Below are 127895 nucleotides of genomic sequence, written 5' to 3'. Positions count from 1 at the left end.
TGCAGTAAGTTCAGGATGTTAGTATGTTTGCGCTCCGTATTTGTAATGTGAATTCATTTATTACAACAAAGGCAGATGGTGAACCTGTACTGTGGGGAGGCACACATGGGCATTGCTTGCAAAGATAAAAGCTATTAACCAGGAAAGATATTCCATTGGAGAACTTTTTCCAGTCCCACTTCCCAGGCTGATGTGCACTATTCATAACACTGCTGTGAAATCGGGGAAGACAGGGGCACAAGGAAAAGAGTGTGCGATATGTTATGTTATGTTTATGTTATGTTTATGTTATGTTATGTTATGTTATGTTATGTTATGTTATGTTATGTTATGTTATGTTATGTTATGTTATGTTATGTTATGTTATGTTATGTTATGTTATGTTTTTTCCCCAAATGACTAGTTATTTTTTGTAACTCTGCTTAAATGATCATGGGTTGGGAACATTTACCCGCTTTTCAAGCAAGTCTTAGGTCTCATCCTTGGAAAACTGAGTTGCTTTCGAAGGTCTTTGCCAAAAACACTGGTATAACCAATACATGCCTGTAGAATATGTGGAGTGAAAGATTTGGAAAGGCAGCTGTGTGACTGAAAATATAAATCCAGGTTTGTTTTTCTCGCTTGACTTGTAAGAAGCTTTCTACTTCACCATCACTTCAGTGCTTTTTCAGACTTCCCTGTCGTGGGTGTCTGTGCTGTCTTATCCTTCTTTAAGCCAGATGCACCATATCACCTCCTGCTCAGGTTTCTGGTGCCTGTAATATCCAGAGAGCTTAGAATGGGAATAACTGAGGGAAGTTGTAGGGAAAAGTCAGAGGGTAGAAAAATCGTAACCTGCCTGCTGTCTAGGCTCCACTGAGTATTTTTCTACGGTCAACCTCTCTGGACCTTTGGATTTCTGTAGTAGATTTTGAATAGCAGAGACACTGCTCTTCACAGAATCACAGAATGGTTGGGGTTCGAAGGGACCTCTACAGATCATCTAGTCCAACCCACCTGCTAAAGCAGGTTCACCCAGAGCAGATCACACAGGAATGTGTCCAGGCGGGTTGTGAATATCTCCAAAGAAGGAGACTCCACAACCTCTCTGGGCAGCCTGTTCCAGTGCTCTGGCACCCTCAAAGTAAAGAAGTTTCTCCTTGTGTTTAGATGGAACTTCCCATGTTTCAGTCCGTGCCCGTTGGCACTCATCCTATCGTTGTGCACAACTGTGGTAATGATGTCTTATGCATATGGGATTGTTGTGCATCTGAAATTTAAGGATTTAACACACTTTTTTGGTCTTTTTTTTTCCCCAATTTTGACTTCAGGCTTTTGTGTGAAAGATTACATTTAATTGGAATTTTTATTATCTAATGGAAGCCTGTTTCTTTTAAATATACCAGACCTGTTGCTGTGATGCTAAAACCAGAGTAATCAAAGCAGGATGAAAGGAGACAGGGGAATGAGAGTTGTTTTCTGCACATGTTCTGTTCTGCCTATTTTATTAGTAAAGCAAATTTCATAGGAGCATAAAAATACTTTGAAGAAGCCACAAAACTATTACCATGTTTTTTTCAGAATTTCCTTCAGAAAGTTCTGAAACCTGTGCAACTTCTTAGACTTAGCAGTGGCCAGCTGGCTGAAATACCTAAACACCTAATACCTAAACACAGGTTTCACAGATTTTGAGGATGCTCTATAATGTCCTTTAGTACCTGGCCCCAGGGAACATTATGTTTGTCACCTCTGGCATGGATGAATGTGAATCACTTTCTGGAAGTTGAATATGCAGATGTTCTAGACCAGGGGTGTCCAACTCTTTTTCACCGGGGGCCACATCAGCTTCATGGTTGCCTTCAAAGGGCCAAATGTAATTTTAGGACTGCATAAATGTAGGACACCTTCACCTGATACAGTAGCACACCCTGTGCCCCACAGTGTGTGCCAACACTGTAAGTCTTTTGTCAGCTTTGGATCAACTACCAGAAACAGTTTCAGGCTTTGATTTTGAAAGCAGCTAATAAATTAAGGATCAGCAACAATCTTTATATTCTTCATCTGTACTTGCCTAGGACATAATGGCTAAGAGAAAGACCGCTAGAATAAAACCCAGAAGAGTGAAGAACCCGCTCCGAAGTAAACAGAAACAAGCTGATGCAGAGCCAGAATGTATTTTAGAAATATGGAAAAGTCTTCCTCTTAGAAACATACTTTCCTCTATACAAAATATTAGCCTGCCCTTTAACACAAAGGACCCTTTCCAAGCCACTAGAGTTAAAAATGAAAAAGCCAAAACCAAACCAAAAAACCTGAACCTTAAAGGCAAAGAAAAATACTACAAAACATGAACTGCATATGTCTCTTAAAGTAGGACTGTGTCGTTCTCAAGAGCCCACTTAAGACAGGGTAAGCTTGTCAATTGGTACTGAGAGCTTTTACCATCATTCCATAATGCACAGCTTATACTTTATTCGTACAAACAACTTCTTATGGGAGCTCTTCATCTGATTTGGTCACCAGCAGTAGTTTAGTGAGATAGAATGATTTTGCAGTTCTAACAGATCTTAAGATGGATTAGCACTTCTGGAAAAGAAAAGCTCCTTGTGAAGGACTCATGAATTGAAGGAGCAAGACTGCTTTGTCAATGCTGGCAGCAACGCCGTTTGTTCATGAGCCAGGCTATCCTGTTGTTTGGTGGGAAAGGCAATGTCAGGCAGCATTTTGTACTGCTGCAATAAAAATTCAAAGATTATACCCATTAAAAAAAAAACCCAACTTTCAAATATTTAGAGGAGCTAGAATGTGCCTGGCATGCTCAAAAAGCCTGCAGTTAAAACTGCAGCTGCAACAGTGGCATTATTTGTTTTTAAATACCAAAGATGTGCAATGCCAGGCTTTGCCCCCAGAATACTCAAATACTTTTGCAGCACAGGTAGCGGCAGTGTGACTGTCTGTTGCTGTGATTATATGGTTTTGTTTCATGTAGCCCTGTAGGGAGTTGGAAATATGTTACTGTTGACTATGGTCATAAATATGAGTAAAGTATGAGTCATAAATATGAGTAAGGCGTGAGTACAGTATGTGAAATTTGCTTTTGTCACTTGATTTGTCATTTCCTGGAGCTTTTAACATCTTGTATCTGTACTTAGCTAAGTTTTTATAGCTCTTGATTTTTATGGTGAATGTGTTGAATATACAGGAGGTGGAAATACATATAAAGTGCTGAAATGGTAGATTGTACAGCACTACGGGAGAGTCCCTGTAACCAGGGTGAATGGCACCCAAACATCAAGTTTAAGATACGGGGTCTTCTGAAGAGGATTCTTTTGAACAAAGGGCTTTAAAGATGTTCACTGCATGCTCGTTGTGGCAATGTCTGAAAACCCTCGAATGGGACAACATTGTTCTGGGTGCTCTGGCCATTCAGTTATGCAAGATGAGTAAGAAAAGGAAGAAACGGCATTATCCTCTTTGTGACATGACATGGAGATTAATTTTTTCCCAACTTTAAATTACCGTGAAAACAAGACTGAAGAAATTGTTTTTTCAATACCTAAGTAACAAACCATCATGCTACAAAGCAGATCCTCTATTAATGAGAGACATTATACTAGCTCTGATGAAGAAAAACAAGGTTTCTCAATGTCTTGTCACCACACTTGTGCCATTCGCAACTCTACTGTTGGAGTCCTGGGTGATTTCAAGCCTTGCTTCTCACTTTCTGCCCAGTAGTGAGGAGAGAATGAGCTTGGATTGAAAAAAGAAATAGTACATTGGAAACCAGTAGCTGCTTTCAGTGTGAGTTCTTAGTCTTCCTATTTTTTTCTCCTGCTACAACCATCAAGTTTTTCAAAGTCTAGGAGTTGAAGAGGTGACCTCAATGCATCCTTAGAAAAGGAAAGAATTGTGTAAAAGGGCAACACAGGGAAGTACTTTCCCAGATGAGAAATGGCCATGGTAGAAGGCTGATGATTTTTCTGTCAAAGTCAACAGGAAAACTTCATCTCACTTCCTTGAGAGCAACTCCTCGATAGCAAAAGGAATCACACTTTAAGATGGGAGATCTAATGTATCCCCGCCTTGATGACCCTTGATGTTGGGAAAGAAGGATCCACTGATCCTGCCAGTCCTGATCATAAAAACTGATGAAGTCAGTACGCAAAATCCATGAGACTTGGGGGTGAGGAGAGAAAAAGATATGAAAGTGCCTTGATAAGGGATGCAAAATAAATATTTTTGTTGGAAGCAGAAGTGTTTCAGTTACAATTGCACGGTGCCAGAAGCAGATACTATAATAAAAACATTTGTATGTTATGCAAAGTGGCAGTGCTTCTCTTCACCTGATCTCTCCTGTTTTTCTGGTTTGTTCCTGCTCAGAACAGAGCAAATCCAACTCTCACGGAGTCCATAGGGAGGCTGGAGAGTTGGTGATCCCTGTGTTTGGCAGCCTGCTGGATTTATAGCATAAATCCCTTTATATTTGAAAATTTTAGTGCCATATTTTCTTCCATGGTTGTTTGAAGCCCAGGCACAGAAGAAACGTGGTTTCAAAAAAGAAACTGACCTAAAAAACGAAGAAAAGTGTCTGTCAGCATTGGTTAGCAAAGTCTTCAGCTGACATGATGTGTATTTCTGGAGTAAGAATAACTTTAGGTATTGTTTGCAATGCAGTGAAAAAGAAATAGCTTCTGCTATCAGCTGGACTGTAAAATAACTTTCTTCCCTCTAGACTGTCTCTACTTTGTCAAGCTCTTATCCAGCCTGACTGGAGGCTTAATCTCATGTTTTATGCCTAAACGTGGAACTCTTATTATGAAGTTACTTATTTGTGCAAAAGTTGTCTATTTTTTTTCCTCTGCCCTGCTGCACAGGTACAGTTTGACTAAAAAGGGTGAAACAGGGTGTTTGGGATTTTGTTCACAAGAGGGCACTAGCCACTAACCAGTGCTACCTTCCTTTTAACCCTAGCACTAAATTGTCTTTAACACAGTGGTAGGAAGAGCTGGGAATTATAGACAAGACAGCTTGAGTCTTATGTGCAATTAAGTCATCTTTTTGTCTACTTAAATAGCTCTTGGATCTTGAAGAAAGAAAACAAAAGTTTTTTAAAAGAAAATAAGGTTGCATCTCAGAGATACTTATTATTTAGAGGGAATGTTCTTAACATAATATGAGGGAGAGTAAGGTGAAATACTATTACTGTTAATGGCAGCTGGGATCCTAATTGCCTCTACCCATGAGGCAATAATTTGTTGCATTGACAACTTGCAGTTTACTTCTGTTTAATATGAGTCTCACTAAACTGTTGCCTTAGAAACTGCAGTGACTTAAGATACCGATTTCAAAATGCGGTGCCTTAATTCAATGTTTTTTTTAACTCCTCAAATAGTAGACCGATTTCTGTTTATATGAACTGCTCCTGGTTTTGTCCCACATCTTTTATTTCATAGATGAGTTGCTCTCCACTTGAGCAGCTGTTCAAGCTGAGCTGCATAAGATGCACATGACCAGCGAGGCTGTTCTCTCTCATTAGTTACTGTGTGAACTGGATTGTAGTTTAGTCTGCCATTTTACAGTCTTTCCTTCTCTAGTAATCCTCATTTTGTCTCCAGCAAGCCTGCATCATTTCAAAGGGAAGAGGAAGAATAGAACAAAATTACATTTACAACTTGCTATCTCACTTTAAATATTGTGTGTTTAGTATAATCCATTAGCAAGACAGTATTAATAAGCTACATGTAAAACTGCCTCAACTGCATTTTATGCAACAGTAATTCTTTTGGATATTAAATATTTGAATTAGTGTACATGCTAATTATCTGCCAGTACAGAAACCAATTTGTAGAAATGCAGCTCCTTTCCTTGTCTTTCTTACACTTTTCCTTTGTTTTTTTTATTTAGGACTAGCTTACCCCTGCTTTTTGTGCAAATGAGTGGGATCTGCCAACCCCAAAAGGAGGAGCTCCATAAAAGGCTTCTTGGAGTGAAACCTGTCACCGAGCAAAGCACAGAGGCTGTATCCTAGATCCAGCAATGGGATGACAGGCAGAAATGGAGCACATTGAGAGCTGCTTTTTCCAACTAACCAGGGCAGCGGTGAGTGGGACTAACTGGTGTGTTCAGCCCGGGAGAAGTGTCACAAAGGACTCTGTCCCACAGGCAGCACCACTCTCCAAGCAGTATGCTTACCTATTAAGTCTTTCTTGCTCAGAGCCTTCTTATTTATTGCCAAGGGCCTGACCCTACAAGATGCTGACTGACTTGCATGAAGGGACCACAGCATCCCATGGGTTTGGGTCTTGAGGCATTTCAGGAAAAGGTTACTTTGGGCAATGAGGGGGAACCGCAACAGGGGTTTACAAGTGATTATTAATAGTGTGGTACTGGAGTCCCAGCACATTACTCTTCCTTCCCAGTCCACCGAGCTTGTCCTCATTTCCACAGTGTAAAAGAATATGGCCTACCATTTTCTCTCTAAATAGCCAGTGATCAAAATGTGTCATTGTCATGTCAACATTAATGAGTCCGCACAGGCTGAGAGAGCAGCAGACCCAGTGCCAGCTGAGAGTGAACTGGTGTAGTTGGGCACAACAAGAAGTCTTCTTCCCTTTCTGGTTCACACAGGCTGCTGGGGTGTCACTGAGCCATGGGACTGTGAAGTCTCCCCATTTAGGTCAGGATTGTGTTCAGCCTTGGCATCTCTTTTCAGTAGATGCTGAAAGAGCAGTGGAGCAGGGATGTTGAGTGGACTGTGGTGTTTCTGTTGGTGTTTCTGTGTCACTGCCTGCGGCTTAGAGGTGCCATGGCCAACTCAGAAGGGAGAAGGAGGAGACTGGATGCTTGCTTTCTACAGTGCTTGCACCGAGCCAGGTGCTCAGAACCAACAGCCATACAGCCCACGAGAGGGGTACTGAAACTGGCACCTGCCCTTTTTTCAACAGGTTGGACCATCCTGGCACGTACTTTCTGAGGCTGCGTGAAATACACAGCTAGAGACAACACCACAACCCCAGCCTTCCTGCTCCCCACGCCTCCAGCACTCCCTAGCACCAGGCAGAACAGCAGAATGACTCAAACAATTTGTATCCTGGATGTGCAGTGCTTTGCTCAGCTCCCAGCCTCACAGCCCCTTCCTTTCTGTCACGTTCCCAGCGTGAAACTGGGAACAAAAGGCATCCTGAGGACCTACGGAATGGTTGCTCCCTCCTCTCTTCACAGAAGTTGAATGGTAGCACGACTGCTCTGTGTTGGAACTAATCGGTGGTCACAGCTGCCTCTGGGACTGTGGTGGAGTGTTGTACCCCTGGGATATTGTGGCACAAGCAGTTGGGATGCCGTGCTATGTGGTGGCTCATGTTGTGCCAGGCGAAGCAATCGGGGCTCGTCCACTGAATAAAGCAGACTGCGGCCAAGCTTCTTGGCAGCGTGTGACTATTGTGTGGCAGATGATACATGGAGTATAATGGACTAAGAAAATATTCTGAGTGGGGAAAATGTCACAGCTAAAAATGCCACCACAGCTAACATTCTCTGGAAAAGCAGAGGCCAATCTGAAAAAGCCTTTTTATGCAGACAGTGGGCACCAGCAAAAAATGAACAGTCATGGGATTTTTTTTTTCTTGCATTCTGAATCAATCAACTTCTCAGACTTTAGAGGCATACTTCACCTGCCATGACATCAACCAAAGAAAGACAAGTGAGGGGGAGAGGTTTGGTTTTGGTTTTGGTTTTAGAAGAATGAAAATGCAAACTGAGGCACCAGCTTTTTCCATCAGGGGAGATAATGTAGTGCCCTGGTGAACTGCCATACACTGACTGGGATCTGAGACGATGCAATCAGAGAAAGATTATTACTATAGAGCACAAAACAGACCAGTTATATCAATCAATTGTAATCTGCAAAACAGAGGAAAACACCCAGACCAGTTTATGAAATTTATGAAGGTTGTGTCCAGTACTGTGGAGGTACTAGACAATGACAACTATGAGTAAGGAGATCTAACACAGAAGGGCACGCAGAGCGCAAAAACTGAATTCTCAGGAAACAAAACGTGGCCATACAGAGACTCTGGAGAACACTGTGAGCCAAAACAGTGCAGCATTTGATAAAAGGATACAAAACCACCTGTGGGTTGTATTATTTGCTAGTGGCAGCTGTGAGTATAGGTTGAACTGGAGGACAGCGAGCTTCAGGAATGAAAGAAAAGTACATAAAGCTGGAGCTGAAGTTATATATAGACTAGTTTTGTCTAAAGCAAATAGGATGTGTGCTAGTGAGTTAGCCAGTAGGACACAAACTGATGTAACATCAGAAATGGGAATATCAACACTGAAACAGTGTCAATAAGGCTGAAGAGAAACAGATAATGTCTCTGTGATGATGGTAAGAGATGTGAGGTGACTATCTTGCTAAGTTAAGTGAGCACTATTACAGTTTGCTGGGGGCAAGAGAGGGGACGACAGTAATCGTTACTGGCATCTGGGACTTATCTGTTACAGTTGTTGACCTCTTCACGTGGATATACCTATTAGAGAGGCAGGAGGCAAAAAAAAGTGCTAAATGAATTTGAGAGTGTGTTCATAGATCAGTATTTGTAACACAGCACCAAACAAAGACAGTCCAACTGTCCCGTAATTCATAGGCTTAGTAAAGTTCTCCTTGTCTAGAGGCTGAGGTCTGGGGAGAGACAGGCAGGTTCATTATGCTGGGAATCACAAAATCAGTGGGGGAACTAACAGAATGGATACCTATTTGCTCATTATTTTGGGAGAGGGCAAAAACCCCAGAATCACCCACTTCATGTATGAACCTAAAGAAATTTCACAAGCATGTAGAAAGGAAACATTTTTCCCTGACCTAGAAGAAAGATGCTTGAAAATGTCAAATATTTTTCTTAAGCTTAGCACACCAGCAAAGTTCTGAAGGGATGCTCCTAGCCCAAAAAATGTGCATGCATATATTCAAACCTCCTGCGTTCCTGTCACATTGTTCTCGCAGTTGTAGCTAAACTGTGGGACTTTGACCTGCATGCGCGCCCCCACATGACTGAATGTTGGGATAAGCTTATTTGTGCACCATTCCCCCTCCTCTCTTCTGGAGTCCTGGCTTTCATTGAAAAGGAGCACAGCTGTGCAGGCACAGGGAGAGCCAGAAGGACCTCCATGGGTACCCCCATGTGGCTGTATTATGGAGTGTACTAGTCCTGATCGCCTTAAGTTGCCATTTGGGATTTTGCTGGAAAATGTGAAGGACAATAAATGGTAAGAGGGGCAAAGGTTTATCTAGGGAGCTGCTTTGGCAGCCTGCATGGATCTCCTTCTCCCACAGACATGGGGAGGTAGGTGTTTTATTAACTCAGTTCTGTCAGTGATCAGGCCCATGCAGCGTGTGGGTGCTGATGAGCACCAGCTGTGCACATCTGGAAAGGGAGGCAGTGCTGCACCTTTTGCGGGGTTCCTCTGCAGGGTCCCATGCTACACAGGGGTGCACGTTTGCAACCCGTGGGCTGCTCGGGCCAGAGCTCTGTGCCTGCTTGGCTCAGAGGGATTTCTGCACCAGGAAATCAAGCCGATAGCAAGTCATCTCCTATCCAGCCCTTTTTCCCCTTTTCCACTACCAGGTTTTGGTTGTCCCTGTCCTTATTTATCATTTGTAGAAGACGAGCTCTACTGGTAAATGCTCTGGCAAAAGCACTGCTGCCTCCTTTGGTTCCAGTTCCAGCTGTGCCTCATTTTCTAAGAGGATTGCTGGAGGAAATTGCTCTGCACTCAACATGGGGTTAATTGCTCCTTATTATATCCTTATTCAACATCTCTTTGTTTTTCCATCTAATTTATCCGTTTTCTATTAAGCACTAACAAAAATGTTGACAATTCAGATTATTTTTCTTTTATGAGCAGTAACAGCCTTCTCTAGGTCCTCTTTACGCTGACTAGTGAGTTCAAACAGTTTCATGTCACTCTTCACACACAGCTATGCAAAGTATGTCATTCAGCCTCTTCCCTTCAGCCATTTTTTCCCATCTCAGCAAGCTCTTAGGCTACTAAAGATCCTAAATTGCATGAATTAATCTGTGAGCCTACATGTAATGCAGTTTGGTTTGTGAGGCTGCAGAGAAAGAGAAGAAACCTCATTTGTTGTAAGTTTATGTTCTAATTTATTTCAGCCAAGTGGTACTTGCAAAGAAAGCACCTGTTCTCTGTAAAGCCAGGACCAGTGCCTATTTCCCAGTTTTGGGTCATGTTCTCTTCAGAAAGTAGGGGTGAGAGGAAGAGCAGCCCCACTGAAGAGAGGAAGTGAGAGATTTGAGGATGAGCTTCAGCTGTTTGGCAAAACAGAGGAGAAGCCTGTTTGAATTATTTGCTCTGGCATGTATGAGAAAAAAGACACACAGGCTGGTGGGCTTCTATTTTCATTCCAAAATAAAGAAGTTACGAGATGTTGCAACTGCCAGAGAAGCATGGGCAGAGCTAATTATTACCTAGAGGGTTGCTTCAGGTGGGGGTCCTTGACATAAAATGAACACAGACAAAAAGTCAACTGTGGTGCAAAATGACATAAGTGATACTACTAGTTGTGCTCCATGCAGTTTGCTTTGTTCCTGAGAGTTACTTGGGCAGTGTAAATCCCAGGTCTTGCCTAACTAATTAAAGCTGGCTAGCAAATGGAGGGTAGTGCCTTACACAGAATATTTTTGGAGAAACTTAAACAGCAGCTCCTGTTTTGTGAGGCAGGGGAGGATCAAGCACTAGAGAGGGATGGGCCAGGCTCCCCAGCAGATGTTGAGTTTGTGTATTGAGACTGGCCAAGTTCTGCCATGTGTACTGTGTATCTTTCTTCAGTGCTCATGGTTTTTAAAGGTGCCCTAGGTATAAAACAGGTAAAATATATTCTGGATACTGCAGACAAGAATGCATGCGTGTCATGACTGTTAGTATTTGAAGGATAGGAATCTAAGTCAGTAGAAACACCTAGAAGAGAGATTTGCTCACCTGAGAAACCACACAGGGCTGTAGGCTGGAAAGCAAACTGTGTGGCAGATAAAAGCAATCAGTGTCTTTTGACCGTCTCACCGACTTTTTATTGCTCGTCGGTCTATGTGTAAAACAGCTATGAGACCCTCATAATACATCTTTTGGAAGGAAGAGTGGCTTTAAAAACTCAAATTTTATGTCTTTCTCTGTGTTAATCTTTTCCCCTTCGGGGAATTCGGGTGTTTCTTCACTGTGTATGCTCATATTGCAATCTTCCATTTCAGCGCTGGAGGCAGGGGTGGCAGCAGCAGCTTGGCCCTTGGTTGGGCACAAAAGGAGGGATCTGGCAGCTCGTACCCTTGTCCTCCACCTCGGTGTTGAAACAGGCAGCGGGATGGCTCCAGACAACAGTCCTCGAGGTAGACAGTGAGGATTTGCAAAAGTATCAACTGAAAGTGCCTGGCTGAAAATCATGATTTAGACAAAAAGTATTTCAGTGCTCTTACTAAATGAATCCAATCTAAAGAATTCTTGCAGTTCTAAGAATAACCTTTCTTTAGATAGCTTTAAAAACCCCTATTGTTCCTGTTCTACTTCTTTTTTTCCCAAGCAGTTTCTCATGATAAACTACAGAATACAGCTTTCTTAGAGAGAGTGTTTCTATTTTTCTGCTGAATAGAAGAATCGGTGTTCCCTGTTGTGAAATCAGACTGTAAATATGTAACTCCTGAAAGCTTAAAGTTTATCTGCCTCTTGCATGAGAAAACAAATTCAGTTCAGGAGTCCAAATGTCAAAAGTTTTCTTTATATGCATTTATCTTTTTAAATTTTGAAGATGAGGATTGTGCAGAAGTAGGAGGATGTGGATTAATAATGTTCCTGAGGAGACTTGTGAGCTCTGAATTTGGTGTTCGTCACCAATGTCCAAGTTCCTAAAGTTTTGTGTATTTTTAAGCCATTTATTTACTTTGTAGTGGAACTATCATAAAATTAGGAAACAGATTAGCCACACATCCATTATCAGAGTTGTTCTATCAAAGCCTAATTATAGTAATTTTAAAAATCAGATCCTGTAAGTGAAGTCTGTAGTATCTGTTTTCATCAGGATAAAAAGCAGCACTCTTTTTTGAAGAGGAATTGATCTGATTCTGCACACTTGGATACCAATTAGGAACAAATTCTCACTGTAAAAGCACAAGGGAGAGTGGGTGGAAGGTTGTACATCTCTTTGAAAAGAACTGAAATAATACCCTTTTTACAGTCATGTTAATCTCACCATACAAATCACAGAACATACAATACCTTGAACACAGGCTTTTGGGTGTGGGGAAGGTGCACCTGAAAACAAGCCATTCTTGCTGAAAGGTGCTGTGCTGCTCTGCCCCGGGAGCAGAGATACTGTTAAATATTAATGCAATTAATTTACTACAGAAGGTGTGATATGCAGAATTTTTGTACCCATTTTTGTTAGAGAGCCTGTTTCCTCCAAACCAGCTGCGGTTACTGTAACCCTGTGTAAACAGTGTCATTAGCTTAAAAGAAGCCTAGAAAGACGTTGCTGTTTCCCATATGGGCATAAGGTCAGATCCATCGCCTACATCCTGCATGAAACTCAAGTATTTGAGTCTTGGGCGTGCTCTGCTGTGTCACCTTCATCTCCAGCCTTGCGTGTCACTGGTGTGGAGGAGAGGCCACAATTTTGTGGTGTAGCTGGAGTAGGTTTTGGAGCCAAAGGGCTTCTTGCTAGAAGGTGATTTTCCATCAGTACCTCCATCCTGCAGTTGGGAGCCAACCTTGTGTCCTGCCATGTGATGCAACCGGTGAAGGTTGCATGCATGCATGCATGTTGGACTGAAAGAAGGTGGGAAAGGTCTTCAGCCTCATGGGCTCCGACAGGCAAGCAAGCTAGAGCATGTAGGTGGCTCTGCAGCAATTGTCCGTGGGCATATGCCTGTCCTTGTGGAAACATGGGGGTATTTGAGCTAACTCTGCCCCTCTTCTGGGTGTCTTTGTCTGTACAAAGAGAGTTGTACTACATTATATCATCATTTTTGCATGTAGGCAAATCATGACTAAACCCCTTGCTTCTGTATCCTAACATTTTCCCTGCTGCTGACAAGGCTATGGGCAATCCTTTCTCTCTGTAGGTGACCCGCAGGAGGTTACTCTGCACCCTCACATTTTAGGGCTCTTCTGGCCTCTGTCCCCAAAGCTCTGGCATGTTGGACCGGCTCTTCAGCTGGGAAAGGGACACAGCTCCCTTGGACTCAGTGCAGCTCTGCTAACATATGTGAGTAGCTGATATGATCCATTATTGCTATTTTTCCCGGAGGGTGATACATGTCCAGATGCTGTTACTGTAAGCAGGGGATAAGAAGCCACAGTTTTGTCCTTAATCTGTATCTTTGCAATGCTGTGGTGGGGTGAAAAGGTGAAGAAGCATCTTGCCTCCTCTCACTTCGGCTAGTATTTACTCATGGATGTGACAAGCTGTCATTTTCTGGTTTGTGTGAAGTGACACTTAATTTCCCTTCCCCCCCTTGCAACTTTGCCAATGTTATTGCTGCATGCAGATATAGATTTTAGTTCATTTCCCTAGCAGATGTCACAGTGATTCGGTGCAAAATCTGCTTGGGGAAATGATTATAATGGAACTATTCTCTGGGAAGGAGAGATGAGTGTGTTGGTATTTTCTGCTTCTGTTACAATGCTACAGCTTTGTATTTCAGATCCTTGATTTGGAGTTTTAACTGTCCATTTTGCACAAGAAGGAGGCAATGTGTGCACCTGTTTTGAACACCTCAGAGATTCTGTAGGACTGAATATAAATAACAAAAGTATCCGATCCTAATAAATAACTTAGGTCTATGCTGATTTCTGTGATGAGACTCTGAAAATCCAGCCAGTGGCATACAGTGCAAGCTGCTATTCTAAGGTGTTTTAGGCAAGGCTGGATGAGGTGTAGACATACCATTGTGAATTCAAGATTATGTTTCCTGCACATTACCTAAAGGTGTTTAGGAACTGATTTTGTATTCAGTGCCATTGTGAAGTGACAGTTGATTGATATTTAGATGCAAGAAAGTGTCTATGAGTAGAATGAGAATCCTACTGTTATTTAAAGTAAGGTTTAATTAAAAGCAGGCTTCTATTACCCAGAATTTTACTGAGATTGCTTATCTCCTTTCTTTCACTTCTGCATCCAATTTACATGGAAAAATCATTCTCTGCTGAGGAAGTAGCTCAAGAAGGTTTGGCATTCTTGTAATGACAACCCAGGGGCACCGCTTCCCCCTTCAGAATGCAAGTTAATTATATAGCTGCAGCAAAATAATACAGGAGCCAAATTTAAAAATAATAAAAGGCAATTATTAGCTGCTCATATTGCTCACATCACTGCTGCTATGCTGTAGTTTGATAGCTGTGTAACTGATGTGTGTGGCAATGATATGCAATCTCTCGTTTGTGTGCACGCTTGATACCTATATATGCTTTCAGGGGTTCCCAACTGCCTGCTATTTTCTGTCATTATGAGTAGAAGCTTAGATAGCAATGTGCCTCCAGCTGCCTCTTGACCAAGCCCTCTCAGGCCTTGTGGAAATACCCCTCCTTTAATAAAGGTAGCGTCAGTAGAGATTGCAATCTTCGACCATTTTGATGTCCTTGGCACAAAGGAAATGCTGTTTCCTCCCTCTGGAGGGTTAGACAGCGTTAAAGCCGCTCTGTCTGTGAAGATTAGCACCCTACTGGATGGTTGTTTTTTCTCCCCTTTCCCCCCTTGAAGGAATTATTGCTCCAAAGGGCTGCCTGTGAGTGGAGAGCTGCACTGCAGAACGCCTGACATCTGCTTTGTTCCTCGTGCTCACTCTGCAAAACGCCTGCCCCTGAAAATCAGTTTCATCTCCTGCTGTTTGGAAAGGGTGTTCCTCTTCTTACATCCCACCGCACATCACCAGCGCTGTGCAACGGCAGCTGGAGGGCCGATGGCTCCACTGCAGCTGTTGTTACCCTGGGACTCCCTCCTGGTCCTGCTTGCAGGGGCTGAGCAGCAGTGTGGGTGCCAGACTGACTTAGAGCAACTTCTGTCCCCCCGTGTGTCAGGACTGCATCTGCAGTTTCCTCAATTTGCTTGGCAAATCTCAGAAACAAGCTTTCTGAGTCCCCAGGATGTTGCGCACACGGAAACCTTTCTTGTGATAGTGACCAAGGAGGCAGATCCATCTCCTTTCTGGTCAGCTTGCTCCTGAGAAGATCTACAAATATTTTGCAATATGTGGATCCTTCTCCAAACAAGGGCTGGATGATCCTCACACAGCTGTCGAACACAAGCCCTTTCAACTCCCTTTCTCCTTGTCTGCATTTTGACTGGTGACCATGCTGATTTCCTGAGCCATTCAGTCCATTTTGCCGAATCACCTCACCATCCTTTCCTTTCCTAGCGCCTGAACACCTCTTTTTCACAGAAATCAATGTGAAAAACTTAGAGAAACAAAGGTACTTTTTCAGATCAAATTTCAGATGTGAAATCCCACCATCCTACCCAAGGCATTCATCATGTCTACCGTTTGTAGGGAATACAGATACTTTGCATCACAGGAGACTTGCTTATGTCTTGGCAGCTTGTCAGAAGTGTGGGTTGCAGGGTTGTATGTTCAGCTTCTGGTGCCAGCAGCTCACTTGCAAGGAGTTACCCTGTGGAAGTGTAGGAAATGGAAAGATGGAAGGAAATCGGAGGAAACGCCAAAGGGACTAAAAGGGAGGCTCAGGGGACCCAATTTAAATCAGAGGAACATATTCCTCAGTGTGGAGTGATTTGTGTTCATCTGCATGTTAATAAAGGACAATCTGTGAGGCTTGCTGTGGTCATCTTGGGCAGGATTTTTCAGATGGCTGGAACATGCTCCCTTATCTCTTCCTGCTGCTATGGAGCTTGCTCCTGGGGTGGGAACTGCCTGTTATAGCTGGGAGATGCCCTGCCTGCGCGTTTGAGCTGGAAAAGTGCTGTTCTGATATAGTCACTGGCTGAGAATAAAGGAAATGTCACCTCACCTGCTCGTGTTGACAGAACAAGGCCAACAAATCAATTAATCACCTTTTGAGATGAAAGGGAGCATTTCTTTAATTCAGTAATTATACCTAGCGCATATCAATTCTATTTATCCCTCACTCTGGAGGTCTAGAGGGTGTCTCAAAAAAAAAAAAAAAAGGAGGGAAAAAAGTGAATTTCCTGACTAATGGGTGGGGTTTCAGGGACTCCCAAAGTGCAATGCCGCACTTCTGCCCCTATGAACTGTTATTGAGTGGGATTGTAAAACTGCCCTCATGTTGGAGATATTTCAGTGGAGAAGAGTTTGCAGCACCATGTGTTAGTCTTTCCTGGGGTTCAGCATGTTTTCTGGGGTGAAAGAGATGTGTCTGGTCTGGGGAGGATCAACATATTCCAGACAATACTGCAAGAATTCTCCAGTCTCTGCAACAGCCAAGGAAACACGACCCCAAAGTGGGAGCTGAAATGATGCAGCTGCATCATTTGGACAAACACTGGTGTTGAACCACAGCTAATGGCAAGTGCTATGGAACAGTTTGCATATGAACAAAAGAAATCTGTTTTTGAAAGAATTGATTACTATAGCTAGAACTAATTTTTTTTTTTAGTTATGTAACTTGTGCTGTGGAAATCTTAGTGAGGTTTTTTAAAGGACTGTGCAGTAGGGAATGGCTCCTACACAGGTAATTCTAGTTCAAAATGAGAAAAGGCCTTTTGCAGCACTAGAAGAATAGAACAGGGATGAAGCATACCAAAAAGGAGAACCCAGAAAAGAAGTTAAACTAAAATTTTAAAAGTGACTCTTGAATTTTGCGACACTTTTGAGTTTTGCTATAAGATTCTTACATGACATTTTGCAGTCATTTGGCCTCTTTATATCTTCATAGCTTTGCCTGAGAAGTAGATATAACAATAGTACTCATACAGGTCTTCTCTCAGTCTCTTACTCAAAGTTACTTCTGTTGGCATTCTCTGGTACTGTGCTTGCTTTTACCATGCAGGAGAGACCATAGCTAGCCTGGCCTTGGGAACAGATTTTTGCTGGTATATTGAATGAATATTTTTAAGCCTAAGTCTGGAACTTGCCTGCACCTGCTGGTGGAAGAGAAAAATCTGAAGCAGTTCAGCTAATAGTGAGACCAGAAGCATGTGGTGCAGTTATCTGTAATCTGATTTAAAGGTTTGGTCTTGTGCCTTCAGAGCTCTTCAGCTGATGGAGATCTGAACCACTCAATGTCACAAAACTCTGAAGACCCTTTCCCCACCCTGCTCCTGCGTATCTGTGCTGTACTTTCCAGACATAATGTCAATTTGTAGAAGCTGTAAGGATATTCCCTAATCCTTAGAAGTCTCCCAAGCAGTGGGCAGTTTTGCTTTCAGGTTTTTATGGCAGAACCTATGCTGTGTATTCTTGCTGCTGCCTCTGTTCCTCCCGTGGCAGCCCCAACAGCCTCTGCTTTATGCCTTGTCAGTGTGGCTGAGGGACCTGTGGAGAAGAGCTGATGAAGGGTGGGATGGGTGAAGGTCAGCCTGAGGGTTGGTGTCTAGTCTGGGCTGCACTGCTGAGAAACAACTACTGAAACTGTGTTTTGGTGGTGGAAAGTTGGTGGGTGTGGGGAAGTGAATGAAAGATGGGCCGAAACAGAGAAATGAGAGGAAAGTTAAATATAAGAAAGAAATTTTTCACCGTGAGGGTGGTGAGGCACTGAAGCAGGTCGTCCAGACAAGTTGTGGATGCCCCATTCCTGGAAGTGTCCAAGGCAAGTTTGGACAGGGCTTTGAGTGATCTGGTCTAGTGGAAGGTGTTCCTGCCCATGGCAGGGGGTTGGAACTAGATGATCTTTAACGTCTCTTCCAACCCAATCCATTCTGTGATTCTGTGATTTTCAGCTGGGGAGAGTGAACAGCAAGTTCTGTCCCTAGGAGACAGATTTCCAGGATGTAAAGCTGGAGAGACTGGGAGAAGGGAAAAAGACAAATGAAGGACGACGACAAATTAAGGAAAGAGGGAAGCAATGAGCTAAATGATGCTTGAAATGGCAGAAAGAAGGTGGAAAAAAAGAGGCTGAGCTTGGCTGGTGAGGGAGAAGTAGCGACAACACAGCTGAGGAGTGTGGAGCAGAGGTGAGAGGGAGAGCCTGTTATCTGCACTGCAGTCTGAAAGTGTTTATTCAGCTCTTGGAGACATGAAGCACTTGGTCAGGTACTGCTGGCAGCATGGTTGTGGCAGTGAGGTTTCAAAACCTGCCCCCTATGAGCAACTTTGGATCGTGGCAGGTTTCACAGCTTTGGTGCTGCTCTGGGCTGCTACCAGGCACCGAGCTGGGAGTGCAAGGATGTGGCTCTGTAGCAGCATGTCCCTGCACGGGTAATCACTGCTTCTTATCCTGATATATAGAGTTGGATACTAAAACTGACTGTACTAGACTCCTACACACAGTGTGCTCAGTCACTGGATTTTATGTAACAGGAAGCACTGAGGAGTGTGGTTCTGCCAGGCAGTGGGTGGAGGGCAGAAAATCTCACTATTAATGGTAGGAGAGGGGGAAAGGGGCTTTGTACATAGGAAGCGCTTAATATTTACAAAGCTGAGACAGTTTTTTTTTGTATTTGAATATTTTAAAGGCTTGTGGATTTCCATACATATCTGGAAGGAGACAGTTGAAGTGTGGACTCTTAGGATCTTGCAGGCATCAAACTCAGGTTTTTTTAATCTGACAAATTTTTCTGTATCTAAATACTTGATAAGCTCATATTTTCTGGCACAAGGTAAATTAGGCTCTAAATAGTCTGGAAAAGAAACTAAAGAGGAGGGTAGAAAACAACATTTCCTGTTTCTCCTCTCGCTGCTTACGCGTTAGCCAGATGTGGTTAGGAAGCAAAGAGACTGTGCAAAGACCTTTCTTGATACCTTGCTAATGAGGCTTGGCTGTGGAAGGGCCTGTTCCCATCTCTGGGCTTCCCAGCTGTTTGTCTCTCGGCGGCCAGTCTGCCTTCACAACTCAGAGGCAGGAGTTCCCCCTTGGTTGCCAGCCCCTGTCTTTTGTTTCTCAAGATATAGACCAGGATTCTGCCTTTTCTCTTTGCACTTGAGCTGGTCATGATGATAATGAGGTCCCAAATCTTTCTGTAGCTACCTGGTCTACCCAGCCCCATATGGCTGAAAGCTCATTTTGAATAGGTGTCTGTTCCCTCGATCCTCTGGACCATCCTTGTACTGGAAATATCTTTGCACTTTCCCTCTATTTAATCCATTAGCACCTATAAGAGATGGGATTTGTACAGGAAACCAAAGGGAAAGCTTCCCAGGATAGCTGATGCTTGAAGTTCTGAGGTCCTCTCACAAAAGATGTTCTGGAGGCCTAAGCTGTTAATGTTTTGTGCATAGCAGCTTAAAATAGGATATGAGTGAATTTCCTGTCTGGTAGTGAGATTACTAAGAAGTTAAATCTGTGGTCAGAGAGATTTCAGTGGTCACCAGGTTGCTTTTGCACAGGGCCGTGCTCCAATCTGCATGCAGGGAGTAGCTTTGCTCCGCAGGAGATGCCTCATGGTTGTGGGAAGCTGCCCCTGAACAGGATCACAAAGCACTTCAGAAGGAGCGTTGCCTGTGACTGGGAGGCACAAGGAGCCCCTTTCCTGGTGAGCTGGAAAATTACTCTCTGCTGAGTGCATGGAGTAGCCAACCTGTGCAAGGGAAGGACTTGTGGAAACCACCACCTTCGAGGAAACATTTGTGGCTCTCACTGAAGGGCACTGGACACATGAATACCCTGAACCAAACCCACAGGAGCTTCGCTACCCGGAGTTCCTTGCTTGTACTTCCATTTTCATAGTGCCGTGTTGCACAGACTTCTGCATTCATCAATCAGTGTTGTGTTGGGTATCATGAGCAGTGTGGGCTGGTGGCAAGAGGCCACTGAGGGGATTTTATCCTTTAAATCTACCAGTGAGATACTTACTAATACACTTAAGTGACCACAAATATAGAATCAGTCTGAACATTAAGAGAACAAAGGGCTGGAAAAATGAGATGTATTCTTGCACGTGGCTAATGTTATTTGGGAATTATAGGTGCTTCTTTAATGCTTTAAATGTGGTTTGTATAGATGTCTAAGTATAAAGAATAAAAGATGATGACGGGTGTTTTTGTACTGAATAGCAGTGATGTATCCACACCACTGCAGAAGCATTACTGAATTGTCAGGCTGGGCAGAGGAGAATGGCACTTGCGTCTCATTTTGTCTCTCACAGGGCAGCACCTCTTGTCTAAGGCCTTATTTTGAGTACAGACTGACGCCTTTGCATTGGATCTCACTCCTGTTGAAACTGATGGGAGACTATTTATCGAGGAAAGCAGACAGCAGGACTGGGAACCTGGGTGGATATATTCAACTTAAAGGTTGCGGTGTGGGGTGTTCCCTGTTTAAGTATCAAGCACTGTAAAGGGGATCTTCCTTGTTCATCAGCAGATCTGAGGAAGAGGCTCGCGTTCTTCTGTTATTTCCTGCATCTGCAAAAGCAACACAGTGTGTATTTTGGCCAGAGGAACAGTGGTTCTGCTGTGCTCCCCTGCAGATGTCGTGTCGTACTAATGGTTTCCAGGGGGAAATTCCACCCGCCACCCGCCTTGCCGAAAGGCAGCTTGGAGGAGGAGAAAATAAGTCATGTGATGATGGTGGTTCTTTCCCAATGAAACAAGAAGAAGCAGGGAAATCCATCAAGCTGTTAGTCATGTATTTTTATATGTATATACATATATCTCATAGTATGTGTGAGTGTGTGTATATATATATATATTGCACTCATACTATCTGCATAAAGCATCATCAATATCAGGCTTCAGAATAATAAGAAAATCAGCTCATGAGATATAAATGTATATCCAGTAGAAATTGGCCCAGCAGGTAATTTTGCTAATAATCCTTGTATTTAGTTTTAATGAAAGATATTAAGATTAGCATGGCTAGAAAACAGATTGTACTTCTTTAAATGAGCCTCCTTTCTTTGTAGCCCTGTGAAGCCTAGAGGGTATTTTTAATCATCCTTAAATGGTGCTTGTTAAAAAGAAGTGAAATTAAGGGGTATTTGGGGATGTAGCTTTTTCTTTAAATACATTCCTTGTAGGTGGGGAAATTACAATTGTTTGCACCATAGATGCTCAAGCTCCATTAATGTGTCTTTGTGTGCATCATTCGTATGCAAGTTCATAAGGCGATAGCATCTTACAAACTGGTGTAAAAAAGATAATTGATTTTTAGTGCTTCCTAAAATGCAGAGCACGAGCATGCCACAACCATTGTGAGTATGGAAGCATGAAAATTTGCTCGAGAAATAAGCCAGAGGAAGTTTTGATTCTGACCACTTCTTAAGTGTTTAATAACCCACATAATAATTTCTAGGGAATTTAAAATCTTCCATAAACGCAGTGCATACCTTCAAAAAAATGTATGCACTTAGCTTCTTATCAAAGATTAAGATACAGAGAACTAGATCTTCAAATGTACCGTGACTGTGGGCGAGATCCTACTTAATGTTTAAAAATGTTTTGAACATGTGCAGCATACTTCTGAAAACCAGGAAAGCATATGGGGTTTTTGAATGCTGATAGAGCAATGTCTTTGCTGCAGTTTGGAAGAGGAAGATGGTGGGTTTGGTTTTAAATGAGAAATTCCCTGAGCTAAACTAATTTCTGCAAAAATCAGTGTAGTAAACTGGTCTTCAGGATTACTTCAGTTAAGAAATTACACAGAGGATTTTATGCCCATAAATGTATTCTGAGGACCATGTTTTATACACTTTTTTCTCCTTAGAACTGGAGTGTTTATATTTCTGTGTTTGTTTGATGGTAAGTTATTCAAAACCAAATTGCAGCAGTGCTTAAATATTTTAGATCAACTGGAAGTTAGCCTCTAGCACCATAATCAATGAAAGTAGAAGAATTGTTCAGAGCAGAACTATTTCTCCAGTCCCCTCAAGGAGAGCGACGGTATTCTGTAAGCAAGGCTCTGTCTTTCAGGCTGTTTTCTCCACAAAGGTTTCCATGAACTGCAGATGTGTCTTCAGTAATCAAATGTGTGTTAATTAGTACAGAACTCTGCTCAACATGCTATCAGTATTCAAAAAGAGGAGATACTTGTTTCTTTGATTTGTATTTTAGGCCCTTGCCTCTAGTGCTTGGCAGAAGCAAGCTTTGAGGGCAAGTATGAGCAGAAATCTGAATGTAAGATGAGATTTGGAAAAAAAAAAAAACCTAACCTTCCTTAAAATCCATTCAGAAGCTACCATTATCAAATATGTGTAAAATTACACTATCCATTCACTTTGATTTTCCCCCCTAAATTAAGTCATTAATGTGTTTCCCCAAGCCATTCTTCACTGATGCATACTTCTTTCCAGCTGATTTCATTTAAAGTGCAACTTCTAGTTCCCCAATGTCTATTAAAAAATATAATAGCTAATCTGCAAACTATCCTCCAGAACGACAGACAGAATTCTTCTCCGTACTCCTCCCTCAAAGTACAGACCTTTCCCTCTTTGCCCTGCCAAATGCTGCCTGTTCATGGAGGATTTCTGTGGGACCAAAAAATGAGGTTACTTAGCAACTTCCTCCCAAAATTAAGACTGTGGCAGAGCTCTTGGTGAGAGCATCCCCCTTGCACAGGAGTTTCTGTGCTCCAGGATGTGGTGTTAGCAATAAGGCTTGTACCCCAGATCACAGAATCACAGAATGTCAGGGATTGGAAGGAACCTCAGAAGATCATCTAGTCCAATCCCCCTGCCGGAGCAGGAACACTTAAATGAGGTTACACAGGAATGTGTCCAGGTGGGTTTTGAATGTCTCCAGAGAAGGAGACTCCACAACCTCCCTGGGCAGCCTGTTCCAGTGCTCTGTCACCCTCACTGAGAAGAAGTTTCTTCTCAAATGTAAGTGGAACCTCTTGTGTTCCAGTTTGTACCCATTACCCCTTGTCCTATCATTGATTGTCACCAAGAAGAGCCTGGATCCATCCTCGTGACACTCACCCTTTATATATTTATAAACATGAATGAGGTCACCCCTCAGTCTCCTCTTCTCCAAGCTAAAGAGCCCCAGCTATCTCAGCCTTTCCTCATAAGGGAGATGCTCCACTCCCTTCATCATCTTTGTTGCCCTGCGCTGGACTTGTTCCAGCAGTTCCCTGTCCTTCTGGAACTGAGGGGCCTAGAACTGGACACAGTATTCCAGATGTGGTCTCACCAGGGCGGAGTAGAGGGGAAGGAGAACCTCTCTCGACCTACTAACCGCCCCCCTTCTAATACACCCCTGCCGTCATGTCACGACACAGAGGTGTTGCTTGGTGCAATTAAATTGGGAGGTGAAGTAACTTGCATCATGGTTCTTCCAGCACAGGTGCCTCTCCTCATGCTTTTTAGGTGACCTGTACCATCTCCAGCATAGCTTGTGTCAAGCTGCAGCCCAGCCCAGTGGGTCTGGGCTAATCCTCTGCTACAGCCACTCTGGAATCCCATTAGTGAAAGAGCAAGCTGTTTCTTTCCACTTTGACTGCACAGTGCTTTCTTCAAATATTGAATGCTCCAGACCAGGGTTTTGAAATATTGATATAGGAGAAAGCACAGACTGTCTCGGTCAAACCTTGTTCAGCCTTTATTCAGCCGCCTTGGCATGTGTGGGACCTGTGGGGGAAGCGGAAAGGTCAGCATGACTTTTTGGGGGCGGGGTGGGGTTGGGGAGGTGTCTGGCTTTTAACAGCTCACATAGGAGAAATTTGCCGGGGTGAGATTACTCATGACTTGGCAAAAGTAATGCCCAAATGCCATCGTCCGCAGTTGACACCTTGCACTGTACCGATGTAAGCGGAGCTGGGCGCCTGCCTGTGTGCTGTGCAGGGCTGTTCCTTGGGTACTCCTGGGGCTCTGCCACCCTTTGCAGGTGACAGCAGCTTCAGGCAAAGCTGTTTCATGGGGAAGAGAAAAAAAATGAGCATTCAAATAATATTCTTGAGTCTTTTATTGATCTTTATGCATACTGAATAGTGTCCCTTTCCCTTTTCCGTCAAATCTTGCCCTTAAGGCCACTTTTCTGTTTATGCCTTAATGATGTCTGCAGTGATTACAAGAAAAATGACCTGTGCATTATTCAGCAATTTTTTTCTATATAAATCTTTCCAATGTTTGATATAAATTATTTGATATAAAATGATCTCAATGGCCTTGGGGGTCTGTGTGGGATTTTGGAGACATGGGGAAAGGGGCCTGTGTATTCATAACGTCTCTTGCACTGAGCTGCAGGCAGCTCTCCCAACATGCTAATTCTGCTGTAGGACTGAGGAAAGAAACAGCTTGCTCTGCCTTGGTGGTAGCAGATTGATGAATTTGGCTGGAGGATATTTTGAGCTGTGACAATCGTGGGGACTGTCATGGTGGCAGTGGAACAAGAGGGTCCTCACGGAAACGTTACAAATCCCTTGGGGAGAGCAATGTTTGCGTGGGAGTGTTCCCGTACCCCAAGCAGTGGGCAGTGCTTTGCATGACGTTGCCGTGGGTCAGATTGCGTGGGTCTTGGAGAAAAGTGGCTACAGTAGCTGTTTTATGTAGTTCTGTTTTCTAGAAATGTAAGTGATAACAGTGGGATTGCCAGCATTAACTCTTCTTTATGCTGCTTTGTGTTTTCTGTGCTCTTTTAGGGTGATGAGAACTTTGGATGTTTGAGCACCGTGGTCTTGGCATGAGCCGCAGCACACCAGGGATGAGAGACACCAGGGCCCTGAGAACCTCTGGCAGCGTGTACATGTTGAATTCCCTTAATGGACAGCAGTAAGGGTAAAACACTTGGCTTTAGCTGATTCAGGTTTTTATTTTCCCACTTTACAAGATTTCTTCTGCTGGGAGAAATTAAGATGTTGCAAACAACCCATCTGCGTTTTTGCAACACCTCCTCTGTTCCTTGATTATTTTCGTTTGTTGGTGCCACTCTCCATGTTTATACTATTTTCAAATGTTTGTGCCACTTCTCCTCTTCCTCCTGCCTTTTTTTTTTTTTTGTCCTTTTTTTTTTTGGTTGCTTTACAATGTTTGGAAGAGCATGACTGCTTTTCTTTTGCCTTGTTTTTTACCTTATGAACATTAAGTTTTATCTTCTTGTGCTTTGCTGAGATTTTTTTTTATCTTCAGTTTCACAAAACAAACTTCTTCACCACATCTAAACTTTCGTTTCATTTTTTTTTAATCTTTTGAGGAGTCTTGTAACAAAAATGGAGTTAAATTAAAAGTGATACTTTTAAGGTGGAGATATATTCCACATCTGTTTGAAATGACATGTTATCCACCCACAGGGAATGAGGAAGAGGTTCAATGTGGTTGGCGTGATTTGAGGAAGAGCCTTGGCTCAGCCAGTTGCCACTTCTTGCCTCGTTTTTCCTCATGGGTAGCCTGGCCCATGTGCTCTGGTGGGACTGTCTTCTCCATGTCTTGAGGAGGGAAACAGAACATTTGTGGCTCTCACTGAAGGGCACTGGACACATGAATACCCTGAACCAAACCCACAGGAACTTCGCTACCTGGAGTTCGTTGCTTGTACTTCCATTTTCATAGTGCCGTGTTGCACGAACTTCTGCATTCATCAATCAGTGTTGTGTTTGGTATCATGAGCTGTGTGGGCTGGTGGCAAGAGGCCACTGAGGGGATTTTATCCTTTAAATCTACCAGAGAGATACTTACTAATACACTTAAATGGCCACAAATGTAGAATCAGTCTGAACATTAAGAAAGCAAAGGGCCGGAAAAATGAGATGTATTCTTGCACGTGGCTAATATTATTTGGGAATTATAGGTGGTTCTTTAATGCTTTAAATGTGGTTTGTATAGATGTCTAAGTGTAAAGAATAAAAGATGAAGGCGCGTGTTTTTGTACTGAATAGCAGTGATGTATCCGCACCACTGCAGAAGCATTACTGAATTGTCAGGCTGGGCAGAGGAGAATGGCACTTGCGTCTCATTTTGTCTCTCACAGGGCAGCACCTCTTGTCTAAGGCCTTATTTTGAGTACAGACTGATGCCTTTGCATTGGATCTCACTCCTGTTGAAACTGATGAGAGACTATCAGATTTTGTGGTTCTGTGTGAAAAGACAAAGCACAATATTTTTCCTTTTCAATGACAAGAGAACACGCTGTCCATCTCTCTCTGGTGTCGCTGTGATAAGAGAGGGTTGTTTAAAATTTTATGTCTTCGCTGCAGCCCACAGAAGGGGTTTCAGCCGTACCTGAAGTGAGATGAAGAGAAGCTGGTGCCCATCCTTGCTGGTACACTCAAGGGCTCCCCACTCTTTTCCTGTTAGTGTTTGGGTGCCCGTTTGGGCATTGCCCCCATGATTAAGGGTACCCGAATCTGAAGTGCCGTGCTAGCCAGGGGCCACACATGTACACAGCATCGGTGCTTCTTGCAAGAAGTTACTTTTTATTCACAACAAAAGGAGATGTCTTTAGTACTTCTTTTTCTGCTGCACCTGGTAGGTACAATAGTGGCTTGCTCAGCTGCCACACAATAGAAATCTGGATTTCATTTGAATTTTCAAGGTTGTTGAAAGTGCCTTTATTATTTTATCTCCTCCCTTTCTCTCCCCTTTTCTTCTCCAATAGACGTGTCAGCCCCCAGCGGGGCCTGAAATAGAGGAAAGAAGAAAAGAGAGGGGAGTAAAAAAAAAAAAAAAAAAAGGTATCGTTAGCATTTCCCTCCACCTGAAACTACTGATTTTGGTTTCACACACTGCAGTTGCTCAGCCCGGCGGGGAGGATGGCGGGGCGAGCAGTAACTCTATAAAACGGGGCGTCGCGGGGGGAAGGAAAAGATGGGGATGGGGGGGGGGGGGAAGAATAAAAAGGAAACCCCGCAATTTTGCACTCGTTTCCTCGTTGCGGTGCGAATGCACAAAGAGAAGGGGGTGTGCTGTGGCGGGGAGGGAGGGGTTCCCCCGGAGGCGGGGCCGGGCCGGGGCGGCCGCGGAGCCCGAGCGGCGGCGGAGCGGGAGGCGCCGGCAGCCGCCGCCATGGAGCCGGGGGGCAGGCGCGGCCGCGCCGCCGAGGAGGGCCCGCGGCCCGAGGAGGAGGAGGTGGACCCCCGTATCCAGGTGAGGGCTGCCCGCCTCTCTGGGGGTGTGCGGGAGACACTTAATTTTGTAATTTAACACGTATGTAATAGTCGTTATAATGATTGCCTGTTATTTTTTAAGTATTTTTGCTTTTTGATGCGTATGTTCACGCACATCTATATACATACGTACACATATGTATATATTTGCCTGTGCAGGGGAGCCCCGGGTGCCGGGGAAGCGGCCCCGGGGTGCCCCAGCCCTTTGTTACCCCGCAGCCCCGGGGATCGCTCTGCTGGGCTCCCTTGGGCATCCCGCCGCCTTTCTGCTCCTGTTGGGATCCCCCTACCCTTTGGTTTTTGACCATGACAGCGTGACCTTGTTTGTGAAACAGGGTTGATGCTCAGAAATCTATAAATCCATTTTGTTTTTTTTTTTTAAATTATTTGTTTAAAAAAGGAGCTTTAGTGGGAGGTTGTGTTTCCTCTCTACGCATGCCATCTGAGATGCTTTTTATTCTTGCGTGTTTTCTAAACAAAGCTTTTCTCCCCAAAATTGTGCCTTGACCAGTTGCCTGGTGGAAACTTCAGCCACTCTATGGTCCCTGAAATGAAATGTATTTTTAGGTCTCTGCAGATTTATGGCTTTTGCCTCCAGCATTGCTGGGACTGTTTGTCATGAGTGAATATAAGCATGTGTGTACATTGCTGAGCGGAGGGATCCCAGGCATAGGGCCCTCCTTGCTGTAATTGTCATTCTTTTCTCCATCGCGAGCATTTCTTTTCCAGGGCCGAGCAGAGCAATTGCAAAATTCACAGAACATGGTTACATAGAGCGAGGCCCTCAGCCAAAAGCCAGCCTGTTAACTGCCCTGATTTTTGAGAAGCCGAGCTGTTAGTGCCTATTGATCTAATTTTGGCCTTGGGTTCTTCAGCTTGCAACATGTTTCCATGTACTTGATTTGGAATATTGTTGGTGAAACAGTGGTTTTGTTGAGCTTTCTGTTTGCTTGAAAACACAGGCTCCTGTGTTGGCCTCTCTGAGAGCCCTAACGGTTCTTAGCCTTACATTAAAGGGCAATTAGGTAATTTCTGTATGAGCGTCTGTTTTGGAATACATGGGTATGCAAATATGTATCTTACAAATCCTAGGAGCTGGAAATGAAATCTGACCTCCGAGGATGAGAGAACTGAACTGTTGAAATGAATTCCTTTCTGATTGTAACCAGAGTCATTCTTGTACTCCTCTGGGAAATCACTGAAGTGACAATCAATTTACAGTGTTCGGCTTGTACAGCTAAACATTTCAAGGCGGGTTCTGTTACACCAGTTGAAAATTAAATAATGTTTCAGTTAGAGAACACTCCTGTTGAAATCGTGGGGTCTCACATGAAGTAACATGTTACTTGAATAAAGAAGGCTGTTGGAGTTTGCTCTGGAGGGTTGCTTTTTGTGATAAGAAAGTCATTAAGAATGAGCTTTGTTTTTACTTCATGCTTCATGCCAACACCACCTCTAGTAAATATTTATTCAAGGGATTTAACACCTTTGTTTTTGGTGTTAAGAGATCAAAAATGTTGGCACAAAGGCAGACTAAGTAAACATAATCATATGTCCCATTGACTGGTCCTGTTCTAAAATGGTTTGCCAAAGTCCAGAGTAAAATGCCTCGCGTGCTGCAAGACATATTTCTTATCAATGCTGTGCTTTCACAGTACGACTCCTGTGATAGTACTGACTTCATGCTAATCCTTTTGGGGTGTGTGTATCTCACTGGAAACTAGCAAATACTGGCTGTATTGATTAACAAGACAGAACTTACTGTACCTTATGTTTATTTTTAATAGCGAGGAATAAGCCAGCACAGGAAATGTACCGCCTTAAAATAAAACTATAGAGCTTCTCTGATTATTTTTCTTGCAAGTAGCAAAATAGAAGACCAGGGGCAAAGTTATTCTAAATGTCTCGAGGTTTCCTCTTTTTGCTGAATTTGTAAGCCATGGCCCTTGTGAGTTTTCAGTGGGGATGCTGAAGAGCCTTCTCAGACACTTTTTCCCCTCTCTTATTCCTTAATATGTGTTTGACATTTCTTTCTTTCTTTCTTTCTAGGGGGAGCTGGAAAAACTAAATCAATCTACAGATGATATCAATCGGAGAGAGACAGAGCTGGAGGTACAGAATTCATACTTGCATTTTCCTTTTGTGCATGTTGGATTTTGTGAGCAACTGAAGAGTATTTTTGAGTAGGTTCCCTCCTGAGTTGTGCTATCCTGAATGGTAATTTGGCAGCCGGAGTTTGGTGATGATGTTTCTAATGGTGTGCATTGAGCTAACAGCTGGAACAGAAAGGGAGAAGGTGGAGGAATGCTGACATTGTAAACCCCCGATGCAGAGAACTCCATCCTCCCACTGCCAAACCTTATTTTTAGGTTTTGAAACTAAACTTGGAGAAGTTCTGTTTTTACAAGTGACAGTTTTGGGTTTGTGTTATTGTGATTATAGACAGTGAAAGTTTATTTGGCTCAGAGGTCTTTGCCATACCAGTTACATGCCAGGATCTCCTCCTTGGTGGCTGTTTTTTTTAGCTTGTTAGTTTTGCCTTTTCTGTCATTACTTTCTGAGTAAGGAAAGCAATGAAGGAAAGTTGAAGGAAAATACTTCCTAGTAGTAGAAAGAGGTTTTCTTAGGCAATTAAAATTCTAATAGAAAGTTCTGAAGAAATTGTTTCTAAAGCCCCAAATTTGACCTTCAACTACTTGGTAGTTATTCTGGAAGACTCAGCATTATTTATCTAATAACAAATGACAACAAACTGTCTTACTTGTGTGTCTCTATTTTCTTTTGTTAACTGCAAAACAAAGAAGATAAAGCCAGGAGAAGTGTAAGATGAGTATGCTGCTAAAGAAAAACGGGCATAAAATGCTACTTTACATCCTACATAATTCTGATAACATTACAGTATTTTGAATACTGTCTCAAAGCATGCTGAGATTGCAGTGATTAACATACTCTAAAAGTACATCTATAGATTTCTCTTTTGGGTCCTCAAAATGTTAGAGTCTGGCTTGTTTGTTTGCAGGGTGGTTGGTTTTCATGAGATGGGTACCTGGAGCATGGGATGGTTCCTGGTGGTATTTTAAACTATTGGAGTATCTACTGTATGCAGCAAATGGAATATAGGGTTATGAACTTCTTTGGAAACAAAGCAGCCTTGTTGTGTGGCTGTTTTCTTCTCCCTGCTTGTTTGCATTTTTTGTGCTTTGTGGCTTGTAGATCATGAATTTATTGGCAAATAAACATAGAGGAATAGGGGACTGTTTTTATGCAAAATTAAACTATGTTTCAGCTGTGACAACGGTGTCACAAGCTTGATTTACATTTTATGAGTGAACTTTAAAACCCAGTATGCTGGTCTGCAACGATACCAATTAAATGGACTTCAGGACTCTTTAAATAGATATATTAAAAAAAAAAATCATTATATATATATTTTCAGTCTCCTTATTTCATGCTGAGGTACTGAAATTGAAAGATGGTGCTATGGATAGTTGCCTGGATTTCATTAATCTTGTCATAACCCTGCACTGAGGACATATTATGAGGCAGATAGAATAGTAATAATAATGCAAATGCATACTCATGAAATAAGTTCCAATGACTTAAGATGGGATTTTACTGCTTGATGAAAATTATTCATGTGTTCAAGTGTTTGTAGAGCCTGGAGATAAGTAGCTACTGTGTGTGTGACATGTGCTGATGAGCTTGAAAGGCTCCTGGATATATTATTGTAAATAAAAGAATGATGTTTCCACGTTAGCTTGTTCTTCACGTTGCTGCTTACTTTACTTTGTCTAAGAAAATACTAGGTGTCCAGTAGTGCACAGAATGATTATATGGTGCTTTCTACCTCTGTGTCATTAAAGGTTTACTGCAGATCTGTCTGTAGTACTTACTGTACACAGTGTTTGATGGAATTAATTTCACATATCATCAACTGTATGCTCTCTCATGAATGTTTTCTCTTTGCTTTTCATCTGAAAATCTTACTGGATTGAAGCCAGTTCGTGGTATCATGCAATGGCATAATTTTTTAATCTGAAAAGATTTTTATTACTTTTGATCTGCTTAAATTCTGAGGACAAATGCATCTGGGTGATGTAAGCAAGGCTTAATTTATATATGTGTTGATAAGTGCATTTTAAATGGACTTAAGACCTTTCTAGAGGAAAGATACTAAAAAACCCACCCAACACTTGTGGTTAGAAGAAAATTCCTGCCTTTATACTCTAGACAAGAAAAGAAAGCTTTGCAAGCAGCCTGGTAAGATAAATTCAGACTTTGGAAGGGAAAGTTTAGAACTGGGATCACTCTACTTCAAAGACTTCCAAAATCCTTGAATGCTGCTGAGAATGTGGGCTGCTGGGATAGCCAGGCCGAGTTTACCTTTGAAGATTTGCTATTTTGGCTGTTGTTTGCTGCTTTGGGTCCCTCTTGCTACCCCTCCTAGTCTGTGGTGTTGCTGCTACTGCAAGATATTTCATTAACAGAAAGATGTGGATTTGTGTTTTTTTTTTTTTTAAAAACAGACAATGGGGTTGCATTTATCCTGTTCTTCTATTATTATTTTCTTAATCTTTTCGATATGTGATCATAGTTGACTTTAGTGGCAACACAGGATCATTAGGCTCTTTCTAGCACAAGATACTGATTGCCAACTTCCTCCAGCATGACTTTGCAGTCCATACATTCCCACTGTTGAATTTAGTCACAGGATAATCTGGAAAAGGGATGGGAGCATTTGAGTGGAGGGTTATATTTCTTTGAAGGAAGTTCAGAAAAAGACACCCATGTTTTTGTGACTTGTACTATCTGTTAAGGGACTGAAATCAGTAGAGGCTTCTTGAGTTTTAAGACTACAGTCTCTTGGTGTAGCCGCAGACGTGTCAGTGTTTGAACAATATAGAAAATACTGGCATTTGTTACTCACAGAAGTGATGAAATGGGGAATTCTGTTTCTGATCAGCCTGCCTTTTTTTTAATCTTTTAAAATAAATTCTGCACCCAAACCACCTCTGAAGGAAGTAGATTTGCATGTGTGGCATGATTGAACAGACACATTGAAGTTGGCTAATTCTATTCTTTTACTTGGTATAATTACTCATTTTTTTTGCTCTTTTGACCTATCCTGTTAAACCCTGGAGAAATAACCTGACCTGAATGATCCTCACAGCCTGTTCAGGAGTTGTGGAGCTGCTAAAGGGCACTGAGTGGCTGGTAGTTATATGTTGCGTTAATGTATTGCCTGTTAATGAATCTTTGATTAGGCTTGATTTAAAATCCATAACGCTGCTCATACTAAGTGCAACACTGAGCATTACTGACACAGCCAAAGGATGAAAGGGTCCTCTGAGAGATTTAACACTTGACTCCGCTAACATGCCTGTTTATGTTTGAAGTGGCTGAAGAGGTGGGGGAAACATCTTGCCATGGAGATACAAGTATGTTTTGGCCAAATGCAAGTTCAAGCGGTGCCTTTTGCTATTTGAGCTTTTTTCCTGTTTATTGGAAACACATGTCCATCTGAACTCACACCAGGACTTGCAAATGTACGTAACAAGTGTGCTCAACTCGCCTGTCCAGCTAACTTGTACGTGTCTTTGGCTTCTGAAAGCACAATTCAGATGTGACAAATTCACCCAGGGACCCTCTGGCAGCGCTGCGGGAAGGGGAAATACAGCACATACCATTAAAATGACCACTGGAATCCCAGCTATCCCACATGTGGTTTTTGTTAGAGAGAGCTTTTTGTGTTGCTGGAGCTACGAGCTTGCCCGTGTTTGTTAGAGAGGAGATGATTGCACATGGAAACCAGAGCTGAACAGTGCTGCTTTCAGCCATGCTTGTTGTAAATAGGGCTTGGTTAGGATCCTTCTTGTATGCTTGCCTAGATCCTCTAGTCCTGATCTGCAAGACTTTGTGTTACTTTTAGCTCCGGATTTATCCTAAAGGTCACCCTGGGTTGGTGTCGGATAGAGTCAAAGGAAAGGGATGGATCAGCTGTGGCGCTCTGTCACTTGTGAGCCTTGTTGGCATTTGAACCTCTCTCAGAAGAGGAAGGGCTATTTTATTTAGAGTTGATCTTCTTACTTCCTTGCGAAAATACTTGATTTTGGGGTAAAGCTCATGCTTTCGACCCTGTCACGTGCAAGAATTTTAAGTAGACTTAAAAACAAAAATAAATTCCTCAATCTTTCAAGTTTTAGAACAATGAGCTGTCAGTGGCAGGAACCTCATTCTGAGCGTGGCTGCTTGGCCTGGGGAAACACTTATCTCTAGAAACATCCGCTGTCTTATCAGCATCCTTGTGCAGCATTTTCCAGTGTCCACAAAAGAGTACGCAGATAAGGGGGAAGCAGCTCACTGGCTGATGTTCCTGCTGTTTTTTGGAGCATGATATACACACACAATGGATTTGTCCAGCACTAGCACAACAAATCTTCCCATATCTCTTTATAATCTACTTTTTTCCATAGGAAATGGCTCCTGTGTGTGGGTTGCGTGTTGCGCTGCTTATTTTGCCTTCCACTTTCATCTACGGATGAGTAAGGGAAAGTTCCTTCCTCCACTATGGCCCTGGAAAGATTTTGTCGCCCGAGTGAGTCAAAGGGCTTTACGTGATTCACGTTCTTGAGGCAGAGATGGGTTTCTAGCTGAAGGGAGGAAGGGTTAGGCAGAGTAATCTGTTTTGGAAGGAGCACCCAGTGCCTTCTTTTCTCTCTCCTCTTCTAAGAGGACTAAAAATACCAGTGTATTTGTAGTCTCAATCCGTAACTGTCTGCAAGCAGGAGGTTAGAGCAGTTTCCAAATATCAATTTTTATTGTTCTTAAATGACAAATTGGTAGCTGCGTGGGGAAAAAAAGACTTTTCCCCATGCTTAAAAAATGAGAAGTTACTTAACCCCTTCCTTACACTTTCTTTTTAAGCTTTGGTAGTCAATCTGTTTTACATGAATGGCTCAGGCACCAAATAGATGTGAATAATGTTGTTAACCTGTTTGGTGCCCTGAGGTAGGTTTCCGAGCACATGCCTGTGCATCTGGTGTGTATGTAAGTGGGAAGCCCTCCTGCTTCTCACACTTGGACGTTGTTGATAGCAATACTATTTTAACTTGGAAATGAGCTTTTGCAGCTGGTAGGTCTCTGCAGCAGAGGATGGCAGGTGTGGATACTGCCTGCTTCTTGCAAGTAGGTGAAGCCTGTCTCTCAGTCAGCAATTTTATTTTTCCATGCACCTCCCAGGCTGGTTTAATGGGCTGTCGGATGTTCTGCACACTAAATTGTCAGAAAGGTCATAGCACAACCTTTGTAAATGAAATTTAGGTGTGCTTCATACCCGGTGGATTTGTTAAGTTCATTTTAAAAAGAAAATTATTTGAAAATACATGCTTCATTTGATGGGCAGAAATAGTTATTTGCCTGTCATCTGGCATCTAGCACCAGCTCATCACCATCACTCATGAGAAAGGAAAACAAGTATGTTTTATCTTCCAAGAGGTATAATTTAAGTGTAAAATTGTATTTTAGTTTCTTTGTGCATTTGAAGGTGGATCTCCAAAATGCTGCTGTATGGATGGCCTGTCTTCAAGTGTGGTCCCTGTTCTGGTACAGTAGCAGATAGCTGCCCAACAGCAAGTTACTGGAAACAAAGTTTGCTTTTAATAATGAACTATTGCAGCAAAGGCCTTTGTGGAGTAGCAGTCTGGCATGGTCCCTCCCTAAAACTGTGCGTGTGAAATCTGTCATTTGGGACAAAGGTGTGAAGGATTTCCAGGAAGAAAGTTGATGAGAGTGGAGCTCTTGCACCCATAGAACAAGATGTTGAGAAGTAAACCGCAGCAGTTAATGCGATGCACCAAGCTGGAGTGTGTGGATGGCAAACACCGAGGTAGTCAGAGTCTAGTTATTAAGACTATAACTTAAGTGAGAAGTTTTGAGTGCTTTCTTTTTTTTCCACCTTGCGACATGCATTGAGGGTAAAGTGCCTTAATCAGCTATTGTCCAGATTTATAGAGGTTTATCATAATCTCATCTGAGCAAGTCGGAAGGAGAAAACATTGGAAATGTTAGCCAGTCAGCTTCCAGTGTCGCCTTCCTCTTTGCAAAATCACTAACAGGTGTTCTTAAAAATGATCACAGAAGATTATGAGCGAGTAGTGGGGGAAAAGGGCTTTTGAAATGTTGTTTGAGATGTCTGATGTCAGTTGCATTGCTTCTGTTAAGTTTATCCAGTCTGTGCAGGTATTCAATGCAGGGATGAGAAAGGAACTAGTGTGTTTTTGTTTGTTTGTTTCTTTTTTCCTAAAAAACCCCTAGAAATAGCGTGACTCGCAATGTTTATACCTAAGGCTGCATGCTTGCTTTTATCCATAACTAGCCTTTCTGCTGGGGAAGCATCACCTTCAAGGAACTGAGATACAAAAATGAGAAATTGAGGACCGTGCTAGAAAAGTTGCATGGCATGTGCTGCACCATCTTGGTTTGGCTCCTGGCAGCATGTTGCAGGAATTGTCATCTTTTCCATTCTTTATTATCCATGTGTGTGAGGTAAAGGTTGGAGTGAAGCAGGAGTTTGGCAGTTAAGTAGTTACGCTTGTAGGAAGGCACATCACAGTAGGGGATTTGATATCCAGGTTGAAGGTGGTGCAGTTGTCCTCCTAACACAGGCTGGAGACCATGGATGGGCTGCACCACTGTGCTGCTCCTGAACCTCCAAGGTTTTGATGTGAGTGTTCTTGCAGAAAACACCATCAAGAGCATTTATAGCTTTGAAGCACTTCACATGTGGGTCAAAGTGTCTGACTGACAGTAACACAGGAAGCCAGCTATAGAGCAGGGAATTAAATTGATTCTCAAGTTATTGCCTTGACCACAAGCCCATCCTTCCCGTGAACCGCAGGTGCGCCTTTCATGTCACTTAAGTAGCAAGTGCACCAAGCCTGGCGCTCTTGGTGTGATTGCCTTGGTGCTTCTGACCTCCCCAGTTTCACGTGAAGAGTAGAAATAGCTGCTACACCTGTATTTCATATTTAAGCTTCCCCAGGGGCACCCACCCAGGGAATTTTGTGGTGTCCCGAGGGTGCTGACTTTTACAGGTGCTCCACCAGCATGTGGCAGGGCTGACGCACTGAGCGTGGCCACGTATTTGCCAGAGGGAGCTGTGCCCCTGCACACAGGCCGTGTTGCCAAAGCCCCCAGATGGGAGCCCCCTGGCCGCTGAGACCACAGGAGCTGAATCTGTTTGGATTAGGGAGGCTGGGTGGTGTGAATGCACTGGGCTGCTGTAGGGGTAGATACACAATGTGGGATCGTTTGCTTTTCTGGTGTAGTGGGGAGTAAAAGTTGTGCTGGTTGTGCAGGAGAGGGCATGGGTTTGGCATTACATTCTCAGAAACCTCAGTATCTTCTTGATAGGACAAGAGCAAGTGCCCTCAAGTTGTGCCAGGAGGGGTTTAGATTGGACATTAGGAAAAAATTTTTCACAGAAAGCGTTGTCAGGCACTGGAACATGCTGCCCAGGGAAGTGGTTGAATCACCATCCAAGGAGGTCTTTAAAAGACGCGTAGATGAGGTTCTTAGGGACATGGTTTAGTGCCAGAGTTAGGTTATGGTTGGACTTAATGATCTTGAGGGTCTCTTCCAATGGAAATGATTCTATGCTTGTTGAAGTTGAAGATGTCCCTGCTCATTGCAGGGGGATTGGACTAGATCACCTTTAAAAATCCCTTCCAACACAAACTATTATATGATTCTTGCTATGTCTGAACGGGAAGTCTGGGAGCCTTTGATTGAGGGACTGGCCCCAGCAGAGTGCAAGCATCTGCCTGTTCTCTCATGCAGAAGGTGGTGGAGCCTTCAGGCTTGTGCTCCTGACAGTCAGGAACCTGAGAATAAATGTCATTTAAAATAAGCCATGTGATGGATGACATGGGTATAGAGTTCTGGGCTGTTTTGATTTTCATTATTGTTCTTCACTGGAAGAAATGAGGACAGTCAGACCCAAATAAAGCCTGAATATAGGAAGCAGGCATCTTTTGGGGAAAATTATATAAACTGGAAGTTGACTGCGGTGTATTCTTCAGCTGGAGCTCCCTGTCCTGTGTAAGTAGCTACCACGTGAAGTGGGGCTGTGCTCGTTGGTGAACGTGGGCTTAACCATTTGCGAGGCCTGTGCCTCAGGTGCCAAGTTATAGGAGTAGTTGCAGTTTAGTAATTTGTATGTGCTTCTTCTGAGTTGGCGGGAGATTAATGGGTACAGAAGTTGCTGTTAGTTTGACTGCTCTGTCTTTGGTGTCTTTTGGTTTGTTTTTTTTTTTTTTCCTTTCTTTTTTTTTTTAAACTCCAGGTGGAGGTCAGTCGTCTTTTTCCTATTGGATACGAGTGTTCATAATTATTATATGAATAAATTTGGGGTAGGTCTCTCAGCACGGATTTGCTAGTGACAGTTTCTTTGCTCCAAGTGCTTATCTTACAAACATGGGAACCGAATTTTTGATGAATCATTGCATAGGGCTTTTTTTCTTAATGTGTGTACATTTATGTTTTTCTTTAACTATTTGCTTTCCACAACTAGTGCCCTAATAAGCAGCTTTCACAAAAGAAGTAAGAACCAAAAGCCCAGGCTCATTTAGAAATGAGTTTTTTATTTTGTTCCTGCACATTTAGGAAGAAAAAAATGTTAAATATACCTCAGTATTTAACGTTTTTCTTGCAATATAGTCATTATGCTTGCAGTCTTATTTCAGTTACTTGTGAAACTCATTTTGAGCAGTGAACCATATAGTGTCCAGTACTTTAATTGGAAATATTCAAACTCTTCTCACTGAGAAAATCATTGACTCGATACATATTGTTTGAATTATACATTTCAGGCTTTCATTAAGAAATGAGATTATTGACTGGATTGGAATTAATAAAATAATAAGCTAATGTGCATTTAATTCTCTGGTTTTGACCTTGTTACCCATTTGCATACCTCCTTAGAAAAACTGCAGTGTCTTAAGAATCTAAAATTATTTGCATTGGGCTAAAATATTATTGATGCTGGTTAAAGTTTTGGGTAACACCAAAAAGGAAGTAAAGAAGCTTTTACAGATGCATGTTGCTTTTTCTGTAAAAAATAATGTATTATTGCAGTTTTTCTCCCCTTTGAGAGCATAGTGGTAGGTTCCAGTGTATTTTAATTCTTCCAATTAATAAACAGTTATGCATTCTAGAAATCGTCAACAATAATGACAAAAACCTTCTGAATTAGAGCACTTCTTCAAGCCAGCTGCTTCCTGATAATCAACATGTCATTCTAGCAGCAGGCTGTGTAAATCCTGCTCTCTAATTAGAATTATAGGGCTTGTCAAGAGCTCACATGGCCCTTCCTCTTCGTCTTCTTAAATCCTGGGCCAGGTCCCAGCCTGAATTTGCATCTCTCTGCAATAATTGCATTGATTTAGAGTCTGTGTTGGATGCTGAGATCAAAATCAGAATCACTTTGCTTGGAGGTGTGGAAATTACAGAGAAAATTTTTAATTGCTTCAGCTAATCATGTAACTCATGCAGTTTGGAAGTAGCTGGAATTTACTTTTCGAAATGTAGTAAATAATGACAGTGAAATGCAAAGTAGATATTCAAGGTCGGGCTGGATGGGGCTCTGAGCAACCTGATCTAGTTGAAGATGCTCCCGCTCATGGTCAGGGGGTTGGACCAGATGAGCTTTGAAGGTCCCTTCCAACCCAAACTGTTCTATGGTTCTATGATTCTGTGATTCTATGGTAAGGATTACGAGATGCTGATTGATTTGCAAGCCTGCTAGCCCCATTCTAGCATTGTCTAGCTGAGATGTCTTTGCTGTTGAACTCCCTATCAGAACTTACACAGCTCTTTGCCTCCTCACCAAGCGAGTACTTCACAAGCTATTCCTCTCTGATAAACTCTGCCAGAGGTGATATCTAGCACAGGCTTTTGCAGGCTTTATATAAAAGCTGTCTCTGAAAGACAAAGATTTGGTGTCCAGGTTGCTAGCTTTCACATCTGGTTCTGGGTTCCTGTTATTACCTCTGCTAAAGAATTCTGGCTTGGTCCAAATGCCAGTAACTGTTCTGAATGTGTCAGCTCATGTGTGAGTCTAAAGAGCAACCTGAAAGTAGGAGCAAACAGGTAGAAACAAATTTTGAAGCTCTAATCTGTCCTTGTCCTTTCCTTCTTTTCCACATTTTGCAGGATGCACGCCAGAAGTTCCGCTCCGTGCTGGTCGAAGCAACAGTAAAACTGGATGAACTGGTAAAGAAGATTGGAAAAGCTGTAGAAGACTCTAAACCGTACTGGGAAGCTCGGAGGGTGGCCAGGCAGGTGAGAACTTTCTGCCTTATAAGCCTGTGCTGGTGGTTGGAGGGCACATGCTGATTGCATTGCTCTCCTGCTATTAATAACATCTTAAGCATGTGCATTTGGCTGACACTGATCAATGTCTTGAGTTGTGTGTCAGCCATGTGAATCGATGGCAAAAATGTGTTTCTTCACAGCCACAGCTGCATGTGTTCTTTAGCCCAGGAGCAGCTACAGCAGAACAATCAATCAATAGCAGAAGACTAGTTCTGTATCTCTTATTATCAGTGGCTTTTCAGAGCCCTGCTTGTTCCTATCAGAAGCTGTAATTATTTGAAAACACAGTATGGACTTTGTGTATCTGCTTTTTCTTCTTAAAGCAAAATGCACAGCAGCTAAATAGCTGCAACGGGGAGCTGCTGGGAAAGAGGCTGGAGTGGAGCAGACCTGGGGAAACCTGCAGCGTTTGGTGCTGATTAGCTTGTGCTGAAGCAAAAATGTCCTAAATGAACTGAGTTCTGCTTTCTGTGCTGCCACCAGGACCTTACCTCCATTGCCCCAGCTACTGCTTGATTACTGACAGGCCTTTGCGGCTGTGGCAGGGAGGGATGAGGTGTGGAATTAAGGATGTGATCTGTTGGCTGCAGGGCAAGCAAGAAGGCTTGTGAGATGTCAGTTTCTCACTTTAGGGAAAAGGTAGCTGAGAGTTGAGTGTGTGGTTGCTTAGGGAGTGCTTCTGCTTGGTGTCTCTCATGGGGTTTGCTGGTGTCTGAGGCTTTTTGTTTTTCCCCCAAGGAGAGACAGCAGTAGAGGAAGAGTTGCCTAGAGCTGTTGCTTCTGTGCTCAGCTGGAAGGATGTGAGGGGTGGCACTTGTGGCTGGGGGGCCAGGATGTGATTGTGCTTAAGGGGAGAATGAGAGATGGGGTAGCACATGCGAAATACATCAAAATTACAGAAGGGTTTTGTTTGTAAAACTAGGTGAGGGATGAGTTGATGGGTGAGAAAAGTAGCGTAGGTATGCGCCAGAAGGGAGAAAGTAAACTCGTGGGGTAAGAGAAGGAGAGAGAAAAGAACACATCCCAGATCAAGGCATGGAAAAGGGAGGCGTGAACACAAGCTTCATGGGTTTGAAAGCTGCTGAGGCAGGAATTGGGTTGAAGGGATGTGCCACGCAAGGTGATATGTGACCATGTTGATCCTTTAAATTGCACGGCATTGTTTTGGAGCCATTGTCTCAGGCAGTGGGGATGATGTGTAGGGGTTGTTAGGCTTAATCCTTCAGGCTGGAAGCAGTGTGCAAATAGGTAAACTCTGCTTCAAAGCACAGAAAGCATGGTATCTACTGCTCATCTCTAACTGCTCTGAAGCAATCCCTCCTTATAGGGCCTATGGCGTGTGCTGGAGATAAACCAGTAGTGAGCTTGAGGTACAGAGGAAGTTAGTAACAAAATAAGGTCAAGGAATTGTTTATATTGTGTTAATTAGTATGTCCAATTAAAAAAGTCCCCAAAACCCCACCTTGAGTATGATCTTATACTATTACTATAAATAGTTATGTAAGACATAGCATGCATAGAACTTCAAGAGTTCTACTTGGAAAAGTCGATGGTAGAAAATGCATACTCTGCAGTACAAAAAAATCAGATGACTTTGAGGTTTGTAACATCAGGCACTGAGAGCAATGAACTTTGTCCTCTGTCAGAAGCTGACAGCAGACTATGTCCTGAAAATGGAATTTTTTTATTGTTGTGTCTTTGCTACCCCTGAAATCCATTCTGTCATGCTGATTCAAAGGTGCTTTGCAAGACCACTACAAACCCAAACCACTGAAGGTCCTTAGATTTGTAGAATTGCTACTCTGGCATTTGGCTTGTTTGAGAGAACCGTATTTTTATCCCACTTTGTTTTGTCATTAGGTAGCTTTAAATTTTATTTATCCCAGATGTGCTAATTTGCTGCACAGTCAAATTTCCTTTAATTCCTTGATAACATTTTATTTTATTTTTTTTAAAGTAGGGATTCCCCTTCTAACCGTTTAACTTTTTTCCATTTTGTGTTATGGAGCCAGTTATGGAACAGAGCTCCATCTCTGTATCTGCTCAGCAGGCAGAGCTGGAAGGTAGTCTCTGGTTTCTTTTTGGTTCTTTGTCTGATAAAATCTTGAAATAGGAAATGTGAGGGCCAAGAGGAATATTGACATTGGAGGACACCGAATCTATCTGGAAATCAGGAGACTGGAAAGATTAGTACCAACTGTGAGCAAAGCATCTGCCCGCAGAGTTTTTCTGGTCTTAATTTAGTCTGGAGAAGTTCAGTTTGACTGGGAGCAAATTTACTATATTAAAGCGGGGGAAAGGAGTGGGTAGGAAAATATGAAACTGGAGCAACATACCAGAATATTAATATGTTTAGGTGCCAGCTTGCATCTTTCTTTTATACTTTGATTGGTAAAATTGTAGGGAAATCGTGGGAATAGCTTGATATTTTTCTGTTTAACTTTATAAAAGCATTGAACCTCTGAAGATTGTCTTCCACCTTCTGTCTTTACAGTTATTTTAGATCCATTAGGCTGCCTCTGAAAATGTAGGCATGAGGTTCTCAGTGGTTGAAACGGCTTTAATTAAACAATAAGGGAAAAATGCATGACTGGGCTTGTAAGAGAAAGGGAAGTGTAAATTCTTGTTTGTTGTTCTCAGTAAAGGGAAGTAAAAAATATGACATGTAAATGGATCTCTTCTCGGAACACAGAGTTGCATAATTAATGACATCTAGTTTGGCAGAAATGCAGGAGTTGTCCGGAGTTACTTGCATTTAAGATATCAGTTGTAGGGTGAGCTGGTTGATGCAAGCTGTATTTAGTCATACCAAGGAGCTTGTTTTCACTTGGAACCAGCATGATTCTCTTCTGGAACTAGATGTTTCATTTATTAAGATAAAACCCATTAAAATAGTATGAGGGCACTGATGTGGGGTCAGCCAAAAATGGGTCCCTGAGTCAAATACTTCCCTGGAGAAGCCTTAGAACCTTGAGCCCTTTTGTCCCCTCACCCTTATCCCCATCTTGTGCAATCCTCTGCTGCCAGAAAACAGTGATTTCAAAACAGATTAATTCTCCCATGCAAGAGTCCTGTACCATCTTGTTGGTGTTATATATGCCAAGAGAATTTCAGCTTGGCCTGTCTCAGGGTGAAACTTTGCTTTAACAGAACAATGGTCCCTTAGCATTAGGATTTGAGTGCTTTGTCCTCTGAAGCGGTGGCACAGGGAACCGGGATGCTCTCTGTTGGCACCAACGCAGTCGTATTTAGCTTTTGCTGAGACTGAAGTGAGAGCTGGCTAATATTCCTGCCCCTGTAGGTTTCGTGCAGCTTCTGCCAAGACAACTTCATTGTGGTTTCTCATTTTGGTATACCAGCAGTCCTTTTGTGTTGATTACAGGCACACCTTGCTGGTTTTGAGCATTTTGATCCAAATTTGTTGTTTAATCAAATTTTAATGTGGTTCTGCTGCAAGATTTTTTTTTTTTTTTTTGCATTTGGCGTATTGTCTTTTCACGTTGTTCTTTAACTTACGCCATAATGCATGTGTTCAATGGAAGAACCTTGACACAAACCTTGTATGTATTTATGTATTTACACAAGCAATGACCACACTGCAGCAATATGTAATTCCTGTAATCCAGAGGGTGGTCCAGGTTCAGAGTCTCAGGAAGACCTATCTTCCCATGTCTGGTTGTTTGGTTTGGTTTTTGATAGAAATCTGCTTCCCTGGTTGACTAGTCAGAGAATTAGACTTTTCTTGCCCAAAGGTGATGGAGAAGAAGGGTGAAGTTGCCAGGAAACAGTAATAATGTAAACAGCAGTGCAGGTCTTGAGTCTCTGAGGTAAGTAGTGTCTTCAGCCACTGTTAACTTAGCATTTTGCAGGGCTGAGGCTGTAAAGTGCCTATGCAATAGTGTCTGGGCAGGTGACAGGGTTGGAGAAGTGTGTCACCTCCCTGGTGACAGTGTGTTCTGGGGCAGGATGCTGTGCAAAAGCAAACATGGTCTGTTGTGTAAGTCACTGGGCTGGCAGGGGCTGATTTTGTGCTGCTGCGTGGCATAGATAAATTACTTTGCCTCTCTCTCAGTTGCCATGTATAATGGAGCTGTCAAGCTGCTGTGAAGCCCAGTTCATTAAGGAAAATAAAAGCACTTTGGGGTCATTGGGTGAGAGGTGCCATTAAAACACTGTTATCCGTACGTCATCGCTTGTGAACCCAGGGACAAACCGAACAGAAGGACTTGCCTTTCTGCTTTGCTTCTGATGGGGAAAAAAAAAGAATCTGATAATAATGTGTTCCCACCAACCCCCACAAATAGTCCATGCATTTGTAGTGACCCTAGCCTGAATAAAAGCCCTGTTGAGTGTTGCTTTAAATTAAGCTTCAGCGCCTACTACTGTTTGTTTGTTTCCCAAGTGAGGAGTTACATTTTAGTGCCCAGTACTGGCTCAGATTGGGAGGAGGTGTGAATTCTTTGCTCAGCTCTACTACCGAGCTTATTTGAGAGGGACATCGTTTTGCTTTGTGATATTCCCCTCACTCCCCCTGTGTCATTGAGCTTTTACAAAAGAGTGTCAGAAAACTTGCCTCAGGCAAAAATAGATGAAAGACCTATGCTAGGTCATCTCTATATGTATCTCTCACTAAGTAGCAAGTGTTCAGAGAGCAAGATGTTGAAGACTCTGCATGTTCTGCTTCCTCTTGGGTCACTCTTCCTGGTTCAGCTTTACAACTAATTCTCCTTTTCATGTTGCTGGCATACTTTGTAAAGCAGCACCCTTTTATCTCAAAAGGCTTGGAAAACCAGGCTGGAATTGGTATGTATAACAGCTCATCCCTGCTGAAGTCTGGGCACCCCTGAGAGGAAATGCAGTTGATGGACAAAGTAGAATGTGTTCGGCAAGGACAGCTAACTTGTCCCTTCACTGCAACTTTTTACATAGTAAAGCTCCTTCCTCTCACCTCACTATTTCTCTCACGTAATACTTTATACTGGATTGCCACATCTGCTTGAAGAAATCAGCTGACAGGGTGAAGAATTGTTAGTGCTAAGTTCTCAGATATTCAGAGCCTGGGTCTCCATTCTGCCCATCTTTGCAAAACTTGAGGCCCTTAATCACCAACTGTAGTCGGTGGTGAGAGGTAGGTGCATTTGAAAAGACTCCTGAGGTATGTACATCTTCCTTAAACGCAGAGGGTATTAAGACACCTTGTCTTGGGTTGTTTAGCCATTTGAAAGTTGTCGGGTGAATCCTTCATCAAGTGGTTCAATGAATCTTATACCCGAAGTGATAAGTAACTACTGTTATTCCTGCAGAACAGGAACTGAGGCACTTGATGCTGGAGGTGGGAGGGGTGTAAGCGCATAAAAGCACACTTGCCTAGTTGGAAGACACTCTTCCTCAGCAGGTGAGGCCGATGCTATTCTTTGCAGGTCAGGATTGCAGTCCCTGTAAATGAACAAAATTTTTGAAAGCGGCCATTGGCACCTCAGTTTCTAGGTGTTAGGCTTGAGATGTCTCAAAGTAGTGTGGAAAGTGTGGAAGTTACAGATGGTAGCTTTTTTAGCTCAGGAAACAAAAGCTTTTTAAATTTACATAGCCTGGAGGTTCAAAACTGCCAATCACCCTTAAAAATTAATTAGGAATTGGAAGCCAAGGTCTTACCAGTGTTGCTTCCTGCAGCACCCAAGTTTCCCATCCAAATCTGCTCAGTGAGAGCTACTTGGATGACAGCACCAGCTGGCAGGAGGGCAGCACAGAGAGCGGGTGGCAGCTCCTGGGTCCAGATCCAACAGCAGTGGATGTCCAGGTCTTCCCCTCTGGTTCCTAGATGTATTATCCGTTGATATACTGGAAGTAGCCATGTCATAAGGAATCTCCTTTTCTATCCTGTTTTTATGGTCTGAAGTCCTCCTCGTGCTCATGTTCAAGACAACAAGGAGTTAAGACTGATGCGTATTATCTGGTAAGCTTATCTTGGCAAAAAAAGGTGGAGGGAGAGGGAACTTGAGAAGCAAAAATTAAACGTCAGCAGAACTGTGACAGACTTGCATTGCTGTTTGGCAACTTGCCATGGAGCTAGTAAAAAGCAAAATTATGGACACAGTCACAGTGGAACAAACAACTGACCTTGCCTGGCTGAAGGAGTGTTTCTGGTTAACTGTTTAGTAACCAGAATGCTACCTAGTGGGTTCATGTTTTCAAAGCAAGGATAGAGAAACTTCACAATTGACTTAGAGAAACCTTCTACAAATCCTTCCAACTCTTTAAGAAAAAACCCAAGCACCTATAACACTCTTTCCATGGCTTTAGTTCAGTGCTACGTTTACATTGGTAAGTCATGTTTGTCTGCGCAGTGCTGCTGCTAATGGACTGTTAATTCCGGCCTCTCTTACACTTTGTTCATGTTGTACATGGAGAAAGCAGTAGAAAACCACGTGGGCAAAAGTGTTCCTTTTATCAAACTGCTGTCAACGAGGGGTGAGTAACTGCCATAGGCTTCTAAGAGTGTTTCCACCCATGTTCGTGGTGGTGGAGCCAGCAGAAAGTATTTTGTATGGATGTTGATTGTCCGATCATTGGCAATAATCAGTTTAGGCTGCCAATACAGGCTATGTTAGCTGTAGTCTGGGTATGCCGTTTTAACTGAAGATGCTGTATTGCAGCTGCCCTGGTGGCTCCTGGGGAACCTCACAGCAGTGTGTGGATAGAGGAGGGAATGATTTTTGGTTTAGAAATGTGGGGTGAATGGTGTGAGAAGTGGCTTTTGCTCCCCAGGTTCCTAAGTCAACTGTACAGGAATGGCTGTGATTTGGTTTTCGGATGACTTAGGCTGCTGGGGTGGAGAGGCTGCTCAGAGGCAGGGGAGCAGCTCCTCTCCCAAACTGGAACTTAACTTTTGGTGGTCAAGAAACTTGTCAGTGGGGTGGAGACTGACGTGATTGCCTTGGTTTGTGCTGAGGCAGGCAAGGCTTGGGAGGGAAGCAGCACAAGCCTTGGCTCAGAAGAGATGGCTGGGGTGCTGCGAAGGGAAAAGAGACATGGAAGTTGCCTTGTAGGCAATTAAGGAGCCTAGTGCTGTGAAGAAATGGTAAGTAGATGACATGTAGGTGAGCAGTGCAACAAGCGGTGCTTGAAAGGATGGAGCATGGAGGCTGTGGGTTGTGCCTGATGGTGCGTGTGTCCTTCTTCCCATTTTCCCTTTCCCTGTGGACCTGCTCTAGACCTGAACCCCTTCTTCCCAGCAACTCTTTCATTTTTTTTTTTTTTGTTACAAAACACATCATTAAATCTTGGAGAAACCATGTTGATGTGACGTCAGTCCTCTTGTGAACTGTGGAGTTCCCATTGCTGTGATCCCAAAGGGCGTTCTCAGTATATTAATCTCCCTTTCCATGTGGTGCATGAGTGGCTGTGGGGCCAGGCCCTCGTCTGAATTGGAAATAAGCCAAGCAAGGGAATTTGACATCCGTAGTTTTATTATTGAGGGAGAGGAGTCAATTCCTGGACTTCCACCAGGGAAACCACTGAGTTTTGTAAACTTTATTTCTAAAGTGGGATGCGCTTTGTGTTAAGGAAAGAAAATGTTTGGCCACACTCAAAATTGGATAGAGTGCCTCTGTGCTCTCATCATGTTTGCACAATTGTGATTGAAACCCTGTGAGTACTGTATAGGAGTCACTGCTCTGCGTTCAGGTTCATATGGCTCAGTGTTTCACTGCTGCCAGATGGAGCTTGTGCTGGGTGTGTTGTGTTTGTTCCACCTGAATGCTTAAAACCTGAAAACTGTATTGTAAGTGCTGCATTATGTTGCATTTTCCTTCAGGCTGAAGTTGTGATGAAGCCTAGGAAGCTGGGGGCTCAGGGAGACTTACCTGGGTCAATCAGCTGGGTTTTGCCTGGCTGATTTATTTGCGTTGTTATTTATTTACTTAAAGACCTCAGTTTTACATTGATGTTCTGGCTCTGTCATCTGATTGAGCAGTGTGATGTTTGAGTGTCTCAAACCAGCTGTCCTTAAACTGCTGAGAAGATAACAGATGTTGCCTGGTAGGATTTTGGAAAGTTGTGTCAAAGATCTGATCTGTGAAGGAAAGCTCCTTAATGTGTTTGTCTTCCCATGAACCCTGCTAATGCGGGATAGTAGGTCAGTGTGAGTGGTGGGTTTCTGCCCTTTTAATCCTGAGCAGCTGGAAATCTGCCCCACATCTGGGAACACTAACAGCCGCTTCTTCACAGGTGAACAGGAAAAAATCCTTACCTGATTAATATTTGGTAGTCTGTTACCTATATTTCCTGCAGATTAGGTGGCATCTGTAGCAAAACCATCTGCAGATGCCTTCCTCCTGGCACCTTTGGGTCGTAGGAAGTAGTTTTTAGCCACTTGGTTGTTGAAATACTTCTATTGATAAATTCTGTCCACATACGCATCTCCTCTAAAAGTTAGACCTCCTGTATCTATCTGTGCTTTCTATGCCTCGATGAACGGGTCTAGTTATTTTGGGTTGGTATTTATACGTCCTACATTTTCATTTTATGTGAGCACTATTCTGTTGATGGATGATTGGTTTGTGTAAGCTATTGATGCAAAAACTGTAATTGGTCTTCTCATCAGTAGTAGAAGCGATGCCTTGGAGGGGTCCGTTATAGAAGTTTGTTAGCTGTGCGCTGTAAATTAGAGGTTCTTCCCTCTTCTGCTTTTCTTGCCAGAAGTAGAAGAAAATACTGTTTTCATCTAAGTGTTTTGAAGAATTTATCTAGAAGAGATGAAAAATATGACTGTCATTTTTTGGTGTTTCTTTCTCCTACCTCACAAAGCATCCATCAGCTCTCAGCTCTTCTGGATGGCACAATATGAAGCCAGCTAGCTGTCCAACCTCCTCTCCAGTAAATGTCAACGATGCAATGACCTAATTATTTTCCCTACCCTTCAAGAATGTTATTTCTTGTTCTTTTTCTGTTGTGAAATACTACAAGTGTTGTGCAAGTAGGTGTGAAATACTGGAATACTGGGGTAAGCTGGTGTAGAAATGCCCTCCGTTCTTTGAAGTAAAAGGGAGAGGGCTAGGGTGGGAAGGTTTAGTGTGGGGTATTTTTCAGCTGATTTAGGTAAAAATAAGTGCTCTAGGTGATGTGACTATGGTGCTTAGCCACAGATGCAGCGGCAGATGCTGGGACTGGCGGGAAGGTGTAAGCAGTTCTCAAGAGGTGAATTCCTTTTTTCTCTGCTGTTGCCTGAAGATTTCATTAATGTCATTTTGCATCCTTTTCTGTTTGGAAAGACCCAAGAGATTTAAATTGTGGGTTCCTTTGTATAGCTTCAGCACTTTGCGTAGCTCTTGCCAAAACGGAAATCTACAGCGTTTGAAAAAACGGTAATTTAATGGAAAGATCGCCTTGCTTTGTTTTCTCGTTACCATTTCCCCTTCTAATATTTTCTGACCATTAGTAAAGGCTATTTCAAGAGATTGTAAGACAGGATCATGTGTTAAAAATAGTAGCCTGGGTGACTTGAGGTCAGGGTGATATCCTGTGTACCTGTTTTGGGTGGTAATAGCTATGGGGTGACTGCTGAAGGCAGCACAAGTCTTGCAACTTTGGGGAGGTTGTTCCCCAGTCGTTATTGTGTACAGTGGTCTAAATCAGTGGGTGTTAATCGTGAAATGATAAATGCTCATGCTAGGGGCTGTTGCCAAAACAAATCTGATAGGGATGTTGGTTACTGTCTTCTTGGGTGTGTTTCATTATGACTTCTAGTAGGACAGTATGAATTTATGAGCTCTTTCTGATTCTTGCTGGAAAAGATTGTTTGAAGAGTCTAATTCTTTTGTAGCGTATGTTGGAACAGCTCTGTATTGATTCAGTTACTGTAAGAAAAATCTCTCCTAATTGCAGCAAACTTGCAGTTCAGCTGTTAGAAAATACATTTCTGTGCCAGGATGGGGAAGAAATGTCCATCCTTTTTAACTGTGTCTTCTTATGTTTGTTTGCTTCCCCTGCCCCCCACCACTTAGTAAAGGGTGCTAATGGTTTGTTCTCAAAGGAGGATTTTATTGCTGTGAAGTGGAATTGAAATTTTGTCTGTTCCTGTTGCTACGTAGACTTTTTCCTTCAAGGAACAAACTTAGCCCTGCATTTGTCCAGGGCAACACCCCCAACTTTTTCCTTTAAGTGAAGCCAGCCTGTTACCCACATGTGCTATGGAGTCATATAATTCCACTAGGAAAAATTTTGAAGGGTCAATAGATTAATTCTCTTCAACAGGTCCCTTAGGAAAATGACTGTCTCAAAAGTAGCTGTGAGCATGTGGTCAAAGATGTGCAAGGTCAGCCTGGGCCTTTCTCCTGGAGCACATCCCTGCTATTGAGGACAGGCAGTTACTGCTGGGTGTCAGGCTGACTGGGGGGATGTGTCCAGAACGGCCCATCACCCAGGTGAAATTCCTACCCATGCACCTTTTCTTTGCTAATTTCGGTATCCACGTGTGCACAGGTGTGCTTTCAGAACCGGCCTGCCATTTCCTTGCCAAGCCTGTGGAAACTTTTATGAACAAATGTTTGCTGGTTTGGTGGCAATTAGGTGACAAAACGATCTGGTGTTTCTCCTGAATATATCCGTTGCATCTGTATGAACATTTATTATCTTGGATAATTAGCAAAATCCACTAAGGCGGGCTATGTAAATCTTGCAATGTGTTGTTTGTGGGAGTTTGTTCCTTGCTTCTATATTTGATTTCAGCAAAGGAGGCTGCTGCCAGGTACAGACAAGCATGCAGAGACTCTGTAAACATAGAAACCAGCTGTAAAGCCTAAACTTGCCAAGTTATTGCCTAATCCCTGAGGGTGCAGGGGCACACTTGGGTGGAGGGTTATCTTGATGTTTTTCTCTCATAATAAGATATTCTACCTTGGAGAGAAAAACCTGGACATACTCTCTGATCCCTTCTTCAGGAACACAGCAGCTTTATCGTTTTGGCCACGAACAAGTGCACAACTACCAAGCAGATGGCAGTGAGTGCCCAAGAAGGCTGTAACTGGATGGCATTTGTATGAACAATTTGTCATATTCTGGTGCCATGGACTTATTAATTAGTGTGAGTTACTCCAAGCAGACCAGCATCTCACAGCAACCTCACAAAAAACAAGGGAAGGCCAAAAGGCTTGGTGTAGTATCTTCCATACGGTGGTCTCTTTGCCCAAATGAGCATTGCCTCCCTACTCCTGTGAGGCAAGGAGCTAGATTGATTAAAAACAGTGAGGAGACCAGTAGCTTTCAAATGACTGAGTGCACAGTGGTGACGATCGGCTCAGAGATTATATTGTTGCCCTTATTTTACAGGATGCTAATTTATAGCCTTGATTGGAGCCACTGGAGAACAGAGGAAGGCTGCCAGCTGATTGTTCAGTCCAGGACTGTTATTAACAGTGTTTAAGGAAACTGTACGCTTAGATATTTTCTTTCTCATTTCCTTCTGTAGCTCCTAAAGAATCGGGGGTGGGATTCTGTCTTTGAGGAGACCAACTGTCTACATGCTGGTGACAGAAGCAGCTATTGAAGTGAGCTGTTTGTCGTGCCCTGAACTTTTTGACTCTTGCGATACAGCTTGTGATCCTGTCTTAAGGGAGTTACACATATCACCTAACTTTAGCACAGAGATAGATGTCTTTCAGAGCACACTTTGTAGGTCTCCTCTGATTTCATGGGCCTTTTTATAGACTACAGGTTTAACAGAAAATAAAGCAGAGCCATGAGTCAGGTCAGTTCTGTAACAATCGAGCTGTCAGAAGGGGAGTGCTGGATGCATGGATGGGACCAAAAAGCCCAGCACAAGAACAAGACACCTAATCAAAAGCAGAGACTAAGACACATCTGGTCATTGTATTCCACAGGCATTGCATTAATTATACAGCAGGGAGGAAATGGTTTGTGCTCCAAAAAGCTCTAAGAAGCCTTATTTTTGCCTTCTCTTCCCCTTCACCTTTTCCACACAGATAAAAATCTTCAAATCTGTTTTTGCAAAAGCAAATTTTGACCTGTGTACAACTTTATAGCTTTTCAATAAACAGGTTAAAAAAATACAAGAGTGTTTCAGACTCCTGAGAGACTATTTTCTGTCAGTAATGCGAACGATCATCACAGATTAACATATAGCTCACAAGGAGTCTCATAGATCTGGCAAAATGAGATCACTCCTGAGGCTTTGGATTTTATAAGTTGTTTATAAGCACCTGTATATAGCCTATAGTAAGAAGGAGTTTCTGGTTTTTACTGCCTTTCAGCTCTGGTTTGGCTTGGAGAGTTTAGTCTGTAGGGAGAGAGGAAAGCAAAGTCGTGGTCCTCAGAACAAGCAAAACAACCACCCCCCAACCGCATCACTGTTCTGATTATTCAAGAAAATAAACGCATGGATCTGAGAATCTAGGAGAACATTCAGCACCACTGCCAATTTTTTGCAATTATGTTCTTTGTTTTTTGATAAACTGTAAGAAAAAAATGGAAAGTGGTGGTATTTGGTAGAAATGCTGGTTGTACTGGTCCTCTGGAGGTCATCTGATCTAACCTCCTGCTCAAAGCAAAACTGTCACCATTGCTGGATTGCATCAACCATGGCTTTGCCAATTTTTTAAAACCTCCAGAAATGGAGGTTTATAACCTGTTTGAGGGTCACACTGTCCTCCTAGTAGGAAAGGTTCTTTTTTTATGTGAAACCTGAATTTCCAAGCTGCCATCTGTGCCTGTTGCTCCATGTTACACCACCCAGTACTACTGAGAAGCATTTGTTCAACTCTGTCATCTTTGCAGCTCCCCTTTCAAATTTTGGCTGGCAGCTACTTAGATCAATCCTTAGTCTCCTCCTTGCTAGACTAAAAAAAAGCCCGCATCCCTCAGCACTCCTTGTAGGAGTCATTGTAGGCCTCTGGACCCTTTCTTGACATCCCTCTTGAACTGGGGTGTCTGGATGTTGTACTCAGTGTGCAACCTCACCATCACTGAGTTGGGAGGAACGATGGCTTCCCAAGATTGGCCAGCCCTGACTCTTTGGATGTAGCTTAGGACATGGTTTGTCTTACAACCAGAGTCCACCTTTTCAGCTTTTTCAGCCTGGCACCTGCTATAAGGTGCAGGTGTTTTTTGGCAGAACTGAACTTCCCGTCTGTGCTGATCACGGGATTATTCCACCCCAGGTGCAGGGCTCCACACTTCTCCTTGTTGAACCTTGTGAGGTTTCTCTTGGCCCAGTCAAGTTTCACAAGGTCCATCTGGGTTGAGGTTCCGCTATTTGCCTTTTCAACTTAACATCATCCGTGGATTTGCGGGGGTTGCAGCTGTGCTGGTATCAAGACTGTTGTTGGGGTGTTGAGCATTATGGGTCTTTGTATTGATGCTTGGGCTGCTGCTCTTGTGGTGGTGTCAAAATCGTTTTTGGGATGTTGAGCATCATGGACCCTTGTGTTGATGTCTGGGCTGCCAGCTGCATTGAAACAGGATGAGGGAGCCAAAATAGCAGCACTCAGTGGCTCAGTACTGTGAATTCTGTAGCAAGCGCTCACTGCCTTCACTTTCTAGGCTTCCGAAGTACTGAACCCACCACAGCGGTAGGCAAGATGGGTATGTTGTGGTTAAGGGGTGGTGGTCCCACTGTCCTGATCCCTGCCAGGAGCTTGCACAGGATGCTGCGGTGGGGTCACCACCATCAGCGTGATCCCTGAAGCCCGGCAGCGCTGCAGCAGCTCTGGTGGGCGACTGGTGGAGGAAAGTTCCTGTTTTAAAACAAGTTCCCTGTTGTACTTTGCCCAGCAAATTAACTGTGGGATGTTGTATAATGAATGTGAGTTCAGAATGGGAGGTCAGAATGGAAACATCTGAAACTTGCTTTCTTCTGAAGAGTGTGACTGGAAGCCCGTTAATCGTTATCTATTTGGTAGTAAGCAAGTAAGTGTTTGCTGGTAGCAATTAAACTATTGTTTTAAAGATTAATGAGTGGGAGAGACATTGGTTTCACATTAACAAACAAGCGCCTTTTAGAGCGAAGGCCTCGGGCCAGCACGTGATGTGCTGGTGTCTTGTTCTGAACAGCAGCTGCGTGTTCCCTTCACACTCCAGCTTTCAGCGATTTTTATAAACAGAGATTGTCCATGCCTTCTATTTGCAATAGCGCAGAGATGCTGAAAGAAAGTGGGTGTCGAGACCTTGGCAGTGTGGTGTGAGATGGGTTCACCTGGCTAAATATGAAGCCAATTTTTTTTAATATTTGAAAAAAAAAATGCTTTGCTGACTGTCATTTCTAATGGGAAATTTGCCAGTTGTGTTAGTGATGCCCTTTTCATTAATTTACCAGCACTCATCGTCTGGCCCTTTGATGAGGGAAGCTGGCCAAGAGGTGAAATTCCGTAGCATGGTTGACCCCACAAAATGTACCCTCTGCAGCTATTTCAGGCAACCTGGCTTGGCCGTTATCTGCGTGCACATGTGCTCGCGAGTCAGGGGCTGGGCAGTGTCTACCAGGGTGGATTAGATGTCAGCTAACCTCGGAGGAACGCCGTAGCTGTGGCGTACCGTGTTTTGGTGTCACTGGTATTGTGTAGTCCTGTATAGCCAGGTAGGCAAAAACAAAAATTGGAGATTAGATAAGATGAGGAAAGGGAGCATGTGTCTTGGTTGATGTTAACACAGAAGATTCAATCTATGTGTGGTATGGTGGAAAAAAATCCTCTATTAGGTCAACTGGGCTTTTTTTCTTTTTAATTTTGTGTACAATGTAGGGGGATTGGGGCAATAAAAGCTATGTGGACTGAACAGAAAATTGTATTTCATAATTGAGTCCAGGACTTTCTGCTTTGAAGGTGGGCAAGCAGATGTGTCTGTGCTGGCCTGAAAATCTATGTGCTGCTGCCAATCCCAGAAGAATGACTACATTTAAAGAAGTCCCTGGTTTTGTTTTCTTCTATCAGCTTGCCATGGCCTAGCTTTTTTGTTTTCAGCCCTATCTGTAGCTAACAACATAATCAAGCTGTTGCGCGTGGTTCCCTTCTGTGCAAGGGCCCTGTGCAGGCTAAGCAGAGAATTGCCCATGAGGATGCAGTTTTTATCCCCCTAAAAGGGATTTATCAGGACTGAGCTCCTTTCAACAATATGAATAACTTGCAGTTCTCAACCCTGTCAGTACCCCTTTAATTTTACATCGTTTGTTTCAAAAGTTGACGTATTTTATATCGCCGTGCTCCATTTGCTTCTGTGAGTGCTGCTACTGCCTCTCACTTCTGAGCTGAGACCTCTGTGGCTGCTTAATTGTGTTTCTCGAGGAGTCTCATTTTACATTTTATGCTAGCAGGGGAAGGGCTTGCCGTGAAGACATTCAGTTGAGTTTCCTGGCAGAAAACGGTGATGATGAGACAGAATGAGCTCCTGGTCACTGTGGCAGTGGGAGCTGAGACACATCATCCCCGGTTCCCAAGGTGTCAAGGCTTTCTTGTTTTCAGTAAGGGGTTTCACTGGCCTAGCTCCTTCTGGCTTTTATGTCGGGTAGACTCCACCAGGCACCAGAGATCTGGGTGATACGCAGATAGTTGACATCTCTCCAAGCTCCCTCAGAGATTTTTGTCCTCATCCCTAGTACGTTTTTCCCTCATTCTGCCCCAGGGCTAAACCTCTCTCAACGCAAACTCCAGTTTGTGCTTGAAAGCAAAATAACCCAGTTTTCAGCTATTCATTTGAATTTTGAATTCTGGACTTTTGAGAGAAGCAACCGCCGTCTAAAATTAAGAAGTTAACACGCAATGTCAGGAGGTTGCATAGAGATGTGAGCTCCTGTTCTTTCTGACTTAAAAAACACACAAAGAACGTGGCTACTCTCTCTTCTATCAAACTGAGTGATTTGCAGGCTTGAAAGTTGAGAGCAATCTGTCAGTGATGGTGCAGAACAACTTGTTTGAGCTGGAGGCAGTTTTAAATGAAGGCTAATTATTGAGTAACTGTACTAACTAAAGCGTTTGAGTATCCCTTTTCACATTGGCAGAACCACAAACCTGTTGATGTTTCTCTGATGACTATCATTCTTCACCCCATCATTTGGCTCTTTTTCTTTCCCAGGCTCTCAGTAAGTTGCTTAAAATAAAAGACTGTAGACTAATTTCAGTGAACTGTTGAAGCTGAATTGCTGTTTGGACTAACTTTTTTGCTTAAACCAAAAAGCATTTTGCGTTCCAAAACAGTGTTTCCAAACTGCCATTGCAGAGTAGCATTCAACAAATACAGCTGGGAGAGAGTATTGAAATACGGTTTTGTTTCAGTTTTCCATTTGCCCACATGGTTACGGGGCATGAAGCTGAATGTGGCCAGAATTGTGGGCCTGCTTGTTAACAGCTTTGGCTCTCAATGTCCTACGGGTCCAGGTGCAAGTAGAAATTGTAAATTTAGCTTCTGGTTCTCTTATCATAAAGAATGTTCTCTTGCTGTGCAGCCAGTTGTGCTTTAGAGGCTTCATCAGAAGAGCTGCTAGCACTGAAAGCTACCCCAAAATGTTGGTTTCCGTGGGCATTTAGTAACTCGGTTCCTAACGCTCTGCAGGCTTTTTTGCAGGCTTAGATGCGTCGCTCCCTGACCAGGTTGTGGGTGCCAACAGAAACTTTGAAGTGCTGATGCAGTTAGGGTGAGAAAGCTGCACTTCTCCCGTCCTTGCTCTGCCCTCCTAGGATCTGGTTTTACTGGAGTTTCGAAAGCAGGTACTTGCTGGTGCGGTTCTGCCTGTGCCAGGAGCAGGTTGCCAGTCCGTTCTCCTGGGTTTGTACGGAGTTTCTTGCGTGGGCAGGCCCGCTCCTGCGATGGCACAGCCACGGAGCTGAAGCTTTCACTGTGGGTCAGCTTTGAGAGCCTTATTGCCTGGAAGTTACTGGGACCTGGGTCCCTCTTGTAGAGTATTCCTTGAAAATCAGCCCTGCTCTTCCTCCTGATGCCCTCAGCGCTGTTCTGCAGTACTTAGTGCAGGCTCTTACTGGATTCTTGTGTTTTATTTCGCTTTCAAAGAAGCTCATCTCAGACCATTTTATGGACAACGTTTGGCCTTTATTTGCATTTGTTCCCTTTACTAGCATAGGTCAAGCTCACTGGAAAAAAAAAAAAAAAGTTGTGAAGTTTTTTAGAATTCAGCAGAGGATTTTTTGGGGAATAGGATTCAGGCTTTTTCTTGTGTCCTTTATTGGAAGCTTAGGTTGTGCCTTGTTTAAAGATTCTCTAATGCCTTTCCTGTGCTTGGTGGGTACCATAATTTAGGTTAGTTAGTGGCTGAACTTAAGTATTCTTTGGTCAGGCTTATTCTGAATTTATAAAATGTATTAATATGTTTGAAACAAGCAGCTGGCGACTGGGGTGGTGAGGAGATGTAATGTGTGGGGTTTTTTCGTAGACTTCCTAAGAGGCCATATTAATGATGAATTTACACCAGGATGCTGCAGCAAAGGGCATGGTTAGATGAATTTCTCTTCTGTGAAAAGCACCAGCAGCCACTTCAGAAGCAAATGCATCAAGGATCTTGGTCGGAAGGAAATTACTGTGCTGATTGTGATGCCTTTGATTTCCCTCCCCAGCTAGTAGCTGAAGGACCTCTGACATATAACTCCTCTTTTTCCATGGTCATTTTGGGGTGAAGTACCCCTCTGTGTCATGAGGGGAAGGAAGTAAGAAGGGCTTACTGCTATTTTAGGACATGATAAAGGAAACTTAATGTGCTTGATTTCCTTTTGAGACTCATGTTGTGGGAGAAATGCACCATTGTTCTACTTATTTCCCATTTTTTATCAAGGATTTTTAGCTACTTCCCAAATGATGACCATTTCTTCATGCTAAAACCTCTTCCTTTATTCTTAAGACCTAATTTTCCCCAATTTAGTGTTCTGTACGTCAGAGTCCTTTCCCCTGTTTCAGCCTCAAGCTCCTTCTCTGTACATCATGATATGTAAAGCTTTATTAATTATTTTGTCCTGTCAGTCATGTCTGGTCAAAGACATTCCCCATAGGTATAAATTCCAGTTTATTTTTAAAAAATCATTGAAGTGTAAACGAAAATTGTCTTCACAGTGCTGGATGTTCAATTAACTGAATGTGAAGTTTACATTTGAAGGGTGGCGTTTCAATGCAGAAGAGCTTAAAAATACTACTTTTAAGCAGAGATTTATGAAATATATAATTTAGAAGAGTTCAGGTAGAGGCTTTACTTTTGAGCTAAACAAGGTATTTGTGCGCCAACCCCAAAAGGGGTCTAGAGCAGGAAAGTGCTGATAGAGACAGCAAATGAACATAAAAGCTTCAGAATTAAAAATTTCTCATGAGGGAAAACAATGTGAAACGCGTGTGTTTGAAAGCCCGAATCTTAAAATTGCTGACCATTCAGTGATAGCTATGAAAAGAGAGGACATCTCCATCTTATTTAAAAAGGCACAAACAAAACCCAGCCAACACTAGTTATTTGTTTATGGACAATCTTTGTCTATTTGTTGTAGAGTTACCTGGTTTGAACATTTAAGGCACGTCACCAGTACTCAAGTGCAGCACTGCAGAGCGCTGAACTCTGGTGACTTTTGTCACCATGGTACTACTAAAACCTGCAGTATGGCTGCCATCATTTCTGCTTTATTGGCTGCTCTCCCTTTTTTGGGCTGAATGGGCAAGGGTTTGGGACCCTGGAGGGCTGATGCTCAGCTGTGAAAAATCAGAAGTGGCTCCAGCCTGTGAGGTGGGATGTGAACGTTATACTTGAGGACTGTTTAGAGTGGGGTTCAGATATTGCGAGAGCCTTGCTAAAACTTTCAGGAGAGACAAAAGTGGTCTGTAGATGCAATATCTTGGAGAAATTTGTTTTGGTCCAGAATAAGAGTGATCACAGCTCATTGATTAGATGGTTTCTAAGCTGCGCTCGCTTTGCTGGGGATGTTGTGTGTTGTTTTGGAGGAGTCTTTACTCTCACAGCAAGAACGATGTATTGATAGTTCACCAGAAGACTCTGTTCTCCCTTGCTTCCATGCACACTTCCTTCAAGTGCAAACTTGGTGTTGTTTTGCTGAAAAGAAGCAGCAGTTTCCAAAGGACGTAGCAGGGTCGTTATCTTTTACATGCATTGCAAATTCCCTTGGTTACCTTCGTGTCTCTGTACTGGAGACTTGCTGCACCACTTGTGTCCTGGTGATAGCAAAATAGAGGAATATCCAAAGAATGAGCAGCCACCTTCTCAGAAAATGTGTTTGTGCTTTATAGCAATGTAATACTTCAAAAAAATTTCCTTGGTGTGGTTTATGTTGCACCAGGTAAAAATTCCCACTGACTAAACTCAGGGAGTGTCATTCTCAATGAGTTCTCCACCTGCTACAAGTTTACTATTATGTTTTCTTTCTCAGTGATTAAACCGACATCACAAGGTATTTATCTGTCTTCCAGGTGCTTATTTGTAGACCATCAGCTGTGCATTTTTGGACTGCGAACACCATGAGACATTTCTTTGCAATTTACCTATTTGGGTGGGAACCGCTGTCTTGGCAGTGCTTACGCCAGTGAGGAAATACGTGTCACTTCCAAGTAGAAGCCTGGGAAACAGTAATGCTGGTGTGGGTGTTTTTTAAAGTCCTGGGACTGGTGTGGTAGATCTTCTAAACATGATTGTGAGGGCTCCTTTGTCTCTGATCCCAATTTCTCTTCTTTTTTTTTTAGGCACAACTGGAAGCTCAGAGGGCGACTCAGGACTTCCAGAGGGCCACTGAAGTGCTGCGTGCTGCAAAAGAGACCATTTCGCTCGCTGAGCAGAGGCTGCTGGAGGATGACAAACGTCAGTTTGACTCTGCCTGGCAAGAGATGCTCAACCATGCTACTCAGAGGGTAATACAAATTTGCCCCAGCGTCTGTCTTCTCCACATTTTGTGTCTTCCTGTGGTGTATGAGGCTAAGTTTCTGAAAGAACAAATTTTGTATTGGTCCAGATACATGGCGTGTAAGAAATGAAGGTACAGAAAATTATGAAGCCTAAAGTGAAGTGATTTGGGCCTTGGGCTGCTACTGAGGCAACTGTAGTTCTCTGTCTGGCTGTGCTAGTAGCTAGTGAACTAGCTCTCTAAAGAAAAAGAAATTGCTGTCTATATAATAGGGATAAACAACGTCTTGAAGCATATCTGCATTTGGAGTTATGCCAGAATAATTGCATAGGGATGGCTATTCCTGAATACACGTGTTATGGAAACTCTTACACTGGAAAAAAACAGGGACGTGTTCCAATTTTAGTATAACCTGTTCTCAGTATGGAGGAAGTTGAACAAGACACTTCTCTTCAGAAACGTGTGCTTGAATGTAGAATTACTAAAAAATGTGTGTTGTGTTTTAAGCTTGAATGCTGCTGTATCCTGAATTAACTTTCAAATTTAGATGAGGTCTAACCTCCTTTTTAAAGTCTTTTAAAATCTACAGAAGAGATGCATAGTCTGATAATGAGAGGGGGTATTCATGTTAGCAGCTGTCAAGAAGAATTTTCCTGTCATTTGCCATGTCTCTTTTTTTTTTCCTGTCTGTTAAAGAAAAGGGCAGAAGAGGTGTTGTGGTTTTTTTTTTTTTCTAACATGAAAGAACCAAAAATGGAAGTTAAAAACCTTTGTTCTGTCAGAGTTCCCTTAATATGCTAGTGAAGCTGAACTTGTTATTCCAAATATGTTAGGGTGCCATACAGTGTTTGTATTGTCTTGCAGTCCTCACTGCAGCAGCTCTGTTCTGTTGCAGAAGCTTCTCTGTTATGAAAAAACCCTCTATTTCAGAGTGAATAGTAAAAACCAGCTGCCTGATGAAGAAACAGTGAACAAAGAGGATGCTTGCTCTTTGTAGGGGAGAGATGGAAAACCTGGTATATATTTTAAAAGGGCAAACAAACTCCAAGGTATTGCTGTGTTATTGTCTTTGTTATCATTAGGTGTTTGCAGATCTCTGTGTGTTTCTGAAGGTGGCTCCATCTTTGCATGTGTTCCAGGACACCAGCAGCCCTCATTTTCCCTGGTTGTTATCGCTGTTCAAAACGAGGAAAATCCAGACAGGCATACACAATTTTTGATTCTCAGAATAGATACGTGTGAGAACTGGAGGCATTGAAGGAGTTGCTTACAGCTCCTGACTGCTGAACTGCTGAGATCTGGCGGAGACTTGACAGCAGCCACGTCTCAGCTGCTTCTCTCTTGCTGGCATAATGAAAATTTGTGTTGGGGTGGGTGACAAAAGAAGTGCTGGCAATTTCGAGGCTTCAGATGGATTCCTCTTTTCCTTGGATATTTCAAGGGGATTCCTGTGTCCTTCTGCAACCCTTAGTCCTTCCCTGATGGGCTACAAGAGGAGTATGCCTGGGATGGGCAGACTCAGTGATTTAGAGCAGGAGGCGGCTGCTGGCAGGGATTGGTGGAGTCACGCTGGTCGTGTTGATATGTATCATCTCTAAATGCAGAATATCTGCTTGTCAGAGGACTGATTCCAACCACAATGTCTCTGATGGTTACAGCTGAACAGTAATTAGGAACCTAAGTTTGATTTACTGCAGGTATAAAATCTCCTTGGCACAGACTGGATTGTATAGAGCAGCTGATGGCTCCTTGGATGGAAAGTGTGTTACCCAACTCTTCCCAGTGCTTAAAATAGTCTGGGTAAGCTCAGTTCCCAGAAAGCACCTATCTGCACCTTTCCAGTGTCCAGCAGGTTTTGAAAGAGTTCCATGGAAGTTTGTCTTGTGATTTTCATTGGCCATACTGGAGGTTTTAAAGCCAGGGCCAGAGCCAAGCACTTGGAAGTCATGACTGAGTATTGGTTTGTTTGGAGGGCTTGACTGAGTTTTAGAACTTCTTTAGGAGCGGAATAAATACTTCCTTGGTTTCGGTGCATGCAATTAGTGAAGTGCTCAGGGTTCAGTGAGGTAAACAGAATAATTGGGTTTTCAAGGAGCAGAAAACATTGATCTCTACCAAGTTATGAATGAAAACAGGTTGGAGAATGAGACCTACTAGAACAAAATTTCTCCTTGACACAGTCTTGCTTTTAACTCAGATCATTAACTATAAATAAAATTTGAAATTACTAATGGAAGAAAATGTTTCTGGGGATGAAGGCTGAGCGCTGAGAAGTAGAATTCCTCTACTTCTTACTGCTTACTCCTGGAGAAAGTTTTTGCACTCTAGTGGTTTGGATCTGCTAGCTTTTTTGTGTGTGTATTTTCTGTCCAACACATCTGTCATCTATAATCTTGCACTGGGTCTCGTACAGCAATGAATCAAGTACAGAGGAGCACCGCTGTGCCAAATGTTAGAAGTGGGCTACTAATTCTGAGAATCAAGAATACCAGGTTGGAAGGGACCTCAAGATCATCTGGTCCAAACTTTCTTGGAAATAGCATTTTTTTCTCTTTTGGTAGAAATGTCAGCCAAGAGTAAAGGGTCTGTATTTGCTATTCTTAGGCAGAGGTAGCACACTATTGAATTAAGCTGGAATTTGGAACAGAATCTGAGCCCTGTAGCAGCTTGGTAGCTGACAAACAAATCAAACAGAGTGCGTAAAGGAAAAGGGTAGGCAAGAGAACAAATGAGACACTTATATTTTTGTACAGGCATGTATGGAAATGCTGCCAGGTTGCTTTTGAACTTGACCCACTGGATGACTTCAGTTCCATGGAAGTGCTGTTTGCAGGCCCTTGCTGGGAGGAAATAGAGTTAAGGGTTTCTTGTTGTAATTGCTTTTTGATTTCTTCATAGACTGAAGAACTATTAACACTGTTTTTAATGTGACAGTCTAATGGGTTACTGTAAATAAGGCTTTTGGTAGCCACTGTTGAAGAAAATAATATAATAGAGTTACTGAAATTTTGCTTATCCTGGATGGGCTGGAAGGATAACACATGGAAGATGTTTTTATTTCCAGTGCAGACAGGACCAGCGTGAATAGGTACAGTGAGTACAGGCTGTCACTCAGCTATTTTTGTCGTGTTGCTGTTCGAGCTGTGTTTCCAAAATAAGCTGGGTGCTTAAACAGGAGCTGGGTGCCCACCCACCTGCCTGGGGAGATGCAACTAATCCCTGTAAATGTCTGTGCTTGAGCTATGTATTAACCACAGTGAAGCACAGGACTGTGATGCGATCGTCAGTGTTAGGCTTTACCTGCTTTTACTCTTAACTTTATGTGTATTTTGGGGTAAATTCCTGTAGTTTTTTTTCCTAGATCACAGTATCACAGTATGTTTGGGATTGGAAGGGACCTCAAAAGATCATCTAGTCCAATCCCCCTGCTGGAGCAGGAACGCCTAAGTGAGGTCGCACAGGAACATGTCCAGGCGGGTTTTGAATGTCTCCAGAGAAGGAGACTCCACAACCTCCCTGGGCAGCCTGTTCCAGTGCTCTGTCACCCTCACTGAGAAGAAGTTTCTTCTCAAATTTAAGTGGAACCTCTTGTGTTCCAGCTTGATCCCATTACCCCTTGTCCTATCATTGTTTGCCACCGAGAAGAGCCTGGCTCCATCCTCATGGCACTCACCCTTTATATATTTATAAACATTAATAAGGTCACCCCTCAGTCTCCTCTTCTCCAAACTAGAGAGACCCAGCTCCCTCAGCCTTTCTTCATAAGGGAGGTGCCCCACTCCCTTAATCATCTTCGTTGCCCTGCGCTGGACCCTCTCCAGCAGTTCAGATGTCCATTTCTCCACAGATCTGAGATAAGTGTAATGACACGTAGGCTGGGATTTAGCTCATCAGTTTCAGGCTTCTAGAACATTACTTTGTACGTCCCAGTTACTTGCCTAAACTTCCATTATAGTCAAAGGAGGTCTGATAAATAAGTTGGTGGTGTCTGGAAAACAATCCATGTGACCAGAGGGGCAAGCTCATTATAAGATGAATTATCTGTTGGTTCTAATGGATGTGTAATAACCTAGCTTGCATGTAGGCAGGTTTGATGAGCTCTTAAGCTGCCCGGAGAAGAAAAGTACTCTTCCCTGTTAACTGTTGGTTTACCAGGTTTTTAGTAACTGAGGTTTGTCATCAAAATTTGAATAAAATGTTTTTGGGAAATGGAAGTGTGGTGCCCGTCTTTGGTACCTTGAATTATAATGCTGCAGTTTGGGGTGCAGAGAGCAGGGCTATAAAAGGATGGAGAATTTTGGAGGGCTGACAGAGAAAGATCTTGACTCCTGTTGAAAATCATTCATAAATGTGTACAAAAGGAAAGTGCTGACAGGTGTGTTGCCTCCAGTTTGAGACAAGCTGGAGCAGAAAGGAAGATCCTTTGTGAATTTCAAGAGAAACAGCTTATTTCTAATTGCTGTTGCAGTCTGCAGTCTTAAAAAGGTTCTGCTTTTACAGCCTTTCCTGAGATATGTTCAGTTCATAAATTCTGGCAGGGAGAAGAAATGTTTTGGCTCTTGATCATGAGACATTTTAAAGAGGAAGGGAGTGAAGAGGGAGGAGGCATGTTTCCTCTTGGTTTAATTTGGCTTGTGAAGCTTCCTTTGATATTATACCATGAAGTACCATCTGTCAGTGTAAAAAGCGTGGGGGCTTTTGTGATATAGAGAGAAGAGATACTTCCTGCAGATAGAAATACTTGGAGAAAAAGGGGTGAAAAGTCTATGAAAGAAACAACAAAAATATCCCCATCCTTCCCTGCCCTAATGTCTCTGTCGCTTCACCCTGGAAATGCAGGGGTTAAATGCGCTCTCTTGCGTTGTTGATTCTGTCCTCCTGGTTGACTGATCTTGCATTGTCTCTTACTACTTTGATTTCTAATTCTTCACCTGGAAGAGCCATCAATTTAATTTTTTGAGAAAGAAACAATTGTTCAGAGTAATTCTCTGGTTTAGATGGTCAGCTTTGCTTAATTTCACTGGTAACAACAGATGCAAAAGAAAAAATTATTACTGAAATTTTGCCTGGACTCCGTCTTTGGCTTCAGATCATGCAAATCTTTTGGGGAGAACAAAGCTACTTCTACAGACTTATTCACTGAAAATACATACGCTACACTGATCTTCCTTTCCCAGGCATCTGCGTTGGAAATGAGAGGGTAAGGAAGGAGAGAAAAGGAATTGATTGATACCTGTATTGGTTTCATTTTGTTTTGTTTTGTTTTCCAAAGGTTGTATCTTGTATCCTGTGCTTGTGTGGAAATCCTAGAAGTTCACTCGCTCTGGAGTATGAACATATAAGAGTATGTCCCCCGCTCACCCCTAGGGTATGGATGGCAGGTCCAGTGTAAGGGGGAGAGAGGTGTCTTGAGCAGAGGTGACATCCTCAGTTATCTCTGGTTTTTGATAAGTGATGCTGTTGCATCTGTGATGGCTTAGGAGCATCAACAAGGCAAGGTTGGTGATAGAAGCTCAGTGATTTTTAGGAGACAAACCAGCTTGGTTACTAGTCCATATAAGACTGCTTTTTCCCCAACCGTATTATTAGGTCTGATAAAGAGAACTTCTTTCCCACACAAGCCTTGTCAGTCTTCTAAGACCTTTTTAAAAGGTGAGAAGTTTCCCTAGCTGGTCTTACGTTGAACCTCCCAGATGTAGAGGTGCCAGTGTGGCTTGCAGTTTGTTTCTGTCCACATGTCCTGATGGACAGCTTCTCTGTTTAAAGACCACTTGGCTGTTGTGGTGGAGTGGATGATCTTTTTCTTTATTCTTGTCTGAATGAAATGCTTAAATGCATATTGACAGGTGATGGATCTTCACAGAGGTACATCACAGTCTTCCAGGTATTGTACTTAGCCTGGGGCGTGCACCTTGAGCTGCTGTCCCGGGGAAGGGGACAGGCTGTGTCTGGCCTCTCCACAGACTTGTGTGGGTAATGTGAGCACGATGACAGAATACCCACAGGAAAACAACGGAGTCCAGGGAGATGGTTTTCCTTACATCACTGATTTCTCAAAAGGCTGAAGTATACAACCTTTTTTTTCTTTCTAAAAAGGGTGATGAACATGGGTACGAATATCTGGCAGCAAATTCCATGTTTTGTCAGATCTTTTGAGTTCTTTATCATCTGTCATCCTGAAATCTCAGTTCTGCAGGGTTCAGCATTTCTGTGATGTTTGAAATTGAAGATGTGCAAAATCAACACGATGCTGGACACCTAACCTGCTTTACGGCCCTGGTGCGGGTAGTACTTAGCATGTGGTTCATCCCAGATATCAAAGTTGATGCTAATTTTGCCCCAAGAATGGATGTGAGGGACTTAATTGAGCACTGGCAAATTCCAGACGTTCTATTATTTTGTAGCTTCGAGCATTTTAAAATTGCAGTTTCCTTGCCATGCTATAAAGAAGGCGAGCCAGCTTCTGTGCAGCCTTTGGAGACTGTATTTTAATTTAAGATGCTTCCATGCTAAACCTAGTCTTGTCTGACATATTTTACTTGGGAATGTCATTGCATCTACCTAGCTTTCAAACACTTGTTCGAGATAAGAGGCTACAGCTTGTTTTTGAGGATGCGGGAGAGAGCCTGTTATGAATCTGATAAATTATTTTTTTGACCATTCTTCAAAAGTGGATACCTTATTTATATATAAAATAGTTGAAGGGTGTTGGAGTTGAGTATATAATTTTCTATCGAATCAAAAGAGCCTTTGGAAGCCTTTCTTTCTTGTAGTTTAAAGTTCTGTAGCAACTTCTTTGTTAAATAATAAGTGGTGTGTGCAGATGAACAAAATGTGGCCTCCAGTTGTGAGCAAGAGCTTCTAGTTGATGCTGATGCTGCTCAGCTTTGGCGTGAAGCAGTTTGACACTTACGTTTAGGCGTCAGAAAGGATAACATGACAGTTTTCCTGAGAGAAGCAAGTCAAAGTTGACCATGCCATTTTCACTGTTTGGTCCAGCCTGAGTGCTAGGACACTTTCAAGAAATCAGAGCTTTGTGGGTGAGGTTGTTTAAAATCCAGGTATCTTGAATATTCTCCCTCTCTGGACCTGAGAGCTCACATGCACGTTGTGGTGGTGGGAGCCAGTTGGGGCAAAGTTGCTTGTAGTTGTGGAGTAGTTGGTTTTACAGCTGAAACATTTCAAAATCCAGTACTGGAGAAAATAAAGATCTGCCATTTTTTGTATGAATACCTTCATAGCTGCAAGAGAGGGAGCCTGAAAACTGCATTTTTTCTCCTTCATTGCCAGACCAATGGAGAGGTGTCACCACTTTTCTTACTTTAAACAGATCAGTTCCCTCCTTGTCTGGACCTTGACTGCTAGTGCATTAAAGAAAACAAATTTTCTGACTTGCATCTCTGACACGTCTAATTTGCACAATAAAAGTACCCTGGATAGAATTACTGGCAAAGCGTGACTATGGAACGGCAGCAGAGCAGCTCATGGAGGGACATTTACTTTTCCTGTTGCTTTCATACACTCCTAATTGCTGCAAAATGCCACGGCAGTGACCGTTTGTTTATAAAGCTTTGAACAAACGATTGCTTGAAGAATTCTCTAGCTTGTGTGTGGGGCTGCGGCCTGCCGGGCTGGGGGAGGCCTGGGCTGGCCGTGGACAGCGGCTGATGTGCTGGGCCTGGAACTGCTGCGTGATGGGTGTCAGCCCAGGGCTCGAACCGCTGTGCATTCTTGGTGTTGAAACGATGAGAGAGTGCACCTGGATACCAACCCTGGTTCACTGTTGAGGCCCCACCTTGAATACTGTGTTCAGTTTTGGGCCCCCCATCATAAGAAGGGCATTGAGGTACTAGAGAGAGTGCAGAGGAGGGCGACGAAACTGCTGGAGGGGTCTGGAGCACAAGTCTGATGAGGAACTTCTGAGGGAGCTGGGGATGTTTAGCCTGGAGAAAAGGAGGCTGAGGGGAGACCATATTGCTGTCTGTAACTACCGGAAAGGAGGCTGTAGCATGGAGGGTGTTGGTCTCTTCTCCCAAGTAGCAAGTGAGAGGACAAGAAGAAATGGCCTCAAGTTGTGCCAGGGGAGGTTTAGATTGGATATTAGGAAAAAATTCTTCATGGAAAGGGCTGTAAAGCACTGAAACAGGCTGCCCAGGGAAGTGGTGGAGTCACCATCCCTGGAGGTGTTTAAAAGGCGTGAAAATTAGGTTCTTGGGGACAGTGCCAGTGTTAGGTTAATGGTTGGAGTTGATCTTGATGGTCTCTTCCAAACAAAATGATTCTATGATTCAAGGCTGGTCAGCTGTTTAAGAGACAAGCCGGCTTCCTGGCCGGATTGCAAACAGACTGTTGCTGGACATGCTCTTTTCAGGTGCTGGGTGATTCAGGCTGAACTGCATTTCAGTCCTCCCACCGCTGTGGTCGGGTTTCAGCCCTTTCCAGAGCGGTGGGGCTGCGGCTGGGGGCTGAGCCGCAGCCCGACTCCCTGCTGGGAAAGGCAAGAGAAGCAGGACGGGATGGAAATAACACTGTTAAGTGTAACTGGGTGACTTCTGGTACCGCTGCACTACTCCTGAATAGCTACCTGGGTTAAAAAATGAATGATCCTAAAATTGGAGGCTTTTCTGAACTTCCCGTAAGAGATATTATGCAAGAAGCTGCGTCATAATTAACACAGTGTTTGCAAATCTGACATATTGCTGCTCCTTTCAGGAAAGACTTTTGGGTAGCTTCATTTCAAGTAACTTTTTCTATACCCTCACTTTCCTAACATAAGCTGATCGCAGAGATTATGAAGATGCTGTTAATTAAAATAGTATGAAATGTATCATTGCGTCTTGCCACTCAACCCGTACTTTCTCTCTTGAAGGTCATGGAGGCGGAACAGACCAAAACGAGAAGTGAGCTGGTGCACAAGGAGACTGCAGCCAAATACAATGCTGCCATGGGGAGGATGAAACAGCTGGAGAAGAAGCTGAAAAGAGCCATCAATAAATCAAAGTAGGTTTTATGTTTGGAGATGAATATAGTGGTGAAGTCAGTTTGTAGGAGAGACCAACTCTGTGGGGTTTGTCAAATGAGTGAAAGTGTGTTGCCCTCTGTACCGCTCCCTTTGGGCTCCTGTCTGCACGTAGAAGCCTCACCACACAATTAGTTCTGGCATGTTTGTCTTTGCATTTTTTGTCCTTCTAACTGTCTTTTAAAACACCTCTCTTCATGGACTGATGAACTAAATGGGATAAAATACCTTTTTCTGGGCATATTCTTGTTTTAGGGCATTGAACCCTTTGGTGGCACACAATTTGAGAAAGGCTCGTGGGACTCAGATGCTGCTTGCAGAGCTGCAGAGCTCTGCATGTGGATGCTTTGCAGCTTAGGATTCTGTGCAGTTTAGTTCTTATTTTTAGTTAGGAGAGCAACAAAGCAAGTGACACAAACCTGAACAGTGCGAGACTGATCATCAGACTTGTTTATTTCCTAATGCTGCCATAGCAGAGCTGTGCAAGAGCCGTTCTTGGGGAAGGAAACGCACTTCAGAGAGCATAGTGAAGCAGCAAGCATCATTAATAAATGTGTCTGCATTTGATGTGCAGTTTTGCTCTGTTGTGGAGAGGTGAAACAGCTTTTTGCTCAGAACTTGCTTAAAGTTCTGGCCCTGTTTACAACTGATTCTTAATCCTCTTTGTATTTCACATTTGTTTTCTTTATATTTCCAGACTGTAGCTTGTCTAAACAATCTGCTTGCTGTATTTAGCTTTTAATCCCTCCATCTAAAAATGACTTTATAGTGAAATCGGTCAACTAAATATCTATTTTGATTGGTATTTGCTCAACTCAAGAAAGGGTTAGCACTTCTCAAGGGAGATTCAAACATATTTTTTTGAAACAGCGTAGAAGTGTGCCTTTGTAGAACGAGCCGCGTGCTGTTTGTCTGGCACTGCACAGGGACTGTGAAAAACATCATCAGTTCACTAAATGACAGATCCTTCCAGATAGGAGCAATATCTGAAAAATTATTTGGCTGCTAGGAGTTCCTTCCTTACAATAAGATTCAAATTAAGACCCTGATAAATTGTCAGTGGGGTCACACATACCTTTCTGTAATGATGCTGCTGCTGAGCCTGATGCCCCAGCTGCCTCTCATGTGGTTTGCCTTCTGAGTCTGCATTTGCTTACTGAAACTACCCTTTGTGGGGGTGTTGTCTTGTGTCGTTCTCCTCAGGACAAGCTCGTTTTCACTTGGGTACGGAAGGATTCCATCATATTTTGTCTCATATCAGGGCTGAGTGCAGCATAAACCAACTAGGTAGGGTGTTTTCGGGATCCTTTAGTAAGAGGTGTACAGAAATGCCAATTCTAACCTAGTGTTAAAGTGGAGGATGCCTGATGGCACTGACAGGCTTTTCGTGGATGTATTTGAAGTCATAGTGCAGGGGGATGTTGGAAAGGTCAGGCGTCTCTCAGCGTTGCAGTTTGCACATAAAGGAAAATTGAAACTGAGCTGAAAACATCAGTGCTGTCAAGTGGCTACATAAAACTGGGAAATGAGGCTGCTGAATTTGTGGCTGCTTGTGTTGGAGGGTGTAATTGGCTACTGGCTGCTCTCCTGGAAGGATCTAACACCAGCAAACTGCTCTGCCCTTCTCCCTGGGTGGTGCAGGAGGGCTGGCTGTAACGCGTGGGCCTTTCAGGCGCGTGTTCTCTGTCCTCCCTCCATAAATCGGTGGGCGGACATGCTGAATGAGTTGCTCTTTGCCATGCAAAAAATGATTTGTATTTGCTCCTCACTTCAGTCTGGATTAAGGTGCTTAAAGCATAGTTATTTGAAAGCAAGACTGGGACAGCCTGGAGGGAAGTCATTTGGATGATTTGCTATGTAAAGTTGATGAGGAGATGATTATTGGTTTGTTTTGTTTTGGTTTTGCTTTTAATTTTGTTGCTGGGTTCCTACTTGCTTGAAAGCTATGAATGTGCATACGGCTGCATGTTCTTAACAGTCGCCTGATCTTCTGGCTCCATGCCCCTGAATGGTAGGATAATGGACTCGCCTGTGTCAGCTGGTTTTTAGAAGTCACTTTCTGCTCTGGTGACTTAGGCAAAGTGCCTTTATTCTTCCTGTCATCTACTTAAAAAGCAACTTTGCTTGACTCTGCAACGTCGTGCACTTAGACAACGGGTGATGTGGGACACCAATCGCATCAGTGAACAATTCGCCAGCCCTGCTGTGCCATGGACCAGGTTTCAAAAGTGACAGGGTCGTGGATGTAAGAGGATGAAGTGACCCGAGGAGAAGCGAGTCCTAACCCTGCCGGTGCATCGCTCGCTGCTGGCATCAGCTGCCCGGCAGTGTGTTAGCGATGAGTGAAGAACAGCACTTACATTTGAGCTCCTTCACGTCAGGCTGTTGGTCTCCTTCTCCTGACTTAGGTGGCATCCTTCTTGTCTGTTACCTGTAAATATGCCTGCTCGTACATGCATGCATATGTTTTTGTGCATACACACACACATACATGCGTATATACATAATTTTTTTTCACACCACACAAACATACATGTGCTTGTTTGCTACCAGAGAGGGAACTTCCCCCTCAGGCTTATGGAAGCCAATGGGACGTTAGGATTCAAGCCTGGTTGTTCCTTCTACTGGGGTAAGGAAGGGTGAGAATCAGGACATTTCGAGCTGAGTGGGTTTCACTGTTTTCCCTGCACGTTTCCCTGCGGTGCTGCTTTGTCACTGTCTCTGCTCTCCCATTGCTTCAGGGAATGGCTGTAGGAGTTGGATCCAGTTGGACTGTTGGATCCAGACTCCCAGCTACAATGTGTTACCACACCTGGCAGGTCTGTCTGTGCAGATTTTGGCAGGGTTGTGTCCCAGCGAGGGAAGGCAGAGTTGTACTTTGACTGGATCAGTGTCACTGGAAACGCGGCAGGCTTGGCCGTGCACTTCTAATGATGATAGGGGGGTTGATTAAAAACATAGAAGCTGCAAAATAACCTAGTCTCAGGAAGATGCAACTTGGTTATTTTAGGGATGAGGGTGTAGTGAATTCAACCCTTCAAAGCGTGCAGGATCAGAAACTTTTACACTCCTGAGTTCTGGTGCACAGACCAAAATGTCGCTGCAGTAGGACTTGCAGCTCAGAAGAGGCTCGCTGTCAGGGTAGAAATATGACTTCTGTTTCATGTAAACCTGTATCTGATTTTTTATCTCTCCCATACTTTCCAGGAGAGCTTCTGAGAGGTGAGGAGGGTGATGAGCCCTGCTAAAAAAATCAGAAAATCAGGGCTTTTCTTTTTCTTTTGCTGCCCAGTGTTGCACTAGATGACATTGGCTTGTGGGCTTCAAAACTTCAAAGCTGGCATGTGGTTTCTAGGCTTTGTACTGCACCTCTTTTGCCCCTGTCCTCCTGCAATCTTATAAGCAAGGTTTGTTGTCCATAGTGGGAAAGGGATAGTGTGTGAACTTCATGTCCCAGCAGATTGTCGGGGGCCATGCAGTGGGAGGGAAGGATCTGGTGGGTCCCTGGTGGGAAGTGCTGTGCCCTTACACATGGTGCTCTGACCTCCCTTCATCCCGTCTCCTCCACTGAACAACCTGAGAACTGCCCCTCCACCCCCACATCCGAGTCTAAGGTTTGCCTTCTGTGGGGAATTCACGCGTGCTGTGGGCTAAAAAATTAGATGGGTGCAGAGAGGATGCCTGTGCCTGAAGCTGGATGTGGCATTTAAATACCTTGCAGAATCTAGGCCTGAAGAAATCACGCTGTCAACTCCAAAACCAGGAATTTTGCAATTTGTATTTAGGTCAAAAGACCCATGGGAGATAGAAATATTAGAGAGGGGAAAGAGAGACACTGAGAGCACATGTAGGTGTTCTGTCATCTAGATAGTAGTCTCTGGGGATTACAGTGAAACACAAAATAGCTATTTTAATGCTATAAAGAGAGTAACTCCCACTCGAGTATTCTGCATTCAGTCGCAGTGGTTGTAAACAATTGTTCTTTGTTTTTCCACAGACCTTATTTTGAACTCAAGGCAAAGTACTATGTCCAACTAGAGGTACGTATGCAATTCAGATCCATCTCAAGCTTTACTGCTTACGGTAAATACTGAAATTACATCTGAAGTGCTCTGACAACTGTGGTGCTATTCTGTACAAAACCAATTCAGTTCAAAACCTCTTGAGCAATTTGCTAAGCACATTTTAAAGATAAAAGACTTAAGAGAGGCTTTGTTTCCTTGTGTGAAATAAGAGTATTCGAACCCTGCTGCTTACTGCCAGAACCAAACAAATTGAGTTTGACTGTCGTCTTGTAGTTTGAAGTCTCTGGGGTCTGGGTTATGTTTGGTGGTGGTTTTTTGTTTTTGTGGGGGGTTTTTTGTGTTTTGTTTTGTTTTGTTTTTTTTCTGTTTTATGCCTCAGATTTTTTAAGCTGTGATTGGGGTGCTCTCTTCTCTTCCCTGGCTGGGTCAATTAGCAGAACAAGTAACCTGCTTGTAGTACTCAAACATCACACAGATGTGAATTTCTGATTTGGGGTTTGGCAGAAGTGGGATTTTTGGGTTTGGCAGGACAGGCTGACAGGGCTGTTTTTGTCCCCTCTGTACTGCACTGTGTGTGGTGGCATGATGTCCAGCCAGCGCTTGGACACAGGGCAGAGCGGCCCTGGGGTGAGCATGGCAGTTGTGCATGGGATGATAATCCCTGCTACTACAGCCCTTCGAGTTGGAGTTGACAGTGGTGGGAAAGCAAAGCTGCACTAAAAATTCAAATTCAAGAAGCCCGCCAAAGCAGGGTAATTGTGTAAAATATGTGATGTACTGTTGAGAGCTGCATTTGTGTTAACGAGAAATTCTGCATGTTAACGGGAAGACCTGTGCTCTGTGCTGCGTCAGGAGCCATTTCCACACTCCAGAGGCCGTCCTAGCCCTGGTTCCTGTTGTTTAAGTTGCTGCTGTCTCCTTCACAAGTGCCATTGTTTTGCTGGAGTGCTCTTGAATTAAAAACCATCCCACCACCTGGATACCAACCCTGGTTCACTGTTGAGGCCCCACCTTGAATACTGTGTTCAGTTTTGGGCCCCCCATCATAAGAAGGGCATTGAGGTACTAGAGAGAGTGCAGAGGAGGGCGATGAAACTGCTGGAGGGGTCTGGAGCACAAGTCTGATGAGGAACTTCTGAGGGAGCTGGGGATGTTTAGCCTGGAGAAAAGGAGGCTGAGGGGAGACCATATTGCTGTCTGCAACTACCGGAAAGGAGGCTGTAGCATGGAGAGTGTTGGTCTCTTCTCCCAAGTAGCAAGTGAGAGGACAAGAAGAAATGGCCTCAAGTTGTGCCAGGGGAGGTTTAGATTGGATATTAGGAAAAAATTCTTCATGGAAAGGGCTGTAAAGCACTGAAACAGGCTGCCCAGGGAAGTGGTGGAGTCACCATCCTTGGAGGTGTTTAAAAGGCATTCAGATGAGGTTCTTAGGGACATGGTTTAGTGCTAGACTTAGGTTAGGTTATGGTTGGTCTCGATCCTGAGGGTCTCTTCCAACCAAAACGATTCTATTCTATTCTATTTATGCTGGCTTGCCTGTGCAGGGCCAGGTCTTGTGGACACATAATGCAGAACTGCACGCTGTGCATTGTTTTTAATGAAAACACATCTCATACCTTTCTTCCTTGTTAGCACCTGAAGAAAACAGTGGACGACCTGCAAGCAAAACTGGCCCTGGCCAAGGGGGAGTATAAGACTGCCTTGAAAAACCTGGAGATGATCTCAGATGAGATTCACGAGAGGAGACGGTCCGCTGCCATGGGGCCCCGCGGATGTGGCGTGGGTGCTGAAGGGAGCAATACCTCTGTGGAAGACCTGTCAGCAAGTAAACCGGAGTCAGACACTATCTCCAGTGAGTACAAAGCACTCCTGTGCCTGGGAATATCCCACGGGCATCGTAAGAAATGCTGAGGTGAAGGTGGCTCTGTGTGTTCTGCAGTTGGAAATGTGCTGGCTGTTGTGGGACTGTGGATAACTTGCTACACTTCTCGTTATTACAGGAGTTGATTGTATTCTTTAATAGCCAGTTTTCAAGGGGAAAAGATATGAGTTGAAATGCATGAAGTGTTCCCTTAACATCACTGTTGGTTATTTTGTACAGTGCTATATGAAAGGAACAAAATTAAGGCACTTCAAAGCATGCTTCTAATTTTTAAGCCAGTGACGCTGCTGTCAGTGACTTGCCTGGGGTGCTCGCAGGCCATTGCAGGTCATTCAGCCAGGTGGCTGAGGCGGCAGCGCTGTTTGGTGAAACAGACCTTTTGGAACAAGCTCTTGTCTCGCAGCGCTGGGGCTGTGGCAAGGGACTGAAGCTGCAGCTACAGTAGTACAGAAAGGTGTGATGCTCGCACAGAAGGATCTTTTTGCACTACAGGATCTTTTGCCAATTTGTGATTTCAGCAGAGCATGTGTGCTGCGAGCAAGGGGAGCGAAGAAGCAGTAATGTGCTAGTGCAGTATATTGAGAGGCTTTGCATGAGAGACGTCTCTCTTGGGTGACAGCCACAACCACTGAACAAGCTCCAAGCCTAGGTAACCTCTGCTTTCTGGTGGCACATGAGGACCTTGGAACAGTCTGTTGTTGAGTTTTCTTTTGTCCTGGCTCTGTGTAAAAGCGGGTAGATGGACATTGCATGTGGCCTATTTTTTCCTCCCTCCTGGACACTTTCTTCCGTTCTTGATGCAGAAAGTTTGTTTGGTTTTGTTTTTTTTCTTCTGCCAGTCCCACAGATCCCAGTTTAATTTGTATTTCAGCTTCATTTCTGCAGGGAAGAGTCTAAGTCAGGATTGCAGGACTTTGTATTTGCACAATCCCGGTGCCCGAAGGCCAGACATGCAGTTCCCTCGTAGATGCTGGTGTGTACCGGTGCCGAGGCCTCGTGGATCTGTGGCACAGCCCGTCTGTGCCGTGGGAGCTGGGGGCAGCCCTGGGCTGGGCTCTGTGCCCTGCAGCGGCAGCAGTTTTCATGTGACGTGCTGGAGCTCTGTCACTCCACACTGTGCCGCTGCGACCCAAGTTGCCATGTCAAGCAAGCGCGGTGTCTGGGCCAGCCAATGCAATGGGGTTTTGTCATGGCTGCCTGTTTTCTGCCACCTGAAGTCCCAAGGTTGAGCCTTTCTGAGTTAGGCAGAGATTATCTCTTTGGACACCAACAGGTCCCCCTTCTTTGTGCAGAAGCCACCCAAGAGCCTTAGGTACAACTGAGCTGAGAGTTCTTGTGCTGAAGGAGTTCAGGGGCCTGATGTGTAGAGGCAGAAAGAGCTGGGAAAGTTAATTCAGAGCAGCTGGTTGCTGGTCCTCCTGGGGCTGCAGGGGCTCCAGACAAGGACCAGCAGCACAGCCTCATCCTTCTCTTTGAGTTGCACAGTCCGACAGCAGTGGAAGGACTCCAGTTGTGTCTAGTGCTGGTGCAGAACTGGGTTGCGACAGGGCAGGACTAGCAGCCTGCCAGACATAATAACCACAATAGCCTGACAGGTTAAGTGCTCATGTGTTGTAACATAGGGGGAGTTTCCACCAAGGCCCTTTTATATCTTGATTTGTGTTTGCTGGGGTTGAATAAAACATCTCATCAGCAACAAGAGTTTTTTGGCCCTAGCAGATGCTCCTGTGTGTTGTGGTAAGTTTAGATGGTGATAAGTAGGCTACGCTTTAAGTTGTGCTTTTTGTAGACTGGCCGGTGTCAGAGCTTCTTGCCAAATAGAGGACTCCTGTAATTGGAAACGTCTTTTTTTGCTCAGCCTTTTTTGTTTGTTTTGTTTTCACGCCCTGCAAAGTTACCTGTATTGCTCAGCAAGAGAGAAGAAAGGCCACTCTGGGAGTCTTGGATTTGACATCATTAAAAACAAAACACCAAAACCCAAACCACGACAAACAGTCTCTGAGCACAAAGTGCCCTGGAGGGGGCTCAGTAAGTTGGATAGTGGTGTTATCCATTTCATGTTTGAAGCCTTTCAGGTCAATTCTTCAATGTGTAGGTACAGTTGTGCAATCTGCAAATACAGCAGAAAGAGGCAGAAAATCTCTGCGATAACCGTGGTGGCAGCTGCCTCTCTTGGCACCTTTCATGTCTGAGTGTTGCACGGGAGCCCCAGGCTGCCGGTATAACAGAAGAACGACTTTGAAACTTCTCCTTTGAGCCATTTTGTTAACTCGGCTGCTTTGCTCCTGCTGCGCTTTCAAGGCGGTTCAGAGCCTCTAACAATGGCAGGAATCACAAGGAGGTGTAATTGAAGATAACCTTAGGTTGCTGTGAATGTCTTGCTGTTCGTGGGACTTCTTCAGACCAGTGTGATTCCAGCACACAGTTTTGTTGTGTAGAGGCTGATGCACATAAGAAAGCTTCTGATCCCAGCGGGACTACTTGTGTGCAGAAGTCTTTGGTTCATAGGTCCCCATCCCACAGTCAGCCAAGGCTGAAAAAGGTTGAATTTTAGCAAAATCTACACCCCTATGTTGCACAGAATTTAACTTTCTTTAATGGAGTGCTCCTTCTGTTGCTAGCAAAGAGCCTGCAGCTTAATATAGCCAGACAACTTGGAGTTGGTTTGTTTTAATCAGAATTCAGATCTGAGTAAACACAAGCAGGGAAAATGGTGTATGTACATGGGGCTTTAAAATTTGATGTTGCTTGGTGATTCTCATCCAATAAGAGATCTTGGTTGTTAATGCTGGACTTTAACTGTGAAATGGGAAGGTGAGGTGGAAGCAATCTGCCCCTGGAGCTGTGTCTTTCTAATTAGTGCCTAAAATGACCGTGAATTTGTGCTGGGATCAAGATGCTGCTGACTGAAGTGGACACAGACTAAGCCCTGGCCTGAGTTACATACTGAAGATCACAAGTGAACAAGACCAGCTGGGCAGGGGCCAACAGGAACATAACCCAAGAGCATCTTGGCATGAGGCGCAGTAGCTTGTGTGGAGCTGGTGTCACAGGGCATGGCTGTGTGCTGTTCCTCAAAGCAGAATCGGGCCTTTGTGATCCATGTATGAAACACCGGGTTTAGGCTTTGCAAACACAGCAGAGCAAGAGCTCCCTGGGTTGAAGGTGCATGTGGATACAGGAGATACAAACATGAGAAACTCTGTTGCCTGGGAAGGTGCAAGAGGGGTGTAGGTTTGCTAACGGGAATATTCTTTGAACGTTGCAGTGGCTTCAGAAGCGTTTGAGGATGACAACGGCAGTAGCTTCATATCCGAAGAAGATTCGGAAACTCAGTCAGTGTCCAGCTTCAGCTCTGGTCCCACCAGCCCCTGCGAGGTGCCTGCTCAGTTTCCTCCTGCCACACGACCTGGAAGCCTGGATCTGCCCAGCCCTATGTCCCTATCGGAGTTCGGGATGATCTTCCCTGTCCTCGGCCCCCGAAGCGAATGCAGCGGGGCATCCTCCCCCGAGTGCGAAGCTGAAAGAGGTATGCACAGCTGGATACACCCTGGGCTTGTGGTTTTCAGCTTTATGAAGGGAGCAGGAGAAGCCTCTCAGCTCCCTTAGGCCAATCGCCAGCTCCCTGAGCTCTCACCCGCTTGCCCATTCCTTGGCGAAGGCAGTTCTTGAAGGCCCTGCATCCCACGGTTAATGGTGACATCTAAAATGTTTAATTGTTCTTCTGCTGGCTGGGGAGGTTCCCCAGTCCTGTCTCAGTGAAGGGGTTCAAGATTCCTCATGAAATAGTTTATCAGTGGGATTGTGATCATACATTTATTTTAAGGAAAATCTGAGGTTTGTTGTTTGTTTTGTTTTTTAATTACTGTCCTGCTTGCTGAAAATCCTGCTTTCCGAGGAAAAATAAAAAATCAAATAAGGTGCCAAAAGGAACCTCTTGCAGGCTCTGCCAGCCCTTGCTGACAAATGCAGACCAGAGGATTTTCACTGGTCTTGTGTACTCCAACCTAAGGCTCTTTCCAGTGAAATTTGCTGATGCAGTGCACAAGACCAGTGCGGCTTGCAAAGCCAACTTTGGTTTCATTAAAGCATCTTGCTCCTGCTCTTACTTATATATATATATATATATATATATTTATATATATATATATCTATCTATCTATCTATAACCTTTTTTTTTTTTGTATGCTTTGACAAAGGAAGCTGCAGAATCACTCACTTGAAGCTTAAGTTGCAGAATGTAATCCGGGTTTAACATGTAGTTTAATCCTTTCTTTGCAGGGGACAGGGCAGAAGGGGCTGAGAACAAGACAAGCGACAGAGTGAACAAGAACAGGAGCGGCACCAGGAGCGGCTCCGCTGAGGGGCTGGCTTTGGAAAACCGAATGAAGCAGCTCTCCCTTCAGTGCATGAAAATCAAAGAGGGAATATGCGCAGGCAGAAAAGCTGCCCAGATTGGCTGAGTCCTTCTTGCGCCCCGTCCTGATTAATGGGAGTATAAATATTTATACATGAACTTCTAAGTGTTTGAAGAACATTGTGCCAATAATATATGCCAAATCTTAAGCGTTTACTCGAAGAATTTAAAGCTGCACTAAGAAGTCTAATTGATGTGGAGGGCTGGAGTTTTTATGCAGTAAATCCTTTGTAGGCCGGACAAGTTATGAAATGTTTAAGCTGTGCTCGTATTTCACAGACTTTGTAAATTGTTTTGTAGCAGCCTGGCTGAAGCAATAACTAGTAATGTTCCCGTGTAAATTCATGCCATTAGGGGGTCTGAAATTCGAGCCAGCCATTTGCAGAGAGCGGTTTGGCTTCAGTTTTGTAGAATGAAATGCTCTTTAGATACAGTGGATCTCTGGAGTATCAGTGGCATATTCTTTAAACATCTGTATTTGTCTGTATTATGCTGAAACTGTAGAAGTATTTTGTATACAGGAAAGCTGTTGCATGTGTGGGGTTGAAAAGCCTTCACTCTTCCCTTGGTGCTCACAGAAAGGATGAAGATGAGGCATGCCTATAAAACCTGGTGTGAAGAGACAGACAGACAGACAGACAGACAGATGGAAAGGGGATGGTAACGCTCAGCGGTGGTCGGCCCTTTGTAGCCACCTTCCTGAGTCTGGCTTGGGCTCTGAGGGTGATTCCAGTGACCAAAAAGAGTTGATTGGCCCCTTCCCCAAGAAGTGAAGTATTATTTTTCAGCACTTTAAGTGTTTGGTTTGGGGGTTTGTTTTTGGCTTGAAAATGGGAGTCATAGATGTGTTCAGGACAGTTACGATAAGGGATTCGTCCTTGAAATATGCATGAAGAAAAGGAATTGCCAGTGTAGATTGACGATGTGTTCTTAAGCTTCTCTGTAGGTTGTACTGTGTGGGGTTTTATAACTGTTCAAGGGACTTGGGATTTAAGTATTGCCCTAGAGAAAGTGTTCCCTAAAACTAGAAAGGGCATGGGCATGTTTTGCCAGCAGCTGTTAGGCAGTAGTAGTGTCTGGTAATTATGCTAATAAGTGGTAGTAAAAATCCTAGGACTCTTCAGTTTTGGTGGCTAAGCGTTTCTGAAAGCACCATTTTATCTAAGATGTCAGTTTATACTGTTAATTTGATGGGAATTTTAGTATTGCCCAAAGTATTTTCTATTCTATGTTTTCGCAGTCCTGTTGTATTTCGTCCCTGCCACAGCTTGTGTATCTATTCTCAAAGTTAATGTAAAATTCTTCACACTACAGTAAACATTTTTGTTTTCCACATTTTGAGTCTGTGCAAGTTAAGTTGTATCTCAGGTGCTAAAGAACCCAATCTTCTCCTGCAGCAACTTCAGTCTTTAAAAACTCACTTCCAGTCGAAGTCTGCAGCCGGTGTCGCTTTCTGTGGTACGAGAATCCTTTGTAATATGTGGACAACTGTCACCTCCTTCCAGCTTCTTGAATCCCTGCATCCATGAGTCACTTCTTACTCTGAATTGCATGAGACCAGAAATTTAGTCACGTTTTCCAAAGTCCCTTAGTACGCAGAGGAGAGGAAGGTATTGTGTTACACAACACATCTGTACTTCATGCTACCCTAATTTGCTATACAGCCCTGCAGAATTGGAGGTAGAAAACCTGTTTTCATAAAAATTAGATTCAAGATGCTATAGCTGTTAAGCTGTTACAGCTTTAAATATATATACATTTGCATCATCCAAAGAGCTGAAGGCTGAACTTTTCCATTGGGAGCATTTCCCAGCCCAAAAAATGTTTAGGAAAGAAGTTGGTGGTTTCATCTTCTGCTATGACCGACAGGCTGGTAAAAGCAGGGAGCTGACAGTATTAAATACAAAATGAAAAGGAGTACAGAAGTGTCACATTGTATTAGATGTTTTTCCGTCAGCTTTCATAGTTAAGCTATTGTCTGTGCTGCATGCAGTTAGAAAAATTAGCAGAGGTATTTGCGGTTTAATATCTTATTTTTGCAGACTCACCAGTCAACCCCCATTACACTTTTCTGGGGTGTTTGAGTGTTGTTGTTTTGTTGTGGTTTCCACCTTCCCCCCTTCTTTTACCTCTTATTGCTGTCAAATTTCCTCTCATCTTGCCAGTTCCAAATGGAACCCAAACTTGCTGCGCTTGGGCAACTAATTAATTTTATGTTCAGAATATAAAATAGTTGTAAGCGCTGCCTTGCATGTCTCCTGAGTGGGTTCAGCTTTCATGAGGGTAAAACCATTGATCAGGAAGTACGGAAAGGTGTGGAACCCACCGTACCCTCATTTTCCACCACGCTTCTGCAACATTTGTTTAAAGACCTTGCTGCAGCCGCTTTCCTTTGGTGACCCCTGGACTTGGCAGGTAAATCACCCTTCAAACACGGAAGCAAATAGGCAGAACTGTAGGTCTAATAAATAAATGGAAAACTCATTTTATTTTAAACTTCATAAAAGCCATAATTACAAATATGACAAACTTAAATGAACGTACATCACTGTAGAGTAACAGCAAATGAACAAGCTTTCTGCAGTTACTTTTCTGTTGGAGCTCTTGCTGCGTTCTGAAGTGTAACATGATGGTAGCTGCCTTCATGGGTATAAAAATAAGCCTCTGGTGTATCAAAGTATTATATGTGATCACTTCAGCTGCCCTGAAGTGAGAATGTATAAAAGCAAAGGTTAACTTGGGCATTCTACTGCTCTTTGGTTTAATCAAAGAAATGTCCTTTTTTGACTAATGATAACCTCTACTGTACATAGACAAACTTAATTCCAGGTAGACGGCTGTTCAAATACCGCATAGATTGCACAGTGAAGTGTGTGATTATTGTACAAAACAGTGACATGAAACTTGCATCAGGGAACTCAGACTGAATCTCAGGCTTGAGGGGCAGAAGCTGTGGATGCTGCTCTTCCAGGTACCACCTCTTGCTGAGTCTTCAGGAACTGGTGGATCAGATGAACCAAGGACTAACCTGCGCCTTGCTAACAAAGCAAAGCGTGGATGTGTGTGGCTGGTGGGGTTGTCACACCCCGAGCTATAAACAGCAGCATTATGGGATTCTGCATGGAGCTTTACGGTAGGATTTAAAACAAAAAATACCCAGGAAAGGCTTTGCAGTGCATAAATAAGGAGAATGTCAAAACTTCTGAAGAGGCTATATACAGTTATCCTTCTGCACCACTGACAGAGCATTAAAAATCCTTTCTTTGTAATAGTCTTCCCTTAGTGAATCAAAGCAAGTGTAAATCCTCTTAAAGCCCCTCACAGCAACCAGCTTTCATTTCATCACTTATCCCCCTCGTGCTCTGGCTCGGGCAGCAGTTCAGAACTGCACAGTGTGTGACAACCAACTTATTAGGGCAGGATGCTTGTTAGTAATCTTACGACACTTTGCATTTTGACATTTAAAAGCTTGAATTGTGTGTTTACAGGCAGAGCAGACTTAAAGTTTGAGAGGTGGATGAATATCCTAACTTGGCAGTAAAGTAACATGACCAATGTACCTTTGTTACATGCTGAGCTGTTGTGCAGCTATTTCAATTTCTGCACACACAGGCCTTGTTACTGCGTAACATTTCTATGCTTATATCAGCATCCACTACTCTGTCTTATGGATCAAAAAATGCTAAATGGTATATAGAAAAAAAAATCACCAAATGGTTGCGGTTAGACAGGAACTGTGGAGATCATCTAGTCCAATGCTCCTGCTAAACAAAGCTGGTTCACTTAGACCTTAAGAAAAACAAAGCTTAACCCAGATATTGGCCTGAAGCTGTGTTAAAAATCTAAAGATCAGTTCATTTTTCAATATTATTTTTCTGATTTATTTGTGGAAAAAATACAGTAGTATGTCTTTGACATAAATTATCCAAGCAAACACTAAAAGTGCTTACATGAACTTTTTTCCTAAGGAAAAAGGCCAAGAAAATTTTGTAAAGTTAGTTTGGCACAACCAGAATCTGTAGACTAGAATTTAAGAATATTTAATATATTTCCTCTTAAATGTTCTGCCCTATATCTGAAGGGAAATGCACAGCGATGGTATTCTAGGAGCCTATGTAGGTGCAATATTTGACTAGAACTTGTGTTATAAAGGCCACTGATACTACGCTTAAAGCCTGTGTATTTATGGGGATGAGCCCAATCCACTGCCTGTGCTGGATGTGTAAGAAATGTGTGTCCTGGTGGGGACAGGATCCTTTATGAGCATTAAGGGAGAACATTCCTTGCTTTTAGTTTAGCCCAGTATGGAAGCTGAGCCTTGTGCTTGTTTCATCCAGCTTGTGGCAAGTCTATCAGCTGGATCTCAAACAGCAGATGTGCAAGAACGTAGAACCAAAAGCTGACAGGTCTGGCCTCTGCCTTTTGTACTGTCAAAAATATACTCGGTTGAGGCATCCTAACTACCTCTAACAACTTAATACGTGATGAGATAGATACATACAGAGCTCCATTGCCACTCTGGTACAGCCTGATCTAAAACCGTAACACAGATTTGTTGGGAAAATTTTAATTTTGTAGGGATGAAGCGGTCCTTAGCACATGCTCTAAAAGTCAAGGATACTGCCAAATAATCTGTTTTTTGCTCAGCTGTTCCCTCTGTTGATTTGTTGCCATAATCATCAGAAACTTCCCTGCAAAAGAAGGCAAGTCATGCTGTGACAAACTTGTCACAAATTTCCTAGGCCAGATGGTCTTGGAGAGAGCTGCAGTCAGAAAGGCCGGTGTTTTCAAAGGCCTGTGTTTTCAGTGCCCTTTTAAAGCCAGACATTTGTCAAGCTGCTGTCTGATGAGGGAAATGAAACAAAAGGATCTTGTACTTTGTGGAGAGGGCTAATAGCAGACTTTTGTGGGAGTCATTTTAGCCCACGGATATTTCTGGTGTCCCTCTAGCACATGCGCTCAGCTTCCTGATGACCAAATGGCACCTGTGGTCTAAAATAAGATTTAAATCTACCCTCTTTTGCTTGGAAAAATGCCAAACCAGCCTGAATGGCAAAGGACTTCCTATGGCTGTTTTAAAAACTCTCCTCTCCCCCAACTATCAAACATAGTGGAATTTGGAGTCTGCCATTTGTAAGAAGACAAAAAAGAATGTATTTTAGGATCAGTGAGGCAGTTCCTATTTAAGTTAAAAAAAATAACTTGGTTATCTTTGATCCTCTTCAGATACGATGTATATAGATCTTCTGGAGGAAGAGCACAGATAGTAGGCATCTGAAAAATCTTACTCTGAACTAATCTCACTTCCACTATTTTCATAAGAACTTTGTCCCTACTCCTATTGATGGCACTGGCCACGTGCTCAATTCATTCACTGGTTTCCACTTGAAAGAAAAAAAGTACCTTTTAAAAGATGGTTTATTGGGGAGAGAGCTCTGGTTTATTGGGGAGAGAGCTTTAAATGACCCTTTCCCTACATGCTGAATACTTAATGTTTTGTCCTTGACATTTTTATGTCTTTGCTGGGACTCTGATGGTGGCAGTTCCCTACCTCAGCAGGTACAGAGAATCTTACAGCACGCCTTGAGATGAAAACCTTTCACACCTGCTAAGCAAAGGGGGTGCTGCACTGTCTGCACGCTGCTGCTGCCTCATGTCCTGCTTTTACTCCTGATCTGGATTGAGCTAGGTCTTGCACCTACTAGGAAGAAAGCCATAGAGTACCTTGTGCTGTAATATTATGTATTAAAGCAATACAGGTAGGAAATAACAGCTCTCAAAGTACATGTAACATGAGTGAAGCCATTGTGTTTCTTTTAGAAATAACTACAGCAGGAATCTTCCTTTTCCTTTACTCCTATATACATATTCATGATAAGCTGAGCATGATAGTCTGGAATACTACATGCTCAGTAGTAGTAAATTGACATTTAGATGTGAGAACTATTTCAATGCTGAAAACATTCAAGACAGCAGCACAAATATGTATTAAAAGCTATTTGGTCCTGAGACTGAATAAGCAGAATACGCAATAATATTTTTTTCTTATATGTTTACTTTTAAGAATAAAATCTTAAACCCATTTACCCTGTATTTTGGGAGAATTTCCATGTTAGTTTTTCTCGTAACTCACTAGACTTTGATTTGACGTGTGGAAAAATTGCAACAGAGTTCTGCCAGTTCATTTGCATATAAGCATATATAAGCATTTGAGCCCATTCCCAAGCCCGTTGAACAGCGCTCACTCCAATACCACAGCAGCAAAACCCACAGCTGACTGACTGTCCCAATTAACTGGCCAATCCACAATTCCAGGCTTTTGGATATAGCTCAGAATTTAATTTTCTTCTATGCATATGTATAGTAAGTTATTCACCTGTTCTCAGATGGTAGGACAGATCAAAACCACCTCCTGAAATGCTAATGCACAGATGTGCCTCCTCACTGCAGCTGTGATACCTTAAGAGGAGTAGTACTGTTAAAATCTAAGAAAAAGGGACCCTCTTGTTGAGGCAGGAATGTGGTGGGGATAATGTTGTAAACTCCAGCAAATATGTTGTCCACTTCCAAGTAGCAAAATCCACACCTATGATAAAAGAAACTAACTGTGAGAACTAAGATCTGAAGTGTGTTTCAAACCTTCAAGACTTTATTAAGTGATTATTACCTGTAGTCGCCACTGCTCTTTTTCTGAAAGCCACAGGAACCAGGATCTCCTACTGTCGAGACTGTGACGAGTTCAAAACCGACACTGTATTGCCTGCAAGAGCCGTGACAGACTGTTATTTTTAGTTATTTGGGTCATCAAGTTTACCACAAAGATGCTATACGATATAACTGGAAGACATCTAGAAGTTTTGTTGCATTTGGGACAGAACGTTAAGTCAAACTTACCATGACATTAACCTAGAATTAGGAGGAAGAGGGAACACATTTCAGGTTCACAATTAGGCTATAAGGAAAATGCCTGCTAGAAGTCTGCCTCTGCAGTCAAGCACATTTCAAGTAGTTAAAACTTGCGGTGACAAATTCCTGTGCCACATGGCACAGATCCTAGGCTGTGATCTGATGGCTGTCAGAGGAATCAATGTTGGTGATCTCAACAGAATTTCTCACGTTGCGCTATAACGTGGGATAGTTTGCCTGCTACCTGTTAACAGACATGACAGGCACCACTGCCCCTGTCAGTCAAACTACCCAAATATGATCTGCAAGCACAGAAAAAAAATGCACACAAAAAACCTGCTCAATTAGTGGAACAGTAGAGCCACCACACCTTTGCACTCATCTTCATTTCATGAGAGGAGCTCCGTCCAAGTGAGGAGGATGGATAAAGAAGTGCTGCCATTTTGTGGGGCCCTCTATACAGCTTTGCAAAAGACACACACTTGACTGCATGTCAGATGTTGCTATTTAGAAGCGCTGTATACTGGTATTTTGAGATAAATCGTGAATTTTGCCGAAGGAATTTGACCTGTGTGGGTCTGCTCCATAGGGCACTGACATCCAAGGCTTCTCCTGGCCTGCCAGTGGCAGAGTAAATGCACTTTCAGACCTGAAGCTACTGCATAGACCATTATTTGAGAGCCTGTAAGGGTTTAGTATCCTACATATTTGCTCAACAACAAAAGGAATTATGATTGTAATTAGTTTTAAGAGGAAGAAAGAAGTCCTTTGCACCTTCTTCCCTTCTGTGCAAGGCCTAGCTCTGCTCAGACCCTGAAACTAAAGAGAAAGAAGGCTCCTGATATCCTTGTGGGTCAAGGATTTCATCAGTAGCAAACGTGCAGGTTTAAATCACTGTTGATAGTGAAGTTAAGGAAGATAAATAGTGCTCAATCCGAGCCACCTCCCATACCTTGTCTTCTGGATTTTCAGGGGGCTTCCCACCCTCCCCACGGAAGAAGCTGACCAAGCTTTATCTTTAGCATGTAATATTCTTGCTGTGTTGGTGCCCGCTTATTCTCTACAAACCTTGGCCCCCGTAGTTCAATTAGTAATGGCCCGTTCTTGTCCAGCTGGAATTGATAAATGGGGTTATTTTTGTACGTGTCTCTGAAATTTCCACATCCGCCAGCACTGAGACCTTTCCACTGTCCATTAACCTGGAAGAAGTCAGAAGTACAGAAAATACTTTTATCCAGAGGATTCGTATTGCTTATTCATACACACAAACGAGACTAGAGGCTTCCCTGATTTTAGAGGTCACTAACTTTAGTAATCTGTCCTAATTTTTAAAGTGCCAATGAAAGACTGTGTTAAGTATTCAGAAAGTTTCACTGCAGTCCTCCACCCACCTCAATCAAAGCCTTAGATCATTTATAAAAGTGTATTTATCAGCTTATATTAAATAACTACTGAGTGCCTGTTTCTGACTATGATAAACTGCATCTATAAAATCCCCGTCTATCCCACAACTACTGGGCTATGCAGGTTATTTTTTTTCTGGCTCCGACACTCCTCTGTTGTGTTGAATGAGAAATGAGCAGTATAGGAAGTACAACTCTACTTGTATTTTAGCCTTTCCTTTCAAAATTGCTTTCTCCAGCACCATCCATTCACCACCATTCACTCCAAGAACCAGCATTACAGGGACAAGATATCCATAAGGACAGATTCCACAAGGACAAAGACATACAAGAGGAAAAATGCTGCTCAGACTTTGAGAAACAGGCCATCTGTTTGCAAGTTCCTCCTGCTAGTCATTCCACTGAAAGGTTAGACTTGTAAGACATGCCACGCATTCACACAAATTTACAGCTGAGATCCATTTCTCCTGTGACTTCCCTCCCCTTTCTGTCAAATGAGTGAGGAGCAAGCTCTTTTTTTCATGTGATTTAATTAATTTCTTTACTTGGTGTTCAAAAACCCCTAAAATGGCAAGTTTGGAAGCCAGGGGGATTTCTCCCCCAGCCATATTACTACCTGGGAACATGATGCTGCTGTGTGCTGTTAGCTTTCTGAGACTTTTCCACCTCCGCTGCACTTAGTTCCAGGAATTTCCTGAGGTCTCGGTGAGCTCCAGAGGTCACCACTCAACTTTAATATAAGACATCTAACAGAACTTGCTTTTACTGGTAAACTGTGAATTCGGTACCTGCTTGTTTTTAAACATGATGACTGCTGAGCAAGCACCAAGTGAGCACCAAGCAGAGGCAACTAATTTTTTGTGTTTAATCATAAAGACAGAGCTGGCCTTGGACAGCTAGAATGTGCCTTTTATTGGAATACTAGGCAAATATAATCAAATAATTAACAGGTTTTCCACTTCATTTTCTTTGGAAACAAACAGTTGTTCTGCCTCAAACAGGCCGCTCACCTTCAATGAGTTTGTGACCTCTTAAAGCATTCCTCCATTCCTGTGTGATCTGCTCTGGGTGAACCTGCGTTAGCAGGTGGGTTGGACTAGATGATCTCCAGAGGTCCCTTCCAACCCCAACCATTCTGTGATTAGGCTTTAGTTAAGTTTAATTACTTAGAAGACAGCATAAGCTGGCATTTTTGGAGCAGTAGAATAAAAACATATTTCAAAATCTTGCACATCTCAAATATGGAAAAGCCAAACCAGAATTATTATCCACTGACCCATAAAATAAAATATTTCTTTACCCGTTTGGAAAGGGTGTAAGGTGTAGGAATCTTGGAAAAGGTGAACTTGCACAACGAATACACCTGTGTTGTAAAAGATGAAGCTGGTCACATATTCATTTTGCACTTTTCATATGAAATCACGACATTCAAAAAAGCAGAATTGCCTACACATCATCTTTAGATACTTGTTAACTACACGCCTGTATTACTCATCAGACAACCTCATCCGAAACTCAAAATCCAGAATAGTGCTGAGACTAACTAGACTTAGTTCTACTTATTTTTTATCTAAAAAAGTAAAATGAAAACTATCTACATTTACTTTTTTCAGTGACCAAAAAAAAACCCATCTAGCATTGATCTCTGCCTATACACAGATATTAATTTTTTATTCTAGGAAATACAAGTATTTTTCAGGTGCTTTCATTACTAAAACCACACACAGTATATTGTCCTACCTACAATGGAGAACATTATCAAGCTCTTCATCCAGTGGTTCTGCTCCATCATTCATAGTCTCCGTCTCCAAAATAACAATATCAATCCAGAAGTACACTTGTTCATCAAACTCAAAAAGGTTCATCGAACTTGCAAATAAAGGACACTTTAATTGTTTACATTTGTTATGAAATCAGCATTACATACCCTGATGGTGTAATGGATAGTGTTTTGTTTCTCATACTGGGACACCACTAAGGTAAATGTATGGGGCCCTGGAGAGGTCAGTTTTATCTTGGTCAGATAATGAGGACTGTTGATCCGAATACCATCAATATACGGAGGAGGATCAGCTGGAAAAGAAAAACATGAACATTTTCCCTGGATCAGAAAGTCACCCAGCTCATTTAACTTCTTAGCCATTTTATGTCAGTGAATTTTGCCAGGAAAGTCAGACTGTTGGTACTATGGTTAGACTGTAAGCAGACTTGAGTGCTCTCAAAAGAATAAAGCCTCGAGATCTGCTCATTAAAAGGAAAGATCATCTTAGGAGCAACTGTTATTTTCAAGGGAAGTACATCACACATAACAAGACAAATTCTGCACTTGCAAGTACAGCTTAAATCCCATAACTTGTAAGTACTGTGTATCCATCTCCCACCAATGTCACTATTCAAAGGAGACCTACTGTGATTATGTTGAAATTTTTTAAAAAAAACATAAGGGGTGCTTGAGCACTCTTAATCTTTGAGGGGTCTGTTCTTTTTCCATTGGCTGGACAGCTCCAGAATGCGAGCTGCCAAAATCTTCAGCTGCTGGGTAACCAAGACTTTAAAACATGTTCATTGCTTTGACTAACTGGCATACACTTTCCCTCTCTCTCCCCAAATCCTTGTGATCATTACACAAATATAGTTGTATCCCAATACCAATGCACTTGTAGTACTTATTATAAACATTCCAAATATTTGCTTTTAAAATTAGACAATTTAATTTGTTGTTTGGCCTCTAATTGGTTCTTTCCAGACTTCTTTTAATTTCAGTGAAGCAGGAACAAGTCTAGCCAATTAGTTCAGTAAGCCCAGGATCAGGTCCTTTTATTTTCTTCCACAAAGCAACACGGGAGAGGGGAAAGGATTAATATAAACCAATGAGAAGCTTAGGAACAGCAAATCCTGGCCTCACTGCCAAAGGATTAACCTGCTTTGTACTGATCTTATTTTAACAGATGCTAAAAATAATACTGCAGCTTGACAAATCTATTTCCACAGAAAAAAAAAAAGTTTTAAATGAGTTTGAGCTTGTGAGATTAAAGTTTATAAAAGAGTTTGGGTAGTGAGACAAAACGTGAATCATCCAGCTCTTGCAAGTGGTGTTGCTGGAAGAATGTCTTTTTCAAGCAAACAAAACAATTCCCGCCTCTATTCAAATATGTTTGGTTTGCCTACTTAAAAATGTTTTTGGTAAGACACACACAGGTAAAACAAGCACTGCTGCAAGTACTAGAAACACTGGAAACATGTTTTGGAGCATGTAAGGAGAATCAGATGCTTTAACAAGATCAGCTCTTGCAGAAAACAGATGATGATCTGGTCAGGTCTCAACAGGTGCTCTCCACAGAAAAACAGCCTGGATTCTAGGGGAACTGGCTGGCAGAGTTCACTGAACAAGACCTGACGTGAACAATGCATCCCTTACCAGCCATTCCAATAGAAAAATCCCCACAAATCTCACTCCTTGCTGAAAGCAGCTTTAAAAGCTACTCTCTGTTGCTATTACGTATTGCAGGAGCAGGTACCTGAATGCAACCCTGGTTCTAAAGAGATTCCCTATCTGTAAAAGCAACAGGCCACATCTTACGTGTCTTAGGATGCACGTAACTGAATTCTTCAAAGGAATAATTTATAGAGATTTCTAACTTGACATAAAGAATAAATAAAGAGATTATATTATTAGCTCTACCTTAAAGTCCTAATCTACCCTATCCATCCAACCTGGGCGTTACCTTTACTTCCCGTGTCTCAACCTGTGTTTTAGATCTGCTATCTGTCTTGAAATAAAACATACATGTTTTTTTTTCCCCAGCTACAACAAAGCTCCAAAAGCCAAGCCCCTTCTTCTCCAGGTGAGTAGAATCTGACCTATAATGATCAAGAGTAATACTTTGATAAAATTTGAACAGCTAAATATTTTTCTTAAACATTCCATACTTGATACTTTGAAATATGTTGAAGTGTTCAGCTGTATCTCAAGAGCTTAGGTACTTCACTAAGACAAGTTCACAGAACAATTAACCTTGATTATTTTCATTTAGTGGAAGCCGTAAACCTTTAAGTAATTTCACAAATGTGGGAAATAATTATGCTATCAGATAAACAGAAGGACAACATCCACTCACTCTAAGCATTAACTACTGCCACTGCAAGATAACAGAACAAGAAAGAAAATGCTGTGCCAAAATAAGCGTCAGCAGGATGGTGTAGACCTCTTAGCACGCTTTCAACATGTACAGCTTGATTTATTCCTTCAGTGTAGACTGTTGAAGGTGGCCAAACAGGGCTAAATGACTATACTATTTCAGAAGATTGACCTCTTAGAGTGCAGCATCTAAGTTTAAAGCAAACAGTGCCTTTCCAGAAAATCCTTTGCAATTCGCTATTTATTTCTAACATCATCTTCTTGACAATTAAGGTACACTAACCTGGATAGTAAACTTTTTTGCCATCAGTCTTGTATACAACCATTGTAATGAATTCCCGATTGTGTGCAAAGTCATCCTATATAAAACACAAACAAAGTAGAGCTGTACATTCTTGTGGAACATAACTAATGCTTAAGTGGAATCAAGTACATATTCCATCATCCCCTTTGATCACCACACAGTATGATCTGATATTTGTATTTACTATGATGCTAGATACAATTCTTTAAAAAAATACCTGAAGTAAACAAACTGCCACTAATTTCACTTATAACAGTTCAGAGTTGCTTCATTACCTTTATGGTGGAGAATATCAGCACCTCACTCAATTTTTACTCTGCGTCTATTTCAACAATCTCATATACAATTATGGGTACCTGCTGTATTTAAACTTTATACATAGGTCTACATCCTTGAACATGAAAATATAAGCAATAATGTACCAATAACATAGAAAGCTATATAAAAAGATTTACAGAAGATATTATAGAACTCATAGAAAGCGTAAGAAGAAGCCGGCACCTTGTCGGTGATGTGTCTGCTGAGCAGAACCCAGACGGCAGCACCACCTTGAGGACACTGGACCTCCAGCTTGTACTGAGGGTTATTGGCCAGGCTGTAAGCATCCTTCACCGGACCTTGCTTTGCATCCCAAGTGCTACAAGTAATACAGACGCTTTATTAGATGAGTAAGACACTGATTTGTTCTTTGAAAACTAGCTCCAAATCCCACATATGACAGAGCAATCAGTAATAAAGTTGCTGAAGGCTCATTTTCTACTGGAATCTGTGACAGGGGTTACACATTACAATCATATCAGAAGTATTATTTTACAACTTGGTTTTACAAATTACTTTGCTACAATGCAAGTGTGATAATAAGAAATGCTACACACAAACAACCACACAAAGCACAGAAAAAGCTGAACCATTCGAATAGCCTGGCTACCCAATTATAGTCATGGTTGCAGAGACCAATATTAACTGAAAAACACCTATGCTTTTTTAACTGCAGAAATCCAGACATAAGCTATGGTTAGTTTTGAAAGCTTGCCAGATTTTTTTTCTCCAGTTTTTTATTGATGTAATTTTTAGCTTAAAATTTGATCTGCCTGCTGCCTCATGAACTGCCTAGGCAAAGAAAATAAGGTATAAAAAAAACCCCCCAAAAGTGCTGATAACTAAATGCAAAGTGCGGCACACTGGGAACAGGAGTGGATAAAGTTACTCATAAGTCCCACTGACCCTCTTACACTTGTAAAACAGAACAGCATGTGTTGAAGGCTGAGTTATCAACCAAGCTTCACATTATCACCATCATTACTCCATTTTCTATGGCAGTTGCTGCCGTGCCAGGCATTTCCCTACACAGAGGCATGACTATCACTAATGACAAATGGAAAGACAGACTAATAGATGAGCTTTGAGGTTAGCATACACATTACCTCACATTGCTACATCTCCACAGTGTATTTTAGATTTAATTTGGACACAAAGCTTAAAGGAGCCTTGACAGATAAACTCAGCAGTTGTACCATGGATGAAGGAGCTTGTGCAAAGCTAACATATGGACAACAGTGTGGAAGCAGTGGCAACGGTGTACCAGAGTGGAGTGGAAAAATAGAGAAACTCTTGCTTTCAGAAAATGTGAGACACACTTATCCTCAAACCATGTGACAAAAAGACTAAATGAGACAGATACTAAGCAGGGCAAAGGTATCATGTTCAGAAAAAAAATCAGCAGTCAATGAAGATTACTTATGAGAACTATGACTCATGAAAAACTGAATTAGTTAAACTACTCTGACATCAGTGAACACACCCTATGAAGACAACATGCGCTGCACAAGTGACTTGCAGCTGCTCAGGAAAATGAATTCCAAAGAAAAGCTATGTCACTCAAACGCTGTCTGGTCACTGCTTAGAGATGGGCTGCACAAAAATCTGATTTCTCCTCTGACAGAGAGATGTGGAACTAAGGTCAGAATCTGGTTACACAACCTTAGGTCCACAGCAACACCACAGAAGTCACCGGAGTTTCAACGATGTTACAGAGTCGTCAAAAACAAAGCCTGGGCTAGGGAATTTAAAAGTGTAAAGTCAGGCTCAGGAGAGCATGGTTGGAGTCCAACCTCTTCAGCTGTAACTACGGAGAATAGAAGGAAGGAAGGAAACACCGCATCAGAACATTTAGTCAGATATCGACATAAAAGTTTTCTCCCTTGGACCAACCTGTGAATACACGTAGATTCTTTAAAGAGACTCGGGTTCCAACTCAAATAAATAACGTCGTAGTACTGGCACAGGTCCTCCCAGGCAATCCAGAAAATGCCTAAAAAGGAAGTGCTGTTATTGTTTCCTTACCAGACACCTTGATTTTACTTGTTTTTCCAAAGTCTATTTCCAGACAAATGGTATAGTTAATATAAACCAACGTTTCTGTAAAACTTAGTAGTAATGTCTTCATTGCCCAAAGTTCTAAATATAAACTTAACCCAAAAACCAAGTTAGTCTGTGCTTATCATCAGGGGCTTTCTGAAGCTGTCAAGATGCTTTTCATTCCTAAGCACTAAGCAGAACGCATGAAGGAATCTGTTGTACTGAAAGAGACATCATTAATTAATTGACCTGCTTTTCCCTTTCCTAGGTTTCTGGTAAAAAATGTCAAAACGTTACCTTCGCGCTGAACTCCCCCATGCCAGATACTGAGATGGCAGCACTTAAACAAAGAGGTAATTTCTTGTCAATGAATTTGAGATACTAACAGTCCAGATTACTTAAAACCCAGAAAAACCTGAAATGACATATTTAAATACACAAATACTTCCTAAAGTTTTGGGCTATTTACTTTCTAGTATTTGTTTTACTTTCCCTCTCCTTGTGCTTAAGCATTTCTTTCCACCTTCCTGCAAGGATATACCACAATGATCTGTATTATCTAAAGAGACAGTGACTTTTAAAAACTTTATTACCATTGTCTATTTTCTGAGCTGTTCTGGGATCAAAGTTCAAGTATTTTTGTAAATCTGGGGTCCAATTTCTTGTGTCATTTTCACTGTATCGTCCTTTCCAACGTAAGTGGCTCCAGGGATTTTTCAACTGAAGAAATCGAAGTCCCTAAAGAAATACAAACACTGGATTCATCTTGTCAAGATAACCGTTACATTTATATTAACACGGCATATGGACCAATAGCTCAAGAAATTACAGCATCATTAAGCTTTCTGGAATTTCCCAATGGAACTCAAGACAAAATAAACGATATAAGCCATTAGATTAAAAAAAAAAAAGTAGCTTCCCATCGCAGACAGGTTTCAAAACACGTATCTGAAAGCATCTTCAGTTTCACTTGATACCTTATATTCTCTTATATCCAAGACTGCATATGCATGAGTTGGAACTAAGCCCCATTTTTCTCCTTCCTCTTCAGACATCACCCCGGTTGCTGTTGTGATAAGGACATCTCCCTTGTGAAATCTGTCCAAAAAGAGGTGAAAATCAGCTTAACAAAAATTTTGCAAGTTGCAAACTAGCATTTATCAGACACTGTGATAATTGTATGTTTTTACACTGTCCATTAGTGTGACCCGGCTTTATAAAAACTGGAATACTTTTTTTTTTGTAAGCAGAAATCACTTCTGAAAAAGCTGAGACAGTGGAACTATTTTCTTGCAGCATTTAATTATAGGCTTTAAATGAAAAGTTATTATTTTCATTATAAAACAAAAATGAGGATTTATCAACCTGCAGTTCCATCTGTGTCGCTTATTAAAGAAACTCTTCACAGATCTTTAGCTGAACACAACCGTGGTTTCATCAATACTTAGCCAATCACTGCGTATAGCAAATTAATAACTGTCACACCCCCAGGATTCTGAAGGAGCTTCCCCAAACCCAAAGAATGAGAAGGTCATGCTTCTATACTTTTGCAGGTGTTTACGCTAAAGGCTTGTGTCCCCCAGCATAGGCCTTACAGGAGCTGAACTGTCAATTCACAACAACTGAGTTCTGCAATTGTTCTGAATCACAATTCTCACTTTTGCAACAATTATCATTGTGAAGACACACTACTATGTTTCCCAGCCCATGCTAAAATCCAAGTACATACCCAGCGTCCCTAGATAGTTTAAGGGATCACTGGACTGGGGACTGATATATTTTCAGTCCAGCACAGGTGAACAAAAGTGATGCTATACTCGCTACATCCCACCCTAATTGCAGTCACACTTTCAAATTGCAATGCCAGAATATCTGAGAAGTTGTTGACAACCGAGAGCTCCCAGTCTACAGAGAAAGCACTGTAGAAAGAGTGAGTCTTTTATCATGGATGTAGATCTTGCAGTCAACACAATATCCCCCTTCTACTGCATTGAAATGCACAAGAAACTGGTTGCAAAAAACAATTTTGAAAGAAATCAAAGTAGTTACTAGCTGACATTTATAAATTACAGTTATATCTTTCACCAGAACTGTTATGGTAGGTCTGCAGATTAGCATTGCAGTTTTGACAGACTTCTGCTGTTCCTCCAGGAGATTTACTAATGGGGCATAACAAGCAAGATCTTGTGATACAACTAGAAATACTGTATTATATCTGCCCTTAAGGACAGCAGATCAATTCCAAAGTCTTAGGCACTACGTGGGAACAAAAAACACATTTCCTTCTACTTTTTAAACACTTTTAATTTGTATATTGGTTCCACACTGCTCTTATCTGACTCTATATTTTATTTTCTTCACCAAGAAATGGGCTACTTTTTTTTCTCAAATGTGAAAACCAAAAATCACTTAAAACAAAATCCCACAATATTTTACTCTTCTGTTCTATCAAAGCCACCAATACCTCAATCTTTCTTCTTCCAGAAAGCACGTGGAGGTTTTATAAAGCACAATTTGTAATAGGACCAAAATGCGATTGAAGGATCTGTGGTGACTGTACTGCTTTTACAGTGGTAACGCAGCAAGCATTTTAATTTCTTAGGAAAAAACAAACTTCTACCTCTGATAAAGCATTCTGAAAGTACTATCCTTATTGAAAGCTTGATTGTCAGAGTGCATAGCAATTCTTTCAGGTATCCAACCAGTCAGTGCATGGAGATCAATATTCTGAAATACAAGCATTCCAAAGAAATTAGAATAGATAATCCATCTATAAGCATACAATGTCTACACACAAATTATAAAAGTGCCTCCGAAGAAATCAAGTATACACAAGTTACAATATATCTCTACACATAAAAGGCTCAAGATTAAGACCATATTAAAAAACCCAAACACATAAAAACTTATTTGATTATTTTAGGATAATGTTTCCAAACAGCCTCTCTCTCCCTCAAAAAATTAAAAAAGGCTGGAAAGTGAACTGGTGAAACAAAGTGGAATTTCAGAGCAATGGAGTGGAGGTCTAAGAGAGCAATCAACTGTGTTCAATTCTATGATTCTATTTTGTTGATTCACAGACTTTTGTTGCAGCCTCAGAAGCACTGTTTGGAACTTTGCTATTATATATGCATTTTAAATAATTTAAGTTTCACTTCTAAGGCTCAGGGTTTGGGTTTTTTATTCTTTTTGAGGAAGCTGACACTGACATGTATTTCCATAAAAAGAGGCTTTATTCTCCCTATTTCATCTCCTTGAAATATTGCTTATTCCTTTTTCTTTTGCTTTGTACTCCTCAAAGCAAAAACAGAGACTATAAATGCTTGAAGTGTCAGTAACCAGCACTGGTGGGTGGGAACTTGAGGAATTACAAGTATAACGCTGCCAGTAAGTAACCCTGATTATAGGCAGGAAGCTACAACACACTTGAAAGCAGAGGGGGCAAGAAAGGTGGAGATTAAATGCCACAAATCAAGCTCGTTTTCCAGAGAGCAAGTTAGAGGATGACCATGGGAATAACACACAGCTGTTCTTACCAGCTTCTGTCCTCTAAAACAAAGCAGCCCAACACTGACATAACATATGTCAAAGTGTATGCTACATTTACCCCTTATACAAAGCCACGTTTGTCTCCATAATGATTTTTCAAAAGGTGATGATTAACTAGGTTACCCTCCAAACAAGCGATTATCAAGACATGAAACAGAATGCAAACAGCATCATGAAATTAAAAAAAAAATACTGTTAAAATTTTGAAGAATTTTAAATCAAAATCAGAAATGCTTCCTAAGTAACAAATGAAGATTGTGTGGGCTAATCATTTCAGTAAACCCTCCCTCTTTTAAAGAATAATTTGCATGTTAGCCTAGCTGCTGTGCAATGACTGTTCCTTTAGTAACCACAGTGTAGGAAACCAGTACATACTGATGCAAATGAGTGGAACAATCTGATAAACTTCCACAGATCAAAGTACTTGCTCCATCAATACACATGTACTAAATGTCTAGCCTGTTCCTTTCCAAACTGACTCCTCTACCTAAGGAGGGAGAACTGCCCTATTTATTGAACAACAGTTAGAAACCAAAATCAGCAGTATTGATGAGGGCAAAAAAGTTTATGACTTTACCGAACACTTTCATCTAGGCTCTATATAAAACCTATATACTTCCCAACCATAGGTGGCAATCCTGCAGTCAGAGAACTATCAGTAACTCTGCCCATCAAGATGTCTTGCTCATTCCATTTTGATGGAATAAATCTCATCATGTACAGCTAAGCATATTTGAGAAAGAAAGAAATAGAAAAAAAATAATAAAACTGCAAACCAAATACTTGTCTCTCCAAGTAATTCACTTTGATTTCACTAGAAGGAAAATTATTTGACCCAAGATTATCTAAGTGGAACTTTTGCCTCTTAGAAATAATCTAGTACTTACAGAATTTGATCCAGGAAAATCATATCCTCCCATGACCTTCATGTAAGCCTTTTCTATTAGCGATACCCATAATTCATTCTTATTGTTAGAATAAGAGCAGAGAAGTTCCCCACTATGATCAACAGGTAACTGGTCATCTATGATGACCTGTATAAAAGAAACAAATGAAAGACCATCAGAAAGCTAATGAAGTATTTGGAAAGTATTTAAAAGATAAAACCTCTTATTATACAGCTTCTCAGACACAGCCAGACCTGACCATAATTCTCACACGTGGACATCTCTACCAGTCCTGCAGTGGTTTGCCCAAGTGAACAAAAAATTCTATTGCCAACTCCTACTTTCACTGGTCCACTGGGTGACTGGTAATCACCCGCCTCACTTTTCCCTATGTAAAATGGGGATGATGGCAGTACACTCTTGTAAAGTGTCTAGTATCTATTGGAAAAGGTAGCTCCAGAAAAGTTCAGTACAATTACTAGCATAAAAAGTAAAGAAAAGCCTAACAATTTTCCTCACCTAATTAAGAAACAGCATGGACTATGCTTGGTAGCCAGCAGAAAAATAAACAGCTATTTATGTATAAGGAAACAAACTGTTTTCTTCAAACTATGTCAAATTACTTTCATAGTCTCTAGTTCCAGATTAAATTTCTTCTCTCTGGAAAGGATAAACAACACAAAGTGGCGGTTGTGAAAGTATTAACCTTTCTTATTTAAATTAGGTAGAATATGTTTGGTATTATTACAGATTGTTACTGCAGTATTTGCAGCCATATGAAACAGTTTCCCAGAACAGATGCTTCAGTTTCACATTGGCATTAGCCTGTTACGGATACAGGCCACCTACGCAGCACTTTTTCTGGTCAAATCTTATCTGTTGTGGAATGAATAACCCTTTTCATAGAAGAGCAAATGGCCATTCATCCTAAGAAAAGGGAGCCATTAGGAGATGTGTTGAAAAGAGCAAGGCAAGCACACAAAGGATACTGGAAATTGCAATTCAAGGACTTCCTGACCCAGAGGTTGCATTTTAGCAATTAATAGCCTTTGAAGACTTTCCCCTTACTCCTCTGCCCTGTTAATATGACCACTCAACTTTTGAACTCTATAAACATTCATCAGTCACTACAATCTGCAATAATCAGTGCTACAGTTAAGTATTATATGAAGGAATAGATTATTTTATGTCTTTCTTTACGGCAATGCAAAGAAAATGCAGTTGTTTGCGAGTTTACAAAGTTCTATCATATATCTTCAGGCATCTCCTCTACTTACTAAACATCTGTGGTCATTTGAGTTATTACTCTATGGTCATTCAATGCCTACACTCTTCCCGAATGCCCCCCTCTTCTCTACATTTTAGTTCTGCAACTTTCTTCGTAAGACAGAGTGGTAAAGTGGATTACTTGACACATCCTATTCATAAATACAGGATGCATAATTTTGTTCTTGTATGGTTTTCATAATTATTTTAGGCAATGTAAGGATTTTTAATGAATTTAATGTAAGGCTATTTTCATGAATCTGTGTAGAAGAAATAACTACAGTCCATTACACACTTCCCAACCAAAATGAATCTCAACAGGTTTAACAATTAAAAAAGACTTTCCAACAAGACATATCCCAAGTTTTTGCTATGCAAGCATAGCTTCACTGTGAAGCACATCAGGCCTTTAAAATATATGACTTAAACAGTAACAGTATTAAGTCTCCTCAAAACCATTTACCTTTCTAGGTACACCATTGATATGAAGCTTCACCATGTATTTGCCACATGGATTATATTCTGGTTCTCCTTTCTTATTCTGAGGGTAAATTATACTGTTCAAAAAAAAAAAAAAAAAAAAGATGAAATTGTGACTTAAATTACTTGGCTGTATATACACTGATAACAATAAAAGTGGGGTTATAGGTTGGACTAGATGATCTCCTAACCATTCTGTGATTCTGTGATAAACACAGACTGTTTCTGGAATTTACACTGAACATAAATATGGAATTTTTAATGAAAGAGAAACTCAAATTTAGAAAAAATGACAGTGATGTTAAAATAGGTTTTATTTTTCAGGCTTGGATCTTGCTGCAGGTCTCTGCTTATTGTAGAAACAAAAAAGAACATAAGTAACCTAATAGTTTCTCCAGCAGAAGCAAGGCAAACAAATTTATCTTACCATTAAACAAATAGTGTTTACACATCTGTAGTATAAATACAGTATTTGCCTGAATGACAAGTCAAACACGTAAAGAAGGAGAATACACTGCAGAACTTTCTGATCTTGAGAAGAATGTAAGTTCAGTTCTAACGAGTATAAATTAAAACAAGAAAATCCAGGAACAATGATCACACACTGGTCTGGCAATGGGCTCCCGGCAGATTCTGCCAAATCCGTGCCCAGTTTATCACAGGATGCCAGCCTGAGTAGAACTGAGTAGAACTGAGATAGTGTTGTTAACATCAATTTTACAATGACATAGATGCAAGGTGGACCACCTGTTGCACAACAGTCAGCACAGCAAGGTAGAAGAACAAACCTATAAAGCACTCAAAGTAAAATTTCTATTAAAAACAAAACAAAACCTTCCAAACTATTACTCCTCAAAGCACATCTGAAGTTAGACTCCAATGTATTCATATCTATACAAAGCTGGCTTCCCTCACACAAGTGCTGAAGCCACGCAAGTCCCAGGGAGACAGGACAAATGCTAGTCTTTAATGTGTCCAACCGTCATCAAACATTTTGCAAAAGCTTAACAGTATTAAGTCTGAAGAGACCTTAGAAAACAACAGCTACTTACCTCGTGATCAATTTTTTGTTATATCTCCTTTCATACGCTGCACTGATAGCTAGTGATGCCACAAAAGAACAATCTGACACTATTGTCTATAAAGAAAAGAAAACCAGTGAGGACATTTACTAACAACTCAGATACTGAAAGACAAACAGGGTGTGTGGAGGGAAGGAAAATTGTCACTTAGTAATTCCCTTCAAAAGGCAAAGTCTTTGAGCCAAGAGAAGCAAAGTTACAACTAAAAGGCAGGAAATGTATGTTTGATCAACGTGAGGCCCCTACACAGCAAACCAGAGTTACAATTACAAATGACAATCAGCAGCAAGTGCAGATATCTCAGCATTCACTCGCACTTACTCCCTTTACCCCAAAACATGCTGTGTAATGTAAACCATACCCAATAGCACAATCTATTGTGGATTTCAGAATAGCTTGGGCCACCTGCAACTTGACACTGAATGAGACATTTCCACCGTTCTCAATGGGACACCCCACTTCCTGTCAAATAAAAATTTTAAAATCTTGTCCATTATTTTTTCCATGCAGTAAATTAAGTGAACAATTGGCTGCAGAGTACACCTTGCCTTTTTTCTTATTAACCTTCCCAATATTTCTGGAAAACATGCCTTTCAGCTGGAATTCAAATTCTGTTTTTCACTTTCACTGCTAACACACCTGTTTATTCTGCATGGAATCTGAAGTGATACTATTTAATTCTTTATTCAATCTCATTAGAGCCAAGGAAAGGACTCTCACATTTGGAGATTGCTTTTTGAACAAGTTCTTACATCCCCTGCTAGCAGCACATATTTCTCTTTAAGAACAATTTACCTGCTTTATGCTGAAACTTGATACAGTATAAATCATTGTAGGGTTATTTGTTATGTCATCTGGTCGCACCCACTTGGCAAACATTGCTTTCTGTTTGGGGGATAATGGTAACTTCCCACATTTATCACTAGATTTAGGAGAGAAAAAGGTAGAAATAAATCAATAGCAGCTTAGAAAAGCTTTTCATGGTATGTCCAATCTTATATACATATGGTACAAAATATATGCAGAACAATTACACAGCTTTGTATACAGAGCTGTAAAACAATTTCAAAGAACACTACTGCTATGTTTGGGATTTTTAGGTAAAAAAAAAGCAGAAATATTAAAAATATTAAAAAACATTAAATAAAATCCAAGAGCTTCCTTCATACAGGACTGAACAGGAGAAAGGAATTCCAAAAAGCCATCTACACCAGCAGAAACTCCAATTCTTCAGTTTATTTCAATTTGATGAACTAATAACAAACAGTTTCTTTAGTTCTGAAAATATTGAGGCTTGTCAATCAGACAAGCCTTTAGTGGAAAACTGAAAAAAAAAAACCCAAACCAACCCCAGGTGTCTTTGTCTATTATGGCTATGTAATCCTAACATATTGTTATTGCTCTTGAATGGTCCTTTAAAGACGAAATGGCTATCTCCTCCGTTTTACAGTTAACTAAGGCAGAGGGAGCTACACATGTTAGTGTACAGCAGAAGCAGGAAATGGACTCAAGTTGCCAGCCCAGCCCAATACTCCAAAAAGCCAAACATGATGTTGCCCTTATAGGCCAGAATACACAACTGCAAAAGCTCTGCAGAGCTCCGATCAGTTTACATTAAACAGTTTTAAGATCAGACTACAAAATGAAAGTGGTAGTATTTAAAGATCACTGCCTGAATTATGTTTAAAAGCCTACTTAAACAATTTTAAACCCTGAAAGAGAGAACATAGAAATACCAAATGTGGGAAAGCTTTGGAAATAAGAACTAAAGTCAAGTTCAATAATTGAATCACACTTACGAAAATGGCATAGGGAAGGCAAAACGTTCCCTCAGATCAACACTCATGAACGGTACATATTCAATGCCATTAATTTTTGAAGTCTTCCTGCAAGTTATAAGAAAAAAAAATATATAGTTACAAACCTATATGCCATCTTTCAAAGACTAATTTCAAGAAGGCAACAACAAAATTAGTTTTTAAAACTTCACAATACATGGTGCTTCCGAAAACAAGATTACTACCTCTTGAAAATGAAACAACTATTTGAAATGTACAGTACATTACGGCTCAGTCACTAATCCTCCAGGTACGTACCTTTGGACAAGTCACCATGCCAGAATAGAAATTATCATCAGCCACAAAGCTCTTCATAGTTCTAGAAGTCACATCTAAAAATACATTTGTCTAAACAGAATTTCTCAAGTCCCTTAAGCCTCTCATTTAAGAGAGTCTTAGCATAAGTTGACAGCACTTAACAAGATTTAGATTTCATCTAACTGGAGGAGTATTTTGGAATGCTTTGTCAAACAACAATAAAAAAATACTGAATGTTTATCAGTAAATTTTTGACTAAAATGCACAGAACGTTTTTTTAAAAACAAGAATCATATTTAAATGTGAACGTAATTTAAGTTTCAAACAAGGAGTTTACTGTAAAAGCTATGTGAGGTACTTCAAATAAAATTATGATTAAAGATGTGAAACAACTTGGACGTTCCCTTGCAAGACTTAAAAAAACCCAAACAACAAAAAAAACAAAGAAGAAAAAAACCCCATACCATCCAGAAAAACAGAAACATTTACTGCACAAGCACTACAAGAAAAAAAAAATAATAATAATAAAGCAATTCTTAATGCTCTGCAACTCTTCAAACACAAACACAAAATTTCTACCTTCAGGAGCTTAGTCCATTTAAATCCCCTAAAACATTTAGTCTGCTTGTTGGCTTTATGATCAAATCCTGGACAGTGCTGAGCATCAGCTCTGTCACAATATTTTTTTTTATTTTATGGGGAGGAGGAGGAAGGTTGAAATACCTATCAGACAATGCTTTTTTTTTTTAAAGACATATTTGAAAGTTTTCAAAATTCATTAATTTGATCAAAGGTTTTATGGATTTTTTTATTACTTTTAGCTTATTCCACCTATAATAAAGAGCAAAGCAAAAGGAACTGCATGTAACACAAGTCACCACTCTACAACATATTATGCTTCCTCAGTTTACAGTGAAGTAGTAGTTGTATAACCTGTAAAAACATCTTTGCACCTTGGGATCTCAGATCTTTCATGAACTCATTCAGGTGGTAGGTTAAAATAAAAAATAAGGCTATGAAAAACAATCCTGGCAGTCATTTACAGGAAATTGTCTTCTAGATATATTCTAGAAAATATATTCTGTGAATAAAAGTCACTAATTAATTACATAGAGAATGAAGAAATTTGTTAATGCGTAGATAATACCAGCAATAGGGTTTGTAAAAGGGTTTTCCAACCCTCTGTTTATATACCTCATGCTGCAGCTGTTTCAATCTACTGCATCAGATGCACAAAGGATGTGAGTACAAATGATAAAATTTTGGGAAAAAACTTGTCTTCAACTTACCTGAGTACTTCAATCTCCTCTGCAGTGTATCTCTGACCTTGAGGTTCACTCGCTTGTACTGCTCTGATTGTCTGTGGTTTATCATTTAAAGAAAAATCAGGTCCCAATGGAAAAAATGTTCTGACTGGCTGATTTGGTTTAGCTGCAGTTGACTTCTCCTTCTGAGATGACTTTGACACAGATTCCTTCAGTGCCTCTGCTCTATAGCAAATAAAAATGCATTTTGTTTACGACAATGATAAAAAATATAGCTATTATTTATTTGCTTGGTAAATGTTCCCACATATGTGAAATGGAATGAACCAAAGTTGGCCAATACTTTTCCTATGAAAAATAAATTTCTGATGCCAGCATTTCTTTATTTTCCTGTTCAAGAACCAACTAAAATACAGCATTTGCAATTCATGTACAAGCTACTTTTGGCAGAACTCATTAGATTGTTGTTGCATATAAATTATGCTAATAGGAGAATTTGTATAAGTGCTCATTATCTGGAACCTCAGAACAATATCACTGAAACACAGAGAGAAGACTGATTTGCATCCTCTCATACCTTCAGGATTTAATTTGTCTACCAGCTACAATAACAGTAAAAACCCACTAGCATTTTCACAACCCATCATTTCAACTGCTTGAAGACTCTGTATTCAGAAGCCTTCTCTTTTGTTGCTGCATTAAGCTGCTGAATGCTCACATATACGCAAAATACAGGGGTTTTTTGAACACAGACTGAGAAGTGCTGAAAACCAGCTTACACTGAAACTTAGCTCAACATAGTCATATAATCCTTTAGGCTGGAAAACATCTTTAAGATCAAGTCCAACCATAAACCTCACACTGCGAAGTCAACCACTAAACCACTAAGTGCCATGTCTTCAGGTATTTTATAATAAACACCTCCAGGGATGGTGACTCAACCAGTTCCCTAGGCAGCCTGTTCCAGTGCTTGACGACCCTTTCCGTGAAGAAACTGAACTTACACTCATGTAACTTGTTTCAGATATAGACTCCATTCCACTAGATCTACCCATACAATTAGATTGCTACCATCAAGACAAATATTTCTTGGTTTCCAACCTGTCTTCCTTATGAAGGGATGCTGACACCCTGACGTAGTGCTGGCCTGAATTCAGCCTTTCTATAGAAGCCAAACACTGTAGTACTCTGATTTATATCTCTGAAGACTGAAGTAATGCATCAGTACTAAGAATACAGAGTCCTTTCCTAATTCTGCATGTCCCAAAATTCAAAGAGGGTTGGCACAACAGCTGCTATATTCAGTGGTAGCAGCTATCTGCCAGGAGAACTCTAGAGGAGCAAGGTCTACCCAGAATCCATGTTCTGCAGTACAGAACAGCTAGACTGAAAATCCAACTCAAAGAACACACTTAGGCCTGACAGCAAGTATGTTTATTAACACTGGCAATACTCACCTATCCAGTGCTTGCCGAGCCAGTTGTTTCAGTTTTGACTGGAGACCTGCTTCTGAAGTTTCAGTAGCCTGAAGTGCAAAATAAAAGAAAGAGATAGGCATGCAAAAAACCCAGAGGTTTTATAATCTCATTTTGTCAAATTCCACACTTACACATTACAAGGAACAGTAACTAGCTATTTTTTCCAATTCTTGTTTGAAATGAGCAATTTTTTTTTTTTTAAATCTCAGCATAAAAAACCCATACTTAGTAAGCAAATATCATATTCCTGTTCTAGTGAATGTTCCTGGAACAAATGTCATATTTAAAATTCTTCAGCATGTGAAATACTGTACACACAAAAAAAATGCCAGAGGAATTAACCATATTAAACCACAACAGGCAGAAAGAAGACCAAAAAGCAAATGTTACATATACTACTGAGCTTAGATGTTGTCCTGATTCTGTTGCCATCTCCAAGTTGGAGCTTCAACCTTTCCTTAGTGGTCGTGGAGGGGGTCAATATAGAGCATCTGCCACACTTTATTGTTGGCCTGCAATAAACTGCAACAGATGTGTTCCAATTCTTTTCCTCAAATGAATAAAATATAATCATGATAACTTAGGAAAAAAAAATTACTTTCATAAAATACAAACCAAGAAGATATCTTGCAAGTTTAAAGTCTTGTTCTTGCACATCTAAGGCATAAAATAATCTATGACAGGGCACCAAAACAGAGATCAAGAGTGACAACTTCCATTCCCAGCTGGGAGGTCAGCTATGACAGTTTACACTTTGGTTCTCCTTACAGATGAAGCCTGGCTACTGCAGCTAAACAATCTGCAAGGGGAAGAACATGAGGTGTGGCTTCTTCTGCAATACCCACATGCAGGTTTCAGGTTCTAGCTTTGTACCTTGACCGATTGATTCTCTGAGGTCAGCTAGGTCAACTGATTAAAAAAAAAAAAAATGCAAGCTACTTTCACCCCAAGAAACAAAAGTAGGAACATGCTCTATAAGCAATTATTTTCATTTGCAAATAAACTACAGTCTGGCGTTCCCAGTTAGAAAAGACTTTGAAAGTTGTATGAAGGTAAGCACTGGAGATGGAACATCAGCACACTCATCTAGGAGCCAGCCACAGAAGAGGAGGAATGGCTGTTCTCCGAGTACTTCAGGGGTAAAGAAGAAACAAATCTCTCCACCTGAATATACTGAGAAGAAAGACAGAAGAAAAGCTTCAAGACAGAAGAGTTTCTTCAATCTTTTTTCATCATGGGAAAAAGAAGGTACTTTTTGATCACCCCAAGGGACAAAGCCTACAGTCATCTCAACGAAATAATATACGAGTCAAGATTAAAAGAAACTTCAGCAGCATCTGTACCTAATGAAATACCTGATAAAAGCAATTATTTATATGAGATAATTTCAGGCTAACTGCAATATAGGTAAGTAATATTTGCATACACTGACAGAACAGGAGGAGGAACACCACAGAAGAAAAACAGCACGTTGCTGCAGTAAGATTTATGTAATAGGCTGAAGATGTTCTGCTCCCACAGCTCAAGCGGAAAAACTGGAGCAGTTCTACTAACTCTTGGTCTGGGTGCACTGTATTACCACGGTTTTTATAGCCTACATAAAACCACTTTACAGAATTCAGAAAAAAGATTTTACTCCAGCAAGTCATAAAAGTAACACTCCCCTCCCAACAACCCACATCTGTTTACATTCTAAAAAAGGAAGAGAAGAGAAAAAGAAAACCAGGCTTGGTGGAGTTACATTATGATGGTGAGCTCTTCCTGTAATGAATTAGTTAACTGGACTTAAGGGAAAAAAGCAGTACCTGTAATTATATTCTCCATCATTTACATAATGGCCAATTCATCCTTACCGTCAATTCCTGTGTGAATTTAATTCACTTGTAACAGCTTTAATGTTGGGCACCGAGTAATAAAGTAACATTTTTACTAGTTTTGGCATCAGTACGCCATTATGTTTTCAGAAAGTGTTACACGCAAAATTTTCCTTTAATGTAGTCAGAAAGTAATATAGCTGACACAGCAGCAAGTCATCTTCAGTTTTAACTGTTTTAATTTCTGTTTTAGTGTTACATTTGCTCCAGGGCAAAAATTAACATGAAAAAAGTTCCAGAATATTTCTAGTTTTTAGTATAATCCAGCTCAGGAAAAGCATAAATCGCAAGTCCTCATAAATTTACAGCAACATAACAAAGACTGGAAGAAGCACTAACACCTCCTACCCCAAAAAAAACAACAATGGAAAAAAAAATTAAAATAATAGTTTTTAGAAATACAGGTACTCCATTTTTAGCCAGCCTTTAATGGTCAGTCACTTGTGTAAGTGGAAGAATTTCTTACCATCACGTAATTCTACCAAGTTAACCTGTAGCTTAACATACTGTTTTCAAACAGAGTTCCACCGCTTCTGTGTACAACTCTACAGCTTCTTCTGCGTTGCCTTTATCATCTTCATCAAAAGCCTGTGTAACTAGGAAGTGAGCACGCTCCAAATCCAACTGTTGTTTTGACTTCAGAGGGTCTGTTTTCTGTGACTGAACTAAATGAAAAAGAAAGTATTTAGCTTTCCACAGTGGCATACGTAAAAACATTTTTAACATGATACTGAAACACTAGTGGTTCTAATCAGATAGGTAATATCTATTTTTTGATTGGAAAGCAAATCTTTCTAAACTTTCCTAAAAAACACCTTTGCAAGGACAAGAAAACTCTCCCACCCCCTGAAGCAGAGATGCACTCTCAGGATATTTAGAATAGAATCATAGAATCATTTTGGTTGGAAAAGACCCTCCAGATCTTTGGGTTAGGTCATCAACCATAACATAGCTCTAGCACTAAACCATTTCCCTAAGAACCTCGTGTATGCTTCTTTTAAACACTTCCAGGAATGGTGACTCAATCACTTCCCTGGGCAGCCTGTCAAATAACATAAATAAAATCTCTTTCATACTACACTAAGAACAAGGCAGTTTAATTATGTAAAATATTGCATCATATCTGAAAACACATCACCTGTTGCAATATACAAGTTCCTTAGGTGTCTACCTCATTTAATACCCTTATTAACAACTTGAAGGACAAGATGGAGTGCACCTTCATCAAGGCTGCAGACACCACCAAACCATTGCACTCAAGGACACAGCTGCTTTTCAAAGGGACATAAAGAAGCTAAAGTAATGAGCTGACAGGAACCTCAGAAAATTCGACCAGGACAAATCCCCGTGCCTAGGACAGAATGAAACCCTGCAAGGTACAGCTCTGCAGAGAAGAGCCTGGGGTCCTGGAGGACATCTAAGTCAGCTCAAGCCAGCAATGAAGGCTAACAGGACCCTGGGCTGTGTCAGCAGGAGCACAGCCAGGAGATGGGGGAAGCAATAACCATCCCCTACTCAGCACTTAGTAGACTGTACCTGGAATACTACATCTGATCCTGGGTCCCTAGCAATGGTTGGGGCTGGAGGACTTGACCTTTTGATAAGAAGCGTAAGGAGCAGGGCTTGTTGAGTCAGGAGAGATGGCTTTGGGGGAACTAATAGGGGATCTAATAGCAACGTGCCAGTAACTGCGAGGTTATCAAGAAAATGGATTCAGCTTCTTCACTGCAGTGCAAAAAAGAGTGAATGATAGCCATGTGGCCATGAATTCAAACAGGAGAGAATCCAACTAGGTATATTTAAAACAAATAAACAAAACCAACCAAACAAAAACAACCAACCACAAAAACAAACACTAGAAAGACAACTGCACCAGAGACCCCAAGGAATTTCTGTCCTTAGGCATTTTCAGGGCCCAATTGCACCTGAGCAACCTCAACCAAAAATGAATGTTTACCCTGCTTTGAGTAGGAGATGGGTCTATAGACCTCCCAAGGTCCCTTTCTGGCCAAGTGATTCTATGATTCTAACTGACAATTGCAGGAGTGCAAAAATCTGAGATTTTAGTCAAAGCACAAACACAAACTGGATTATACAAGAAAACCCTTATGAGAACTCTTTGCTCTTTCAAAGTTAGTAAGTCTACATTAATACCAGAAATCACTTGCTTCAAATCCATTTTGCAGCTGAGGCTTAGATATAAGTTTTGATTTGTTCCTGATCAATTTTTATTGTTATATTTAATTAATTTTTCAGGTTTGCTCTGCAGATGTGGCTCCTAAGAATACTTAAGAGGATAGAATAAAAACACCCAAGTCCTTAGGAAGTAAGTCTCTGCTTCATTTCTGATGTATTTCAGAATTCAAAACACTGATGTACTCATTGAATTTGTAGTCCTTCACAAAGTACAAGAAAATTAGATTAATGAAAAACAGAGCAAACGTCATTGATACATATTTCACAGCACCGAAAAGCTTTCCACTCAATTAATTTAGGCAGAGGTTTAATTAGAAAGCTCCTTACCCACCTGCTGAATGGAGAGCTTGAACTCTCTCCAAGTACTCATTTATTTTTTCTTGAATATTTTCCAAGTTGGACCCTGCCATCCCAGCATAAATCAAGGCTTGTGCAGCTTCCTGCAGGGAAAAGAATTTGAGACAAAGTTAATGTTTTCTGCCTAGAAAATTACCTTCCATAAACAGAGAGCCTACAGCAGCCATGAGCTGCATGAAAGCAAGCTCCCACATCTGCAAAGACTCCATGGCTGCAGGGAAATTCTGCTGGAAATAATAAGTTTCAAGTTATAAATGAGATCATGTCCAATTTCTCACACATGGGACAACCTAGAAGACTATAAAAAAAACCTTTTGAGGTTATATAAGGCCAGATCTTAGGTCTGTTTGTATGGTAATGCATGGAATTAGGAGACTTTAAGTGAAGTTTTTCAAGCATGCACTGAAATCAGTTAAATAAAGCTCAGAAGCCGTGAACTGCCTTTTCTTTTTAAAGCTGCAGATTTAAGGTTAGAAAAAAAAAGCTACTCACAAGTTACACACATTTAAGCTGATAATAATGAAATTAAACCAGTATAAAAGATTTACAAAATCAAATTAATAGATTTTTGGTTTAGAAAGTATTTTAGTATTACTCACATAAAGCTATCAAAACTGGAAAGTCTACAAATTTAAAGTTTTCTAGCTCCTCAAAGTTTGTTTTTTACATATTTTTGTGTACACAAAACACTAGGTATTGAGGAAAGTCTACTTCCAGGAGGGAGCTTAGGTCTCCATCTTAGAAGCACAGTATATTATCCGCATTGACTTTTTCTGCACTGCACAAATCTACTAGAAAAGATGCCTTCAGTTGCATAAGCTGCCTGTCCATTCACTAACTTTATGAAAAACATGTAAGGTTTGGCAGGGCTGTAATAAACAGAGCTAACAGTCTCAGAAGCATATGGAGAACTGAAATCTGTCACTCACAAAAACGTAGCTAAAAACCTTATTTTGTCCTCGTTATTGGCATGAGGAAAAAAACAAAACAAAACAAAACACAGTTAAACCACACTTTTGTGGCAGTGCTCATCTTCCCAGCAGCAGCAGAAGAGAGAAGGTGGTGGTCACATAGCAGCTGAGTTTAGCAGCTGAGTATGTGGGAAGCAGAACAATAACCAGAGAGCTGCTCCGCAAAGACGGTGCCTCCGCAAAGACGGTGCCTCCGCAAAGACGGTGCCTCCGCAAAGACGGTGCCTCCGCAAAGACGGTGCCTCCGCAAAGACGGTGCCTCCGCAAAGACGGTGCCTCCGCAAAGACGGTGCTTGAAGAGGCTGCTCTGCAGAGGGTGAGCACAGGGACATGGCCAGCAGGTCTCCTGTGTGCTTTGTGGCTGACATTTTTGCCAAGCTTGAGAGTTTGTTCCCATACACATCTGCCCAGTTCGCCCAAGCTTAAAACTGATTCTGCTAGAGCCTGTACTTGTTATCAGGACAAAGTTTCACTGACAAACATCACAATACCAAGTACCGTATACTCCCTGTCAACATCCATCACCATGTTACATCACATAAAATGTCCACAGCAACAGAAAGTTAAAAAGAAGTCCTGTCCCACCTATATGTAGCAATTACCTACCATTAAGGTCTAGCATACAACTACTTTTTGTGGGGGAAAAACATGCACTACAGATAGCTGCTCAAAGGATGTATGTATTTGTCTGTGACATATATCAAGTACAGGCTGACAAAACAGGCACTATATACATATATGTATACACATAGGGCACAAAGAATGAATGTAGATTTTTCAAACCAATGCATAACCATTGTTGTTTCTGTGATTTCAAGCACAACTATTTTGCCTGGTTTTAAGATGTAACAAAAACAGATAAAAGACATATAATAAAAACAGTCTTTTAGAAATTAAGGCTCTAAAGGACTGAAGCAGTTGACCAACTGTCTGCAGAGCCAGCACGCCAACTGCTTCCAGCGACAAGACAGACATGCAATTCAGAGCTAGTATTTGTGATCTCTTCAACACCACTACTGTTCTTGAGCACGAGTAGTGTGCCACAGCCACACTAAGCTAACTACTGGTCACCAGTTTGCAAGTTGCTAACTGCTGGTCAGACTTGGCGACAGTCTTCAGCAGTTTTGCTGAAGTCCTCAGGTGCCCAAATATGCTCCTGATGTTTCTGTAAAGCACCACTAGCAAGTTATCCTCAGCTGGTTCACATGTGGCAATCCTCAAGGGATCTATCAACCTTATGTGACAGCAGGAAGTAAACAGCACTTGCCAGCCTTAGAAACTCCATTCATACAGGCCTGCTTGTTATCTATCAGTAACAAACAGCAGCATTTCCCATGCTTCAGCCCTAAGGTCAAGTTCTTGCAGAATCCAGTTCAGCACCCAGCCTTCCCACATGCTTATTAATTGCACCAGCAGGCTCTGAACTGCCTAGAGGAGTTGGTAAGAAAGTTGGTGATGGACCATAGCTTGTTTGCACTGTCCAAAAAGCACGTAAAGTATCCCCAAAACAGTAGATGGCATTTTGTAACTGCTCTTGTTTAATCTAACATTGACAGTGATTCTTCAGGCAACATCCAGAAAGCCAAATCTATCTAGGCTATATCATACATAGACAATTCTGCTCTAACAATATCTGCCAAGTTTGCTCTCCCTCCTTCTGATCACAATAGGTTTGAACACTAACAACTCCACATACAATCTGACACGAGTCGATACATAATCTTGGACCGCCAAGAGCCACCTGTCTGAACACCAAAAATCCTACCTGCAGAGTTTTGATTCAAAGCTTTCCTCACACAAAACAGTGTCCATAATCAGGCTGCTCTGTGGCTTAGCTTTTGCATACCAGAAAACATTTTCTAGATTACATTCTTTGTCACGTGTAGCTTGAAGTGCACCAAGACACTTCATGAGGATATCACCCATATGCAGCAAGTGAAAAAGATTTTTCCGTACACTGTACAAAAGCATACAAGAGTGATTATTTGCACAAAAAGATGGTTTTCTTCAGAAGAGCATTTGATAATTTCTTCCAGATATACTGAAAAAGGTAGTGTAATAAAGTAGTACTGCACACAGCTACCAGACCATGTGTGCATGCTGTTGCTGATAAGCACAGGGCTTATCGGCATTATTATGGGTAACTATAACTTTTGCATATATATACTTTACATATATAAACTTAGCTCACCCTACATTAGCAACTACATAAAAAAGGTACTCCTCTTCCTGTTCTTTCACATTTACATGCATAGACCACCATGATAATAACACTATGCTTTTTATATATTTCAAAGACATCTCGTACTCATGAAGTAAAAGGCCAACTACAGAGCTGTTGGCAAGTTAATGGAACAGAATTACTTTGGCAGGATAATGCAATATGTGGAATGATTACTGCAACAAGGATAAACATAGGCTTCAAAGGAATCCCTTCTCACGGGTGAGCAGTAAAGCCAGTGCGATAAAGAACTTTAATGTAACCATGTAAAATATAAATTCAACAAAATAAGACAACTTAAACAGTCAGAAAAATGCATAATGGTTGCGCTGAAGCTACTAAATACCAGTAACAAGCATGTAAATATTGAGCAAGACATTGAATTAACCTCATCACACCCCTGGTTCCACCAACACGAAGCTGTACCAAAATAATAAAAGCAGATCACTAACAGAAAGAATATTCATATATGGTTAAAAAGATGTCACTGGTAGCTTGTGATTTGAAGCTAGATTATTGCTGAGCATCTTGTATTTCACCATGTACTTCTCTACTTATTTGATGATTTATTATACACCTGAGTTGTTTCCAGTTGCACAATTAAGAGCTTCAGTATGCCCACTTGCAGTTCTCCAAAATGCCCAGCGCTTACATCTCTAACATAAATTGGAACAGGCTTTCAGGCCTGGCAGGACTAGAGGAGAGGCCAGGAATGAAAGTGAAGAACCAGCAGGGCAGAGACACTGTCAGGTTACAATGAAGCTTCCCTGAAAGGAGGCTGTAGCAAGGTGGGTGTCAGCCTCTTCTCCCAAGTGACAGGACACGAGGACACGGCCTCAAGTTGCTCCAGGGGAGGATTAGATTGGATATGAGGAAAAATTTTTTCACTGAAAGCGTTGTCAGGCATTGGAACAGACTGCCCAGGAAAGTGGTTGAGTCACCATCCCTGGGGGTGTTTAAAAGACATGTCTATAAAGTTCTTAGACACATTGTTTAGAGATGGACTTGGCGGTGCTAGGTTAACAGCTGAACTCGATGATCTTACAGGTCTTCTCCAACCAAAACGATTCGATGACTCCCGAGAAGCCCCAAAGGGGCTGCGACTCCAGCAGCTGGAAGAAGAACGCCCGTACCCACTTTTTAAGTACCGCAGCTGCAGCGCTGCCCCCGAGCCCGTCAGCACACAGCAGCGCACGGGCGGCGCTCCTTCCCACCTAAAAATAACACGCAGGAAAAATACATTTCGCAACCTGCCCTGAAGGACGAAGCTCCTCCGGAGGCAGACAAACTTTCTACGCGCACGCCCGGCCTTCCGCTCTCTTCTCGGCTGGAACCGCCACGGCTTCCCCGAGGCCGAGCAGCGCTCCGTCTGCGGAGCGCACCGGCGGAGGCGGGGAGCAGCGGGGGCAGCGCTTCCCTCAGCGCACCTCCCTCCGCCGGTGAGGCGAGGCCGGGCCGGGCCGCAGGGCCATCCCTCCCTCCCCCAGCCCTCGGGGGGCTACGAGGAGGAGCGCAAACCTACCGGTAGCTCAAGAGCCAAAGGACGGCTAGGGGAAAGGGGACACCAGCGCCCTGAGGGAACCGAGATGAACCGGCACCCCCCCTCATACCTTGTAGTAGAAGACCGCTTCCTGGTAGCGCCCGCTCTGGTCCCGCTGCACCGCCAGCTGCGCGAACTTCACTGCGTCCAGCTCCAGCGTGGCGGCGTCCATGGCTGGTTCCCGCTGAGGTGGTGCCGCCGCCACCGGCAGCCGCACCCGTTCGAGCCGAGCCCACCCCACCGCCGCCGGCCCCACGCCCGCCCGGCTGCTTCCGCCGCCTCCCTGACCCGGCCGGCGGCCCCGCCCCCATGCCAGCCGCCCTCTCCCCTGGCCACGCCCCCCCTGCCCTGACAGCGGCTGCCCCGACACCCGCGCCCGGCCCGCCCCGCCCGGGGACGCTGTGGCCCAGCGCGCATGCGCACATTTTTTTTAAAGGTGTAGGAGGATGTCTCATGCTGGGCAGGCGTGAGGGTTGTATTGCGCATGCTCGGGGGCGGGCGGGGTTCTCGCGTTTGACGGGTGCGCGTGCGCGTGGCGGTGAGGGGAGGTGGCGCGTGCCTACCTGTGGCGGTTGAAGACCGAGCGCGCGGACGGTCGTTACCCACCCTCAGTCCGCCTCTGTCGCGATTGTGAGGCGCGGGAGAGGTGAGCTGAGCAGCTCAGCGGGTAGGGGAAAGCCCAAGGGTATTGTTACTGCTGTATTCTAAAATAAAGCCGTGTGGGGCTTTTGGGGTTTTGTTGTGTTTTTGTGTTGGTTGGTTGGTTGGTTCTGGGGTTTTGTTTGTTTTTGTCTCCCTTTTTAATAGAGGTATTTGAACCTTCTTCAGAGTCCTTAAGCCATAGAAGCAGATGTTCTAGTCGTTGTTCACATGATTTGGGGTTGTTTTACCTTCAAGAGAGCATTTTCAGTGCATATCTGTGTGTCATACAACTGTAAAGCAGAAAGCAAATAGAAAAGGTGTATTGTACTGCCCCTTCATGAAACAAACAAAACACCACGCTTCTGGTGTGCTTTAGGTTGGTAGTTTTGTAACCTAGGTAACCTATTGAGGATGTTCAGGAGGTGTTTTTTTTGTTCTTTCCTTAGGTGGGGTTAGGGGTGAACTGCTCTCATGGGGAGGTGGCTGCCAGTGCTTTATTTCTTGTTAGCATTATAGCTGCTCCTTTCCCTTCTCCCCAGCTTGTGCTGCAGGATGAATTCCTGAGGCTGAGCTGGGCTGGGAGGCCTTGTCTGTAGCCTTCTGGAAGCAGCGTCTTCAGGGATCAGCCCTAGAAGGGTTGTGTCTGTGAATTCATGAATGGCTTTTTAGTGTGAAAACTGGTCCAGCTATATCTTTATGCTTTCCAAGTTTCTACTTAATTGGAGGGGTGGGGTCTCTCCACAAGGAGAAGGCAAGGGGCAATTGGTCCAAGTTAACACCAGGCAAGGTTTCATCTTGATATAAGAAAAATAAATATAGTAAGAGCATCCATTTATTGAAACAGCATGCCTGGGGATGGGTAGATGCTGGAGGTTTTTAAGATTGTATTGGACTGGGGGCTAGAAAAATCTCTTCTATGTTCTTTTTGCCATGGAACATTGGACCAGGAGATCTTTTGAGGTCCCTTCTGGCCTGGCCATTTCTGAGATTTTTACAGGCTTTTATTTCAGCCTGAAAGCACAGCTTATTGCAAGACATTGTTTTCATTAGATGTAAAAATACTGCCTGACAACTTATTCTGAAACTCACTTTTATGAGTGTGTGACTCTTCAACTTGTTTTCTGATGGTAGATTTAGGAAGAGGTACAAATAAATGCAGGAGTGCTAGGTACTGAAATACTAAAATGTACAGACTTCCCTCTTTGATTTTCTCATGTACAGAGTTAGTGTTCCTGTTCTGTCTTCTTCCTTATCTCTTTTGTGCTTTATAGACTGAATTAATATAAAATGCAGTAATATTCTGTGTAAAAGGTGACTTGGCCTTTGTGATCTGCCATGTAGGGGGAGGTTTTTGTAATCTTCATAGCTTTGATTTTGTTTGTGCTACTGATAAGGCTGGTTGTTTCTGTTTGTTTGTTTTTGAAGTATGTTTTATGCTATTTATATGAGCCCAGGAAAGATCCAGATTACACTACAGGATTTTTCTGAATAAAGCTACACTGTTTCAACGTTCCCTTAATGATACTGTGAAGATGAACAAGGAATTTCAGTCAAGGTGTGCTTCCATTTGATATTCAGACTTAGTGGCATAAATTGTATAGCCTAAAATTAATTGGTGTATCATGGCCTCAGACTAAACCATTTACCGATCAAATGCAACTCTGAAGTATCCAGAGTGACATGCATAATGAAAAGGAGACTGAACTGGACAGAATGACAAAACAATATAATTCCTTATTTAAATCTTCATGTCAAAACTACTTCTGTAACACAAACATCTCTTCTAGCCAGTTGAGCTTCAGAAATGTCACTTGGGATAATTAGTTTTTCACTAATTAGTGGTCGCTAGTGATTGGCTCTCTTCTGATGATACTTATGTGTTTCTGTTTCTTATGAATCTGCTGTAAAATTCTACAAGCTTTTAAATGTACACCAAGAAGAGTAAGTTAGTGAGTTCTTGACTATGGCTTAGACTTCATATGTATCATTTTTTGCTTTTTGTTTGTAGGAGCATTTTAGTTTTGGAGCCAGATATTAAAATTTACTCCTTTTGTCTCTAGCTGAAGAAGTGTCAGTTCTTTCCATGTCGAAGTATCCCGGGCATTTAAATTTTTGTATCTATGGTTAATTCTCATCTTCCAAGACACTGTGCAGAAAATTACTTCAGTCATTATGGTTGTTGAATATAACATGATGTTGTTATTTGTGCTGAAGGCAGTAATAGGAAATTCACAAACATTATTAGGGCTGATGATGATGGGCAGGAGCTTTGTTGCTTCAGTCTTTCTCTTGTTCCCTCCAGCTCTTGCCTTTTTGCAGAGGCAGTATCAGATGAAGGAATTCAGGTCTCTGCTTCTCTTTCATACTACTTTGCTGCTAATTAGGCAGAATCAGCTCATTGTCATTTGTCGTTCCTCTTTGAGATGTTTTCATTCCTTTTTTCCTTTTGTCTCCCATAATGCTATAATTTACTGTTTCCCAGCTCCTCCTCCTCCTGCCTCTTGATTTTGATTCTTGCTTCTCTGCCTCTTTTTCGCTTTGTTCTTCCATATATATGCTGTAGGAGTAGACGTTTGCATGTTGGTCATGGTTCTTACCTAAGTTTTGTGTATTGCCTTACCTGTTTTAATTTGACTACAGCCATAGCTTTTAATGCTCCTAGGCATTAAAAAACAAAGACCCAAAACTTTGATGTAATTTGGTCTTCCATGTGTATTGCTACCAAGTGTCTGTGTTTGAATTCCCTGATGGTTAGTTGCCCTCTGTGTGTTGTGGCAATACTGAGTCAGAACACAGGCTACTCTAGTGCTGTATTCCCTTTGTTGCTTATGGAAAGAGGACAAGAATAGGGCAAATTCAGTATAGTATTTTGTCTCAACTTCCTGTAGCCTGTGGATTGAACTCGCACCATTGCTTCTGTTGCCTCTTGCTGGGCTTATTTTCAGTGAATTAGCCTAATTGTTGCTTTAGCACATTTTTTTGATATTGACATTCAAAACATTTTGTGGGAATGTGCTCTGTAGTTTAAATCTGTTATATGGGACATCTCCCTTTTTGAAAAAACAAACAAACCTCCCATCACCACCACCAAAACAAAACCAACAACAACCACTGAATCAAACCCCCCTGTTGCTCAGTTCATTTTTTTGCCTCCTCTCCCCTGCTTGTGAGAAATTATGATTACATCTCATGCATCTCTTATGTTGCCCATAAATTTGTGTTCTTTTTTGCTATCTCTTTCTTCAGTTATTTCTTTCTTTGTACATTTAATCTCTGTTTGAGCAGAATCCTTGCAATACCTTTGATTTATCCTTGAGGTTCTTTTCTTTCTCCCCTGTGTTTTCTTGGAGATCGGGTGATCAGAAGGGTGTGCAGTATTAGAATTTTATCATTAACTTTGTATCCTGGTGTACTGTTTTATTCTGTTTCTTTCATAGTTACTTCTAACACTGTTTTTTTCCCTTTAACCACTCCTGAGCAGTGTGTGATGTTCTGAGAACTCTCCAGAACGACTCATCTTTCCCGAGAAAGGATAGTTTTGCATCTGCCATGATGTACTTAATGTTGTGTTTTCTCCTCTGTGATTTAACAGCATTTAATTTCACAGGCTGTTTATTACATACACAGTGATATGAGAACCTTGCACAACTTTCCGTAGTAGACTTTCACAAACCAGACTATTTGTATCACTGGCACACCTCTTTTCTTTTCTGCCATATTCAGATAACTTCTGAGTTTTTATAGTAGTTGACTGCTTTGTTCAGAAACAAAACTTGGGTATGCTGTGTTCAAGTTCTGCAGAGACTGCCCTCATTGTCATTTTAAGAACTGGTATCCCATATATTTTACCGATGATTACATTTTCCTTCATATCCTTGTTAAAGAAGGGCACTGTATGAGAACCTTTAATTCCCTCTGTATTGAACTGCCTTCCAAATTCCCAGTCTCTTATGAACAATGTAAGAGATTATCCTTTCCCTAGTGCTTTGCTTTCACAAGGTGATTTCAAAACCTTCTACACAAGATACTGTTTATATGCTGAGCCTGTTGGATAGCCAGGATGGTGTTACCTCATAGCTTCTGTGGACTGTACTGGTTTATGTCTAGTGAGACTATAGGTTTCTTCTATTTTTACAGTTCTAAGTACAGCAAGACTATGATAGTTTTTACTACTGTAAAATAAATAATAAAATTAATCATGATATTGGACCCCCTCCTTTCATGTCATTTTTATTATTTTAGTCATATTAAGTATGTCGAATAATATCTTCTACAGTAAAAGATTACAGATTTGTGTTATCCAGCTTTGTTCAGTACAGTAAGGACCAGGTAAAATTATTTTAGACATAGAGTGGTTGATATGTTAAAGACCTGGGCAGGCATTAGACTTAGAGGCATGCACGGAAGTGACAAGAAGTTAAGGAAGGCAAAATAGCTCACTAAACAATGACTGCTGTTTGTTCAGAACACTGATGAAAATGAATACCTGTTTCATCACTACGTTGTTGAATCTGTATACACAATTGTTAAATGGTTTCCACAATAATTTAATTAAATGTTGCCTATATTTTTGTCAGCTATGTAGGACCAGTTCCTTATATCTATGTTTCTGGGCCTGCTTTCATTTGGCTGTTAAAGAGCAAATCTGTTTTAACAGGTGATTTGACTTTTTATGTATACATTCTCTAATTCATAAAATGTTTTCTTAGACTATCTGATCTCGACCTATTTTTATGCTAAGTACCACCAATTTATTGTTACATCAAGTACTTAACTATTGTATTTTCAGGGCTGAACACTTTAGCTATTGATTATACTAAACCCCTTTCATTACAAAATGAAACTTTCCTTTATTGAAGACTTCTGAATCTGAACCCAGATCCCTCATTTCTACTGATGGTATTTTTATGAAATTAAGAAGGGAGGTAAAGCACAGCTGAAAATAAAGCCTTTTAGTGCATATATGGTATTTTAATTATTAATATGCTAGAAAGCACTTCTGTTGATAGGGCTTTGAATGTATGAAGCTACTTGAAAAAAGTAATCCATTATATTACACCACTAGATGTCCATCTACTGTTGGATTGAAGACAGAAGTTTTTGCATAGTTAAAAGGCCAGAAACTGAACAAATACATTCTTAGCTTGGCTCTGATTTAGTTACAAGTGTGGCTGAAGGTACTTTGGTTAATTTTGGTTTTGAAGTTTTCTTGACTCAGTCAAAAAGATTTAGATTTGATTTTTTTGCAAACATCCAGTATCCTGACTGGCCAATAATGTTGGGTCCCCCTGCACCCTGAAGACTAGAGAAATAGCACTATGAAATACAGAATGACATTACTGTAGTTTTACATTTTTTAATTAAATAACACTCTTTTGGCAGAGATTATTGCAGTCCACTAAAATTTCTTAAATTAGTTTGTTACAAAAAGTACTATGATTCTGTAAAAGTAAAGAATTCCTCCTTACACAGTTAAAACACTGATTCTCAACTTTTTGGTAATTTGTGGCATCTGTTTGGAAGCAAATGGTCATGGTGATATGACTGTGACCCTAACCATGGAAAGAGGGAAGAAAAGTGAGTAATGTGTGTTGGTAGAAACAATATTCCTCACCTTCCTTGTTAGTAAGTATGCTTCTTTTGGGAATTACATCTACAGATTCTGGGAAAAGAAGCTTAATAATGAAATAAAACCTTATATTAAATAAGTTTGAGTGGAAAGCACCAATGACACCATGAGCTATTCCATTAACTAAGATCTTCATGTGCTATTTATGCACATATACATATATACACAAATACACAATCACAGTGCTCTGAGGAATTTGGATAGGTGGAATTCATTGGTCTGTTTTGTATACATCAGTTGCAAGACTGGTATCATACCCTTTTAGGAAGAGACCAATCTCACATAGCACTCAAGCTTTGATCGCTCTCTCTGATTTGATAGCATGTTTAACACTCCTGATAGCTTGCAGGTATATCAAAATGGGTTGAATTTCAACTTTTATTTAGGCATGGAAATGCCCATCAGTGTGGAAGGTTTGAAGAAAATTCACAACATTTTGATTTAATTTAAAAGATCAGCGGAGTGGACTCTGGGGATTTTTCTTGGGAAATCCTTGGGATCACAGTAATGGTTTCTGTGGATCACAAGTAAGCAGGTTTGATAGAAGACTGGGTAGCTTTTCCTCCTACTGGTGCTGATGATAAAGTTGATCCATAAACATTGCCTTGTAAACATCCTGATTGTTTTGCTTGACATACTTACTCTAATTAAGAAACAATTTTTTGCTTTAATTAAAAGGTTGCTTCTTAATAAAGTGAATTCTTGCAGGATTTCATCAAACATCCGCACTCTTTATTAGTGTCTTCCAGGGTGAGCAAGACATTGGATGGTTGAAGATCTTTTTCCTTCATGAATGAACTTCATTACTGTACTGATGACATTCAACTTAATTAATTTTGACCTTTTTGGTAAAAACATTTTCCTGTCCTCATGCTGTAAAGTTTAAGTGAAAAGGAATAAGGAAAAGTATACGAGAGAATAAGGAAGAACTGCTCAGAGTAACTGTAATGGGAGGATGTGTAGGAATTGCTCCAAGACCATTTTTGACATATCTTGGTAATTGTTGCTCTACTGAGAAAGTTTGCCCTCATGATTCGATGCTGAGAAGTAATTTGTTATAATTTGGAGTAAATATTAAGCCTACATTTTCAGCTTTCCTCAGTCTTTCCCTGTGTGCATAAATACATTGCTTTTTTTACTATAGAATATTTCCATTTTTAAGTATGAGCAAGTGACATGATTTATTTGAGTCCATGTTTTTGCAGGAGGCCAGGCACACTATTGTATGCTGGTAAGTAGACAGGCAACAGGCAGATCTCACAATGTCTGCTAATATAATGCCATTTGCACTACATAGGAGTGGAACAGAAAAAATAATGACACTGAAGTCCTGGGGGCACAAATGTGTATGCAAAGGTGGATAGTTGCATATTCTAAACTTTTACTTTATCCTTGAAGATTTCACTAGGATTAAGTTGTTCGTGTATATAAGCGTTTCTACAGCCAGGAAAAAAAAAAAAAAATATATATATATATGTATGTATACTCTATTTGAATGCCTTAACCTAGCTATAACTCTACAGCTATTAATAAAGCAAGCATGCCAAATAATCTGGTCAGTTTTTCAAGTGAAAAGCCACCTATTTTTTCATTCTGTAAGTAGTCAGAGGCTCACTTTAGTCCTGTGACAACTGTGCAGTATTTAACTGTGTGATAAAATAACACTGAATAGAATCTAGTGTGTAGTGCGTTTTATCCTCATTGTTACAGGGTGTTTGCTCTGAACCACCAAAATATAATGAGTGAGTACAATTGGAAGGAATTAAGGACTGAAAAACATTACCTGAGAATGTCCCTTCCGGTCTGGCTGTCATCTTATAACCTTTCCACCTGGTGGTGGCTTTGCATGTGACTGTCTTATTTTTTTACTTACGCACTGAAAATTGTAACTTTAAAGCCAATGGGATATTCATTTGGTTCTCGGTTAAATAATGTCTACCTCACAAGACCGAATGAAAGGATGATGATGGAAATGTCCCTCAAGAACTAAGACAATTCTTGCAGGTTTTTTATTTTTTAAGTACTGCAAGCAAGGAAGTTGGCAATGAATGTGATCTGGAAACCAGAACTGGGACCTCTAGCAGTATTGGTAGATGAACACTTCTTTGTTTTGCTGCCTAGAAACAGACAAAGGAGCAGTTCAGAGCTGGAACTGGAGCAGACTGGAAGTTATAATTGTTTAGGATAAAATCCCCAGTGTTCTTTTCAGGAAACTGTTTCTGCTCTGTTCTACAAGCAACTTGTGCCTGTGCGTTTTCAAAGTGGATCCTACTGTTAGAGCTTACCTTTAGGCTCTCTGCAATGATCTTCTTTAACCTGAGTTCTGAGAAGAATCCTTGTGTCCTCTATTATCATGAATTTGTCAGATCCTTGGTTTAGCAAAAATTTTGCAAATTATTTTTCTCTCCTCCTGGGAAGTCTGTGTGAGAGATGTGCTGCTTGAAGAGCTCTTGTCCTTAGGCAAGTATGAGTGTCATTTGGTAAAAAATAGTGTTGTTCTCTAACAGGCATAATATTTTGCTTTTCAGGGGCAATAAATAAAATGCTACAACAGGGCTGTACTTCATCCATAGGGTGGCTTGCTTATCTTTCTATGGCAGTATTAGCATTTGCATAACTAGCTGTGAAAGTGTGAATGGCAACAGTCGATATGACAAAATGTACCTCTATCTAAGCTGCTATCCTGTCTTTGACAAACAAAAGCAGCTAGAGAAAGAAGAATACAAGAACACAGCAGAAATGTGGTAATACTTAAGGATGTCACCTTTTAGCTCTAAGAGTCCCTGATCCTCATATTTAATGACCTCTGGTATATTTTATCTTCGATTTGTCAGCTCTTCCTTTGTGCTTATCTGAAGTCTTGGCATTCACAACATCCTGTTGCAAAGAGTTCCACAATGTAAGCACCCAATACATAAGCCTCCAGTTTTGCTTGATTTGAATCTGCCACCATCTAGCTTCAGTTGTTGTCCTGTCCTTTCTTTGAAGAGACATTGTCTCCAAGCTGCCCTATAAACATCTGTCATATCATTACTCAGTTGCCTTTTTTCCCACTAGACCAAATAGTCATTTTACACTCAGAGGTCTTTCTATACCTTTCATTTAGACCTTTTACCTTGCTCTGTGCTTGGATGAATCTGGTGAGTTATTGCTGGTCTCCGTAATCACTGTTATTAATACTTCAATGAGGACATGGGGATTTGATTGCAGGAGAGAAAAAAAGAGCAGGAAGAAGAATACAAGGGCTTGAAAGGGCTGAGTTGTCCAGTCAAGTTATTTTGTAATTAGAGGCAACTGTGCAAACATTGCTGCTTCTTTCTTCCTCATAAGACAACCTTCAATGAACTTAGGCTCTTGAATACATCAAAATTTCAAAACCAAACTGTATCACAAGAACAGAAGTAAAAAGCAAGGAAAATAAATGTTTAGGTGAGGATGATACAGGTTATGAAACACTAAAGGGAAATGAAAAAAGTAAGGGTATGTAGTTGTGAATGTTTTATTAACTTGATCTCATCTTTATGTACCAATCAAGAGGGAATTATTCCAGTTTATATAAGAGAGCTCAGTAAACTATTTTTAGGAACATTGCAGAGGTCATTTTGCCAGATGTTCTAATTTCCTTTCTTTTGTATGAAAAGTAGTGATTGCCAGAGGAGGAATTCATATTTCTGTAAAAGGTGGGGGTGTCTTTGAGGATTTTCTTTGCAAGGTTTGACTTCAGTAGTTACCTATGTCAAAAGCCAAGAGTTTATAGATTGTACAGAATGTATACCCATAAATTTTAGAAAACTTTTTCACTGTTAAAGTTGTAGAGGTTTTACTTTTTATATTTCCTGTTCTGAAATACTCAGACTTTTCAATATATGTAGTAGGACACAAAATTAATCAAACGGAAATTTAGTTTATTAGCTCAATGCATGTTCTAGACAGTGCATGTGCATTCAGATCAAGATCCTAAAGACACAATGAAGATTTAATTAGCTGGAGTGAAAATGTAATGATGCAAGGGCGGTATGGTAGTGCGCAGGTAAGGGCAGTTGGGTTTTCAGAATAAGCCAGAGTTCGATCCCTTCACAAATAATCACACAAAAATTGGATTGGGCTCAAACCTAACAACAAAGTAAGCCTGCCTGTTGGTTCTCCCCTCCTCATTTTGCTTCTGTCTGTGAAGTACCTTAATGTTTCCATCAATGTATGCAAAAAGAAACGAGGCTCCCGAGAGATGTAGTTAAAAGCTTTGCTCTTCATCATAAGAAAATCAATTATATAGTAGTTTTCTTTTGACCCAGAAAACAGTATTGTGCTTTGACTTAATTAAATGCAAGGTGAATCTTTATTCCTTACTTATGGAAGGGTATACAGATACAGTGATTTGTTAGACTGGAATGGGTTTAGCCCTAGGACTTGGTTGTGACTGAACATTTTAATAAGTTGTTTTGTAAAAAATATGTTCACTTTATTAATACAGAGTATTAATTCACCTTTTGCTGGCTTCTGCAAAGCAGATTTAAAGCTCCCTCTAATGATATTCATATGATGGCTTCAGTCCTCTGAAACTAAGAGACTGTTTTTGTCTTCTACTTGAAACAGGTAGCCACTTAAGCCATCAGACTGTTGGCATGGTAGCTTGTCTGTGTTAGAAAGGGTGGGGGTCTGCCCTGCCTAGTTTCTTATAATTTACTTCTCCTCATCCATTCTTTAATTTAAAATTAGCGTTCTTGACATGTGACGTAAGCCGGTGTGCAAACAGATGTAAGTGCCTTGCAACAGTCATTATTTTGTATTAGCTCTGTTTGGGAGGATAAATGAGTTCAGTGTGTTTTTATGAAGAATTTTCACCTTCTCTTGCTGATGTATCAAATATGATTTTCCTAAGGAGTGAGAATTTCTTATCTATACATGATTAAGGCATCACCCCTGTACTGTCATGTGATGAATGTGACACAGGACCATAGTGGTCCAGAAACTTTTCCAAGTATTCTGTAGGTGGATACAGTTGGAGTGATCCATTGGGAAGGGCAAGCATTCAGCAGTGTCAGTCCCATACACTAACCAGTGGGCCCCCCAGGTACAGGAGAGAGTAGCAAAGCATTGCAGTATTTGATACCTGAAGTCAGTCATTCAATAAATGGCACAATGCAATAGAAGCTGTGCTGCAATGGCTGCTACAGCCAGTGATAGATGTGATGTGCCTTTGAAATGAAAAGGATAGCTAATGAACCTGTATTTGTCTTTTAGGACAATGGAGTGTAAATGGCGATGCATCAAGCTGATGAAAATAAACATCATCACCCTTTCAGGTGAGAAGCTTGCCTTACAGCAAACTTTTTTTTGGAATCTGATGTCAGATTAATTTTAGAAAACTTTACATCTCACTGTAGTGTTGCCAGTTCAAATCTGTATCAGTGTTTTCATTGTTTCGTAGGAAACTGGCATTTAGTAAATGCATTATAGGCCTGCCTTTCCACCTCTGACAGACCGGTATCTTCTAATTTACAGGAAAAGGAAGATTTTTTTTTTCCATTATCCTTTAATTTACCCAAGATTTTATTTATTCCATAAATAGAATTAATGAGACAAAACTATAGTAGAAGCTATTCCACGTGGAGTTTATTAGACGAGCTTAATGATGTTCTTGGTGATACTTTAAAATTCATGTTGAGGTTGTGATGTTCAAAACAAAGCAATTGTGACAGACTTGACAGCCCCTGTCTTTATATGCGTTTGCACCATACATAGTATGTGTACATGGGCAAAAGCTGCCCTCCAAGGCAGATGAAGAAGTTAGTAACAAAATTTTTACTTCTTTAATCTGTTCACATCTCTGCTTATTGTCAGGTAAACTGAGACAATTTCTATCCAACTTAAAATTTGTGTGATTTATTACTTTAAGATGCTGGATTGATGTGTTTTCATCCTGTCCATTGATTAAAAAAAAAAAAAAAGAGGTTCTAATGCAGATCCTGAACAGTGTTGGGCAACTAGCGTCCATTAAGTCAAATATTAAACTTCTTAGCAGAATCCTGAGCAGATTCACCTCACTTGCTGTGACCTTTTTTTTTGTTGAAAAAAAAAGAACTCTGCAGAAGGCACAAAAACTTCCTTAAATGTACATTGTTGAGTATATGTACTACAGGTGTTTGTGTGTTTCTGCCTTGAAAGCTGTTTTCATCTGAGATCTGCAGTCTCATGACAAAATAGGATGGTGTCAATCAAGTATGAAAATATTAGACTTGCAGAAGTGCATCTGTAAGAATGTACAACCATGACAAGGATATTTCAGTCAGAGATAGTGTATATTTGCTGCCATTTAGTCCTTTCTCACTGCATTCTTAAATTTTTCAAGTGAATTAGCTAATTTTTCTCATGGCCAGCCCTCAGGATTTTAAGTTTAGTAGTAGCTTTGCCCATGGCATGTAAATTTCCAAATTTAATTTGGCAGTGATAACAGCAGTAGCTTTGATGGACAGAGTGTGTACAGAATAAAAGAAGAGTTATGAAGAAGGACAACTTAAAATTTGGGGCCTGGAATTAGTGTCATGAT

General features: G+C 41.7%; 2 protein-coding genes across 5 annotated transcripts; one reads left to right on the top strand and one right to left on the bottom strand.

Annotated features, from left to right (window-relative positions):
- The first annotated feature begins 26985 nt into the window (after nucleotides 1-26985).
- On the top strand, nucleotides 26986-80039 carry SH3BP5 (SH3 domain binding protein 5). Its single transcript, XM_082045034.1, has 9 exons — nucleotides 26986-27130; nucleotides 29200-29262; nucleotides 39361-39489; nucleotides 59206-59370; nucleotides 68233-68363; nucleotides 72380-72422; nucleotides 74040-74259; nucleotides 77558-77818; nucleotides 78571-80039. Exons 1-9 carry the CDS (start codon nucleotides 27050-27052, stop codon nucleotides 78750-78752), a joined length of 1275 nt encoding a protein of 424 aa, XP_081901160.1. The 5' UTR covers nucleotides 26986-27049; the 3' UTR covers nucleotides 78753-80039.
- A 1127-nt stretch (nucleotides 80040-81166) lies between these two features.
- Nucleotides 81167-115339, bottom strand: CAPN7 (calpain 7). 4 transcript variants are annotated; one of them, XR_014183279.1, is made up of 22 exons: nucleotides 115148-115339; nucleotides 110320-110428; nucleotides 108300-108457; nucleotides 105898-105965; nucleotides 104465-104665; nucleotides 102879-102965; nucleotides 101875-102001; nucleotides 101050-101135; nucleotides 99981-100074; nucleotides 98252-98398; nucleotides 96436-96542; nucleotides 94793-94913; nucleotides 94409-94553; nucleotides 93669-93768; nucleotides 91959-92094; nucleotides 91437-91512; nucleotides 88943-89088; nucleotides 88316-88378; nucleotides 86681-86811; nucleotides 85374-85466; nucleotides 85083-85292; nucleotides 81167-83397 (listed from the first exon to the last, which is right to left on the bottom strand). XR_014183279.1 is itself a non-coding variant. In XM_082045031.1 (21 exons), exons 1-21 carry the CDS (start codon nucleotides 115247-115249, stop codon nucleotides 85148-85150), a joined length of 2442 nt encoding a protein of 813 aa, XP_081901157.1. In that variant the 5' UTR covers nucleotides 115250-115339; the 3' UTR covers nucleotides 81167-85147. The 4 variants fall into 4 exon arrangements, 3 of the variants coding, with proteins under 3 accessions (XP_081901157.1, XP_081901158.1, XP_081901159.1); XM_082045031.1 differs by having other exon boundaries at nucleotides 81167-85292; XM_082045032.1 differs by lacking the exon at nucleotides 98252-98398 and having other exon boundaries at nucleotides 81167-85292.
- Nucleotides 115340-127895: the final 12556 nt, after the last annotated feature.

The sequence above is a fragment of the Streptopelia decaocto genome, assembly GCF_964273445.1.
Source record: "Streptopelia decaocto genome assembly, chromosome: 2".
Taxonomy (NCBI): domain Eukaryota; kingdom Metazoa; phylum Chordata; class Aves; order Columbiformes; family Columbidae; genus Streptopelia; species Streptopelia decaocto.
The sequence above is the reverse complement of the archived record's forward strand: the minus strand, read 5'-3'. Positions and strand labels throughout refer to the sequence as shown.

Bases quoted from the DNA above. Each gene is read 5' to 3' on its own strand.
- CAPN7 (XM_082045031.1), bottom strand. From the start codon at position 115,249: ATGGACGCCGCCACGCTGGAGCTGGACGCAGTGAAGTTCGCGCAGCTG. The intron at 108,458-110,319 runs GTGGGTAAGGAG...TTTTTCATTTAG, and splicing joins TCAAGCTCTCCATTCAGCAG to TTCAGTCACAGAAAACAGAC. The intron at 93,769-94,408 runs GTAATAAAGTTT...CTTCCTTTTTAG, and splicing joins AGCTCAGAAAATAGACAATG to GCATTTTCTGGATTGCCTGG.
- SH3BP5 (XM_082045034.1), top strand. From the start codon at position 27,050: ATGGAGCCGGGGGGCAGGCGCGGCCGCGCCGCCGAGGAGGGCCCGCGG. The intron at 27,131-29,199 runs GTGAGGGCTGCC...CTTTCTTTCTAG, and splicing joins AGGTGGACCCCCGTATCCAG to GGGGAGCTGGAAAAACTAAA. The intron at 29,263-39,360 runs GTACAGAATTCA...CACATTTTGCAG, and splicing joins GGAGAGAGACAGAGCTGGAG to GATGCACGCCAGAAGTTCCG.